Consider the following 144179-nt stretch of genomic DNA (forward strand, 5'->3'; position numbering starts at 1 on the left):
CTGTTATAAAGAAAGCTATTACCTAATGAACCTATAAACTAATGTCAGCTAATCAAAGTTGGCTTTATCTGTTTAGGATTGATGTTATTTTCAGCAAACCAATGGATTTACAGAAGAAATTACCCATTCAAGGAATAGTATCTTCTGTTGGGTGCAATTTCCAAGGGCTCTTCCTTCCTGTTTATGCTGTCATGCTGAAGCAGTCGGGTTGTCTATCATATGAATGTAAAATCCTCCGGCAGCCACTAATCATCAGATAGTAAAATCATGCGGCCAATGTTGGGAGTAGATGTGACAACTGATTTAAAGTTTGACAGCTGAAACCTTGTTTGACTATGAAACAGCAGGACACATTTACACATTTTGGCAAGTTGCTATTTAGCATTAGGCTAACAATAATTATAAAGTGGCACAAATAAAAGTATTTAACAAGCCTCTAGATCAAAATATTTTTACCTTTGTGTCTTTGCAAAAGGAGACACATTTTTTTTCCACATAATTTTTATTTTATAAACAGTCCTCCAAGACCAATGATCAAACTATTTTTTTACCATACACAAGAATAACCACCCTAATTTGAAACAAACGCCAGCTCTGGTGTACAAACTGCAGAACACGGCCCTACCTTATTACAATGAGGAACCTATAAAGCCAAAGATCTGGCAATCTATCCAGTCCCATTTGTCAGCTGAGCATTAGACAAATAGACCTATATTTACTTTACTATTTTTATGTGTCCCTTCCCTATACAGAACAGCAAAGTAAAAACTGGCACACAGCAGCATGAGTGTAACTGAATTACAATTGTGTAAACACAGCATGCAGAAAACATTCCCTGCTTTTGTGTAAATGAAAACCAGACCACAAAGCTTACGTTTGTGTCCTAATGTGGGTTTATATGTTTTAATCAGCATTATTTCATGTTTGTAATTAAAGTATACTTTCAGAAACAAATATGACTCTAAGTCTTTGGTTATGTTGATTTAAGTTGGCTATTGTAGAAATTCATACAAAGTGAATCGTACAAAAACGAATGATTATTATCAACAAACAATAATGATACCCGACCCCTTAACCAAGCATCACAGGGTGCTGCATCAGTTGCCACATCTACTCCCAACATTGGCCGCATGATTTTACTATCTGATGATTAGTGGCTTCCAGAGGATTTTATATTAATATGATAGACAACCTGACTGCTTCAGCATGACATCATAAACAGGAAGGAAGAGTCCTTGGAAATTGCTCCGAAAAGAAGATACTACTCTTGGAGAAAATAACTTCAATCCTAAACAGACTGTTAGCGTTAAATCCAACCTTAATTAGCTGACATTAGTTTATAGGTTCATTATAGCTTTCTTTATAACAGAATGGAAAACACCATATTGACCATATTGCAAGTTGTAAATGCCATTTTTTTGTAATTGTAAGTTTTTGTAAAAGGCAAATTGTAAATTTGAAAACCGAGAACATTTGGTTTTCAAAGATCACACCTTCAGGGCGTCATACATCTGTATTCTCATTGTCTCAAAGCAAACTGTATATGAAATGCTAATCTACATGCACAAAGAATCTGAAACTAATCTTATTTGGTTTCAATTGAAATCTTAATGCAAGTGGTTACAGTGGTCCCACTCATATGAGCACAGAATTCAAGTGTAACAATCAAATAAGTACACTTGACCAAATGTTAGGAGACACCTCCTACCTTAGACATGTTGACCAATCACCCACTGTATGTATATTAGGCAACACCCCTGAACTCACAGGAAGCAATCAGTACCATATTCCTATGTGCTTTGTTATCTGGATATTTAGGAAATGTAATTATGTAAATGATTCAGGGGGATTTTCTGTATTTGGAAATTCACCCCATGATGCTGTATCCTTGATACAGCATCATGTATTTTATTTTATTTTTGAGGAATCTGTAACCAGACCTTCGTCCTTACCTGGTATGCAATGGTTTTTCGTTTGATTGTTTCATATTTGAATTGGAATGTAAATTAGCTTCTGAATTATGTTTTTCCTACCTGGTTAATACATTGATATGTTTGATTTTATTCTGTGTTGCTCAGTAAATTCAATTCAATTAAATTCAATTTTATTTATATATATTGTACATTTTCCAAATTCTGTAAGTGTTAAAAAGTAATAATCAATTTGTATTATAAACAATCTTTTGTAGTCAGATAAATCTACCTAAATTACGTAACGCCAAAAAAAGACATCTGCAAGCGTCGGAAAAGACCAAACACGTTAAAATCCCTCACGATGCCGTTGGTTTCCGCCATTTGGGCCAACGGATGGATTGGTGATATATTTTCCCCCTTACACATTATACTGGTTCCTGTCAAAACATTTAGGAATTAGTTCATCGTATAAGTCAGGGGTGGGAAACCCTGGTTCTGGAGGGCCATTGTCCTGCAGAGTTTTCCAACCCTAATTAAAAACACCTGAAAAATCTAATTAAAGTCTTCAGGATTACTTGAAAAATGAAATGAGGTGTGTTTGATCAGGGTTGGAACTAAACTCTGCAGGACCGTGGCCCTCCGGGAGTCATGTCATGCTAAATTGTTGACCACAAATTTCCGTGGGATAGTCACAGAATTTTTTGCTAATTTTTCCGTGGCATTTTTACGGATTGGTTACGGATTGGTTTTGTCCTATTTTCTTACCATTGTCGATTCGGTTTAGGGTTAGATTTACATAAAATTACATCCTTACCCAAACCCAACTCCAACCCCAACGCCATGCGACAATTGTATAAAGTTTAGAAAAAATAAAAGAATAAATCAGAAAAAATAGTATAAACCAATACTTAAAGTGACATACTAACGCAAACACCAAATCTAACCCTAAACCGAAGCGACAATGGTTTGAAAAAAGGAAAAAGCAGTTGAGTAACCAATACGTGAGAATTACGTGACTTTGTGAGATCATGTTGGTCATAATCTGTTACTGTAAGCATGTTATACATAGTTAATTGATCAATTACTGTCAAGTGAATTGTGAAATTTTGATAGAAAATTTGACATTTCTTACAGTGTATATTGAACCTTTTTTGTAATTTTTTCTCATTTCGATTTGTTTTACTGTTAAATATGATTTTTTTTTCAATATCACAACGTGTGTAATTTATTTACAGAAAAAAGTAAAGGTGTAAATGTGAATTCCTCCAGAGTTCACATCAGAAAATACTGACATATAATTGTGTTCTGTCATAAAAATGTACTTTTGAGAGATGAACTAAGGATTTTATACAAGTAACATGCTTTTGCAGGTAACCCGTGATGTTGTGCAGTTTGTACGACTTGTTCTGAGAAATGAACGCATTATTTTGCTAATTTTAAGATTCAATAAATTCTCCAAAGTGACTGAGAAAAACTAATTCACACATTTCATATTTTAGCAATAGCTGTCAACCACTGAAGAGTAGTGTAGTTTATCTGTCTATAGTTACAGCTTATTTCCAGATGCCAGGCCACAACGCAGAAACCCCGGGGCACTAACACATTGGCCTGTACATGTATTTCTAGAAAAAAAATGAATAAGGGTAATAATTTATTGCACAACATATTTTTGTTGTCCATCATAAAATCAATTAATTTGGAAAAGCCCTACTGTATCTAAGCAGTGCACCTGTTGAATGTCTGTCTGTGCATTGGTTTAGCAATATGATTTCAACAATGCGTTTGTGATCATTTAGGTGTGTTTGTTGTTTTATTTTTTTCTGTATTGTTTACAAAATGACGCGCAATAGATGTTTAGAATTAGGCTATGCATAATGTAACGTAAGACACCTGAATCAAAGTAATTGTGTGGGGTTTGAAATTGGTTTATTCAGTGTATTGCATACAGAATTTAAAACTGGAGGTTGGGTGCCCCCTCTCTTGTGAAAAATAACTATGGTTTTACTACGGTTAAAACCAAAAGCCCATGGTTACTGTGGTAAAACCATGGTTTTGCTCATGATAGATAGATAGATAGATAGATAGATAGATAGATAGATAGATAGATAGATAGATAGATAGATAGATAGATAGATAGATAGATAGATAGATAGATAGATAGATAGATAGATAGATAGATAGATAGATAGATAGATAGATAAGGACAGGTGAATCAGTCGTGGGCTCGGCAGTGAGGAGGAGCGCTGCTTGTTCGCAGGCCTTTAGGGGGAGTGTTGAGGCGCGTGGAGACTGGCACCGCGTCTGTATGAAGGGGGAGAGGCTGGAAAGCGACGGGAGCACAAGCGCGAGAGAGCTTCGCAGACCGTGGCCCTGTCCCCACTCGATGCCCGCAAACAACACATCGCCCTAACCGAGAACAAGGACACGGTATGATCGGAAGATCTCGTGCGCTTTCGCTTCGGAAATGGAGAGATGGTCCACGGTGAGTCAGATCTTTTTCTAGGGTGATCACTCATGTTTTATGTAGGGCTGCTTACTAACACGGTTTCTGATGGACAAACGTTATTTGATTATCACCGTTTGGCCTCGCGTTGCCGCGTCGCCTTGTTATTATAAATGACATTGACCGAGTCGGATGTCAGAAGTATGTAAGTTACGCGTGCGAACCTCATCTTGGCTTTAATGCAGCATTTTAGCCCCCGAGTTCTTCTGACATGGCGAATAACCAGTGGCCAAACGCAACACCCTCATTTATACTAGCGATACGTGCAATCATGTCGATCAGCTTGTTTGGACATTTACCATATAGCTGCTTAAATAAAATGCCATGTCTTCGTTGGCTCTGCAGATGCCGGTGAAATAAAACGTGAATCAGCCGGGTGTAAATGCAGAATGACTGAGGCATAAGGCTTGATGCCCATCTGAGGAGTTGTGCGAGTGTTAGTCAAGGGTTGCTGCCCATATTAAATCCGACGATGACTGATGCACTGGAATGCTCTGTAAAACGCGTCCAACGCACATATGGACCGAGTGCCTAGGGCCTGTAGTGCGCTATAACATCGGCTCTTTGGGTGAAGGACGGGGCGCCGAGGCTGTATAGCCCACACTTGACGGTCGGGTGTGACATGCTGTGTTGCACAAGTACCCGCACACTGTTACTGTAAGAGCCTCGACACGGTCACTGCTGCGAATATGGCACACACACACATACACACACAGTGTTATGTAACGAAGCATCTCCAAACGGCCTATGGGAGAAATGCTGCATAGTTCTGCTGCCATCGACGAAGCGCTGAAATGATGCAGCGCGCGCGTGTTGTGTCTTTGGTGAATATTCGTTGACATTTGTATGTGTACGCACGTCGACGCCTGCAGCTTTATAGCGCAAATAGGCGTTTCTTCTTGTTGGTTAAAGGACATGACAGCACGTTTGAATGAAGACTGAGGCATTTTCCGAAAATGCAAACGGGTATATGATTGATAATAATTATTGTGTGGCCATTGATGCGACGCTGCGATCTTATTGTGTATTACGTAACATCAGCGAGCGGCTGTCGTGCAAAGGTCCCGAAGGAATACGAGGACGATACTTCTACGATGCGCCTTACAAATACGGCGTGTAGAGATGTTCGTGCTGTCCTCTATCATGCTGTACGTGCTGTAATAAAAGAATGATTCAGAATGAAAATGTATGGCAGGTTAAATGTGCTGAACTTTCTGACATCAGCGTGTTGTCGTCATTGTCCGTCCGTCAAAATGCACAGCACGAGCACATACGTGCCAGTATGAAAGATATAGACAGTGTTTTTAGAGACCAAAAACTCACAGGCTGTTTCGTGTCTAAATATATGAAACTGTGGTTTATCATGCGCCATTTTTTATATGAATTTTTAATAATACTCTACGAATGTTGCATTCGCGGGTTTTCTGGAGGCCTGGTGGGAACGAGGGTTTGCGTTTAATATGGTCACTTCTTCCTAATGGTTTCTTTTGAATTAAACTAATATTGATGATTAGTGTGACGACGAGATTCGTAAGATTTTGACTTCTTTAACTTATTATATCCAATTCTTTACATTTATGAAAAAACTTTTTTAGCAATAAGAAAGTGGGGCCAATTGCTTTCCCTACTGAAAAATAGACCAGCATAAGCTGGTTTTAGCTGGTTTAAGGTGGCAGTAGCTGGTCTGTGCTGGTCCTCCAAGCCTGGACAAGCTGGTGGGTCAGCTGGTCTTTCAGCCTGGCTAGCCCACCTTAAAAAGAGACCAAAACACAGCTAGACCAGCTTAAAAAGTGACAAAACACAGCTAGACCAGCTCAAAAAGTGACCAAAATACAGCTAGACCAGCTTGCTATACCAGCAATACCAGCTAAAACCAAGCTGGGGGACCAACTAAAACCAGCTCACCAGCTTATGCTGGTCTTAGCTGGATTTTTCAGTAGGGTTGCTAAGTTTATTCATTATTAATGTTTCTGCAAGTACTGTATTAATTACTAATGCAAAGAAGAAATATTTTATTAGCATTATAAGTTAAAGGAATAGTTCACCCAAAAATAAAAATTCTTGTTATAATTTACTTCCATTCATGCTCTTCATAATGTTGATGTTATAATCTTAATAATATATTGAATTACAGTGTAGTAGTTATTTAGATAGATTATTCATTTTTACTGTATTTTGCAGGCCTTAACTAACTTCATACAGTGTTTTAGTCATTATTCATCATCTTGCAGATCTCAGGCCTCTTCTCTTGTTTTCTCATCATGAAGAGCAACTATGCTTGTATCAAACCTTTAGGAAAATGTCCATTTTTCTTACCTTGCGACCTGTCGAATAACGTTTGAATAACATAAATGGCAAGAGGGACCAGATTAGAAATGAAAAGTAACATTTTATAAAAAAAGGTCTTCAACAGGGGGTTTGTGACCCCTATGCTTCTCAAATTATTGTTTGACATCCAAATTATTTTTTGAAAAATAAAAACAGGCATTAAACAAAAAAAGCAATAATAGGTTTATAATGAAATGGTTATTTTAATATCTTTGTAATTTAAGCATCATAACAAAGTACAGGTATGTTTCATTTATATTGTACTACTATATGTGCATGTTGAAAAGCATAATTTCCATTTAGGAATTCTTGGCCTGAAATTGAAAATTGACATTTGATCTAATCTGTTTCTGAATCTTTTTAACATGTTTGCTTAGGAAAATTCTTATTACTGTTAAGGAAGTCAAATGTACTGTGTATTGATTTAAGATCTGCAGAGCGATTGAAAAGAAATACAGCCAGTTTAAGAAAATTAACCTTGTGATCATCCATATCAGTTTTCATGTTAGTCCTGCTGTTTTTGCTTACTGTGCATATGTTGTTATTTTAGCCTGTTATATAATGTATTTCTGGCAAGAAAAGGAATTTTACTGTAGATTGTATTAGGGATGCACCGATATATCAGCCTACAATCAGTTTCTGCAGATAAAAGCATTTTTTCCCTCTATCGGACATTAGCTGATTCATTAAAACAGCCTATGATCAGGGCAGATCTTATCCTACACTGTAATTTTTTTTGTATAAATTACAGTATTACTGACTGTTACTGGCAACTAGCTGCCAGTAACTTACTGTAGATTTTACATTTATGTTTTTAATTTTTACCGGCAACAATTTGTTCAAAGTTAAATGAACATTTTCAGTCTTTATCTTCTACAGTAAGTTACAGGCAACCAGCTGCATAATTACAGCAATTTTTTACAGTGTAGCCATTAGAACTCTTGCAGTGCGCTTATTTTGATTTGGGTGACAATAGCTACGTTAACATACAACCAAATAATCTGTTTGTAATCGGAATGATGGCTCAATCGGATTGAAAATCCTTGATGTAAACACCTTAATCAATACGACTGAGGTCGATCGGATGCAAATTTCGATTGTATTGAAGGGGGTGGTGTACACTGATCTCTGATCCGATCAGCAGGAGAAACTACGCATGTAAACACGCGAATTGCAGTATTTTCTCAATGGGATGCAAAAATACATTGTGCACATGTGTAGAACAATTGTGCTCAAGTTCACGTCTTATATTTAACTTATATGTCATGATTCTTGTCCCAGAAACATGCAAAAGCAAGGCAATCATGTGTACTTTCATAACATTAGGTTACATAAAGCAATAAAATATCATTGTGCCTTACAAAAAGTGTGTTTTTATCTGAAAACTTCTTAAGAACAACTTTCTCCAACTCAACTTTGTACATTTATCCAGAGATAAAGCGTGAACTTGATGAGAGATGCTGTGCGTAGCGTGGCGTTGTCAAGTCCTTACTTTTTTCGAGTTCAGATTTGGGCTACTGTTTAAATTGTTTCCACGAGTTTTTTAAAGATGAAAGGATTTTGTTTATTATTGACATTTGGTCTGTGAATAGCCATTGGGATGCTTTTGGGCTAGTTTTGAATGTCCATTGGGATGGTTTTGATATATGAATCTGGCAACCCTGGCTGTGGACTTGCACAGACGTTCAGTTCTTATTATATAGAATGTACATGTAAAAAGTATTATTATCAGATCGAAATGTTTAGGGTGCATGTAAACTAGGGTGGCCATTCGTGCCAGTTCCGCCGGACACCTCCCGAACATGTTTTCGGGTTCGTTCTCCAGAAGTCGCGTTGGTCGACTGCATACGTCATCAAGGTTTAATATTTCGGGTTTAATTTCAGAAAAGCAACCGCTACATTTTAAGGTAAGAATGAAACTACAATGATTGTATGTCTTAAAAGAAATAAATCTTAATTTTTTAACGTATTTTAACTGAAATGTGAGAACCTCGATGACGTATGCGATCGAGCAACGCGACTTCCGGAGAACGAACCCGAAAACATGTTCGGGACGTGTCCGGCGGAACTGGCACGAATGGCCACCCTAATGTAAACTGTATTGTCGTAACCTTCAATCGGATTAAATGCAATCGGATTGACAAAATTTGAATGTAAACACAGACAATCATAACAGAAATCGCTATCTAACGGTATTGGTACAGTGTGGGTGTAAATCTAAGTAATCAAATATTGGTATTTGCAGAAAAACTGTGATGTTGTTTATATTCTGGTGATCGATTTGATCCTACAGTGTTTTTAAATTTTTGTCAACAGGTCCAAATGACACAAAGGCACAGTTGAAGTCTCAGTAAAAGATCTTCAGGGTTATCCAGGCAGTCTACAGTAACCAGACCAAACTGGACCCCCAATACTCCATACTGAGTGGTCTGAACTCTCAAGTTTTGCTTTCACTCATCCACTGCTATAAATGAGTGTTTTAGAAAGAAAGATCAGGGCTGGGGTGCACACCAGAACCCATACAGGTAAAGAGATCAACACAATTCTGCCGTGTTACGTATAAGCTTTACAAATACCTACCTAACCCTTACTGTATAATACAATGTCTTTGTACAGGTCAGGCATCATACTGTACATAATGACAGATTATGACATTATTGCTCAGTGAGAACCTTAGTACAAAATAATACATCCTTAAAGGAATGGTTCACTTAAAACACACCCAAAACAATTATGTCATCATTTACTTAACTTTATGTTTGTCCGAACCCGTATGCTTTAATTTTTTTGTGGAAAAACAAATAGAAGATTTTCTTGTAGGATTTATACACACTTTTTAATATAGCCAGAGCTCATAAAGATCACATTCACAGCCTCACACTGAAAAAATAACACAATTAAAAGAATCCACATGTATTATATATTTTAAGCCACATGAGCATTGTGTGTGGAATAGACCAAAATTATGCTTTTGTCTGTTTTTGAGCTTGAGACATATGGTCACTATAAACTCTTGTTGTATGGACAAAAGCTGCATAAATATTCTTTAAAATAATGAATTGCATTTTTGGGAAATTTGTTCCATTAAATGACTCCGATAAAATTGATATCCTTACTTTTTATATTATCTCCCTACAGAATGTCCTGGATCAACGGCTTCCTAGTGGCCAGAGTGGACGATCGTAAGACCGCTTGGGGGGAGCGCAATGGCAAGAAGTCCAAGCGCAAGGTTGGCTCCACTCTCTGCAACCCACGCTACATGAGCTGCCTGCGGGACGTGGAAGCCATGGAGCCTCCTCCCCAGCCGGCGCACTCCCAGGCCACCCGGTCCGGAGGAGGGGGCATGGGAGGTACGGGCAACTTCGGTATACGCTGCGGATGGCAGGAAGACCACTACGCGAAAGCGGGGGGAGGGGGGGAAGGGGTGGGGCTTAAATCTGTCGACCTCGGCTTCGAGGACGGTGACGTCAAGGGGCGGAAAGGGGTCCGTTCGGGTTGTGACGGCTCCAGCGACGACACGGCCAGCGGAGCGGGGTCAGTGACGGCGGCGGACTGCTGGGACAGGGTGGTACTGGTGTTCCAGTCCAAGAAGTTCCAGTCTCGCAAGCTGGAGCGTCTCTACCAGCGATACTTCTTTAGGCTGAACCAGAGTTCCCTAACCATGCTGATGGGCGTTTTGGTGATCGTCTGCGGGGTCATGCTTACCTTTCATTGCATCCACGGACCCCCCGATGTGGTCTACGCCTCTGTGCTGTCTGTGGCGATGGCCCTGTTCATGGCATTAATGGTGGTGTGCAACCGAAACGGGTTCCACCAGGACTACATGTGGATGGTCAGCTATCTTGTGATTGGAGTGCTAATTGTGGTGCAGGTATTTGGGGTGTTGATGGTGGCCCCTCGCAGCGCCTCGGAAGGGATCTGGTGGTCCGTCTTCTTCATCTACATCATCTATACATTGCTGCCTGTGCGGATGAGGGCGGCAGTGCTCAGCGGAGGAACATTGTCCTCCATACACCTTCTCACCACGTGGAGGATCAACCAGGATGATGAGTTCCTCTGGAAACAGGTAAATCTCAATGCTGTAGTCACCATTATGAAGGAAACGTTTACCTAAAAATTACTATTTATGTAATTCCAAACCAGTATACGCTTCTTCTGTAGTAAACAAAAGGAACATTTTTGAAGAATCTTGACAGAGTTTTTTTTTTCCAAAGACGACACAATTTTCATTTTTGGGCAAATTGTATCTCATAAATCCAAATGACATCTTTCTGAAAGAGTAGTTTCATAAGCTTTAGTGAATATATGCATTAGGTTTTTTTGTATTTCTTCATTATTTTCTGGTATGAATGCAACTCTGTTGTCATTGTCGCTAGAGATGCACATAATATATTGGCCAATTATCGGTATCCAAAATTCCAAAATATTACAGCATCTTTAGCACGCAACCTTTGACAAAGCTGACAAATATCGCGTTAGTTCGTTTTGCGCGTGTAGGTCCAGAAAGCTGTTTTCGACCATAATAAGTAAATTCCTTAAGCAGTATTTTTTTTCTAATAATGTGTTTCTCGTTTCATGTATACAGTACCGATCAATCTACAGGTTAGTTTGTGATGTTACACATCAAACTGAAGTTTGACTCAATGTAATTTTTATAGTGTTCATACTGTTGAAAAAATGCGAAATTTTGAAACAATTCAAATTTGTACTGTCAGGTTGCTTTTAAAATATTTGATGAAACTAAAATTTTAAATGAAAATGTAATTTCATTATTTTTTGCAAAGATAAACGGTGTTTGCAGTTACATATAACAAGGCCATAGTCGTGTATATTTACTGAAAACAAGTGAAACACATCTTGTTTTGTCGTGTTAATTTTGACCCACCTGTGTGTTTCTTTCGTCACTGCAGGTGGGGTCAAAAGTAACAAGTTGATTTACCTTTGGTCAAAATTCCACCTGGTATTGATAGACCGCACTTGTGAGTTATTGACCACAGCAAAAAAATATATCTCTGTCTAAAACATTATCTTTTAAAATTAAGTTTTTCTAAAAAAAAGTGTACTTTTGCCCCTGCTCTCCCCTTCACATAAACGACAATGTGTATGGGTGAAGTTGCAAACAGCAAATCTTCAAATGCGACAGGCCTAGAAATGACCATAAACAACACATTAAGTGCCCATCAGAATCTAAATCACATCTGGCTTTACTGTGTTTTCAAATTGTGGCTGGCTTGACCACAGTCATACAAAGCATGCTCCAGCGTGGTAAGTCCTTAATATCTCTAACTTTGTACATTTCTAATGTACTTGTGAGGTTGCGCTTATGACCTTTATTATTCATTCAACGTTTTTAGTAAATTGAAACAGTTAGACATGGATGTTACACACAATTAGTCTAACTTGAATTTTATCCGATTTACCTCAAACCACTTGTATTAATTCTCTACTATGTCACTCGTGAAACTTTGGGGAGGGCTACAAAAGTAGTCATTGCCATTTTTCTTTGTAGGCGTGGTTTAAAGAGCAACTATTATCAGATTCACGACTTTACATTTCCTTAGGTGTGTAAGTGTGTATTAGTACATGTTAACGATATGCAAAAGGTCCAAACCCCAAAGTGAACAATGACGCGGGTTATCGTCTTCAACGTAAATCTCTTTTCTTGGACTACAACAAACACACAGATTGTAGGCAACAGTTTACTTCTTGGGCCTGTTGACGTAGACAAGATCGAAATTATCATAATTCCGCCCTCTTCTGACTCACAGCCTGTAAGTAGTCTATGTTTTCATATTTAAAGTATTTACTGATGAATAGACCATGATTCAAACTCGAGTTTTGAGCTGTGCAGAGTAGCGTTTGTTGAAGTTTCTATGATCACAAATGCAGAAATGGTTTTAATCTTTTAAATGTTTTAGTATCCTTACCTTACCAATCTGTTACGTCCTGCTCAAGCCTATGTGACGTCAATGTATGCGACGATCGGCAGGATCATGGCGCTTCTGGACGGTAACTACAAGTTTTTTTTCTATTTTTAAACCATTGTCGCTTGGGGTTGGGGATAGAGGTGGGGTTTGGATGATGTCAGTTTAAGTATTGGTTTATACATTTTGTCTTCTAATTTTTAAGTCGCTCTGGGTTGGGGTTAAAGTTGGGTTTGGGTTAGGATGTAATTTTATGTAACAGAAAGTCGTTGTAACCCCAACCCCAAGCGACAATGGTAAAAAATTTGGAACAAAAATTGAGTAGTTAACGTTTAGAAGCGGCATGATCCTGCTTATTGTCGCATACATTGACCTTGCATAATGTGACGGCGTTCCCATTTTGTCAAAATAGTGACGCATAGGGGCACCCTTCACGTCTTCATCCTGACGCTGAAGGCGTTTGAACATGCTTTGGTTTTTTTACGCCTTGGGGTGTGAGAATGGGTTGCCAAGCCGCACTGGCAAAGTTAATCTATCAACTTGGTCATCTGCATTTTCTGGATCAGATTCGGCTCGTATTGATAAGGTAGTAAAGACGATATTAACTCCTGTCAGTATTGCGTTGTTAGCGAATCTTTCAAACATGGTAAGGAGTGTTACATTTCCGGCTGGAGTCAGGGGAATTCAGGCCAATCACAACATACAGATAAGCTTTTCAGATCATTGAGCTTTCTAACTGGATTTACAATAATGTCCTGTATATGGAAAATAATGTGTTTTTTGAACCATCAACATGCAAACACATTGTATTATACCAAATACATTGTTGTTTTTTAGCAATAAAATAGATGCTCTTAAAATAGCGACAACGTCATAAATGGGTACATTCCAGAACCTGGCGTTTGCTAGGCTTGGTGTCAAAAACAGTTGATATTTCAGTAACAAGGACTTTTTTTAGTTCTAAAACTTACAGGAGGTTCGTTTAAGTACGATGACCTCTTAACAAAACAAAAGCTTAAGTTAAAATTGATTCTTTAATTCACCACACTTTTAAACAGCCAATATCCGATAGTGTGAAAGCTGCTTTTATCAATACCAATTTTATGCCAATGGTACATCCCTAATGTAATGGTTGAGTTGGTTTAACTGGTTTATAGTTGCATAGTGATCACAAAGTAATTGCAAATAATTGCATCATTTTAAAGAATGTTTGTTTTTGTAATATAGAGACTAAATGTAATCACAGTGATTCCACCTGTACATAATTACACTGCTGTTCTTATATCTGTATTTACTGCTCTTATCATTGAAGTGTTTATTTATAAAGACAACGTCAATTATGCAAACACTCCGAATCAAATTCCACCGTAGTAATCAGTCACCTGATCGTATGTACACTTCCACCCACGGCGTTGAGCTCACATCCGTGAGTTTGTTCTCTGTGTTGCATTGGATTACCGGTAGGATCTTTGTTACTTTAGCCGAGTTGAAGTGACTGCTTACATGAATGTTTTTCCTTCGTTGGAGTTAGCAAGCATTGGTTCATTCATACATACATTTGACTATGATCACGAATATGCTTTTATTTCTGTCAATCTGAAATAATTTTTTGTCATTAAGCGAATTTTGTTGTTTATTTTGTCTGTTTATTGGTAATCTGTTGGTCTGGAAGCCGTGTATGAAGTGGCCAAGTAAATGATTCTGCTTTCATTGCTTTGACTAAGCCTTGCATGGCTGACACCGCCGTCGGTGTATGAATGTGTGAGTGAATGTGAGGCAAATTGTAAAGCGCTTTGGATGGCCATAGGTCTGTTTACCATCATTTACCATTATGTATGACCAATGATGGTGAAAGTACAAAAAAAATGGAAATGTTGATGAGTATATCATTAAAAGGTGAAATACTGTAACTTACACTGTAGGTTTTGGGGCTTAAGGTTTGTTCAAATGCAATATGACTAGAGCTGGGTCAGCATGGGATTTTTAATGGTATATGCTGTAATCTAGAGACCAGCCTGGCCTATAGCCAGCACAATGCTGTTATGTACTGCAATGTAATTATTAGCAGATAAAATGTAAATGGTGCAATATTCAAATGGTAAATGGTGCATTATCGCATGATAAGACATGCATTTTGGAGATGACACAATTTATTGAATTTTAGCAAGTTAGCATGCTAAATGCTAATATTAGCATGCGTCTTGCAACGGAACTCTGGTTGCATGTTCTGAATCTGCTGTGCCAGGCATTGGCTGAGCTATCTGTGGCCACAGTGTGTTGTTGTGAGTCAAGCCAAGGACCTCGGGGGTAGGATGAAGGTCACACGGCGTCGGTTGAATGAACCACCCTGACAGAGGCGATCCTTTTCTCTCCTCGCGCTCCTCCCATGAAAATATCAACATAATGTTAAGTGCTTTCACCCAGGCCTCTGTGCTCCTACACAAGGAACGCTTTGTACTTTTCGTCAGGGTGTGTGAAGATGGGAGGAGTTTATGGGGCAGGGGGCGGTCTGTGTGTATGGGGTATTGACCCCTCGGGTCAATGTATGACCATAGTGCATTTATTTCCAATGTACAAGGCAGTGAGAGAGGCAAACAATGAGAAGGACAAAGAGGAACGTGTTAATGTTTGAAACAGGAAGGAAGACTTCCATAGGAGACGCTTTTCTAGCTGGTTTATTTGCATTATTCCTCAATGTTTGCAGTACATATCTGATGTTTATCAGAAGCTAAGACAGAAGTAGCCAGCGAACACAAGTTAAAATGACATTTCCATTCTCACAGAGATAAACTGTGAATATCTGCCCAAGTTGTCCTTCGGATGTGATATTAAAGAGACCTTTGCACCAAAATGATTAAAGTCCTTGTAAAGTCTGATATTAAATGCGTTTTGAGTTTGTGACAGCACAGAAAAATGTGTTATTAACCAGGGTTGTCACGATTTTCCAAATCCTCGATTCCATTTTAATTCTAAGGTCACGATTCGATTCTCGATTCCATTTTTTTTTTTTTTTTTGAGGTTGTGACTTAATTTCGATCAATTTCGATTTAAAATCTAAATCATGACACCCTTATTATTAACCACCCAACCAAGTTTGAATAATGGAAAAATGACAAGTAAAAAAAAAGTTATCAAAATATTGAAAAAATGGCCAGCATTCTCTGCTCTCAGACGATGGGGGCGTGTCCGCTGTCGGCACTGAAACCACGCCCACTCGCAGAAAAGCTGCTATCTTTCCAAACTTTGAAATACGCTACCAACTGAATGGATGCCATGCATGTTGGCTGAAGTGTGTCATCGAGCCACTGTTTTAGGCCCTCCTAAAAAATCCTGAACTCAGAAATGGTGAAAAACTGTTTAACAAACTAACTCTGCAATTTAGAGCATTAACCATGTTTTTCTGTCAAGGATTGAGGACCATTTCTATAACCATACTTTTACTTCAGATATCACTGTTGAACTTTTGTCATTGTCATGTAGCCCATTGTTCTTGTCATTTGTTTACATACAGTACTTCAGCTTAATAATTTTTAACTCTTTCCCCGCCATTGACGAGTAAACTTGTTAATTAAGAGAAAACATTTGCATAAAAACGTGATTCTGATGAATTTTTATGTTAATCTGCAATACCGCGATTATCCACTAGTTGCACTTACCTAATTTATGAAAAAAAAAAACTGAAACCAAAACATTATTTACTAATTTTAAACTTTATGGGGTGGTTTCCCAGACAGGGATTATTTTAAGACAGAACTAGGCCTTAGTTTAATTAGGAAATATAACTAGTTTTAACAAACATGCCTGACTAAAAACATTACTGAGGTGCATTTTGGGCAAAACAAAGGGCACTGATGGATGTGCATGTTTTGATAATCGTTCTGAATCTGATCTTTAACAATATTTCTTCACAGAAATGCAATTATTTTGCAAAAAATTGTATTTCTGAAGAAAAATACCCATATTTAAGAGTTTATAAGCAGAGAAAAAATATAGATAGGAAGAAACCTTTTTTCACTTCTGTTTGTTTGTTTGAAAGCAGAGGGTCTGTTCTTTCATTAGATATATTTGTATGTTTATATATTTTAAGAAGAAAAGACATTTTGTGAAACTTTTGTGAAAATCCCAAAAAATGCTGGCTGGCAACTTTTCAAAAAAATGGATGGCAGGGAATGAGTAAATATATACAGGGCTACCAAAATTATGGAATGTGGCTGTGCGATGCCGACCAAAATTCACATCTCAGTAATTTTGGGAAAAATAAAGATATCCAAAAATGTTAATGCGCAGGGCATCAAATGCAGTGTACTCTTTTAAATCTGTATGGTGAATGCTCATGCTTCGTCATATTGATATTAACAGCTGTGGTGTAACTACAGTAACCATAATACTGTATATGTAGTAAAACCATTGTCTTTTTCACTTTCTGCGGTACATTTGGACCTGACAGTCAGGAAGGTCTTCACAAATCACAGGTTAAGTCTTAAAAAAGATCTAAAATGTGAACACAGGAATCAGTAAGAGATATTAAAATCAGCAGGTCATAACGAATCCAAGGTTTAAGAACTGGGACCCGGATCTTAAAGGGATATTTCACCCAAAAATTAAAATGATTTCATCATAGATGTCATCATTCTCTCTCTTTGTGAACAATATGATCATTTGTATTAAAAAAGTTTAGTAACAATTTAACATAAGAAAGAAAACATTGTACAGCGTTTTATATTACATCAAAATATGGAGATATCTTATTATACCTGTATTGAAATTTGAAACTAGCACCATAGTTCATAATTCATCTTTTCAACGTGACCGTCAATTATTTGTTTTTGGGGAATGCACAGATGACAGATGCACTCATCTCTAATAGCGTAAAGCAGATCTGTGTGTAGATTTCTCAGAAAGCTGCAGTATTATAATACAGTCCTATTTATGCTGCAGTGTGGACACTGCATCCCAGCATTTCCCCTTTCCTCTGTGACTCATTAAACCGGCACACTATCTCTGCAGCTTCTGGATTTGAGTATGCTTGCCTTCAATGTACTTGCCTACCATTTAATTTATGTAATTATGTATAGTTTATACCTTTGACAAGTTTATTTTAAATACAACTTAAAATGCAGCTGGGTGTTTTTATCTGTCCTTCATGTGTTTCCTGGCTACTGAACCCATGACTTTGGCGTTGGCAGCGCTATGATCTACTATTAAAGCTAGTAACACTGCATGCCAGCTGATAGTCTGAGAAAAGTTAAAACAAGCCCCAGGAATTACAACCGTGTTGTTATACCGCAGGTACTATTTATAGAGCAAATTCATATAGTCGTAAAACCTATTTTTAAGTTTGTGCACGTGTACACGCTCTCACTGTCTTACAGTTTCACTGTAGTAATGTTTTGCTGTGCTAGTTTCAAATCATATGTTTGCATGAGCTTCCCACAATCATCCTCTTTTCACACCTCATTTAACTCTTTGTGCTGTTCACACAAATCTTGTGTTACTGTTAGCCTGTTATTTGTTTATATAATATGCATTTTTAGAGTGGTTTGCACATTTTGGTTAAGGATGTTTTGGAGCATCATTAAATGCTGTATTTTCTTTCTACTATGGAAGTTAATGGTGCTTAAAAACTGCTAGACACAAACATAAGTAAGCTCTTTGTTGAAGGATCTTTGTTCTGGGCACTGTGACAATAGGGGGCCCATTATGTCCTCTACTGTTTAACTTAGTTTTTGGGTCAGACTGCATGAATTTATGATATGTGACAGACCTGCATATATATTTACACCTACTACTCTTAGCGAGGAGAGTTTGTTAATATTGGGGAAGTGCATTTCTCTTTCGCTCCAGTACTTCATTGTGACAGAGTTTTCTTAAGGATCATAAGTCAAGAAAAAGAGATCTAAATTTGAAAAGTTTCCCATGTGCTTGTTAAGTTATGACGTAAGGAATACGGTTTCCGGGTCCAAGCGGGCACTCATTTCAATAGAGGATATTATATAAACAGCCATTTATGAGCACTGTGTCAATTATTCATATTATACATATAAGCGAAAATATTACATTGCAGTATTCAGGCTCACCGAATCACAGAAAGCAACTTATTAATAATTCGTAAAAAATCCATGTCTGTGAGTCCATGTCTGGTCATCTCGGATTTTGTTATGGAGATCGGGTGTTTTTGGTAGTTTTGCATTTGATTTGTGTGTATATACAGTGAGGAAAATAAGTATTTGAACACTCTGCTATTTTGCAAGTTCTCTCACTTCATCATGGAGGGGTCTGAAATGGTCATCGTAGGTGCATGTCGACTGTGAGAGACATATTCTAAAAAAAAAAATGAAATCACAATGTATGATTTTTAAACTATTTATTTGTATGATACAGCTGCAAATAAGTATTTGAACACATGAGAAAGTCAATGTTAATATGTGGTACAGTAGCCTTTGTTTGCAGTTACAGAGTTCAAATGTTTCCTGTAGTTTTTCACCAGGTTTGCACACACTGCAGGAGGGATTTTGGCCCACTCCTCCACACAGATCTTCTCTAGATCAGTCAGGTTTCTGGACTGTCGCTGAGAAACACGAAGTTTGAGCTCCCTCCAAAGATATTAAGTTTAGGTATGGAGACTGGCTAGGCCAAGCCAGAACCTTGATATGCTTCTTACAGAGACACTCCTTGGTTATCCTGGCTGTGTGCTTCGGGTCATTGTCATGTTGGAAGACCCAACCTTGACCCATCTTCAATGCTCTAGCTGAGGGAAGGAGGTTGTTCCCCAAAGTCTCGCAATACATGGCCCGGTCATCCTCTCCTTAATACAGTGCAGTCGCCCTGTCCCATGTGCAGAAAAACACCCCCAAAGCATGATGCTACCACCCCATGCTTCACAGTAGAGATGGTGCTCTTGGGATGGTATTCATCATTCTTCTTCCTCCAAACATGTTTAGTGGAATTATGACCAAAAAGTTCTATTTTGGTCTCTTCTGACCACATGACTTTCTCCCATGACTCCTCTGGATCATCCATATGGTCATTGGCAAACTTTAGACGGGCCTGGACATGTGCTGGTTTAAGCAGGGGAACCTTCCGTGCCATGCATGATTTCAAACCATGACGTCTTAGTGTATTACCAACAGTAACCTTGGAAACGGTGGTCCCAGCTCTTTTCAGGTCATTGACCAGCTTCTCCTGTGTAGTTCTGGGCTGATTTCTCACCTTTCTTAGGATCATTGAGACCCCACGAAGTGAGATCTTGCATGGAGCCCCAGTCCGAGGGAGATTGACAGTCATGTTTTTCTTCTTCTATTTTCTAATGATTGCTCCAATAGTGGACTTTTTCACCAAGCTGCTTGGCAATTTCCCCGTAGCCCTTTCCAGCCTTGTGGAGATGTACAATTTTGTCTCTAGTGTCTTGGGACAGCTTTTTGGTCTTGGCCATGTTAGTAGTTGGATTCTAACTGATTGTATGGGGTGGACAGGTGTCTTCATGCAGCTAATGACCTCAAACAGGTGCATCTAATTTAGGATAATAAATGGAGTGGAGGTGGACATTTTAAAAGCAGACTAACAGGTCTTTGAGGGTCAGTGCCCGGTTGCATGAAAGTCCTTAAGCTAAGAAATCCCTTAAATATAAGTTTAAGGGTGCCCTTAATAAAAAAATGGGTTGCAAGAAAAAACCTTAAGTGAACCTTAAGGATGTCAATAGGTATTTACCCTTAAATGCTAAAGTATTACCTTAAGTTCTGCTATGCGTTGCTACAAAGTCCTTAAGTCCCATTTTCCCTTAAAAACTTAAGGGACTATAACAGGTCCCTTAACGTGATTGCTGATTTTATGGTTATTTAAGAAAATGAAGTACCAACGCGCATTTCTAACGTTCGAAATAATCCCTTAGAGAAAAGTGATGCGCATTTATTAGCGGTTTGATCGTCTGTCAATCTTAAGTGCTTCAAGCTTGAATTACTTTGAGGTTTTATACATGCGGCACTTTACAGTCTGTTATTTGCGATGTTTCATTGTACACAAATCCGCCGTCTGTTGAACTGCGTGCGTTGATTTGTTTACGCTGTGAGATTTTGTAACTATAGCAACTGCTTCTCCGCTGCCGTGTTTTGGCATAGACTACTGTAAAATAAAATACTTAGTTTAAACACTTTGACAGTTAAGACCTTTGTTGCAACGCTCTTAAATAAATCCCTTACCTCAGGGATTTTTTCTCCCTCAGGGAAATCTTCACTTAAGGAGTTTCATTCAACCAGGCACAGAATTCTAGCTGATAAACAGGTGTTGAAGCCCAAATACTTACTTGCAGCTGTATCATACAAATAAATAGTTAAAAAATCATATATTGTGATTTCTGGATTTTTTTTAGATTATGTATCTCACAGTGGACATGCACCTATGATGACAATTTCAGACCCCTCCTTGATTTCTAAGTGGGAGAACTTGCAAAATAGTAGGGTGTTCAAATACTTATTTTCTTCACTGTATATGCATTTTTTTCCCCTCTATGGCATTTAAGATTGGTTGGACCCGGATGCGATGCGTGAAAGCAGACTACAATCTTTCGGGCAGATAATCGTTTTTTATATTAAATTTTAAAACGGGTAATGAAAATCCCACAGATTGAAGGAGGGTCAGAGACATATGAGCCAGTATATACTGTAGAAGTTTGGAGTGGGGTCTTTTGACTTCACACAGCACCCAAGCATTGTTCCAGTGAGTTTTTAAGCATGTTACACTATGTAAGAACCAGAATACATTATAACTCATTTTACAAGGGCATGTGAACAATAGAGATGCAGTGGTTGCAACTTTCTTGGCCAATTCCTTTTCTTTCATAAAAACTTTATTTTCATCATAAAATAAATGATGAAACATTGCACTTTCATCCAAACTGCTTTAAAATACAGGATCTACTTTCATTTGAGCATATTTCAAAATACATAAGAGAAGCCAAGCTAATATAAAAAATATATAATAAATAAATATTAAAATCGAGGCTAATAATAGAATGTGCTTTGGCGGGCAACTCACAGACTCCATGCGGGCATCCTGGAGACTGATGGTGGGCAAGGGTTGGGTAGAATGCTCCAAAATATCTTTCTATCGTCAACTACAAATATTTATAAAATAATTTTTGAGCCAAACAAATGAATTCAGTGAAGTACCTTGCACATCGAAAAATAATGCCAAATGGGTACCATGTGTGTTAAATAGTGACGCAGAGGGGCGTTGACCGAATGTCAATATGAGATGATCATAAGTTGGGAGTAAGACTGTGTTGTCCCAGCACACATCGGCAGGGTTGTCAAATTGGAGCAGTCTTTCCCATTTCTGTCCTTTAATTTATTACAAAACATGATTTGATTTATGAAGGGATGATTTATGAATGGATGATTTAGGAATGGATAATTTAGGAATGTTTTCCACTGTGCTTTGGCTATAACAGTGTTCTGTGAAAAGTTTTTTCAGGGCATTATACATGAATGTGGCTGTTTAAACTCTTAAAAAAATGAAGTGTACACTGTATAATATTATTCTTAAAAATGGTTTGGTTCATAAATGAACAAACTGCAGTTTGCTGCATCTTGACATCTGTTATGTTAGATTAATGCAACTTACATTACATCTATAAAGTTATTTATTGGAATGTGTGTTCCCCGAGGATCAAACCTATTACCTTTTACGTTGCCAACACAATGTTTTTCGAGTTGAGGTAGAGCAGTGGTTGTCAAACTTTTGGGCGTGCACCCCACCTTGTGTAGGGTGCATCCTTTGCGCCTCCCCCAAACTAAAATTCATCAAACAATCTTAGAACTTAGAAAACGTAGAATTTGAATTAAACAAATATTAAATTATATAGTATAGTGTTGTTTGTTAGTAGCCTTATTTTTCTAAATGTTTAATTACACAGAATTTATGATACATGAATGTATAGTGTCATAAAACTGGGGCCTCCAAGAACCATCTTTCACCCCCCAGTTTGAGATCCACAGAGGTAGGGGAACATGTGAATTCTGTACAGGTGCAGAAATTCTGTGCATAGTTTTCAAATCTAGTTTGTCATCTAGGTATTCTGTGCATATATTTGTTATGCTACAGCAGGGTTTCCTGCAGAAAATTTGTTAGTTAAGGTGGTAGGGTTGGGCATGATGAAAATGAAAATATTTTTATTCAAAACACTCAATTAAAACTTAATTTAAAAGAAACTATGACAGAAAATGAACACATACTAGATTATTAATTAATAAAATGTTTTTAACAGATACCTCTAATAAAAATAGCTGCGTGATGAAGTGAAACTTAAGGGTTAATAAACACAAACTAAAGCAAATGTTGGTGATAGCGCGAAGATTGTAAAAAATTGTAAGATTGTAAAAACTGATTATTTCCCACTATTAATTACATTACATTATCTTAAAGGAGTGCAACTACTGTAGCATGTAAATACAGTAATGCACATAAATAACGTGAGCAAGAGCGCCCAGCAATTATAGGCACGTGCAACCTAGCTAGCAGGTTGCTCAAACAACAAAAATCACTAGCTATCTTACTTTAAATTTGCAAGACCTATAGACTAATACAATAACAGGCTTAAATAAACCCAAAACATAAGTCCACTTACAGTTCATACGGACACGCGTTTTATCAACTGGCTATATGCTCCAGACAGTTGACAGGCCATTTTGGCTGTGTGGCGCGCGTGCACGCTCGTGCTGTGTAGCGCGTCCGCGCTATTCTCCGAGATGTTTTATCAACTGGCTACTAGTTATCTTCCAGACAGTGACGGGCCACGTCTTTCTCTCATTTGGCCGTGTGGCGCACGTGCCCACTCACGGTGTGAAGCGCGTCCACGCTATTCTCCGAGATGCACTCGACGGCCTTTTGTGCAGCGATTTTTTTTTTTTTTTTTGGACGACCTAGTTAAGGCGGTAGGGTTTCCCAGCTAAGGCGGGCCACACCTGAACTGCAAAGTGCTGCGGGAAACCCTGTGCTACAGTATGTAACGTGTGTCTACGGTGTCCTGAGAAAACAGTATAGTGTGATGGCATGTTGATAATAGCCATGCAATACTGCTAAACTGTATATCTCAGACTGTTTCTATCTGTCTGTTTATAGATTTTTAGATAAAATTTGAATATGTTGAATATCCCCTTTTAGAGCAATCATCTTCCAGCTAAAAATAAAAAAGCGTAAAGCAGCCTGAGCTGGTGGTCTCACAGTCTGCCAAGGTGGATTTTTAGCTGGTCAGCATAGTAAAAGTAGTGAAAGTTAATGCAGGCCTCCACGATATTGGGGGAAATTTGTGATATTTTTTCTGCAATGTATTGCCAAATGACTTGAATAGTGTTCCCTTTCAGTTGGTCACTACGACGTCACGTCGTGACCGACGAATTGGGAACTCACTTAGAGGGACCAATCTGCTTCGATAACTACTAAAACGCCAATGAACTTGGCATTGAGATATTTGCATAATGCTGGCACCGCCCCGCCATGTGCGTATATAAGCAGCAAGTGCAAATATGGAAATGAGCTTTTTCGCTTCGAAAGCCGGCAGTATCTGCTACTGAGAAGCTACTCTACTCTGTTTGAGATCGATTGCTGAAGTTGGTTGGACTAGCAGTACCACAGCGGATGCTTCGCAGTATTCCACGACTCTGCATCTTTTTGTTTTGAGTTTAGTGTGTGCGTTGGCTTTCCCTGTGCACATCATCAACTGAGCATCTGAGTGAATTTCCCTAAAAGAGTGATACGGAGAGCTTTGTGCCTTGTTAAAGGCAGCCACTCTCTCGTATATTGGAGATCAGCATCCTTTTCAGGATAGCTTTTCGTCCATGCGATCTTGGGTGCGGAAAGTACATGGGTCCGAAGGACGGTCACGAGCGTTGTCTCTCATGCTTGGGCATCGAGCACGCGGAGGCAGCTTTTGCTGAGGGTGAGTGTTCTCACTGCGAGAGCATGTCCCTTGTGGATTTGTGGAGACAGTTGTCTTTCCTCCGGGAAAAACGCAACCCGCGTCCTGCGAGTGTTGAGCGTCGCCACGGTGCGGCTGTGAGGCTCTCAAAGGACGACCTCCGCATCACTGTGCTGAACCGGCCGAGGGATTCGTCCTCTGGCTCTCAGCCTCCTCGTCCACAGCCGGTAGAGGTCCCAATGGATACTGCAGCGTCGTGTTCTATGATGTCTGTAGAATCTGTTGTGCCTCCCTCCGGGTCCACAGCAACCGCAACATCGGAGGGTGGGCCCCCTCCCTCTGAAGTGGGTCCTGATGTCCTTCTTCCCTCTGGTCGGGTTGCGACGCCAGAGTTCAATCCTGAGATGGTGGCCATGCTATCTCGAGCGACGGAGACCGTAGGGTTAGAGTGGGTTAACCCCCTCAGCGCGAACCGTCCCGTCTGGATGATTGGTTCTTCGGGGCTGCCCAGGGCTTCACAGCCCTCTCCTCCAGTGCCATTCTTCCCCGAGGTGCACGAGGAGCTGACTAGAACCTGGAAGTCGCCGTTTTCTACCAGATTGCAGCCGTTTCAGCCCTCCCCCCTCACCTCCCTCACCAGTGGAGCAGCTAAGGGTTATACGGGGATCCCTCCCGTGGAGCGGGGGGTCGCGATGCAGCTGTGTCCAACCACCGCTCCCTCTTGGAAGGACGGCCCAACCCTCCCCTCCTGTGCTTGCAGACAGTCGTCCGGTTTAACGAGCGCTGCCCACCAGGCATGCGGAGAGGCGGCTTCAGCCCTGCACGCAATGGCGTTGCTGCAGGTTCATCAAGTGAAGGCCTTAAGAGATCTGCATGAGGGAGGACACGAGTCACCTGTCCTCTCAGAGCTCTGGGCTGCCACTGATCTGGCTCTCCGTGCAACGAGGGTGACACCGCAGGGGATTGGTCGTGCCATGTCCATGCTGGTGATCCAAGAACGCCACCTCTGGCTGTGTCTAGCGGACATGTCGGATGCGGAGAAGAACAAGTTCTTAGACGCTCCAGTGTCCCAGACCGGTCTCTTCGGCGAGTCGGTGGAATGTTTCGCCCAGCAGTTCTCCGCCGCCCAGAAGCAGACGGAGGCGATCGGGCCAGATCATGCCCTGGCGCAAGCGGCCTGCATCTCGCCCTCCAGCGCCGTCTGCCCCGTCTGCTCCTCCCTTAGGGTGCCCTGCGGTGGCTGCCTCCACCACCCCGCGCCGCTAGGACGTCATCCAGGCCACGGAGGGGGAACAGACGGCCATCACCCTCTGCGGGCTCAGGTCAGTGTCTCACACACACACATACTGTAGATTTTCGTGCTGTCACGGCACACACACCGGCAGTCCCACCTGTCCCACTTCACTGCCCCACCGCTGGTACCCCGGTAGTGCCGTTAATTCCCCTCGTGCGGTACCTGGGTGCTTGGCTTCAGCTTCCCAGCCCTTCTCGTTGGGTTTTACGCAGGGTCCGCCTCGGTTACGAAATACAATTCAACCGGCACACACCCAAATTCTCGGGCATTTGTTTCACCACGGTGAAAGCGTCCGATGCACATGTACTGCGTGCAGAAGTCGATGTCCTGCTGGTGAAGGACGCGATCGAGCCGGTCCCTCCAACCGAGATGAGGTCAGGGTTTTACAGCCCGTATTTCATAGTACCCAAAAAAAGCAGATGGGCTACGACCGATCTTGGATTCGCGCGTACTGAACAGATCTCTTCAGAAGAGATCCTGCAGGATGTTAACACCGAAGCAAATATTCCACTCAATTCTCCCCCAAGATTGGTCTGCAGCAATAGACCTGAAAGACGTGTACTTTCATGTGTCCATTCTCCCTCGTCACAGGCCGTTTCTCCGCTTTGTGTTCGAGGGGCGGGCATATCAGTACAAACTTTTACCATTCAGGCTCTCTCTCTCTCCCCATGTGTTCACGAAAGTAGTGGAAGCGGCTTAAAGCCCCTGAGAGAGAGCGGTGTTCGCATATTGGCTTACCTCGACAATTGACTTATAATAGCGCATTCTCGGCAGACGCTTTGCGAGCACCTGACGTCGTAGTGTCCTGTCGTCACAGGTGCTGCTCCCTGCTGTCGGCCGGTCACATTCTCCCGGCTTTCTCAGCAAAAAGAAGCTAATTTCCATATTTGCACGAGTTCCCCAATTCGTCGGTCACGATGTGACGTCTCCGTTCCCTCCTTCAGGGAACGAGGGTTACATCCGTAACCAAGACGTTTTTTACTGTTAACATTTTATAAAAAATGTGCAATAATACCATGCATTATACAATACAATGTATTTTATTTATGTCACATTTTCCCATATTGTTTATCTGTAATAATGAAAAACTGTGAAAAGTGCTATAGAAATAGGTGTAAGTATTAAAACCCTATAAAAATGAATAAGAACATATGCTTAAGGTATCAAACAGAAGACTAAAAATTGTTTATATAGTTTTGTGACTGCAATTTATGTTGTAATGCAGGTACTAGCAAACTAGACTTAGTAAGCTATTCGTAAGCAGTAAACACTGGCTCTGCAGTGCAAACAAAACGTTTCTGTGTTAGTCTGAGCACATGACATGTCAACTCTCAACATCAACGGCGTACGCGTGAGCATGGGGCGGGACTATCTGTATAAACAGTTGACATACAGGGGCTGGGCAGTAAGACTTTTATAGGGCCAGTTAGGAAACATTCACACACTGTAAAAAAAATGCAGCATGAAGTTAAAACAACTTGGTTTTGCAAGTCAATTCAACATAACTATTTTAAGTAATAAGTTGACATAACTTATAAAAACAAGTTGAAATGGTTTAACTTATATTTTTACGTTACTTTAACTTAAAAGATGTTGATTTGAAAGAAATGCTGCATTTTTACAGTGCAGTCTTTTGGGCCATATTCTCTGTAAAGTTTTGGTTGAATTGTTAAAGTAGCATATGCTATTATTGGTTATTGTTATTTTTGCTTTTTTTGCACAGTCAGAGTTGAAAAAATTAGATTTTTTTTACTTAAGAGATATAAGAACAAAATCAGTGATGATTTTATTAGTGAAGGTGTCCATTTAGATTTCGTGCAATTGAATAATTTCCCCCAAAAATATGACCTTGCAAAGATTTTAACTGCTCTGCATTGGCGACGAGTTACAAATGAGCTGTAAATTAAACAAATATCTCTTCGGCTGACATCTTCAACCAAAACAGCTTAACCAATGGACGTAGTGGGGTTGCGTGTTACCGTGGTTTCAGGTCGTCTCTGGGTCTACTATCCAAATATTTGCCAGGCTCCATTCAATTTCCATTTATTCCGTTCTTCGTTGATTTTATCGTAATTGAACTAGGAAATAAATTAAACTTAATTGTTACAGTCGCTGTTTTTACCACACGGCCTTATCTGTAAACCAGCAGACTGGAGTTTTTGAGGGGGAAACATGATATTGTTAAAACTGTGTTTTCGTGACGCATGCTGGATAAGAGAGGTGATGCTTTCTGCTGTTCCTGAAATGTCAGCTGATCCCATTGAATGAAAGCCTAAAACACGTATGCTGCTGGATTTATTTGATTGTTTAATTGTGTATTTCTTTAAGCAAAGCTTTAATCGTGGTGGCTGAACTTGTTAAACTGTAGTATAGAACATGAGGTTGAGAAACTGACAATGTCTCCTTTCTCTCTTACATATACAGTCTCAAAAGAATATAAAGTCTATCAATGGCTAACATTGTTACTGTTTGCTCATCATGTGTTTGAGAGGGTGGCGATGTAGGGGGTGGGGATTTTCTGAATGAAGACAAAGCATGTGGTTGACACAAATGGCATTCTCATGAGAAATAAACAATGAGAAATAAACTATGGCATCCAGAATCCATCTAATAGTTGTGTGTGAGACGATGTGTATATATATTTTGACCCTGTTAAAAAAAAGTTTACACAGTAACAGGAAATAGTTGTCACTCTTTGTCTGAGTGCTTCACTAAGATATTGTACAGTATATTAGGATTGGGCACTGCTATTACTATGAATAGAGGAGAATGCAACGGCCATTTTGATGACAGAAGTCCCACATTTCAGTTAAAAGAACCAATTATCAATCGATAGACTGATGATTATCTGCGGGAGGGCCATGAAAACTGTGTTTTTATCACAGTTTGAGCTTAACGTCTGTGTAAATATTAATGTGTTTTCAGTTTGTGACACCCCAAAAATGTGATATTAACCACCCAGCCAAATTTGAATTATAAAATGCCAAATAAATCAATTAAGTTATCAAAATCTTGGAAAAACAGGCAGGATTCTCTGCTCTCAAATGCTGGGGGCATGTCCGCTGTCTGTGCTAAAACCACACCCACTAGCTGGAAATCTGCCATCTCTCTAAACCTTCAAATACTGCTGCAACCTCTAGGCAAATATCAAAATGACCCCATGATTTATTCAGCCTCAAGCCATCCAAGATACACGTCCATCATCTTTCAGACGAACACATTTGGAGTTATTTTAGTAAATATCCTTCCTCTTCCAAGCTTATAATGTGAGAAAACAAGGATCAGGGAACAACAACTGAATTGAAGCCCAAAAAAGGGCATTCATAGAAATAATCCACATGGCTCCAAGGGGTTAATAAAGGTCTTCCGCGTGGAATCGATGCGATGTTGTAAGAAAAATATCCATATTTTAAACTACAAACTATAATAACTAGCTTCCGGTAAGGACGCCATCTTGGACTCACATTTTGTTATGCGTTCAGTTGTTCACAAAGGGACATTGCACAGTCCTAAATCAAATTCACATCTGTAACATAGTGTAAACTGAATTTCTTTTTAATCTGCTTAGTTATAAAACTTAAAAAGTACCATGTTGATGATGAAACTCCTTAAAGGCGGAGTCCACGATGTTTGAAAAACGCTTTGGAAAAGAAGACGGCCGACTACCAAAACACACTTATAGCCAATCAAATCAAATCAAATGGCGGGTTGCGTATGTGGGGGGTGGGTCTATCAACAGAAGGTCCAGATTCTATTGGGGTAGGGGCGTGTTTGTTTAGGTGATTTCAAATATCAACATTGGCTTTCAAACATCATGGACTCCGCCTTTAACTCATTCACCGCCATTGACGAGTTATCTCGTCATTTATGAGTTCATATTTAACTAATAAATATGCCTTTTTGGACGAAGTGAAAGTGAAAGTGTAATACCGCTTTTATCCAAATCGAATTTATCAAAAACGGAAGTTAAAAAGATATAATGGTTATTTTAACTGCCTTTATGTTTGATAGTCATTCTGAGTCTGATCTCTAACATAAATTCCTTTACAAAAACGCAATTTTTTAAGCTTTTTGCTCAAAATGTTGTATTTTTGAAGAGAAATATCCATATTTCAGTGGTTAAATTAAGTAGAAAAAGTAAATATATAATGAAACGTTTTTTCCCCATTTTGTTTGTTTGTTTGTTTGTTTATTGTTTACTTGAAAGCAGAGGGTTTGTTCTTTAATTTAATATAATTTGTATGTTTATATATTTATAGAAAATGATTTTTCCTGCAAGGAATTTTGTGAAAATTTTGTTAAAATCACAAAAATGCAGGTGGGCAACTTTTCTCAAAAAGGCTGGCGGTGAATGAGTTAATATAACTAAAGTGACTAACATCACATGGGTCAAACCGCTGACATCCATGTTTTTTGTTTCCAAAACATTGCAGGGTTTCTCCTGCCAGTGATGCACGGGTCAATGTATAAACAACCCGCCCGACGTTTTCAACGAACCCGCCCGCAAATAAACCCAAAACCCGCCGCAAAAAAAAATATTGTACCCGACCCGCTTCCTGGCCCGCATTTAAAAAAAAGTAATAATTTAAAATAGTTAATTTGCATCTTTATTTCAAACGACCCAATTGACCGCGACCCGAATATCATTAAAAATATCTTTGGATGACTCGTAACCGCGGGTGACCGCATCAATGTCTCCTGCATAGAGAATTTAGAGGTGAAATTATGTTTTTTTAACCATAATCCACACGAACACATTGTATTATACCAAATACACAATTTTTTTTTTGTTTTTTAGCAATGAAATAGGTGCTCTTTAAATCAATTTGTTTAAATGAACGGTTAAAACATTTTAGTCACCAAGCGAATCAATCAGAGCTCAGTGAATGGATTGGAGATTAATAGGACTTATTAGTAAGAATTAACGCAAATAATGCAAATTAAATAATGAACTGCTGAAAAGTTAATACTTTCATTTTCAAGTTCATTACCTGTAAAATGGTTTAGTTTTGAATGCTATGAGGTGATGCATTCATATAAAAGCAATAATATAAGCCAAAGCTGATAGTTTAATTCAATTTGGCTATAGTAGACTAAAATACTTAAAAGGACATAATTATTAAATTATAAATTAAACTATAATTATTTTTATATACTTTTTTAATTTTAATAATCAAGTAAGTCAGTAAAAATAGATTTCTTTGACAAGTGTGAAGAAAAGAATGACAGATGTTTAGGATCAAGTTCATCAGCTAGACATTAGAATACTGCAAAAGATCATAATGAACTGTAAATGAAAAGCTAAAGTTCATTTGATTTTAAACAACTTTGCTGTTTATTAACTGTAAATTAAAACATTAGCTGCTATTTAATTTATTAAATGTTTTTTTCAAAAAAAAGTTAATAATTGTCATTTTCTTTAATTGTTTATTAAAACACGAAAAATCTGTCGCTTGTTAAGCCACATGCTCGTGTGCATCGGGATAGCACCACCTTCACTTCATTTTGAGCCAGGAAAAACCCTGCGTTGCTATTGTTATCACTGTGTAAACCATTGCAAAAACCGGAATAACTTTCTTGCTGGAAAATCCAGCCTAGCCTGGTAGCCGTGTGTTTATTTAAATCCTGTAAATTTGCTTCATATTCTTCAACCACTATATGTTCGCGACCCCCAGTGACACCTACAAGACTGCTACCTATGTGATTTTGGACAATAGGTTCCACCAAACAAAAACAACCTAAATTTAGAAACAGTGAAAGATGACTCATCATCCTATATTATTTTCTTCTCTCGCTCAAGTGTCAAGTATCCCTTGCACCAGGTTGCTCATCCTTTCGTGTTGTCCTTGGATACATGCTCTTTCTAAATAGGAGCCATACATTCCAGTTTTGTGAAGCTAATGATATTACATTCAACAACCCGTTGAAAGTCAGTCAGTCTCTGTCGGTGAGGTTGCGACCACCTTTAGTGTTTTGTTGACATAGTGTGTCAGTGTCCGTGTTAGTCCATGTTTCGTAAATGATGATCCTGCAGCTATTACGGCTCTTGGGAAATTTGTTGCTTCATTTTGGAAATTCAGTGCTTATGTCAGTCCTGTTTTATAGATGAGACATACTGCTAATTATAGGACTTACCTTTGTTTGCAGTTGAATTCATAATTGGCATTTAATTGGTCTCAATCTCCACACCTATGTACCGCCCACAGTCTGTTCTTGAAGTGTCTGATACATATTACACATAAAACTGGGAAGACTTTCTTACAGGAACAGTATGTAAGAAATGTATATCAATTAATCTTAAAATGGCCCTGATATGTCACTAGACATTAAGAAATCATTTTCATTTTAAATACTTATATCACTCACAACAGTGGTCTGGCCAGGATATTGTCATTTAAAAAGTGGAGTTGCAGCCCTCAACTAATGTTTATGTTGTCATGTTGTGTATTGGCCACCAGTTGTGTGATTGCAATACCAGTTTTGGCCACAATGCTACATACTGTGGGTAAATTAATGTATGGGAAACACTGCATTCCAATGATGCTCGCTCTCACTTTTTGTATGATTGTCACAGCAGTAGGCAGCGCAAATATAATGACACGCCTATAATGACTCTGAAGTGGTACTAAACTCCAAGACAAAGTAAGGTCAGCTGACACGACCTGACCCATGGGGTACTATGCAATGGAAAGCGCCATATTTATTTCAAAAGGGAGGGGTGAGCTGTGGACTGAATCGTTGGTTGCAATCACAATCTCACCGATAGATACCTTATATATTCAATATACTGTTCACTGTTTGCTGTTGTTGTACACGTACGCCTCAATCAGAATGCAGGCTGGATGACTGAATGTTAGCCAGTGTGGGCCTGACTTGGACATGTTTGACAGTTATTTCCTTTAATCTGACTGAACCTTCCGAAGATAAGAGCCTGGCTGTGGTGGAGTCTCATTGCTCAGTTCTGTATGACTCTGGAAGATAAGATAAAAATTGTTTAAAAAACTAAATATAGGCGAATGACTTGCTCTTTTTCTGCAGCTTTGTTCTGGTGTAAATAAGGAGAAAAGTTTGTATTTATAATGAACACGCATAAATCCAGATGTTCTTAAACTTCCAGATGTTTCTCCAGATGAGTCTTTGCACCGGCAGGATGCAGCTCCGACTCGATTCGGCAACAATGTCCCATCATTCACTGCCCTTTCAGGACATACTGTGAAATTTAAAAGCAGTGACACGTTGCCAAATTTCTTTCCATTCAGTGATTGTTACATTCGTAACATAATAAATGTCAGTCATGCAACTGTGTTGTATAAAGATTGTTTCGAACACTTCAGTTGTAATCTTGTGACAAGCTGTCATGTAACCAAACATTTGACTCTAACCGTAAAGTCTGATCCATTGTATCTTTACCTGGGCCAAGAACCACCCACTTAGACATAAAAAGACTGTCTAAGTTGCCGGCCAATCAGATTGGAGCTTGCTGTTTTGGCAAGTCCTTGCCATGTTTGTGTTCCTTATGCATCAGATGGTCAGCGATTGGAGTGCGGGCAGGCTAAAAAACCACTAGGCCAGTGTTATATATTTTGCTGATTACTATCAATATCTGTAATGTTTTCAACTACTTGTAAATCGTGAGAAAAGTGCCATTCAAAACATTGACACGGGGCAGTGCAGTCTCCTGTCAATGACGTTAATATCCATGTGACCCTTTGTCACCGCCTTTACTATTGTAAACCACGTGACAACAGTGGTCGAGTTGGAAAAAATAAAATGGCGGCCAACGAAGTGACTGGAGCACAAATTTTGTGTAAATAAAGGTATATTTTCACTTTTTACACATTTTAATTGCATTTCTAGCGAGAAATTAGTATTGTAGTTTTCAAATATGTGATTAGTTATCACAAAGGCGCTCTCTGTTTATATTTCAAACACGCTGCCTTTGAAGTGCGTCCGAAAGCCTTTCTCTGAGCTGCCTTCATGCCTCCGAAGTAATTGCCTCACAAGTCACTGCCTTGAGTTTTCGCACGCAGCCAGTGTTGTGGACAAATGCGGAACTATGCGTTAGCACCTGTCGGGCTACGCGCTTGCTTATGGACTTATGGATTACTCTTCGTCTGCCGCTGGTTGTGTCGGCAAAGACAGCTCCCGTAAGCGTACGGCCCAACCAAATGACCCAAGAAGAGTTTGGAACAAAACGAGAGAAAGAATGAGGATCAATTTGGTGTTGCATTATCTGGATGGAGAGAGCTTCGTGACAACATTTAATTAGACAGAGATTCTGATCCTGCTTGTGTTTTACGCGATGGGTGAGTTGTTTTGATTCGTAACCCTTCAAAAAACGTATGCCATTATATTGATCACAACATTAGTGTGTAGATTGTAATCAGCGCGTCTTCCCGCGGACGATATGCACATCAAAGGTATTGTACAGCAATATAAATGGTCATTTTAAGACACTTCACAATAAGATTTGTACTGTCAATACATTATGTGAAAAATCATTGTAGATTGTAAGTTGAAAACTTAATTCTGTGCTGTGTTAACCATCGAATTTGGACAAATATAATATCTATGACTGAAAATTTTGTTTTGAACATCACATATAAACTTACATAATGAAATAAACGATGTCATCAAACGCAACATTTATAAGACTTGATTACCTTATCCATCAACGTGATTTCTCGTTCTCGTCTGATTGATGGCCATCAGCGGTTGACCCATAATTCCACACTGCTTCAGAGCGTCATTAAACAACGTCATTGTTATTGATTTGATCTAGCGCCATCTAGCGGCGCAACTAATACAAATTGCATCTTTAACCTTTCACATATAGGATCACAGCTCAGCTAGATAGAAACAATGTGTCTGTACCCTAAGGCTGTGGTTTTCAAACCCTGGTTCGCAAGAATTAAAGAGCACCTATTGTCCGATTCACGTTTTTACATTTCCTTTGGTGTCTAAGTGTGTATGACACACTTAACGATATGCAAAAGATCAGACCCCAAAGTAAATGATGATGCGAGTTATAGTCTCCAACATAAATCTCTTTTCTTGGACTACAACAAAAACACGGATTGTAGGCAACAGTTTACTTCCTGGAATTGGTCAGACAGTATCATAATTCCTCCCGCTTCAGACTCACAGCCTGTAAGTTAACTCCTGTTAGCATTGCATTGTTAGTGAATCTTTTAAACATGGTAAGGAGCGTCACATTTCCTGCTGACGTCAGAGGTATTCAGGCCAATCACAACGTACAGATTAGCTGGCCAATCAGGGACACAGAGCTTTTTAAATCCGTGCGTTTCAGGAAGAGCGTGAAATCTCTCTTCACATATTTGCATACATGTAAACATGGATTTTTTTTTAAAGGGTTGTCGTGTCTACGGAAGATTTTTCAAATGCGTGCACAGTCCAACAGTTTCACGTTACCAAAGGTTTCTTTCTAGAAGCAAGCCAGCAAATTTAGTGGCATCACAGAGGATCCAAAAGCCAGACATAATCTCCAATGATCATAATGGCTTTATATAATATCTAGAGCAGGCACAGGTAGATAAACAAAGACAAGTGCAGGGAAAGACATAGTGCCCTATACAAACACAAATGATACAACAAATCACAGTTACTAGGAAGTAATGTATTAATATGTAAACACTGTGAGCAGGCATTTAACTGTTAAAAATGATACTGCGCTTTTATGCAACCGATTATTGCTGGTCTGTGTATGTTGAGGGGAGGGTTAAAGCTATTTCAAGCATTCTGACTTATTATAACTGTTTAAGTTAAGTAGGATTTTAAGTTGGATTCTTTCCAGACTGCACTTCGCCAGGGTGCGTACAAATTTCTAAAAGTTTTTTCCAACATGAAAGATTCATATGTAACAATCTTGCTTTATTTCTTTTATAGAGGGTATGCGTTGACGTCACTTTTCCACGTGACCACACCGGAGCACACCCTGTTGAGTGGCAAACGTTCAACAAAATGGCTGGTTTTCATAGCGGCTGCTGCAAAAATGCCAGTAAAACTGACTTTTATCAGCTTAAATTAAATTAAGTTGGACTTGATAGCAGAGGTGGAAATTACTTAGTTGCATTAGTTACATTTTCCAAGCATCTGTGCTTTATTAGGATGTTTGTATTGGGAAAAATTTTGCTTCACTACATTCTAAAGCATATAATCATACTGTGTATTCTTTAATATTGCATATTAAAATTTATTTTATACCCAATTACATTAAAATTGTGTAATTTTACTTGAGTAAAAGTACGTTAATGTACTTAAATATTAAATGTAAAACAAAAACTTGTATTTATAAAATGTATTAGATAAAAAATTATAATAATATGCTTTGGAATGTATGTTTTCCAAAGAAAAACACGGATAAAATACAAATATTTGAAAAAATATGTTTAAGTATAATGTAAAACCTTTGCTTGATAGTGACCCTAGCAACTTGTCAAGCCACCTGTGGTCTGTGGACGTTGGCATGAACGATCAATTTAATTTTCTTTTTGGCAGTCTGTAAAACGATAGCTCCAAATTATTTTTAATCTGTTAGTACATTCTATCGCACAACAGCTTTTTTCCCATTTAGACGCGTTTTCGCCGTGTTTTCGCTGACTTCACACTGTACACAAATGCTACCGCTCTTTCTTTTGCCACTCAGTGGGCGTAACCGCAGTCCCTTTCGCCGAAGGTGACATCACATGCATACCCTCTATTTTAGTGCAGGAAGTACAGTGGAAATCCTTATATGGGCACTTTACCCAGAATAGCGCACACACCCATCAAACAAAAGGTGACACGAAATCGGCGTCACCAGAAAAGTGTGTTGTTGTCTGTGAGGGAAATTTAAGCTTGGTCAGCTTCCCAATGAACCCAGCATTATGGAAACAATGGATATAGGTTGTTTATGGGTTAGAAGGGAAATTGTGCGTGTGCTTGTTTAACGCTGGATTTCGTTGAAATGGGCCGGTCGCATGTGTCACAGTCGGTAAGTAAACTGCATCAAACGTCTGTGTTTTGTTGGCAGTCGGCACATAAGTGCATATAATGTAAACGACACAAACGTAGTGAATCATGAGTTATCCAGAGATAGTGGGATAATGTTTTGTGTGTTGCTTGCGTGTGTGTTGCTTCACCTGCGGTACGCGGGGTTGGGTTTTTTCGGAAAGAATCGGTACAGCTGATCTGTCTCTTTGGATATAAAAAGGATGTAATACTACCCTATAGGTACTCAAGATTAACATGAGCAAAATATGCAGAAACAGTGTGTGTTATGCTTTAAGGAAACTCGGGTTATAGACAGAAATGACTAAAAAATTAAAAGTTATAATTATTTAAACCCTAAAGCAGTAATGTGCACCACTAGCATAACCCAACTGAATGACAAAAATCAGTGTCTTTTTAGGAAATTAATTAAACATCAGTGATTTTAGTAATGAAAAATCCTGCCCCAAAGATACTCCAATGAGGATTGTTTTTGTTTTAATAAAACTTTAATAAATCCCCAAATTATTGTACATGCATGCCACATAGATTCCATCGACAGAGCTTAACACAGATAGTTCCTTAAAAGGTCCCGGTCCCAACCTTCAAAGCTATACATGGCCTGCAGCCGACACTTCATAATATCTGTTTTTATAAAGGATCCTTCATGCCGCTCATTGACTTTTACAGAAAAAATCTGGCAGGCACCAAAAAGGGATCTGTAAACATTGTCTTTTAAGGAAAGAGATGTTCTGGGTGTCTGTGAAAATGTCACTTTAAAGCGAGTGTGTTAGAGGACGCCGTAGAGGGAGCGAGGGAAATACATTTATTTGATGATTTGTGAGTGAAAACCAAAGACAAAGATGACGAGAAGACTGACAGAGAGAAACGAGGGTGAATAGAGTCTGTATGCATCCCAGCACTGGTGATGGTTATTGCTAATAAATCTTTTGCAGGAGAGAGGTGTCAGATTGCGCAAACACAATGGCCGAGTATGTATGTGTGTGTTTAAACCCACTGAACTCATTCTCTGAAGAAGAGTAAGCAATTAGGACCTGACTGTGATCACACACACAGCTGATAACACAGATTACAGCAATGTCATGAATGCTTGCAAAAAGTCATGTTTATGGAAAACGTCTCAGTTACGTATGTAGGGAACGGAGACGTCACGTCGTGACCGACTGAAAGGGAACTGGTATTTTTCATACTGTATAATGCCTTAGGGCCACAAGATATACATTAATTAGGGTTGCACCAACTTTCTGTGACAATACTGATATTACTTAGAATGACATCTACCGATACTGATGCAGATGGTTTTGATTTTTACTGCTTGTTTTAAATTATGTCATAAATCGGCTTTACAAAAACCACAAGGCACTTTGGTCCCAGAAAATATCTGAAAAAATTGGCAGAGAGGCTTCTGTGTGAACACAAACACATCCTGTATCTGTTATTATTAAGTTGATCTATATCAGCCTCAGGGGTCTCCAACACGTCTCTCGCGAGCTACTGGTAGCTCGTGTCTTAATTGCAGGTAGCTCGCTCGTGGGTTTATTTATTTATTTATTTTCTGTGGTTATGGCGCATTTGGATGTCTGGTTAGTGTTACAAGCGTCTGTGGTAGTAAAGACTGGGTGCGTGTTTGATGTCGCGTTGAGCTGTGTAGACCGACGTATAATATGACATCAGTAATTTTACATGTATGATTCAAAAACAAACAGATAAGTCCGCGCACCCGCGCCACGGCAACCGGTCGATCTGCGCAATGCTGTGAAGCCTGCGCCGTGACAACCGGACGATCCGCTCAACGCTGTGAAGCCTGCCCGCCGAACGGCTGATCCGCGCAACGCTGTAAAGCCCGCGCCGCGGCAACCGAACGATCCGCGGAACGCTGTGAAGCCCGCGCCGCGGCAACCGGACGATCCGCTCAACGCTGTGAAGACCGCGCCCGCAACCGGACGACCCGTGCAACGCCGAACACACCTCGAGTCGAGGCACTAGGGTTAAAAAGGATGCCGTGATTTTCGGATTCATTTTTGATAAAACGAAAATAAAGTCGTCGTCACAAGTTCAATGGGCATCTCATATTTAAACATCAAATGTCAAGAGATACCAGAGAGCCATACGTGACATACATGCACACTTATTATGAATCCAAAAGCAGTAAATACTCTATGTTTGGATCATCTTTCTAAATCTGATCTTTAATAATTGAATGTTTTATTCAAAATGTGGTATTTTTGGAAGAACCCTACCCATATCTAAGAGGTGATAAAAAAGTATAAATAAAGACAACATGAAAGTTTTGTTGTTGTTGTTGTTTAAAAGGATATGTTCTTTCCTTTGATGTATTGTATGTTTATGTTTAAAGAAAAGCATTTTCTGGAATGTATTAAAATTTTGTAAAATAAAAAATAAAAAAAATGCTTGCACTGGCTGGCAACTTAAAAAAAAAAATGCTGGCGGGGTAAGAGTTCAAATCACAGTGAGTTAATAGACAGGTGTCTATTAACTCACTAAGGTATTATGTGACACAAGTAGCTCTCGACCACTTTTATTTTTTAGAAAGAAGCTCTCCAATGAAAAAAGGTTGGAGAGCCCTAATCTATATAATGAAGGCTGCAAAATATTGAAGAGAAAGGCAATAAATAATGTCATGGCATATGCTCCACACTCCAGTCCAGTAGGTGGCGAAAATGCACCCTTAAGTGGGGTTGCCAACTGCTATTACAAAAGAAAAGAAGAAGAAGATTTCACATGCGCAAAGCGTCCCAGTTTCAGTTATTTCAGCAGATTACAAAAGGTATAAACCACCCCTCTCAAACCCACTCGATTTTTTATCGGTTTGGCTCTTTTTATTCCGATTGAGGTGTTAACATGGACCATTTTTATTCAGATTGAACATTTAAACCGATTAGGGTTGTGCCGATAGATGATAGTATCCTGTATCGACGATTGTCAGACATATCGCCAATAGGGAATGTGAAGGTACATCATGCAGTGTTGCATTATGGGACGTGGTCGCCATGTTTAGAGGCACCGCCGACCGCTATGCCATTTAATTGTGGTTGTGTTAAGCTAAAACTAGGTAAAATTGAAGAAGAAATTGAGAAGTTGAAAGAAAAGGAGAAGGGACCCTATCAGGAGAAACTAAATGCTACTGCCAAAAAAAATTATTTTATTTGTTATAATCGTCAAAATTGTGTGGTTATGTTGATTAGAAATGAATGAATACATAATTTACATTTTCAAGTTAGTTTGACAGTAGCTGCGTTTACATGGACATTTGTAATCCGTTTAAATGATCAATCTGAATAAAAATGCTCCATGTAAACACCTTAATCGGACTAAAAAGTACCAATCTGATTAAAAATCTAATCCGCTTGTTAGGGGTGGTTTATACCGTTTGTAATCCGCTCAAAATGACATGTATACACTTGATCGGATGGATAACTGAAACTGGGATGCTCTGCGCATGTGCCATCTTTTCTTTTTTTAATGGCGGTTGGCAAACCCACTGAAAGGTGCATTTCCGCCACCTACAGGACGGTAGTGTGGAGCATATTCACACGTGCAATGACATAGAATTGCCGTAATGACATGTGACGCAAATAACTCGAGTTTGTTTTGTTGAAGGAAGTCACAAGAAGTGATTGTCTTGTAATCTTGTTCCTATTATCCGTCCAATTCCCCATAAAGTGATACAAGACAGCGTTGTCCGGTCAGTCCATGATTTATTCTCTGATCCACAAACACGTGTGTTTGGACTCGCTCTCGTGAACGGTCCCTGCAGCACCGCGTGAAGTAAAATACGCTTTTTGGGCACACGTGAATGGGTGTTTTTGCTGCTGCTTTATTATCAGTGAGGCACAAAGCAAATCTTGAAACAGCGTGAAACTATATTTGTGCAATGTGCGCATGTCAAATGATCAAATCTGATGTAAATCTTGTGTCATATAAACACGCACATCAATCCGATCACATTATTAAGTGTTCATGTAAACGCTATGATAGGATTTATTAATCAGAAGGATTTTAATCAGATGGAGGCAAAATGTGTCCATGTAAACGTAGCTATTGTTAGCATAAAAACAAGACAATTTAGGTGGTTCTGTTTCAACAATGTAAACAATGTTTACATTACAGATCCTTGATCTCTTGACTGGCCGCCTTCATGAAGTGATCCATGCGCGCCATCTCCCCTCGTCTTTAGGAAACCGCAATTGTTTTTTTCGACAAGGTATTATCTGTTTCATAGACCAGTTTAGCCAGACCATTAAACATACCCATACCGGAAATAAACTTTAGGCCATAATCAATATTGTAAAAACAACAATTGTATTATAATTATAATAATACTCAAAATACATAAGGTACATGCTATTATTATTTCATTAATACATAATTAATAATAAAGAATTGACATCTCCCAACTTCGATCTTTGTTGTCTAAGAAAATATAAAGCACCCATTTGCACGTGCACGTTGACTCATATATGTGCACACACGCACACAAACCAGGCTTGAACAGAAACTCTAATGTAAACAGAGCTCACAGCCATCTGCCTTATGTCAGTGTGGCCAACAGGATCTGCTTTACACGCACACACACCCTGCTCTTCAGCATTATTGCCTTTCGCTTTGGTTTCTCATTTCTTATGCTGAAACACAGAATCTGATGGCCAGTGTGTTGTCTCGGCTTGCATACAGTAAAACACTTTCTTAAGATTTGTTATTATTGAAGCATGCTTCAGCTGTTTGTTTTAAGCTATCATTTCAGATAAATCCTCAATAGTTTGGACAACAGCATAGATGTAAACTATCCTGTCCACTTCAAGAGGCGGATCGATTAATATTGCTGATAATAAACTAACGTGTTTGACATAGTGAAGTGGTTTTACAGGTTTATAGCTTTGATATCAGATGGTCAAGTTACGTTTGATCTGTGTGTTGAGAGTGAATCAAAATTTATTTACAGATTATGTTATTGCAGCCTACAGGAGTGAATTATAGTAATTATTACTGGCCAATATATTGAATACTTAGTGATGGGGCTAGGTTTTTTCAACCCGCGGGTCTCACTTTTATAAAATTATTTGTCCTGGCCCTGCACCACTGCATCTATTTTGACAACCCTGCCCGCCCCGTGACCATTAAATAGAATATTAAAAAAATATGCCTGTTTATTTTTTTTAACCCATGTAACCTTCATAAATAACTACTAGCCTAACTCATATAAATTTCAAATATTGTTAAAGACAAGTGGGCTTAATGGTCAGTAATAAAAAAAAATCTAATTATGAGCAAATAAATCAAATTAAACAGACATACAAATTAAATAAACCATGCTTTTCAGGTTTTTCAGGTTGGTCTGTAGTTTTCTGAATAAAGTAGTCAGATAATATTGCATAGTCTTTACTGTATTTTGTGTAAATCCTTGTTAAAGTTACAAAAGTTATTCAGTCAAGACAAGGAAATAATAATTTTTTGATTAACATTAAAAACAGCATCAGGTTTATACACTCAATGTTGGGCTGTTTTAAATCCATGATTGGGTCAGTATTGGACAGGTAACAACAACCCAGCATTTTTTTAGAGTGTACTGTCACTTTAAATGCACAGATCCAATATACTGTTACACACACATTGTATTTCTCAACTGCTTACATTCATTTAAGGGGCCCTATCTTGCACCCAGCGCAAGTGACTTTGTCAGTGACGCATGTATCATTTCGTATTTTGCACTGGCGCACAGTGGGTTTTTCCCTCCACAGCAAACGTCGGCAAACTAGGGAATGAACTTGCGCTCCCTGGGCGGTTCAGCGCAAAAAAGGAGGCGTGCTCCCGCGCAAACCATCTCTTATGCTATTTTGCCGTTTCAAAAAACAATTGCGCTACTAACAAAAAAAAAACTAGTCTAAAGTCAGTGGCGCGTTGCGCGTGGTTCATTATGCTATTATAAGGGCGCATGCTTGACCATAATGTATAGCGTGCACAACGCGCATTGCTTATCTAATCCACCCAGATGCAACAGTTATTTTTGCAAATCATAAATTGTTACAATAAAAAATATAATATAAGGGAAATCATTAAATCATAAATTGTTACAATAAAAAATATTAATACATGAGATAAGGGAAATCATTGTGGTGAGCATTGTGGTGATAGTTTTTATTTATTTTGTGTGGCAGCGTTAAACAATTATCATGCAAATAACGATTAAAATATTTTCATAAGTTTGTTGTGTGGCTGTATTACGTTTATTTTATCTAAATAATAATTAAAATGTTTTCATAAGAAACCTTCATGTATGTCAACTTGATTTGTAAGTGTACTTTGGTGTTGAACCTTGCTTGCGTTTCTTGTGTCCGATTTCAAAGCCCCCAAACCCTTTCAGCGGTGAGGGTGGACGCAGCGATATCCTCCTGTGTGCCCGGCGTGCCTGATTTATGCTGGCAAGCTTGGGATCCCCGCGTCTCCTGACATCATTGTAGTGCTTGGCGCAGCTGATGAGACAATTGCGGCTATTTCCTCTCACGCCTGTTTAACCGACGCTGATTTGGGCGGGTTTCTCCCATCCCCATACAAAACAACTTCACTGTCTTTGACTGCTCTTACAAGAACGTCGGTCTCCTCGGCTGTGAACCGCTCCTGGCGTGCGCCTGTCAAATCCGTCATAATAATAGCAACCCGCCATGGAACTTGCGCCCTTGCGTTTAAAGGGAATGTTGGATAGCGTTCTGATTGGTTTATTTGACGTTACGCCCAAACCACACCTATGAATAATGAACCTACTTCAGACCAACCCCTTATTGATTTGTGCCCGGCGCAAGACTTATTTCTCCCGCCGGGAAAATAGCAACAGCGCCCAAGATCCGCCCACAAAGTCACTTGCGCTTTGCGCTTCGGACTTGCGTTTCAGATCGTTAAAATAGGGCCCAAGGTGTAAAAGACTGTGTACTACTATAATCATGGCATTTTGACATAATTTTGTGTTAAAATGTCAGCTCAAGTGCAAGAAAATGAACTCAGTTGGCATTCGCGCAGACTTTATTCCATTTGCTTGTATTTGCGTGCTATCTTCAGATGCACAAACAAGATTTGCCAAACAACAGAACACATGGGTAAAGTATTGAGATCTGTTTCGCGTCTTTTTGCTTAAATATTTAAATTGACCAATCAGGTCAGTGACAGTCGCATCACTGCTAACAACACACATTTGTAATCATTTTAACACATTTGTAATAATTATCTTTCTAATGATGCATGGAAAAATCCATTATACGTTAAGTTGGTACACATAAGCGCCTTTAAAAGCAGTATCTGGCATGCATTTTTTATTTTAATCACGCACCGGTGTTGTTTTTGGCAGCCCTTTTAGTTTTAGTCTTAGTCTTTTGGACGAAAATGCTTTTTAGTTTTAGTCACATTTTAGTCACTTATAAACTTGATCGTTTTAGTCAAGTTTTAGTCGATGAAAACGAAAAAAGGTTTTAGTCAAGTTTTAGTCGATGAAAACGCAAAAAGGTTTTAGTCAAGTTTAAGTCAATTTTAGTAAAAAAATAGTTTTTAACTAATTAATTTAGGTTAAAAAGAATTGGAAATGGGCTTAGATTTGACAAGTAGATACATATAAAACCTTAAGCTTACCATGAAATTTGTATTATTATACTGAAAGTATTATTAATTAATCTCGTCGTTTCCGTTTATTAACGTCACCGCCACGGTCCTTCGAACTCGCCACAGCCGCAGGTGTGTTGTTGTTCTGTAAAATCTGGTGCGCGGTATAGCGGCAGCCGGGTTGGTGGGCGTACCCAAAACAAGGATAGGAAGCTGTAGCATTGCTGATACTTTTTAGCTAAAAACAGACAGATTTCACGCAAAATAGGCAGAAATGACATGCATTGTTAACGACTTATAATCATTTTCGTTTCGTCTCATCTCATCAACGAAAACTCGAAAGCGTCTAGTCATGTTTTTGTCACCTTAGAGCCATTTTTAGCTAGTCATCGCCACGTTATCGTCATAAAAAAAGGTGCGCCACGAAATCATTTCGTTATCATCATCGTTGACGAAAACAACACCATCACACACTACTTATTACATTTTTCAAATAAGAAAATAATAAATTTAGTTTTGAATACTTTATGTAACTTCAAATACATCCTAAACTATATTTTAAAACTGCCAGGCTTTGGAAAAATCAACAATTGTGAAACGTGATTAATAAAATTGAATTGAAAAGTTGCAAGAACACACGCCTCCTCACTACATCACACCACTTACAGCAGGGGTCACCAATCCTGCTCCTGGATAGCCGGTGTCTATGCAGAGTTTAGCTACAACCCTTACCAAAGACACCTGATGCAGCTAATTAAGGTGCTTCAGGTGTGTTTGATTAGGGTTGGATTGGTGACCCCTGACGTACAGGATTGCTCCTGCCATTTGTTCACCCAGGGTGCGTTCCGGAACTGATCCCGGAAATGGTACGAGTTCCCAATCCCGGGATCGATTCCTGGACATGTTTGCATTCACACAGAAAGCACTCTAGCAATTCCATGGCAGTTTTTCTACTACCAATGCTGTGCTACCAAAGGGGCTTTTGTGACTCGTGCCACATTTGGCTTTTGCCCCAATGTACAGACCTCATAATGTGTCCTCTGGGTTGAGTTGTAAGTATAGTGTTTATTTAAATATTTAGGGGTTTGAGGAAAATAGACCAACAAGTGGTTCGTAGCAGCTCTGCAATGCTTTTGGCAGTGGTGTAGCGGTGTGAACCGTATGACCTCCGGTAACCCTCATCATCATTCTCCCATTATCCTCTCGTCTCATTGACCTACAGGAAGTTACAGTCCTGGCACTGTTTCAGGCTCCAATTTTAGCTCAGTTTTGGCTCCCCAGCGTAACTTCTCTACAGGAAGTAGCGTCTCCAGGTCAGAGGTCGGTCTTTTTTCCCACACTGCAGTTGAGTAAGCCTCCGAGTACGACAGATGTCCCAGAATTCCAAAGCAGTGAGCTAAAGCCGTTTTAGCTGTGAAGATTTAGCGTAACACAGGAGACAGATCTCAAATCTTTTTTTCTCTCCACAGCTAAGCGCGAACGTGCTGATCTTCCTGTGCACCAACATCATCGGGATCTGCACCCACTACCCGGCAGAGGTCTCGCAGAGACAGGCCTTTCAAGAGACCCGAGGCTACATCCAAGCCCGATTGCACCTGCAAAGAGAAAACCAGCAGCAGGTCGGTTGTCCCGAGGTCTTAGTGACCAATAGAAACAAACCTGATCAGGGTCATATGAACCTGAAACCAGCCTAATGACCAACTATACAAGTTTCATGACTGACAGTATATACACATTAGGCTGTTGATTATTGACACGTAAAGCATAATAAAGTTAGGATGTTTGATGTATAGTAAGATAATCTTTCTCGTCCTCCCTGCAATTTTCAGGAACGCCTGTTGCTTTCTGTTCTGCCAAGGCACGTTGCTATGGAAATGAAGGCTGACATCAATGCTAAGAAAGAAGACATGATGTTTCACAAAATTTACATCCAAAAACACGACAATGTCAGGTCAGCATAACCGTCATGCCACTTTACATATTTATCCTGATTTTATTGGTTAAAACTTTTAGCTTTCAATTTTAAATACATATCATAATATACAATTAATATGATGGATTTTCGTTATGTCTGTAAGCATTGAGGCTGTCTTTACTCTATATAAGTTCACTAAAATAACTTTTAAAAGATTTACATATGATGTGTTTTCTTGTAAATGAGCATTTTTAATCATGTTTAGGTTCAGTAATTTCACTTTAATGGCAATGAAAATGTTATCAGTCAGTAACTTAAATGGCTTATTTTCACAAATGTCATTTTAGTGAATTCATTGGTATTTAACAAATTTGATTGTCTTTCGCTGCAAAACCCCCTAAGTGCATGTAAGCTTTTTTTGCAAATTCAAAATTCATTTCAAGATATAGTACAGAGTTACAAAATAACTAAAAGTGCAACTAGAAATATTGCAAATGCTAAAAGTCAAAAAGTTAAAATGAAGAAACTGAACCACAGGGGGCGCTGTGATGTATGGAGGACTACAAGAGTCATGCAAAATGCAACAAAGAACTCCAACATTCAACAACCACCTGGACAATAAAAATAGCAACCAACAGATTTGTCCAAAAATCCATCAATTCATCAATAAATAAATAGACAAAGTTACAAAAAAAGCATTATGTTACATTTTATTAGGCAATAAAAAGTGAGATTATAAAAATTATGTAGAAATGAAATATTAATCCATTAACAAATAGTTCAAATTAATTTAACAATTTACAAAAACAACATAAAACACTCTATAAGTTCACCATTTTATATTGCATTTATAAATTCTTAATTAAATAATGGAATTTCAAAATGTATTTCAAAAAGCGATTTAAAAAGAGAAATAAATAACTGGATTTATAAATTGAACTACAAATACAGGTTTAAATTAGGCTTTTAAAAGGGCATTTTTGTTTAACATTTCTATTTTCATTTCCCAATGGTTCTCCTTATTGTTTTCGCTATTCGGTTTGCTTTTCGTTTTAGCCTCTCTATTTAGCTTTTCCGTGACTCTTTGGGTCCTTGCAAATGGTCAAATGAGAAATGCAAATTAGCTATGGCCGGGTGGATGTAACAAGCTCACTGATTGGCTCTGATTGTACGTCATGCGCAGATTTATAGATCTCGGATGAAGACCCAAAGAGTCACGGAAAAGCTAAATAAAGAGGCTAAAACGAAAAGCAAATAGAATAGCGAAAAGAATAAGGAGAACCATCGGGAAATGAAAACAGAAATGTTAAACGGAAATGCCCTTTTTAAATTCCCAATTTAAACCTGTATTTGTAGTTCCAGTTATTTATTTCTCTTTTTAAATCGCTTTTTGAAATACATTTTAAAATGCCATTATTTAATTAAGAATTTATAAATGCAATTTAAAATGATGAACTTATTGAGTGTTTTATGTTGTTTTTGTAAATTTCTATATTAATTTGAACTATTTAGTAATGGATTAATATTTCGTTTCTACATTATTTTTATAATCTCACTTTTTATTGCCTAATAAAATGTTACATAATGATTTTTTTTGGCAACTTTGTCTATTTATTTATAGATTAATTAATGAATTTTTAAACAAATGTATTAATTGCTATTTTTATTGTCCAGGTAGTTATTAAATATTGAAGTTCTTTATTACATTTTTCATGACTCTTGTGGTCCTCCATAGTGATGCAACTGCCACATTCGGGTTGTATTCAGGTCCAGTACTCACAAGGGACACAAGTTTGAATGTGATACATGGTCACTTCGCACGCTGTCTTTATCAAATTAATCTTTTGTGTACTAATGGTGCTTTTCCATTGCATAGTACCCCACAGTTTGGTTTAGTTTGGGTCGGGTCAGCTTACTTTTGGGAGCTTTTCCATTGGGTGCAGTACGTAGTACCCAATACTTTTTTTCTACCACCTCAGTTGGGCTTCCAAGCAACCCGAGCTGAAACCAAACGTGACGCAAAAACACTGTAGATCACTGATTGGTCTGAGAGAATCCTCACTACCAGCGCCATCGCTTTAATGTAAAAGATTAGCTTTACCTTACTGCTAGCTTGCGCTGTCTCGAGCAAACATGTTGTCATCTGTGCTCTGCTATAAGTTCCCAAACTCCCTTTTAGCGATGAAAAACATCCACAGGTTGAGAATCAGGGACAGCATACCAGTTTTTTCCAGACTTGCAGTTTGTGGCAGCACATTCGCGACGAGCACGTCAGCATATATGCTTAAATGCAACTTAAATGAGGCTCAGCGGAGCGACGTCGACTGACGCCTCGGGTGTTTGAAACAGAAACTGTTATGTGAGACAGTGGTAACGTTTTTTCTGGGTAATTCAGGATTGGGTCCATTGAAATTTGATTGTATTGAAGTGAGTCATGTTAGGGTGCTATATTATTGGTTAATGTATTTTCCCAAAACCAGGCTCATTCACAAAGATAAAAGAAAAGTTAAACATCACAAATTGGCAATACACATTTAAGAAAACAATTCAGTTTCAAGTCCCCATGAAATTAAAGTTCAGTATGAACACGCTTGCATCTAAAAAGTTAGTGCTTCAAAACATTGAAAAAAAAATCGCATTTTTAAGATGTAAACATTAAAAACTTGCAGTCTCGCACTTTTGCCACTTTCAATAAATCTTATGACATTAAGGGATAAAGTATTTTTGTAGGCAAAACCTAGAAACAATTTAGCATTTTAGAACTTTCGTATCTATATATAATTTTTTTTAAGGGGTTTTGGTTAAACGCCTCAAATAAGATCTTGGTTTAACACAATCAGATATTCATGATTTTTTTACAACATAAAACACATCAGTAAAACCCCCACTTGTTATTTTTTTGTTTGTACGTGTCTTAAAAAGGGCGGTTGCTGAGAAGTTGTTACATGGGCTTACAGATGTCATCTGGGAGTTTAACTAGCATCACGCATAAAAATCTCAAAAACAACACAACATAGGCACAATTCCCATAAAGATTCATCCACAGAGTATTTCCTCGTCATGTTTTTAATGCATTTAATAAAGTTTGAAGAGTTGTCGGAAGATTGGTGGTTATTACATTGTAGTCAATCGATCTTGGTGTAGTTTGCTTATAGTTTAATGTTAGCTTTTTATTTTTTAGTAAATGCATTTAGGTTTCCAAATTCAGAGTTGTGTTTGTTATTTTTTGTGCCGAGGGAACCCATGTAAAGCTTTTGTAGGCTTGGTTGCGTCATCCGTTCAGCTCTCTATTAGCTATTTTTAAGGGCAGACACATGCTTAAAGTCGTCCAAACTTCCTGTTTTGATAGTAATGACATCAACACATCAAACAAAGCTGTGCACTTCAAGTCTATATACACGCAATGAGTACAATAGTCATGTATTTAATATTCATATTTAATAAATGTCATGTGGCCATGTGTCATTTTAAATGTTTATTATCACTCTCTCGCCTGCCTCTTGTACTCCTTACTATTGTTTTTGTGAGTCTGTAATGAGTACACTGGGGCATTATAGTGAGAGGGAATTGTTAAATATCAGTCACTTGTGTTAACCCCAAAAGATACTTAATTGAAACCATGATTGAATTAAAGCACTTCACAGCGCTTTCTATTACACAGAGTGAATGTACCCTAAGGGATACTAGCACGCACACACGTGCGCACACACACACACACACACATATCCTTTTCACCTAGTTGAATTGTTAAAGAAGAGGATATTGTGCACCTGGCACTTCCAAACAATCATACCAAAGCTTTTTATAGAAAACAAACCTAATACCGATACTGGAGTGTGTTACAGGATCAGTTGCTATACCAATAATGAACATGACAAACACTCATAGGGTTTAATTGTCTCTCTCTCTTTCTCTCTCTCTCTCTCTCTCTCTCTCAGTATTCTGTTTGCAGACATTGAAGGTTTCACGAGTCTAGCATCGCAGTGCACTGCTCAAGAGCTGGTTATGACTCTGAATGAATTGTTTGCCCGCTTTGACAAGCTGGCATCGGTAAGCTGGGACATAACATTTTCTTGAATGAAGTGTTCAAGAAAAAAGATCCAGATTTTTTTACTTGTTTTATGCACAAATGTACTTAAATTTGATATTTTTTTGTCTAAAAACTAGACTTATTTTCTTAGGTCAGTTTGCTCATCAATAATTTTTAGATATTTGTACTTAGTGAGAAAACACTAAGGCTGTGTCCAAAACCACGTACCATGACACAAACTGAATGAGATGAAGTACCTACTTACTGACCGTTAAAATGTATAGTATGAATTCTGGTAGTATGAATGAGATTCGGACGTACTACATCCGCCATGTTGATACATCACGTGATATACGACGTCATCACGTCATGTCAGACCAGCGCAAATACAGCCGCATTGCCGCTTTACGCCATTTTCTAATATGACGATGCCTCTTCTTCTTCGTTGGATAACTCCTCTTCCAGGGCATCATGAGATGTGACGTGTCCGTCAAACACACACTTAAAAAACTAACTGGAAGTAGTAGGTCATCCGGGTACTTTTCGCCTACTGTTTTTGGAATACTATGAATATAGACATACTACTCGCCTCGCCTACTATATAGTATGGAAGTAGGCGGTTTCGGATGCAGCATTAGTAAGAAAGTCATTTTTTGCACAAGCCCCTAATAAACTTAAATAAATCTAAAATACAGACTAAAATATTGCAATCTGCACTTTAACAACTTTAATCATCTTGTTCACTTTATGTGTCTAGCCCGGTAATGCTCGAATCACACGGGGCATCAGCATAACACTTTTTATTTACTTTAAATGGGTGACGTCATGCGTTGCCGAACTAAATTGTGGATCCGTCGGCGTCACGTCACTGGCGTTGCACATAACAGAAGTAGAACATTTCTCAAGGGCCAACGCAGGCGTCAGCCAATCAGATCCCTTGTGCAAATAACCTAGTGCAGATGTTAGCCAATTATGTTTATGCAAGAACGGAGAACAGAGGAGCATAAAAATGGAGAGATGAAAAGATGAATCATTGCGGTGGGTGACACTAGCCACACCAGCAATCGCTACCACAACCAAACCGGTTGCCTAGCTTTTTTGTGTTGTGGTTCACTGTGATTGGCTGTTGTCAGTATGATCGCGTCAGGGCCACGCTTTCGAGACGCCCTCTGTCAAATGTTAACGCTGACGCCACGTGTAAATCGAGCGTAAGAGAGCACTGCGTAAAGCAACTTTATAAAATATGAAACCTTTTTATTTATTCTTTGTATTACTTATTACTTTTTGCTAGAAACTTTTTGGATGTCTTGTTTGTCAAACGACTGTCTTTTTGTTTGCCCTCTGGATGAAATCGAAATGTTGGCACGTTTTCACACACAGCGTCACAGGCACATGCAAAAATCACACATTCCCACAAAAATGTCTTTCTCTCTGTATTACACGCTGCCCGAAACAGCCGCCATCTTTTCGCACCTCAGCGTGAAGCTGTCGTCTCCGCGGCTTGAACTTTCTAATTAACTTCTTTTCTCTTGTGTGTGTAGGAAAACCACTGCTTACGGATTAAGATCCTGGGGGATTGTTATTATTGTGTGTCAGGGTTACCTGAGCCCAGAGCCGATCACGCTCACTGCTGTGTGGAAATGGGTGTGGACATGATTGAAGCCATCTCGTAAGTCTCACTTGGCTGTCAGGAGATCAAGAGATGAGAACAAACAGACAAAAACACATAAAAAAAAAATATGATGGAGTGTATTACGTGTACCAGGTGGTAGCATGCACACAGCTGGAGTGTGACCTCTGAGAAGTGTAGTAATTCCTAAATAAGATCCAAAATTGTTTATCTCAAATCAAATCATATTGTCCCAAAGTGTAGTGGTGGGTGAAACTTATAGTATACTACAAATATACTACAGAATGTACAAAATACGAAATATACACTATACTATACACTATACAGGATTTGTGTATACACATAGTATATATACAGTATACACACTTTATCCCTATATACACATAGGCTTCAAGATATACACACAAAACAGAATTTACACTATAATATTTATAGGATTTTTAAAATAGAGCACATACACACAAGATGCAAATATATACAGTACAGTATACACAATACAAATATACACAATACAGGATTTGTACTGTACAGAATAATGTGTATATACTGTATTGGACACTTCCTGTGTTGTGTATATAATGTCTAAATTACTCCACCGAAAATCATGCTTTTTAAGTATTTTTGTCTTGTTTTATATTAAAAATATGTGAACATCCCTACACATTAGTTTTTGTTTGTAAAATTAAAAAATAGCAGATAATTTATTCATAATTTTTATTACTTTTAGAGTAAATGTTACTCAACAAAGTGTTGTTTAGATTTTTTTGCTAAAAAGGCCAAATATATTTAGTATATTAATAAAAATACTGTATAATGTACTGTATATTACTGCTTCAATGCATTATTAAATATGATCACAGTACAGTAGAAAAGTTAGTATCCAAATTAATTCACCCAAAATTGAAAACTTTGTCATTATTTACTCATGTAGATCGAAACGTCTCATGTTCAATTCAATTTTATTTATAAATTGTTATTTACAATTGTTTAATTGTTACAAAGCAGCTTAAGATTAATAAAAGAAACAGAAAACAGAAAAATCATATGACAACCAAATTGCAAAGTACAGTGGCTAAAATTAACCCATTCCCCGCCAGCCATTTTTTGAAAAGTTGCCCGCCAGCATTTTTATGCGATTTTTACAAAAGTTTCACAAAATGCCTTCCAGGAAAAATTTCTTCTAAAAATATATAAACATACAAATATATATTAAATAAAAAAGCAGACCCTCTGCTTTCAAACAAAGAAACAAACAAAACGGGGAAAAAAAACATGTTTAATCCTATTTATATATTTTTCTCTACTTATAAACTATTAAATATGGGTATTTTTCTTTAAAAAATATTTTTTAGCAAAAAGCTGAAATAATTGCAATTTTTTTGTGAAGGAATTTTGATAGATATCAGATTCAGAACAATTATCAGAGTTTAAAATTAGTAAATAAAGTTTTGGCTTCATTTTTCGTTAGGGATGCACCGAATCCAGGATTCGGTTTCGGATTCGGCCGAATACTGGGCTTTTTGACGGGGTTCGGGTTCGGCCGAATCCTAGATTTTTTTTCCACCGAACCGAACCCTAAGCTTGCGCTACGCTGGTCGACGTCACGCAGCCGTTGATTACACACATCGGGTGCTGACGTGGATATGAGCTTTTTCTTTCGGTCAGCTGGACACACCAAAACTTTTAAACACCGCTGAAAACGCCTTGAGGACCCCAAATGCCAGCTGTTTTTCAGCCGAGCGCTTGGTAGCTGTGATGCTTCAGCTGTGAGCCGGTTGGTTGCTGTGGTAATGTCCCGCCCCTCCTCCACTGTAATTGGACGGCCGTGTGAAGACTGACATTGACGAGCGGAGCTTCTCACTCAAAGTTAAATATAGTTTTCAGCGCGGAGCTGCTTGCTTATTGGAAAAACGAGCGTGTCGCAACGCATCGCTTTCATTATGCATAGGCTTATGGTAATTGTCAAAATAGTTTTTCCAACTTGTCATCCTGGCAAAATGTACAGTTAAAATTAAATAAAATGAAAAATACACTGCTGTGAACGTTTTTTTACTTCATTAATGTGTTTTACTGTGTTGGAATAAGGATGCGAGTAGGATTCGGTATTCGGTTTCGGATTCGGCCGAATCTTAAACGGTGGATTCGGGATTCGGCCGAACCTAAAAAATATGGATTCGGTGCATCCCTATTTTTCGTTACGTAATTCTAGATTAAGCCAATGTCAGCGGACTCCCAAGGGGTTGAAAATGTTCTTGTTCTTCAGAACCCAAACGCAGATATTTTGAAAAGTGTTGTTTTGTGTTTTCTGGTTACTGAGAGTGGATGGTGACAGAAGCATTAGGGCTGAAAGCTATATATTAAGTTTTTGTAATATATTTTTTTCCCATGGGGATGAGACAATACTGTCTATATCCGTATGATCTGATATGACCCTCCTTCTTTGCAACAGAAGCTTTGCCAGAAATGTACACTGAGGTCAGACGTAAGCTTTCCAACCAGCACGCATGTTGTGCAGCTGTATTTCAAACAGGGAGGAAATCGAGTCTTTAAATTTTATTTTTATCATATGCTGTTTCAATATAGGTGATTGAGACATCTCACATGATGCTTTGACCTGCATGTAAACATTTGTGACTCATGATGGCAAAATTAGGTGGAGTGCGAACATTTTTAAAAAAAATCTTTATTGAAAAAACTTCAAAACAATGTATGATTTGTAGAGATAGAACGATATATCAGGACGGCCGATATTTGCGAGATTTATGTGTATCGGCATCGGACGATATGTGGCTACCATGTCCGCCGATTTTTTTCTGGCATTATTTACAGACGAGAGTTCTGGAAGCCGAAAGCGATTGCAGGTCATGTGACTAAAAACAACCAACCTTCCCATTACAACATCGAAAGCTCGGCCTAACAGCTGATCATAGCTGAACAAAGCAGGTTTTTATTTCTCATCTCTATGGGGCGGTTTCCCGGACAGGGATTAGACTAGTCCTAGACTAAAATATATAAGAACTGTCCAAACTAATAACATCTCTTTTTAACATATATTAAAATACATCAGTGCCCTGTGTTTTGCCTCAAAATGTAAAGTTTTTAGTAAGGCATGTTTGTTAAAACTAGTTTTCCTAATTAAGAAATCAATATCCTTTGCTGATAGTTCCTCGTCATTGTGGAGAGTTCCTCGTCATTGTGGAGAGTGCAGTTCATGGTTCCATAGCACCCTCACCTGTTTTAACTATTTGTTAAATATAGTTTTTTTTAAGTTCAATAAATGTTACTTTTTTAAATTTAAACTTGTAACATTTGGCATAATTGTCATTTTTATGATGTAAACTGAGTGAGCAAAAGCAATATCGGCTCCAAATATCGGCTCAAGAAAATCGGCAGCCTGTATCGGTCATCGGCCAAGGCTGATGAAACAAAAATCGGCATCGGCACTGAAAAATCCATATCGATCGATCCCTAATGATTTGTTGGATTCTGACAAAAAATGATAGAGTTTCACCTGTAACCCACCTCATCAGAGTCATCAAAGCTCATTTTGAGAAAAATATAGTTCATCCTAAAATGACAAAGATATAAATTTTGGTCAATATCGCCTAGCGATACGAGTTGTGTCATATATTAAACAAATCTGTTTGGGTTCTGAAGAACAAAGAAAGGTGAGGGTGAGTAAAAAATGGCAAAGTTTTCGCTTTTGGGTGAACAATCCCTTATATATTCTGTTGAATATTCAGAATGGGAGTTCGTGTTGTGGATACTGCAATATAAGATTTAGTAATAGCATATGTTTGTGCCCCAGGTTGGTGCGAGAGGTCACAGGGGTGAATGTAAACATGCGGGTCGGCATTCACAGCGGTCGTGTGCACTGTGGAGTTCTTGGACTGAGGAAGTGGCAGTTTGACGTGTGGTCCAACGACGTCACGCTGGCTAATCACATGGAAGCTGGCGGCAAAGCCGGGTGAGGGTCTAAAAATGAAACTGATATAAACATAAACCTGATCTCTGTCATTTATGCATTTGTATTTTTGTTCACCAGGAGAATTCACATCACTAAAGCCACTCTACAGTACCTGAATGGAGACTATGAGGTGGAACCAGGATTTGGAGGGGAAAGAAATGCCTATTTGAAAGAAAACAGTATTGAGACCTTCCTAGTTCTGGGATGCAGTCAGAAACGGGTTAGACACAATTAATATTGTGTTGAGTTATATATACAGTAGACCTCCAACATTTTTGTGAGCGAGGGCTACCACAATGGATAAAATAATCTGGAGGGTTACTTTTTAATATAGTCTATTAAAAGAATAAAAGAAGCCAAGTTTTTATAAAAAAATAAAAAAATATTAAAATTGAGGCTATTAATAGAATGTGCTTTGGCGGACGACCATGTTGGAGATCACTGCTGTAGACATTAAATTAAACGTATCCTAGAATAGAGTGCCGCAGGGATGACATATTTTATAGGCAAAATCCAAAAGCAAGGTAGCATTTTAGCACTTTCAGTTTTATTGTCCCAAATTCAATGGGTTTTGGTTAAACTCCTTAAATAAGATCTTGGGTTAACATAAACTCAAGATATTTTCATGTTTTATTTTACAACATAAAACACATTGGTAATACCCTCACTCGTGATTTTTAACTCTTTCCCGCCAGCGTTTTAAAAAGTTGCCAGCTAGCGCCAGCATCTTTCAAAATTTACACAAAAGTTTAATGCATTTCAGAAAATTTTCTTCTTTAAATATATAAAAAAACAATTATTTGAAAGAAAGAAAGAACAGACCCTCTGCTTTTAAACAAACAAAAACATTTCATCCTATCTTCATCTGTTCTCTTTTTATCACCTCTCAAATATGGGTAGGCTTCATCAAAAATACAAAGTTTTGAACATAAAGCTGAGATAATTGCATTTTTGTAAACAACTTTTGTTAGAGATCAGGGGCCTATACCATGAAGCCGGTTTAAGTGGATAGCCAGGTAAGTTTAAGATTAGTTTGCGCCAACCCTGGGTTTTAGGTACCATGAAAGTAGCGCGGCTTTAATCGGTATTCGTCGCCATGGTATCTTACGCTGCACGGCTAACCTGCCCCGGGGCAGGTTATGTTCTGGATTCGAGATCTGAGACTGCAGTTTGACCAATCAGCTGCTAGCAAAGAAATATATAGGTGACGTAACTACTAGCGTCTCCACGCAAATTTTATTTATTTGTATTTTTTTAATTGAACATATTAAAATACAAACATTAAGGCATATTCAACAATCACTATTTCCGTGTTGATACCACATTTAAAAAAAAGAAGAAAAAAAGAAAAGGAGGGTGAGGGTCTTAAAGGATAATTCCGGTATTTAACACTTTGAGTCTCATTTCTGGTTTGTTTTGGATGAACTACAGTGATGGACACAGAAATTTTGACAATGGGTCGTGTCTTGAGTTTTTGACTCGTTTAGAAGCGTCTCTTGACTGCTTTAGAATGGAAGTCAATGGCCATGCACAAACATGTCATTAAAACAACACTTAACGTTCATTTTCAAAACTGTACTACTCACCGAGTTGTGTAGCGAAATACAGTTTCTGTCGTGTTTTATTTGGCATTTTGTAAAATTCCATTGACTTCTCTTGGAAGACTGTTTGCTCGCTGATATATCACTCCGCCGCCGGGAAACAGAAAAGGGTCTGTTTGTTTTTACATGAGGTTGTAGTTTTTTCGCTCGGTTTCTCTCAGAAGAAATTTTTCCCATATTTGTAGGGCTGGACCAGAATATTCGAATATTTGTTCCGTGGGTTGACATTTGATTTTCAGTTTTGAGATTCGAATATATATATAAATATTTTACAGCGTTAATGCAGAGCTTTTGCCAAGCAGGAAGTGCGCTTCACGCTCCCGCTCTATAGGTGGCGCAGAGAGACCAACATCCATAGCCAACAGCCACCAAACGGCACCAGTGTGGAAGAGATCGCCTTGAACGTAAAGCGCGCTTCCTGCTTTGGCATTTACGCTAATAGTGTTGTAAATAACGTTCAGTTTCTTGCAAAAACTGATTGATTTGCTTCACAAGATGTCAATATGTCACACGGAGTTATAGGGGATTACTGTTGTATTGGATATATATGCTTTAGCTCTTAAAGTGTGCGGATCTGTTGACTTGCATGACGGAGCACCGGGGTTTCTGCAAAATATCTTCTTTATTGTTCTGCCGATGAAAAAAACATATTGGATGGTGTAACTGTTATAAATAAACTTGATTTTGAAAGTATGCTACCGTTTTATTACAGTTTGTTGGACTACGTTCATTCATGCTTCAGACTCAACGGAAGGAATTTTTTCACGGAAGGAATCTCTTATCTTTGCAAACTTCTTGCCTTACATAAGAAATGTATCACGTTAAATTTGTGCACTGAATGTACCGTAAATGATGTGTATTGCGTTGCGCTTTTTTAACATTAAAAAACATTTAACATTTTTTACATTAACAGCTTCATAGTGTTCCCCGGACATTTCCTGACCATGTCTTTAAAAGAGGGCTTTTATAAAATTCCCTGTAAGATTATTAACAAATGTAACAATGTAAATTAACTCAAAAAAGCATGTTTCACTTTGGGTACCTAAATAAATTATACAATGAAGTACATGTTAATGAACACGTTATATTAAAAAGAGCAGAGGCAGTATTATTTCACTCTTGAAATACATTTTTATAATCTTCATATTTTTGTATAATTAGCTCATGCTCCTCCGCTAAAAAAATACACTGCTCGTACGTGCTCTCTCTATTTTCTATTCCGATTGGTTGTTCGGTCCCGACGTCACTCTTTTATGTGCACGCGCGGGTGGAGTAATCATAGCCTAAAGATCAAAGCCTGAGTTGACAGAGAAAGTTGATAAGCCGCTTCATGGGACCACTAAAGCCTGATTGCATCGGTTTGGTTTTGTCAAGTCAAAACCAATCCTGTAACCCCGACTTTGTTCAGCTACCTTCATGGTATAGGCCCCAAATTTAGAACAAAGATCAAACCATACACAGTTTTTACTGTTTTTGGATCTGTGGATGCTTCAGTCTTTTATAAGTTGTGTAAAAGCGGCACCTAGTGGAGAATAGCAGAAATATGGATTGCCGTAAACACTCGTCATTGGCAGGGAAACCTTTTCTCTTAATTGACCCTTCGCAATCGTGGTTTAGCAACCATAACTAAGCGTGGGGGGTCTGACAAGTTTTCAAGTGAGGAAAACATGCAGAAGCGTTGTGAATATAGATTGTGTAAATTTGATACCTGGTATCTTAAGAGTTTAGATGGGGTGGTGGATTTTTTCCCTTCCCGAAACTTAAAACCCAAGTGGAGAAATGTCGGACGTAGATCAAGTAGTGTGGAATTCACAACTTAATATCGACAAGATTAACAAAAACACATACGTTTGCTCCAATGTAAGAGCACGCTAATGTTAGCTAATGGTACATTATTGCTTGCGAATAAAGCCCGATTTATAGTCGGGCGTAAGTTCTACGCCGTAGCTATGCCATAGGTTATCCGTAGCCTGTGCGTAGCTCTGCGTAGCCTGACGTGCACCTCGCAAATTTTTTAACAGCGTGTCAGATCTACGCGGACCGCAAGTGCTGAGATTGGTCCACCAGAACCCCTCCCGTCAGGTAAAAAACTGCATCATAGGTATTTCCGTTTGCGACGATGAAAACAAAGATGAGGTTGAGGAGTGATTTAACTCAAACTGCAACAAAAGTCGCTGTTTATTTACTTCCATCATTGTTGGTCTTCTCAAATCATACACAACAAGTTGCTGTTTCTTCTTCATTTGTGGATTAACTTGCCAAGCTGCTTCTTCATTTACAGTCGCACTGCTACTGTGGTTACACGCGTGGATACTGCTTATCAGCGGTCTGCACGTGTGTTTGCCTACGCACAACTATAACGAGCCCTTAATGACGGTTCTTTATTCATAATGCATATACAGTGGGGCAAAAAAGTATTTAGTCAACCACCAATTGTGCAAGTTCTCCCACGTAAAAAGATGAGAGGGGCCTGTAATTTTCATCATAGGTACACTTCAACTATGAGAGACAAAATGAGGAAAAAAATCCAGAAAATCACATTGTCTGATTTTTTGAGAGTTTGTTTGCGGTTTGTGGTGGAAAATAAGTATTTGGTCAATGACAAAAAAGCAAGATTTCTTTCTCTCACAGACCTGTAACTTCTTCTTTAAGAGGATCCTCTGTCCTCCACTTGTTACCTGTATTAATGGCACCTGTTTGAACTTGTTAGCAGTATAAAAGACACCTGTCCACAACCTAAAACAGTCAGAATGCAAACTCAACTATGGCCAAGACCAAAGAGCTGTCAAAGGACACCAGAAACAACATTGTAGACCTGCACCAGGCTGGGAAGACTGAATCTGCAATAGGTAAGCAGCTTGGTGTGAAGAAATCAACTGTGAGAGCAAGTATTAGAAAATGTAAGACATACAAGAACACTGATAATCTCCCTCGATCTGAGGCTCCACGCAAGATCTCATCCCGTAGGGTAAAAATTATCACCCGAAGGGGGAGCAAAAATCCTAGAACCACATGGGGGAACCTAGTGAATGACCTGCAGAGAGCTGGGACCAAAGTAACAAAGGCTACCATCAGTAACACACTATGCACCCAGGGACTCAATTCCTGCAGTGCCAGATGTGTCCACCTGCTTAAGCCAGTACATGTCTGGACCCGTCTGAAGTTTGCTAGAGAGCATTTGGATGATCCAGAAGAGGATTGGGAGAATGTCATATGGTCAGATGAAACCAAAACATAACTTTTAGGTAGAAACTCAACTTCTTGTGTTTGGAGGAGAAAGATGCTGAGTTGCATCCAAAGAACACCATACCTACTGTGAAGCATGGGGGTGGAAACCTCATGCTTTGGGTCTGTTTTTCTGCAAAGGGACCAGGACGACTGATCCGAGTTAAGGAAAGAATGAATGGGGCCATGTATCGTGAGATTTTGACTCAAAACCTCCTTTCGTCAGCAAGGGCATTGAAGATGAAACGTGGCTGGATCTTTCAGTATGGCAGTGATCCCAAACATACCGCCCGGGCAAAGAAGGAGTGGTTTCGTAAGAATAATTTCAAGGTCCTGGAGTGGCCTAGCCAGTCTCCAGATCTCAACCCCATAGAAAATCTTTGGAGGGAGTTGAAAATCTGAGTTGCCCAGCGACAGCCCTAAAACATCACTGCTCTAGAGGAGATCTGCATGGAGGAATGGGCCAAACTACCAGCAACAATATGTAAAAACCTTGTGGAGACTTACAGAAAACGTTTGATCTCTGTCATTGCCAACAAAGGGTATATAACAACGTATTGACATAAACTTTTGTTATTGACCAAATACTTATTTTTCACCATAATTTACAAATAAATTCTTAAAAAATCAGACAATGTGATTTTTTCTGGATTTTTTTTCTCATTTTGTCTCTCGTGGTTGACGTGTACCTTTGACGAAGGTTGCAGGCCTCTCTCGTCTTTTTGGGTGTGAGAGCTTGAACAATTGGTGGCTGACTGAATACTTTTTTGCCCCACTGTATTTAAATGTAAAATAATATGATTCAAGGCAAGACGGAGGCTGACTGACATACTTTTAAAAATATTGTAACATTTTGTTAATAGACGGCGTAATCTGATCACGGCTCTCTCAGGGTTATTTCTATAAGCGGGAGAATGTTTTTTTAAAAGTGGTCAGGCTGATGTCTTGTGTTTATTCCACTGTTTGATTTATAATTATTAGATAATTTTTACAAACTTCACTTACCCTGCTGTGCATGAACAAAGCTGTTCCTCAATTTGTGTGTTTTCTTTTTGGATGGTCAGCGTATGAGGCGCAGGCACAAAAGCTTGACTGGCGTAGCAACAGTAACTAAGGAGGGCGGGGCTTAGCGAAGGGTCAATTGGTGGGGAAAGAGTTGCTACATGTGACTACAGACTTTGTCGAGGATTTTAAACGTCCACAGAGTATTTTTATATCTGGGGACATGTTTTTAATTTGTTTAATAAAGTTTGAAAAAACTGTCAGAAGCTTGGTGATGACTTTGATGTTGAGTGACTGCGGTGTAGTTCGCTTATTTTTAGCTTTTCATTTTTAGTAAATGCATTTAGACTTATGATCTTGTTGGACAAAACAGGTGTCATTCACTTTTGTTAAGCACAGAGCTTATATTTTGCGATAATTGAAAAGTCTATGGGATAAACAAATGGGCTTTTTGGTGAGGGAACCAGTGTCCAGCTAACTTCTGGGTTGGCCCACAAAAATGCGTCATCCCTCTGGCACTCTTTAGTCCTACATGTAAACGAGACAGATTCTTCTAAATCAGCTTTTTCAAGATCCTTCACCATAATTCTGCCCCTTGACTGTTTCAGAAAGATGAGAAGGCAGTGATGGCTAAAATGCAGCGCACACGGACCAACTCCAATGAGGGCCTGGTACCACGATGGGTGCCTGACAGATCCTTCTCCAGAACTAAAGACTCCAAAGTCTTCAGGCAGATGGTGAGACCTGTTGATCGCGTCACCTGCTCTTCCTGACATTGATGTTATCTCTGAATTGATCTTGATGCGCTTTCAACTTCAATCTCAAATATTTCAACTCAGGTTTTTTTAACATAGATTTGTTTCTCTTGTGTCTAATTTTATTTTATTTATTTTTTTGCCCAGGGTATCGATGAAACATCCAGCAAAGACAAGTGAGTGGATGTTTTCCTTTTCTCAGAAGAAATTGAGTGTAAAATGCATAAGACACACATCTAATTCTTTTCAATCTTTTCTTTCAAACACAGCCGTGGTGCTCAGGAGGCCCTGAATCCAGAGGACGAGGTGGATGAGTTTTTAGGGCGTGCCATTGACGCTCGCAGTATTGACCAACTTCGAAAAGACCATGTGAAGAAGTTCCTCCTCACCTTCCAAACCTCCAGCCTGGAGAAAAAGGTCAGACAGTGGTCCAACCTCTATCTTCATTAGCGCCGACTGTCTCTTTAAGTTTAAGGATCCTTTACACGACACCATTTTCAGCTATAAACGGAAATCTTTTTATTCATTCGTTCGTTCATTGAAACGACAGTGGCCTGAAAATGCTCACTTTTAAAAACGGGTTTCAAAGTGTATGTTTTTGAAAATGATACCGTTAGACAACTGTTGTCCTGGCATACATAATACTGTGTTTTTAGTTGTTTTCACGGATCCGTGTGAATGGGATTAGTTTTGACAACATTGTCATTTAAATGCACCCTGTTTGCTAGGAGGTTGCTATGCGGCTGCCAAAGTGCCCTTGTGTGGTTGCTAAGACATTGCCAGGTAATATCTAGGGTACTGTGGGTGGACACTTTGTTGTTACTATGCTCTGGTTGGTTGCTTATTGGCTAAAGTCAAGATTGCCCATCCCAGTTTGTCTATGGACCGGACCTGTGTCCCTCTCTGTGGGTTTTATAGTCATGGGGATTTCAAACTCTATAATGGCAAACTATATGATGAACCTTTAGCGAGGGACCCCTTCCTAATATATATATATACATACATACATATTTTGTATAAACATAAACTCACATAAATAGTAATTGTGATATTATTTTTACGTTTTAAATAACTGGCTAAACAGTAGACATTTAAAATTTTTGCTTTGTATTTTTGCTCTTGAAATTTTCTGGGGACCCCTTGGAACCTTCTGAGGTTCCCTAGACCAGTGGTTCCCAAACTTTTTCAGCGTGTGGCCCCCCTTGTGTATGGTGCATTCCTTCGTGGCCCCCCAAAGAAAATTTGTGACAAAAAACTGTTCTAAAACTCAACATTTTAATTTTAAAAAACCAATTAAATTGTACAAAAAAGTAATACTTTTCGTTAGTAGCCTTATTTTTTAGGTTTAATTACACAGAATTCATGATAAATTAATGTATTTTATAAAATGTCATAAAACTGGGGCCCCCCTCGCACCATCTCGCGGCCCCCCAGTTTGAAAACCACTGCCCTAGACCACTGTTTGATAACCCCTGTTATAGTTCATTTGATAAAAATTGGTTGCTTAGAAAGGTATTGGCAGTCCATGAGACCCAAGTACAAGTCAAGGTCTTGAGTCATGCTCACAAGTCCAAGCCCAGTAATTTTTGTGTCTTAAAACCAAGTCCCAGACTCGAGTTTCTATCTCTGAGCATCAGCACACTTGTATTTTTTATTTATGTTTAACTCTTTCCCCGCCATTGACGAGTTATCTCATCAATTAAGAGAAAATACTTCCCTGCCAATGACAATTTTTTTCTGCAATCCGTATTTCCGCAACTATCCACGAGGTGGTGCTCTTACACAACTTATAAACCCGGAAGCAACCCCCTTAGGGCAAACAATTCAAACTCTGTGTAAGTTTTGAGGATTGCTCTGAATCTGATCTCGAACAAAAGTTCACAAAAACGCAATCACGCAAACACAAAATTTGGTATTTTTTAAGAAACCTCATATTTGAGAGGTGCAATTGAACAATTGAATATAGGATGAAACTGTTTTTTATTTTAAAGCAGATAGTCTGTTCTTTCATTTGATATGTTGTATGTTTATATATTTAAAGAACATTTTCCTGAAGGCATTAAACTTTTGTGAAAATCATAAAAAATGCGGGCGCTGGCTGGTAACTTTTTTAAATGCTGGCGGGGAAAGAGTTAAGTCATGAGTTTACTTTAACTACATGTTATGATTTTGTTTAAATTGATAACCTTATGTATGAACAACAGAGTAGTAGTTATGATTCCATTAACACAGTGGATCTCAAACTGGCAGACGGGCCCCCCTTTGGGGGCACAAGAGGGTGCCTGGCAGATGACATCTTAAAAAAAATTATTTATCATATATTCTGTAATTAAACCCCAGCAAAATAAGGTTACTAACCAACAGCAACACTGTTTGGTTTAATTCAAATTTTAAGTTTAAGATTGCTTTCTGTCACAAATTTTCTTTAGGGGGGGCGCGAAGGAATGCACCCTACACAAGGGGGGTGCATGCCAAAAATTTTGAGAACCACTGCATTACTGGCATGTTTGCCTTCATGTACTGTGGCTTGTATGTTCATCCAATATTTCCTTTATTGTCTAGTATTCTAAGAAGGTGGACGATCGTTTTGGAGGTTACGTGGCCTGTACGCTGCTGGTCTTCTGTTTTATCTCCTTCATTCAGATCGTCATATTCCCTCAGTGAGTGATCAACACACAGACATATAAACATACATAAAGTGGGTATACATGCACAAAATAAGCGGATATCTATCAAAAATCATATAGAAACCGGTTCATGCGTTCAAAAAAGTAATGAACCAGCTATGGAGAAAGCTGCGTAGATTTGTTTGGTTTCTCGTAGGCCTATACAAAAGTCGGGTGATTCTCACGAAACCATTGAAACACCACGGCACTAATGATTTTAGCCTTTAAAATGTGTAATATAGTAACATTAAAAAGCATCAGAATTAACACAATACTGTGTTCTACCTTGCACAATGTGTGATTTCAACATAAGAATTTATAATTGTTAATTTTATCTGATTTTCTGCTGAAATTCTCATTACCGCAATGTGTCCAGCTGTGTTTGAACATGCGTTATGTTGTAATTTAATCAAATGAACACAAAAATATTAAGAAAAAAAATAAATGGATGTTTTGCTAGACTACTTTAGATGACAAAAAATATTTACTGAATATTCATGTATAATAATAATTTAGAAGAATTAGGAAAATGATGTGTCCATGCCTCATGTTCTCATCCTCCGCAACACTTTTTGAGAACAGTTTAAGCACACATACAGAATTTTAATAAAGTTTGATTTTGAGTGACCAAGCACATGGACCAGTTACTTCAAGATGGCTACCAGGTAAGATCATTTTTTTACAGTTAATTTGAAATATTGTCTTGTCAGAATGCTTACACGACATTTTGATTATCATTACCGCAACAGGTGCTTATTAAATGTTAATTTAATTAATAGAAGCATAATACTTTGATTTTAAATGCATGTGCAGAATCTCCAAATTATGTTCTTTCAGGTTTGTCATGTCATTTTGAAAATATGTCAGTGTTGATGTTTTCTGACTGTTGCGGTAATGAGATTTTTTAGGACTAATTTTTTAAATTATGTTACAAAAAGTGTTAAATGATAAGTAAAAGTTTTTAAATCAATGTTCCAATTTACTCCAGACTTTGTTTTTCAATGTCTGGTGGGAAAAAAGTAAATTTAAGCAATTTTTACATTTTCATGCTTGACATTTTTAAAACCGAGTTTTCGTGAGAATCACCCAGTCATACAAAAATGCTGGTGGGAAATCTATCAAAAGCTTATTTATAGTTTATCTTTTACACGCAGAAACATGCGCACATAAACAAAACTGTGAGAAAGCCGGTTTATATGTAAAGTGAATTGGGGGTGTTGGGCAGAAATCCAGTTACCATCCGATTTTGCTTTAGTCGTTTATGACCTTTCCCCAATAAATGACAACTCTTTTTATACATTTACATGACCATACACATTATGAGTTTATAAAGCATAATCCGACTAAGACCATACACACTTCCATGACTCTGAAAGCCCACGTGTGTTGTTCTGCAGTACTCTGGTCATGCTGGGAATTTACATCAGTATCTTCATCATTCTTGCCAACATCCTTTTCATCTGTGCCATCTACTCTTGTGTGAAGGTAAGTGGTTTTGCATCAAGATCATAACTTTTCTCTCTGTTCAAGCCTCACTTAGTGTTTTTAAGTGTAATTTGTCTCTCTCTCTCTTTTTCTTTGTCTCACAGCTCTTCCCGGCTGTCATGCAGACGGTGTCCAAGAAGATTGTTCAGTCTCGCACCAACAGCACATTGGTGGGAGTTTTTACCCTCGTCCTCGTCTTCATCTCTGCCTTTGTCAATATGGTATGCAGACAGCATGTCTAACAAAAAAAACATTCAGTTCACAATCTTATTTATTACAAACAGGTTGTTTTAATTTTCGAATGTTACATAAATGAGTTATCTTACCATCATCTACACACCAATGGCTCAATCCACCGCTCATCCCCTTCCTTTAGTTTAATGTTCAATATTAATGGAATGTAATGGAAATAAAATGTAACCTTCAGAATGTAGTTAATGCAATAATATAACCACCAAACTATCAGTATCGGCAGATATCACTCTGAATAATGGGCTATTGGTATCAGTGGAAACGTTTAATATCATTGCATGTCTCTAGTTTGAATTAAGATGACAGATTGTTTTCTTTTTTAGATGGACTTTCTCTTTACATTTTTATTAAAATGTCCACCTATATGCCAGAAACATACAGTACATTTTATTTGGTTATGTACAGTATGGAACCTATAATTTGTATTTGTCTATTTCCTGCAGTTTTCTTGTGATACAGAGAAGCTGGTGGACTGTGTAGCAAAGCAGTTAAACTGGTCATCGTCAGAGATGGTAACTCCATGCGTCATTCACAACCTGTCTCGTTCTGCAGCAGAAGGCCTGGATATCTGTCCCAACAACACTCCCTCCTGCCCTTTTCCTGAGGTACGAGTCTGTGTTAGAGGCAGCATTTTTAACAAAACGACTAACAGCGTTTTCGGGTTCGAAAACGCAAACTTTTAAAAACGTGTTTTCAGCGTTACGTCTTTTTTAAAGGATAATTCCGGTGTTTAACACTTTGAGTCTCATTTCTGGTTTGTTTTGGATGAACTACAGTGATGGACACAGAAATTTTGACAATGGGTCGTGTCTTGACTTTTCGACTCATTTAGAAGCGTCTCTTGACTGCTTCAGAATGGAAGTCAATGACCATGCACAAACATGTCATTAAAACAACACTTAACGTTCATTTTCAAAACTGTACTACTCACCGAGTGGTTCGTAGTGTTCGTTGATGATTAAAAACAAATATATTGGCACAATGTATGATTTCAATCCGTGTTATTTGCTATAGTGGAACTATTTTTTCAGACACCTCACAACCGCGTATATACTTCCGCTCTATATTTGAGTCTGAAGCATGAATGAACGTAGTCCAACAAACTGTAATAAAACGGTAGCATACTTTCAAAATCAAGTTTATTTATAACACTTACACCATCCAATATGTTTTTTTCATCAGCAGAACAATAAAGAAGATATTTTGCAGAAACCCCAGTGCTCCGTCATGCAAGTCAACAGATCCGCACACTTTAAGAGCTAAAGCATATATATCCAATACAACAGTAATCCCCCATAACTCCGTGTGACATATTGAAGTCTTGTGAAGCAAATCAATCGGTTGTTTCAAGAAACTGAATGTTACTTACAACATTATTATTTATTTATTAATTATTATTATTTATTAATTATTATTATTTATTGTTATTTACAATATTAGCGTGAATGCCAAAGCAGGAAGCGTGCTTACCGTTTGAGGCGATCTCTTCCACTGGTGCCGTTTGGTGGCTGTTGGCTATGGATGTTGGTCTCTCTGCGCCACCTATAGAGCGGGAGCGTGAAGCGCACTTCCTGCTTGGCAAAAGCTCTGCATTAACGCTGTAAAAATATTTATATATATATATATATATATATATATATATATATATATATATTCGAATCTCAAAACTGAAAATCTAATGTCAACCCACGGAACGAATATTCGAATATTCTGGTCCAGCCCTACAAATATGGGAAAAATTTCTTCTGAGAGAAACCGAGCAAAAAAACAACAACCACATGTAAACAGACCCTTTTATGTTTCCCGGCGGCGGAGTGATATATCAGCGAGCAATGAGTCTTCCAAGAGAAGTCAATGGAATTTTACAAAATGCCAAATAAAACACGACAGAAACTATATTTCGCTACACAACTTGTTTTTAATCATCAACGAACACCACAAACCACTCTGTTGTTTTAATGACATGTTTGTGCATGGCCATTGACTTCCATTCTGAAGCAGTCAAGAGACGCTTCTAAACGAGTCAAAAACTCAAGACACGACCCATTGTCAAAATTTCTGTGTCCATCACTGTAGTTCATCCAAAACAAACCAGAAATGAGACTCAAAGTGTTAAATACCGGAATTATCCTTTAAGAATCTGTTGACATATGTAGCCTTGTTTTTACCATTACTATAACCTGGTAGTCCTCCTACACAATTCGTTTTGAACACGCATTTAAATTTGTCTTTATTCTGGTAAAAAAAAACAAATACGAGATTTAATTAATTCCTGCGAAAAATCACGTCTCCCCCTTAATGCTTTCCCCGCCAAGTTATCTCATCAATTAAGAGAAAACATTTGCATGAAAAACGTGTTCCTGATGAATTTATATGGTTATCTGTAATACTTATCCATTTTATAAAAAACTGAAGCAAAAAAAATATGTATTAATTTTACACTCTGTGTATGTTTTGATAATCATTCTGAATCCGATCTCTAACAAAATTCCTTCAGCTTTTTGCTAAAAAAAAAATATTTTTAAGAAAAATACCCATATTTTACCATATTTAAACCCCAGAGTTTATAAGCAGAGATAAAATATAGCTAGGATGAAATGGTTTTTTTTCTCCGTTTTGTATGTTTGTTTATTGTTTGTTTTAAAGCAGATGGTCTTTTCTTTCATTTTATATATTTGTATGTTTATATATTTTTAGAAGATTCTCCTGGAAGGCATTTTGTGGAACTTGTGAAAATCACAAAAAACTTTTTAAAAAAGGCTGGCAGGGAATGAGTTAAAGTTGTACTTAAGGAAATCCTTTTACTACCTATTTGTCTTAAAATATTTTAGTGATGAACATGCAGTCTTCATAACATTGGCATATCCAAGGTTCTTCCTTAAAAGTGCTTATTGTATTAACCTTGAACCTTGTAAACAAGGCTTTGTTGTTGATAAAACTCCATGCACATTAAAACATTTGCCAAATATTGTACGATTAAGATCCTCATTTAAATGTCTTTGCTCTCTTACAGTATTTCAGCTACAGCGTGCTGCTGACTCTGTTGGCGTGCTCTGTGTTCCTGCAAATCAGCAGTATAGGGAAACTGGCATTAATGCTGCTCATTCAGCTCATCTTCCTGCTGCTCGTGGAGTGGCCAGAGGTGGCGCTGTTTGACAACGCAGATCTCTTTGTAACTTCCAATGCCCTGTGAGTACTGCTGCAGGCCACTGTAGGGCGTCAGGACATCTGAATTATTTTTTGTTGGTAACTGGAAGCTTAGTTTGAACTGTCATTTTTACAATGAGTAAATTCAATAGTTAAAGCATTAAATGTTGTCATATGTAGTTTGTGTGGAGAATTACACATTTTTCAGTAAAATATATGAAAATAACATGGCAGAATTATATAAACCTTTAGTTTTTAAATTATTAGTCAGTCATTATGTGTTTTTAATTGAAAATACGTTTTGTTCTTTCCATTCCTGATGTTTATGATATGTGCACTTTATATTTGTAATAAAGCAAGTGTATTTCTGTTCCTTTTGCAGCATATTCAATGAAACCCTGCAATGGTAAGCCCTACGTTTATGCTTCGTAATATTTATTATTTATAAATTATAAAGTTTCTTTAAATGCAAAAAGAAAAACAAATGTTCATTATTTTTCCTCAGGTCCAATCTAAATGCAACTGCTGATCAGTGGTATGTTTTAAAACAAGCATTTATTTCCATGTAGTTTTTCAAAATAAATGCAGGCGTATTAAACCAACATATATAATGTCTTTGTTTTGCATGTTTTACTTGCTGTATTCTGTTACATTCTCGCTGTGATGTAAATAATAATTTGTGGGTGTGTGACTAAACCATTGACCTGCTGTCTTGGTGCAGTCCTTTCAGGGTGACAAAAGTGTCCCTAAAGGTCATGACCCCTGTGATCCTCACCGTGTTTGTACTGGCACTGTACCTACATGCCCAGCAGGTGGAGTCTACAGCTCGTCTGGATTTCCTCTGGAAACTTCAGGTATAGATTTAATGACAATTGGTCTGGTCTGATCCAGTCTGGTCCACTTTAGACCTTTTCTTTTTACAAATTGCCACCTTGAAATGATGAGGTTTTGTCTGCATTCTGTGCAGTTTTGAGATATTGAGCTTCAACGTTTTTGCATTCCATTAGACTTTTTATTTAGGAAACAAAAAGGTTTTAAATGAACAAAATGTCTCAAAATATACACTTAAAAAGATCACATAACGTTATTAAGTTGTCACTGAATAAGAATATGTGAATATGAAGATAACACCTTATAATTCCAAGGTGACGAAATGACCAATGGTTTGTTCTTTGAATGTTTTTAAAGTCACGATGAAACGGAAGTCACGACTGTCTTATTTTCCCCACCGTGATGTATATCCAAATGAAAGGGAAGGCCTGGACATAAATTCGTCCATCGAGAATTGATTGGATCTTGATTGGATCTTTTGGATTTACATTTTGGATGAAAAATTATGACGGCACATTAATTTTGAAAAAATAACGAAGCTCACAGAAAAGACGTTTGTAAAAAAAACAATACCACAATATTCCGAAAAATATTTTTAATTAAAATTTCATTGCGACTTTACACGGTAGCGAAATCTGAAATTTGACCCATCACAATCTATTTCCTGTAAAGGTTTTGAAGACAACATAACTTTAAACAAAAAAAAAACAGAGCTACTCAGCGATCTAACAGTGCTATTTTCTTTCTACAAATGTCTGATAGCAAACTTTCAATATTATGAAGATAATGGGTCTCATTCACTAATAATTGCGTACGTTTTTCGTATTTATACGCACATTTGAACTTGCCTAAATCACAACTACACAAATGAATTTGTTCTTATACTCGCTCTTGCGTTAGCGAATTTGGAGTGTTGTGATCAATTTATCAAATTTTTAAGATTTGATTTTTTTTTAAGAAGAAATATTAGTATGAACGTTTTGGTTAAATCATGATTTGTTCGTAAAAACATCTGTACGCACATTTCACGCACCAATTCATGCGTATGCATGATTAATATTTAAGACCCATTGTGTCTTGCCAGTTGTTCTTCAGAAAGTCCTCATTGTAGTAGCATGGTACCTTGTTGTAAACACAGCTTTGTTTCCAGCAGACTCATACAGCTGTGTAGACCGTCAGATTTTGCATTGTTGTGTGTAATAAGACGATCCATTAAAGGAAAACACCACCGTTTTTCAATATTTTACTATGTTCGTACCTCAACTTAGATGAATTAGTACATACCTATCTTTTTTCAATGCGTGCACTTAATCTTTGTACAGCGCGTCACGAATGTGTTAGCATTTAGCCTAGCCTCATTCATTCCTTAGGATCCAAACAGGGATGAATTTAGAAGCCACTTCCATGTTTTAACTATTTAAAGACTGTTACATGAGTAGTTACATGAGGAAGTATGGTGGCACAAAATAAAATGTGGCGATTTTTAAAGCGGTAAAAAATGAGAACTATATTGTATGGCGGAAGAGCACTTAGTTTGCAGCACTTCGACCTCGGCGTGCAGTAACATCATCACTTCTGACTACTCCCCCTCTCGCTAAAACTTCCGAAGTCATGATTGATGATGTTACTGCGCCAGAGGTAACGGTGGTGTTTTCCTTTAAAGTTAGAATAGGCAATTTTGGAGAGGCTAGCCATAGCAAGCTAGCCTCGCCGGCTCCAAAACATTAACTTTAGCTATTTTGTTAACAAAAAAAAATTCCTGGATAAAAGTGTCTACTATGCCTATAATGAACTAGACTCCCTACTCTTTAAAGCTTATCCATATCAGTATTTTTCCTCTATGTCATGCCTTCTACAGGCCACAGAAGAGAAAGAGGAGATGGAAGAGCTTCAAGCCTACAACCGCCGGCTCCTCCACAACATTCTGCCTAAAGATGTGGCTGCCCACTTTCTAGCCATAGAGAGAAGAAACGACGAGCTCTACTATCAGTCCTGCGAGTGCGTGGCCGTCATGTTCGCCTCCATCAGCAACTTTTCAGAGTTTTACGTGGAGCTGGAGGCTAACAACGAGGGGGTGGAGTGCCTGAGGCTTCTCAATGAGATCATCGCCGATTTTGATGAGGTAAGGCTGGAGGTTGACGTAAATGTAAGAGATGACCGAACCGTCATCTGCATTATGTGCTCTTGTAATCCTTCCTCTGTTTTAGATCATCAGCGAGGAGAAATACAGGCAGCTGGAGAAAATCAAGACCATCGGAAGCACCTACATGGCCGCGTCCGGCCTCAACGACTCCACCTATGACAAAGAAGGTCGTTCGCATATAACCGCCCTGGCGGACTACGCCATGCACCTCCGCGAGCAGATGAAATACATCAACGAGCATTCCTTCAACAACTTCCAGATGAAGATTGGTGAGCAACACAAACATTTATAAAAGGCTTCGTTTTCAAGTTCATTCCAATTTCTAGGATGCTATCACATGTTAAGACAGCAGCAGCGAAAAAAAAACAAACAATGCATACATTTGTGTTTGTAGGACTAAACATAGGGCCAGTGGTTGCAGGAGTTATTGGAGCCAGAAAACCCCAGTATGATATTTGGGGAAACACAGTCAACGTGGCCAGTCGGATGGACAGTACTGGGGTCCCAGACCGAATTCAGGTACACCCTTAAAGTCTTACAATACATTCAGACTGTCGATGTTTAGGGTGGACAACCGCATTTACCAAAAAATCCATATTATTTCCTGTGTGGTGTAGGATAATATCATAAAAATTCTAGACTTTTTAGCAAACGTGTTAAACTGTTTGCTTTTAATGCTTATATCTTCTGTATGCCAATGTTGATTCTTACCAAAATGCTTTTTTGCATAGTTGTGTTTGAAGACATCTTGGGTTATGTATGTAACTGTTGTTCCCTGAGAAGGGAACGAGACGCTGCGTCTCCCTTGCCATACTTCCTGCGTCCCTGTAACGCCAGCTTAAGCAATATTTTAGATAGCGATATACTTCCTGTTTTTGTCGTTAAGCCTCACCATTGGTTAAATTTGATATACACATTTAGACGCACTTACCCTTGAGGCGTCCCCAAAGTGTCACCACAGTGACGCAGCACGAGTTCCCTCGAAAGGGAACTGTAACAATTTATCTTAACAGGGTAAGGGTATCTTAAAATGTGTCCCCACATTTAGTCCTTGAATTTGAGGGTATTGGACCTGGAAAGTCCTTGAAAAGGGGGGATTTATTAAGACAGCATTTCACCTTGTAACACCCCTACTTATAACTTTTTTCTACAACATTGTACATTAGACATTTAGAAATGTATTAAAAACAAAATAAAATGTTCTTGCCCTGACATTTTATTGGATTTCTTTCAGGTGACCACAGATCTGCACCAGGTGTTGGCCAGTAAAAGTTACCAGCTGGAGTGTCGAGGGGTCGTTAAAGTTAAGGGCAAGGGTGAGATGACCACTTACTTCCTGAACGACGGACCCCCCAACAGTTAGCAGCTCACTAGCGTTCCTTCAGATGTTCACAGTTCTCCGGAGAGAAGGATTGCTCGATGCAACCCGAAGTCAAACAAGTAGCCATCGCTATCACTTGAAAACAAACAATAAAGAACCTCACAGAAAACAAACAAGACTCCAGACCGGAGAGCAGTCACGTAACGCGGCGGCCGTGGATGTGGCCGCGCGCCTTGAAGGACGATTGTTTCTGGTTTTAAGCCTCAGGCTCCTTGAAAGATGCAAAGTCGGTTTATTTAATAAAGGCCTTTAATTCGCCGAAGAGAAACGCTGTACATATGGCATTTTTCCCCGTTTTATTTTTGTGTGACATGTTTCCTCCGTTGTTTTCGTTTCAGGAGAATATAAATACAGGTACTCATGTTTTGTTCTGAATTTCTTATTTATTTCAATCTTGATGTTTTCGTGCAAAAAGTCCTTTATGGAAACGTGTGAAAACGCACACGCATTTATACCGTACGTAAACATGTACAAGCGTATATTTGTGTGCAAATACAGTATCTGTATAAATTAAGAAGAGAACTATTGACCAAAGACCAAAGTATTTAATAGAAAGAAGATGTTAAAACGTTTGTTGAAGTTTAAATATTATGTAACACCCCTTTTCTGTTTTACGTTTTATTGTTTAAAGTACGCATTACACCATTTGGCCCGCAATCCGGGTGACTGGCAGGGCGCTGTGTTCTTGATCAAATGAAGGACTGAAGGATTTCTGCTTTGAATGAAGATGAGATGGATAAGTTGGGAAGTTTCTCTGGAAGGGTATGCTTTTCAGGTCACGTCCTCGAAGGAGACTTCACTTTCGTTTTGTGTTTTCCGTCAACCATTTCTTCTTTTTCAAAGAAGTATTTTTGGTACAAAATGAAATAAAAGGAAAAAAAGTTTTTTGGAAGCATCTGGGGAAAAGCCACGGCATTGGAAACCACGGTACGAGACAGTTTATCAAGTTCCAATTCATTACAGAAGGACTTTTTTAAAAACGAAAGAAATATATCTATAAATTATGACTGAATACTGTGCTTTGTAATCTCGAAGGGGCGTAACTCTTTTCACTGTGAGGTTTATATGATACGACAAGCTGCTTTCTTGCCAAACTAAAACAGCTCAAAAGCATGTCTGATTGTGGTATCTTCTCTACAATTTTTGTTTGTTCGTTGGTTAACTCCCTGAAGTTTTAATGTTTGAGTATTTTGTCTCACCTCTGTATCTATTTTTTACATTTTTATTCCTGTTATGGTTGTTCTGATCTATTCGATTATGATTTCATTCCAGCTGAAGATAGGAAACAGTGACCTGAACTGAGACATTTAAGCACATTGGTACTAACTGATCAGCTGCAGTCAGTGACTTACGAAGACCAGTATTCCATCTTCGGCTTTATTTCAGCGAGCAGCACTTTAAATAGACAGTTCAGCCCAAAAAGGAAAATTCTGTCATTGTTTCTGTCGACCTTCATGTTTTTCCAAACCTGTTTGACTTTCTTCTGTGTAACACAAAAGTAGAAATGGTTTGCAGTTATAAGATTCAAGCTTTTGAGCTTCAAAAATAATGCTTAAGCACCATTAAAACGCGGTTCATTCGATTTGTAAGTTATGTTCGGAAGCCATATCTTAAAATTTTTAGTCAATGTGTTGCATTTATGAAAGTTACGCAGGTTTGGACCATGAGCAATTTTAATAGTCAAGTCACATTTATTACTACAGCACTTTTTACAATGTTTCATTGCTTTAAACCAAGAAATTATTAAATATATACAGCAGGTAATTTAAGTATTAAACACGTCACCAATTTTCTCCGTTAAAGGATTAGTCCATTTTCTTAAAAAAAAAAATCCAGATGGTTTGCTCACCACCATGTCATCCGGGGTGTTGATGTGTTTCTTTGTTCGGTCGAGGGGAGGTTGTGTTTTTTGAGGAAAACATTCCAGGATTTTTCTCATTTTAATGGACTTTAACACGTAACAATTTTAATGCAGTTTCAACGGAGTTCCAGGTGACCCTTGGCGATCTCAGCCGAGGCACAAGGGTCTTGTCTAGCGATTGTCATTTTTGACAAGAAAAATGGAAAGTGTGCACTTTGGAACCGCGGCTTCTCGTCTGTCTCCGGTCCTGTGGGGCCCCAGCGCGACCTCACGCAATTGCGTAATGACATGGAAAGGTCACGTGTTACATATATGAAGCGCACATTTGCAAACCATTTTAAACAATAAACTGACACAAAGACATTAATTTGTATCATTCCACATACAACAATGTCGGAACGGTCCTCTTTCTCCACACTTGTAAACACTGGGGCGTAGTTCGATACGTCATCCGTGACCTCTTGACGTGATGGCGTATTGCGTGGGGTCGCGCTGGTGCGTCGCGGGACCGGAGATGGATGAGAGGTTGTGGTTTGGAAGTGCATGTTTTTTATTTTTCTTGTCAAAAATTACAATCGTTTCGCTGGATGGGACCCTTGTGCCTCGTTTGGGATCGTTTGGAGTCTTTTGAAACTCCATTTTAAAAAAATGTTAAGTGTTGAGTTAAGTGTTGGGGTCCATAAAAATCCATTGAAATGAGAAAAATCCTGGAATGTTTTCCTCGGGGAACGTGGTTTCTTCTCGACTGGGCAGGGAAGGACATCAACATTTTGGATGACATGGTGGTGAGTAAATTATCTAAATTATCACATTAAATAAGGAATTTGCAATAACTTCATACAATTACCGAATTATCAATTTTGGGTGAACTGTTCCTTTAAAGAGTAACTAAACCCTAAACCAACTTTTTTTAGTTAATGATCTGTAAGAATGATGGTTTATTAGTGCTGTTCATTGATTTTAGTAAGTTTTTTGACATTTGGATATAAAGTGTTTCAATACTACAATATATGGTGTAAAAACGTCTGAGTGCTGCCCTCTTCAGGTTGAACGGTGGCCACTGCAGTTGAATTTTCCTATTGGATGTTGGGTCCAAAAAGTAACTCGTGACGTAAGCAGGTTCAAGCTCACCACGCCCTCGTTACGATCTCACCACACACTTGGTACGAGCTTAGTTCGTACCCTCTATCTCCGTTGGGATCTGCCCACTTTTCTCGCATTTTTCAAATATTGCCAGTGGGTGGAGTCAGGCTCTGAACAGGGGTTTAGTTACGCTTTAAGGACGAGCGAAATGTATTTAAAATGTACTGTTTTAACTCGTCAACAAGTTGTATAGATTTTACTTTTAACTATTTCTCAGCTAGCTAATTTCTAACAAATCCTATAGGGGAGTCCCATACACTACGTGCAGAGTGAATTGCATTGCAATTGCCTTAACTGAACAAGCGTAAATATACGATTAACAGTGCCTCTTCTGTATTACACGACGCAGCTTCTGTAAATAATCAGGACATGATAACTCCCATAGTGTTTTAAGGGGCCACGTCTGCTAACTCGGTCTCCTGTTCCAGCTCACTGACTTGCATGGCAACCAATTTCCTGCTGATTCCCACTTTGTCGACAACTTGTGTAATAGTAGCTTGGTCATCGCATGTCAGTTGATCACGTTTGTACCAAAGGCAGGGTGCCCTGTTGTTCTGACCAGTACGTGCAATAAAGTGTACAAGGATGAAGATTTAGTGCGAAGGGAGCAAACGTAGTATCTGATGTAGTGTGGTTGAGCAGAAGACGTGTTTTAGTACTACTGACTTTTACACTGGGGCCTCTGTCTAGATCAGGTCTGAATGGCTCCTGATCGGCTCTTTATTTTCGTAAACGTTTCATTTGTTTTGTTATGGTTTTTACTTTAGTCGAAGGACTAAAAGGGACTAGCTTTTCAACTTTGCAAATGAAAAGTTGAAAAGACTCTTGATGAATATAAACAAACTTCTCCCCTCTAAAAATAAAAAACAAAATGTCTGTTTTATTTGTTTTTTATTGTTTTCTTCATTATTGTTTAATTTTATTTATATTTTGCATTAACTAGTGATGATGCAAAAATGTTTGCTTTTATAATAACTAAAATAATTCATTTGATGGTGCCCATCCTTTGCTGATAATGGCAATAAGATTTATTTGTTTGCAATTAATAATGACTTCAATAATCAAAGTTATCAATTAATTTTAAGTAGGGCTGCATAACAACTAATCGCAACCAATCGTATGCGGAATAAAAGTTTTTGTTTACATCATATATGTGCGTGTATTGTGTATAACAATTATGTATATAAAAACACACATGCATGTATACATTTTAAGAAAAAAAGTGTATATTTTAAGTATTCATATTTATACATAATATAAATTATATGTAAATATAAAAATGTATATACACATGTTAATATTTCTTAAATATACATGTGCATGTTTGTGGATTTATATATACACACCTAATTATTATACACAACACACACGCACATGATCCAAAGAAAAACTTTTATTCTGCAAACGATTAGTTGCGATTAGTTTTTAGATTGTTATGCAGCCCTAATTTTAAGAATATTTAATATATAATAATATTTTAGTGGCCGCATCCAAACGTATTTTATGTTTGTAATGCAATCACCATTGCTAAGATAACTTAACCATTGATCCCGGATCAGTTATTTCATTTAGTTTAGGTTAGATTGTGATGTTAATGAACGAACCATAACATAAAGGTGGCTATTAAAAACTTTATTAACTCAAGTTTCAAGTAAAGTTTCAAGTTTTGACTTAAAAAATATTGTCTAGCTTAAAATACTGAACTCAGTATCTACAGACAACCATTGTACATTATATTTTAACAACATGGCACTTTTATAGATAACAGTATGTGTATTTAATGTTATGCTTTTGTTAACAAATTATTTTCAGAGAAATCTTTTACGTAATGGAAAGAATCATCTGGCTATCCCACAAGATTAATGTGAACCGATATCCTATTTTCACAGACTTCACTCAGTATTTGTCAGGGTTGATGTCATCAGTAATGTGATATCACAAGGAGGCAGATTTAGGTCTATATTTGCCCTTTTGAATGAGATTGCATTTCCTATCGATTTGCTGGACAGAATGTGATAAGACGGTTGTGTTGCAGCATCATGGATTGCAAAAAGGAACAAGTCCAATTATTTAAAAACATCAGTGTCAATGTATGTGCATGTCTGTTGTGCATACATGTAAGGCAGTGTATTGATGGTTTCTCAGACCAGAAAATCAAAACAGGCTGAAGTCTGAATGGGTCATTGACATCTGGTTTACAAACCTAAGAAAAGCAAAGGAAAATAAGTATTAAAACATTACATGCCGGGAGTAACGCTTATAGTTTCTCAAGATCAGAATGTAAAAGATTTATCATACCTTGTCATTTCACTGTTTTTGTGCGGGAAGCGGCAAATCTTAGTCCAGGGCTCCTGATTCTTGTGGCCACCGGTGGGAACCCACCAACCGTACTGCTGATTGTCCGTCAAAGGTACACGATACAGATCTCTAGGAGCTAAGAGGGAAAACAACATCGCTTCAGTTATGCACAATTGCATGCAAGTGAGTATGAGAACTCAAGAGGTCATGGATAAACAGCAAAAAAGCTGTGGTGATATGTCAGTCTGCAAGCATGATACACTTCAATGAGCCCATATAGTCGGTCAGTCAATTTGTTAGCAAGCCTTTATATTTTTTTAAGTACTACCATGATATGTCAAAAAAAACATGAATTAATTATAATAATCCGTGTGAAAATCCCCATTCAATTTTTTTTACTAAAAATTAAACCAAAAAACAACCACAATGTAAACAATAGGCCTACAACAAAAATTATTTCTACATTTTTACTTTAAAGCCATGGTATTTTTGTACTTATAGTTTATCAGTTTGAGCAAGAAAAATTTCACACAAAATATTTTTTTTTTGCGAGTTTAAATACAACTTTGGTATGAAATTACATTTGTTTATGTGAGTCCGTCTAATAATCTGTTGGTATTGGCTTTGATTCTGATGCGCGTTTGGGTCCAGACTGTTCCCACCGCCGCATCGATCAGCGGCGCATGTCAGTGCCCTTTTCGTGTTGATGGGTGGAAGACTGCCCACTTGACTCTGCGACACTGAAACATCAGAAATAAAATATAAAACATTTGACATAGCTCGTTAAAACATGCTGCTAAAAATATATTACATTAAATTCACAACAGCGCGCGTGCACATACCTCGAACATCTCGTTTGTTTTGGGCAGATGATAACATTCTGTCCCCAATAGGACTTTGATAACCCAGATATGTTAATCCAAAGAATGCCATATCCTAAAACTAACTACCAGCCGATCAAGAACTGGTAAAATAACCGAACGCAAGACTCGCTGTTTGAACTGTTACCATGGAAACGCCACTTCCCCTCCCCTCATTCATGTAACACGTGCTTTTAAATGAGCGTAGCTATGATCGTAAACGATTCACATTGGTTTATCACATCGCTGGCAATCTGAAAAGGCCTTAAGAATTTAAGGCCCTGTGTTAAACAGACGTTTTGCTACACCGGATTGTTTTCACATACAGATTACATGAGGCGTTAGTAGGCTTGTTCGACTTCATGCGGCGCTGCAAGAATCGACAGCCAGATGATGTCAAAGTACCGCGAGAGCAATTCGTGAAATCATACGTAGGAGTCTGCTTTTAAATCGCTCTCGCGGAACTTTGACGTCATCCGGCTGTAGTTTCTTGCGGCGCCGCATGAAGTCGAACAAAGCATTTCGACTTCATGCAGTGCTGCAGAAACTGACAGGCGGATGACGTCAAAGTACCGCGAGAGCGAGTCGAAATTAGACTACTTTGTCAGATTTCTTGAATCGCTCTCGCGGTACTTTTACGTAATCGGACTGTCGGTTCTTGCGGCGACACTCGTGGATGAAGGGATGTAGAGGAAATGAACCGAATGATGTTCACCTGACATGCATGACACTGATCTGTTGAAATACGACATGAAATACGAAATTTAATACAAAATATATTATCTAAACTACGAAAAGTACAAATCAACTCTCAATTGAATACAGGTAAGCAAATACCTGAGGTAAATTAATAGGGGTAAACAAATTGAATTGTTCGAGCTGGATTGTTTTGATTGAATCAAGTGAATCTCTTAAAGTACTCGTATAAAAAACACAACACAACAAATTTCTCCTGGACATCAAAGTGTATTTTTTTAAGATAAATACGAATCTGAGATTTATTTTTGTCATTTTTTATCACCTATTTGCTGTTTGTGCTGAAATATGCCACAATTACAAAGTCAATAATAATATGAGTTTCTAAAATAAATGTATTCATTATTAAGATCATTATGATCTTTGTGTTTCCTTTAAGGATGCGCATAAGAAGTCCTACATGTGCACTTCCCGTAAAATTAAGTTTCTTGGGACTGACCCTTTTCCTCTCAATGCTATGGGCATTACAGCAAGATCCAGGGGTGTGGAGGTCCACCAGCTTGTTGAAAGGTCTTTCCCTAAAGCCAAGATACAGAAGCAGCGAAGTTTGGAATTCAAGCAGCATTCCGGTGAATATTACTGCACCACTCGTGGATGAAGGGATTTTGGCATTATCTGAGGGTGTCAGGTGTCCCTCTGGGTTCTACAGCCCGGAGGAACTCAAGCCGCACATAGAAAGACCTCTTGAAGATCCCAAAGGACCTGGGGCTGATGGAAACCCCTTTATTACTGGCATGTTGTCTCCTGCTGAGCTGAAGGAACAGCAGGAAGGTTTGGTTCGGAACAGCTTCAACCAGTATGCGAGTGATCGTATATCCATCCACCGTGGTCTTGGGGCTGACACAAGGCCGCCTGAGTGAGTAGCTGTAGGGCAAGTGAGAGATGTCCTCAGGGCAAAATATTGTGTTGACCCAAGGACAACATTTTTGTAAATAAAATCTAAACCCTAACCATAACTGAACCCTAAAATCACTGTTACTGTAAACTTCTTTCTGAAATCTGATTGGTTGATTGAAATGTTGTCCCAGGGTCAACATAATGTTGCCCTGAGGACATCAACCACTTGGCAAAATCAGGAGATCCATATTGCGTAGTAGGAGGTCATTTCCAGATGCATTTTTATTTACGTTTGTTACTTCTCCAAGATGCATTGAGCAAAAGTTCAGTCGATGTCCGCAGTTACCCACTACGAGTGTGATTATTGTGTTTCACAATGAGGCGTGGTCCACCCTCCTCCGTACGGTTTACAGCGTTTTGCATACATCGCCTGCTGTACTGCTCAAAGAAATTATACTGGTGGATGATGCAAGTACTCAAGGTGAGTAAAGATGGCTTATTATTGCATGCAAGTAGAGTTACTTTGAAATGAATAAATGGTTTTTGGAGGAAAAATTTAAACGATGCCTTACATCTTTAAAAACATACCCTCAGATGGGACCTGAGCTGTATGTACTGTACTCTATGTACCAGAATATCTTAGACACTTAGGGTTGGGCATCTTATGCATGGGTTCAAAAGCAATGCCCCAGAGAACCCATCAATGAGCTAAACTATAAACTAGCAACCACATGGCAATATGCAAGCAAGTACACTTATTGTAGTTAAAACAATGTGAAACTTGAATTTCAGTTCTCCAAAGTAGCCTTTTATTTCTGCAGATCATCTAAACGCCCCATTAGACCAGTATGTCCAGATTTTTGGTATTGTACGTGTTTTGCGACAGCATGAGAGGAGAGGTCTTATCGCTGCTAGACTGTTGGGTGCACGGGAAGCTGGAGGGGAGGTGCTTGTCTTCCTGGATTCTCACTGTGAGTAGATCTTAGATCGTAAAGCACCCCAGCAAAAGACATCTAATAGGTGTCCACACACAACCCAGAGGTCTAGGCTGAAACAAGGCAAAATTTGGGCTGTCAGTTAAATTTAAATGAACGTCTGTCGGTGACCCAAGTTTCAATCCCGGCTCGAGGTCCTTTGCTGATCCCATACCCCTCTTCCCACCCTGTACTTTCATGTCCAAATCAAGGCAAAAATGGACTTTAGTAAATGTCTAATCATGACCAAAAAATACATAAATATATAAAATAATTAAATAAATAAACACCCTATATATGAAACTAGATGAATTGAACCAAACACCTTGTAATAATTGTTAAGGGTTAGGTGACTTCTCTTCCAGGGGTGTAAATTGAAAATTTGAGTTTGGAGTGTCGTGTGTTGCTCGTCATTTCAAACTACGGTATGTGTTTGTTGCGTCCTGTAAGCCTATGTGCATCATGTGTCTTGTCAAAATACGAGCCTGTGCGCACGCATCAAAATGATTTATGATAAAGGAGACACTCGTGTTCACAAAATACTTGCAAGACACTAACTTAACACTAAACTCTGATTACACATGATGATATTAAGCGAGTATCTGGCAAAGCAAGCATCTCTTTTATCATAAACCCCTTTGAAGCATCTGCAACAGGCTCGGATTTTGACATCACGCGTAATGCACATAAGTTTGCATGATGTGCCGAACACACGTGATGCACTACATGCATGTTTTGACAAGCTTCGCATCGTGCGCCCTCGAAAAAGAAGTCACCGGCTGCCACTGGTTGGAGCTAAACTTTGCAAGACAGTGGCCATCCAGGACCAGAAAATGTCCACCACTACCCTTGGCAGTAAATTGACAGCTATTGCTTGCTAGGACCTTGACAGAAATCCATGACTTTCATTCCATACATCTAGACTTTTAGATGAAAAATCTGCTTTGACTTCCGAAATAAGACCACAAGGTCCGATGGTTCAGTCAAAGACTGACCATTATAAAAGCATAAGCGTAATATTATGACAACATTTCACGTAATGTATGCCTTTCAGTGTCACTTTCTTAAAGGAAATGTAAAGGAGAGAGACTGACAGTAGTAACATAAAAGTCTAACTTCGAAACATTAATCATCAACTTTTCTGATTTTTCAATGTTGAGTGATGTCAGTTGTTGACCCTGATATTGTCTGTGTGTTTTCAGGTGAATGTTTTTATGGTTGGTTGGAACCTTTGTTGGCTCGGTTAGTTCAGGAACCTACCACAGTCGTGAGTCCAAACATCGCTGTCATCAACAACAACAATTTACAGTTTATGAAGCCGGCGCCCTCGGGCCGTACACACTCCCGTGGGAACTTTAACTGGGTCCTGAGTTTTGGTTGGGAAACCATACCAGAAAACGAAAGAGTGAAACTCAAAGATGAGACATATCCTGTCAGGCAAATGATTTACAAATACACAACTCTTTATTCACACACTTAACGAAAAGTGTGTTTATATTACTGCCTCTCATGAGACATCAAACAGCTCTTTATATAATGTTTTAAATATTTTGTTTAGGACACCAGCCTTTGCTGGTGGGCTTTTTGCCATTTACAAGCAGTTCTTCGAACACATCGGTACTTATGATGACAAGATGGAATTTTGGGGAGGAGAGAACATAGAAATGGCTTTTAGGGTAAGTCCCATGACTTTGATCCTCTGGAAGCCCAAATATGCCACCTGTCTTCCATTGTTTGAACAAAAAGGTAGCCCCACCTCAAATAAACATCATTGGCTGAGAGGTGCCTCTAAGTTTTCTGATTGGCTAACACTTGATGCTTAAACTATAGTTTGTAATTGGTCTCTGTAAAATATGTATCTGAAATCAAAAATCTACTAATAATGGAGAAATAAATACTCCTAATACCCCAATTCATACTTATTCTGGTATTTTTTTGTATTCTTTCAGGTATGGTTGTGTGGTGGAAGTCTGGAGATCATTCCCTGTTCTGTGGTCGGCCATATATTTCGCACTAAAAATCCCCATTCCTTTCCGAAAGGTTTGGATGTCATCACGCGCAACCAGGTTCGCCTCGCAGAAGTCTGGATGGACGACTACAAGAAGATTTTCTACAACAGAAATAAGAAAGCGGCCACCATTGCAAAAGAGGTGAAAGAAATGTATCAAATCTGTTATGCTTTCCTTTTTAATTTAGCTATACATAGTCTAACTAAAATGTATACAGCTCATGTTTTTTTTATTGTATTGTTACCTTCGAGGAGCATAGAAATCGTATGGGGACATTAGCGAGCGCCTGAAACTCAAAGAGCACCTGCACTGCAAAAATTTCTCTTGGTATCTGGAAAACATTTACTCCGAGGCATTTGTGCCTGATTTAAATCCTGTGATGTTTGGATCGGTAATGAAGCCTTGTCATTTGATATTTATTGCAATACTATCCAAATATTAGCACAGTGTTTTATTATTTTTGCATATAGTTAAAGAACATTGCCACAAGCAGTTGTCTTGATATCGGTGAGAAGAATCCTGGAGGGAAGTCTGTGATTTTATTTCTTTGTCACAACATGGGAATAAATCAGGTACTTTAATGACTGCTGATTTAATCCTCTGATTGATGAAAATTTAGAAATCACAAAGAAGTATACCATGGAATTTAACAAATTTACATTTTCTCAGCCAACAATGTTTTTTCTTGCTCCTTTGTAGTATTTTGAGTACACGTCTCATCAGGAGCTAAGGCACAATATTAATAAGCAGCTGTGTCTGCATGCGACGATCGAGCCTGAACCCGTGCGGGTAGAGCCGTGCAACTTTAAGGGTGTTGGAACAGATCCAGCTCCACAGCAGATATGGAGTCTTATTCTCACCTTACCAAAGGTACAGTATGTTACGTATCCCAGCATCCAAACTTTTTTTATAGATATCGTTCATTTTGACTAAAATTTGACATTTAATATGCATCTTACCTTTTGTATGTTTGTAATTGTTTGCAGATATATCTTCTCCACAATGATTTGTTTAATAAATGTTTAATGGTGCAGAAGGGCAATGTCATCATGAAGAGCTGTAACCCACCTGATGTTTATCAGCAATGGGCCTTCAGCTGATCTGAAAGTTCATTTCATTTGAGCTCATCCGATTACCTCACTTGTGTCTGAAATGATTGCACAAAACAGGATTGAAAAATTACTGACCAATGCATAGTTACACAAACGTTGCATTATTCTTTTGCACTAATGTACATTTAAATTAGCATGTAATGTGCATGACATTAGCGTGTCTTGTTTCGTTTAATAATTGAGGACTTGATTTGATGCAGTGTTTGTTGAATGTTTGCATACTTTTAGTAACACTTAATATTTTTGTGCATTGAACATTTACGGAAAGCACTATTTCAAACAATGTTTCCTGAATTTGTTTATTAAACCTTCACCCATGTTTAAAAAAATTATCATTACTATATGATTGTGAAGCATGTAATTAATGTATTTATTGTAAAATTCTTAATAAAATGTATTTTTCTAAACAACATGTCACGACTGGTTATTACAAAAAGTGATTGGATAATTACAATTATTGTAACCTACATTTTTGAGCTTTGGATATAAACATCTTAATTTACACAATTTAACGCAAGGTGGCGTTAATGCATTAAAATAGAATAGTCGGATTTTTTTATGTATGTATTTTAAAAGTTATATATAGGTTATATATATTATAATAAATGTGACTAATTTGTTGCAACGAAACAGTGGTTGATTTATTTTTTTAATTATTTGCAACGTCATGCTTACATTTCATTGAACTTTTTCTATCCGCGCTTATCTTCAAGATGCGCCGCTCCATTGGACGGAAGAGCTGTTTGTTTGTTTTCCATTGGAGCGTTGAACTGTCAATCAGCAGGAAACTACATTCGCAAGCCCTTCCTACACACAGTCTATCCCCTCCCACTTCTTATTTTCACGAGAGCAGTCGTGTGGTTGACGTCATATACGACAGTAGCGATGGGCAGTCGTGCGAGCGCCGGTGAGTTTCTACACCAATAAAATCACAGAATTTTGAAGCGTCGCTTAAACAGGGAAGAAGGAAACTGGTTTAAGAAATGTCTTTGTAGCTTTGTGTGGTTAAATCCTACTATTTTGTGCCTTTTTGTCACGGAGCGCAGACTGTAAGTAGCACGTTTTTATGCCAATGTGTTTGATAGTACAGTACATCAGCTTGCGCTTTTCTCAGCTTCAGCTTTTTCCCTCCAACCACAACTGACTAGTTATGTGGTTAGGCTTCTTATATATTTTGATAATCTGCGCGAGAACAAGAACCTAGCTATATATATATAATATATATGCATTTCATAAAATCAGAGAGGGTTGTTGTCTAAAATGTAACGTTAGGAGCGTGTTGGCAAGTAACGTTAGCAGGTTAATCCTGGTAAATACTGAAAGGGATTTGATGTGGGGATTGTACTAATAACATTATAGTGAGTTAGGAGCGTGGGTCGTTGGAGGTTGTGTTTTTGTGTTTAGCAGATTGTAGCATCTGAATATTGATGTTTATGGACCTGTCCTCTGTCACAGAGAGAGCACACGTTACGGTCCCCGATCAGAGTGGTAGGACTGTTTGTTTAATAACATCCCAGAATAACTGTACTCGACTTCATGCAGCGTTGCGCAGAGTGTTCGGCCTATGACATCAAGTACCGCGAGAGCGATTTGAATGCAAAGCTTTCGATTCGCTCTCGCGGTACGCTGATGTCACTCGCCGATAGCTCTGCCCAGTTAGGCATTAAGTCGAATACACCTATAGTCGTTATGCAGCAGGTGTTATCATTTGTTTAGTGTCTTTGAATTGTGCATATGTCTTAACGTTTTTGAAAAGAAATATGACAAGGATAATATAGGAATGACTCTTAAATTATTAGAAATTTGTGATCATTTTATAGGATAATTAACTAATAACATGTCCAAAATTTCATTTTTTACTGTTATAATAACCTTACAGTTCCTATAATAGTCATATAATAGTGTATCATGAGAACTAAAACAAAACGGGAATTGCTTAATAAGCAATGATGAAGCATTTATTTTGTATGCTATATTCATATGCTAAATTCATTTGTATGCTATATTTGTCCTACTATTTAACACATGTTTATATTCAGGTTTCTGTGTTTTCGGTGTTTGCTTTGTCATTCTGCGTTCTTTGTTGTCCTAGCATATAGCCAACTGTGTATCGTCTATAAACATTTATGCCAATGTTTTTGTCTCCCTACTGTATGTGACTGCAGCATTCTCATTGAAAGTTCTCCTTTGTGCTGCTGTGTCAATGTGTGTGCCAAAGTTTGCAGCGCTTATTTAGTGACTTTTATCTTGAAATTAAATAGTGTTTATTTAATTTGTCTGGAGGTTTGACATGAAAGAATTTGATCTTTTCTTAGATAAGATGAACAGCCTTCCCCTCTCCCGCTCTGAAGTGTTTGGGCAGCTGAGGAAAGAACTGCATGAAGATGTTGAGTTTCACCAGTCGGATGTGCATATCTTCATCATCATGGGTGCTTCGGTGAGTGGGTGCTTGAAATAATGTTTACTTAATGTCTGTCACTCTATCGGACTGTTTTGCATAACTATGATTTTAAGGACTTGTGCCTAATGGTTGAATAAGTAATGTTGTTATGTACACTTTCCTTACAACTTCATAACATGACCTTTAACTGCTACTCCATTGAAGGAAAGAGTCTCAGATTATGCTAAATTGGTCAAATGGCCTTGATGATTTTTTTTTAAGGAAGCTCAACTAAGATTATGCAACCAGTGAAAAACCATATCAAGGTCTAAGATTTGTCACAGCACTGGGTGGTTGAGTAATTGAACTGTTCAGTTCATGGCCTTGAAAGGTGATTGGTTATTGGCGCATGTAGCCATTCTCTGATTGGCTATTAATGATAAAAGTCATGTCTGGTCTGCCTTGAGGATTTGGCATCTGAATAAGGAAAACTAGTAAATGCTGGTTATTACAAGCTTATGCTTATCATTAGAGAGAAACTCAATATAGAGGAAATACAATGCTTCCTCCTTTCTTTAGCTAGATTTTTCCTGTTCCTTGTTTTCTTTTATTATACCCTTTATATTAGTCAGACTTTATACAACTGCTTTATGAATTGAGCTTTGTTACAAAGTCTGTGGCTTTCAGCAGATGGTTTGTTAACTAGTATAAATGCGAGTGAACTGGATTATGCTATATCACGCACCTTCAGCAGTTTTCATTCGGTGGGTGTGAATAGAAGGTGAAAGGGATTGTGTGTGTGTGTGTGGGGGGGGGGGGGGGTTTACGGGGAGATAAACAGCGTATAATGACATGTTTACTAGGGCTGTAACGATAAATCACATTAAAAAGACCTGTCTAAAATCGATTCTGAATTGCAAGGCTGCGTTTTTTTTAATGCGCAGCTTGTGCGTGTTCTATGGCGTTTTGGTCAGTAAGAAGTCCTTATTAATCTAAAATCATTGAGTCGGAGTCGTTTATAACGTTAAACAAAATCATTCAAAATATTCTTTATCATCATGAAAATACCTGAAACAATCCCAAGGAACAGCAATATAAACATAAAGGGTATGCATTAACATCACTTTTCCACGTGACCACGCCGGAATTTGCCCTGTTGAGTGGCAAACGTTCAACAAAAGGCTGGTTTTCATAGTGGGTGCTGCGAAAATGCCATTAAAACAGACTATTATCAGCTTAAATGAATTAGGCTGGACTTGATAGCAGAGGTGGACAATACTTAGTTACATTAGTTACATTTTCCAAGCATCTGTTCTTTATTAGTGTGTTTTGTATTGGGAATTTCACTACATTCTAAAGCATAATCATACTGTGTATTCTTTAATATTGCATATTAACATTTATTTAATACCTAATTACATTAAAATACTAAAATACTTGAGTAAAAATACGTTAATGTACTTAAATATTAAATGTAAAACAAAAACTTTATGAAATGTAATAGCGTAGAAAATATGATAAGATGCTTTGGAATGTATGTTTTCCAAAGAAAAACACGGATAAAATACAAATACTTGAAAAAATATGTTTAAGTAGAAAGTAAAACCTCTGCTTGATAGCGACCCTAACAACTTATCAACCCACCTGTGGACGTTGGAATAAACGATCCGTTTACTTCTCCTTTCGGTGTTTTTTGGCAGTCTGTAAAACGATAGCTCTGAATTCTTGTTAAATTTGTTAGTACAGTCTATCGCACAACAGCTTTTTCCCATTTAGATGTGTTTTCACCGTGTTTCCGTCAATGTCACGCTGTAGTCAAATGCTGCCGCTCTGTCTTTTGCCACTCAGTGGGTGTAACCGCTGTCTCTCTCGCTGACATCATGTGCATACCCTCTATTCTTCTAGACCAGGGGTGCCCAACCCTGCTCCTGGAGGGCTACCGTCCTGCAGACTTCAGTTCCAACCCAGCTCCAACACGCCTGTCTGTAATTATCAAGCAACCCTGAACACCTTGATTAGCTGCTTAAGCTGTGTTTGCTTGGGGTTGGAGCTAAAATCTGCAGGACGGTAGCCTTCCAGGAACAGGGTTGGGCACCCCTGTTCTAGACATTTCCTGGAATAGCGTTTGTAATGCTACTTCTTCTGTGGCGCAATTGGAGTTTCTGCAAGAGAGCACCCTCTGGCTTTTGGATGTGGTGGCATTTCACCGTAATTCAAATTCATTCATTGAGAAAATGCGCATTTGCACGATTAATCGTGACAGCCCTTATGTTTACTATGCTATAAACATGGTTTCCAGGGAAACGGGAAGTGTCCCGTAAACTGAACGACTTAAAAAAACATACTAAATGCCATTTAGTAAATGGTACTATAGATTAAAGACTGCCGGGTTTTTGTGATGGTAGGTTAGGGGAATAGAATATGCATTGTAGTACAAAATGCATTGCGTGAGTTGTCCCCATAAACCATGTATGCCTGAGTGTCTGCCCGCGTCTGCTATTATGTCTGTCTGCGTGCATGTGCATCTGCATGTGTGTGTGTGTGCGCGCGCAACATCACCTCATATGTCTGATCATTAACTGTCTTGTAAAGTGGTTATTTTGAAATAATGGGTAAAATGAGGTGAGGCTAATATGAAATCTTTTAGCTTTACCACACACACACATCTGTTAGAGACTGGGTAACTACATTTTGGTATTTTCCCCACAAGATTTTAAAAGACAGAATGTTGTACTACTTTTATAATGTTTTTATTTATTTAGTTAGTTAATATATATCACCTATTGTGTTTCACATAGGACAAAACACCCATACTGACTTAAAATGATGTGATAACAACAGTGTCAATAACAACCGTGTCATTTTGCGGTAGTTTATTTCTAAAAAATAAAATAAAATAAATGACAAGTAAATACCTTCGTTCAGATATTATATCTAACGCACATCAGCTATTACACTGAGCTAATGTTACTGTGTAAAATTTGATGTATACAATGTTTGTTACAGATCCTTGAATTCTTGCATGGCCAAACCTCACAGTCATGATCCATGCCCGTCGTCTCCCCTTTTAGCAAACCAAAACATTTTATTTTAGACAAGGTATTTGTTTCAGGGATCAGTTTAGCCACTAGCCAGACCGATAAATAAATAAAAACTGGAAGTTCGCTTTGATGAAACTGTTTATAGATGACAAAATAGTATTTTTTTTTCAGTTGCATTTAAGCAATGATAAACGCTTACCTCACTTACCACAGATGCACCTTCCTCATTTACAAGCAAAAGTGCATCCCTTCCCTTCAGAACCATTGCAGCGAGCAAATACATGTGGTTTATCTCGCTTTGTGTTTGCTTTACTGTGATTATGATGGATTATGCATGCTGAAGGTTACTAAGCCCTGAGATATGTGCATGGGTTTTTGTCAACTCATACTTACAAAGAGCTTTTAACCGTAGCAGCTGATTTTCTAATAGATTACACGTCTATTACATAATATGTCTAATATATTATATAACTCCATATTACAAACAGTATCTCTTGATGCGGGACACTCCTAGTTTGACACATCTCGGCTTAAACCGAATGGGGCTGTTTAACTGTATAAAATGCATTAGTCATGTGTCACAATGGGCGTGGAGCATATCTATTGAAGCAGGTCAATGAGACGGTTGAGTCGTGTTGTGCTTGCTTTAGTAAAGTTGTGTAATATAGCATTCTGTTGTTGTTTTGCATTTAACATCTAAAGTGTCTTCATTATGTATCAGCTATCATGCTAATTTCTTAACTGGCTGTGTTATAAAACCTCGTGAGCTCAATGGCATTTTTGTGCATCATAGACCTCTATGAAAGCAACCACTAACAGTGCAAAAATGAATTAGAGCCTGACCGATATATTGGCAGGCCGATATTAGGCATTTTCCAAACTATCGGTATCGGCATTCATAATGGCCGATATACATGAATATAAAAAACCCCCCCGGATGAAACAGCATTCAACCATGTGATGAGTGTTGCCGTTGATAGTTTGTCCACCAGAGGGCACTCTACAACCTCCCTGTTGGCATCACTCGTGTATAAAAAATATCAGCCGATATATCGGAATATCGGATTTTAAAACCAAGAAAATTTGTATCAGTATCTGCTTTCAAAATCCTTTATCGGTCGGGCTCTAAAATGAATGTGCAGACAGCAATAAAATAAATGTGCTCTTGTCATAGGGGGATCTGGCCAAAAAGAAAATTTACCCAACATTATGGTAAGTGCCTTTACGGGGTCTTGTTTTTATTCACTCAGAAATGTAGTCTTTATGCTGACATGATATCCTTTCCTCTGGTAGGTGGTTGTTCAGAGATGGTTTGCTCCCCGAACAGACGTATTTCGTCGGCTTCGCTCGTTCTGAACTCACTGTGGACTCCATTCGCACCGCCTCTATGCCCTACATGAAGGTCTGCTCTTTCTCCATTTGTGGTTTCGCCCATCTATGGCAAATGTGTTTGTGTTTGTGTGTGTTAATCTTTTATTTTATGGTTTTTAGGCAGTTGACTCTGAGGCAGAGCGGCTTTCTGCGTTCTTCAGTCGAAATTCGTACATCAGTGGAAAGTATGTGGATGGATCTTCTTTCGCCAACCTGAACACACACCTGATGTCGATACCGGGAGGGGCTGGAGCCAATCGCCTCTTCTACCTGGCCTTGCCGCCCAGCGTCTACCATGACGTCACAGAGAACATCAAGCATCACTGCATGAGCACCAAGTGAGTAGCAATCACATGAGTTTGTATCATAAAGTGTTATTTCCTTTACAAAAAACGCCCTAGTAACCCCTCAGAAAACTATAGCAATCGCTTAGTTGACAGAATGAATTGAATTGACAACTGTCAGGCCAACTGAAACTGTTGTGCTGGCAGGTTTTGTAAGGCATTAAAAATATCAAATCTAGTTGAAGATCTACACAAAGGAAATGTATAGCAAAGGCATCATGTTTCTTATTTGTTTGATTGTCAGGGGCTGGAACAGGATCATCGTGGAGAAGCCGTTTGGACGTGACCTTCAGAGCTCAGAGCAGTTATCCAGTCATCTTTCTTCTCTCTTCACTGAAGATCAGATTTATCGCATAGATCATTACCTAGGCAAAGAGATGGTCCAGAATCTTATGGTTCTCAGGTATGATTATTTCCGTCTCCCTGACCGCATCCAAAACCGCATACTTTCCTACTATATAGTTGTTGTTAAACAGAATGTAACAAAAGAAGTAAGTTCGCATTTAAAGTACCTATATAAGAGTATGCGAAAAGTACCTGGATGGCCTACTATTTCAGACTGGATTCAAAAGTGTGCATTCGATTTTATTGAAAATCCAGAAATCACAATGTATGATTTTTTTAACTATTTATTTCTATGAAACAGCTGCAAATAAGTATTTGAACACCTGTCTATCAGCTAGAATTCTCACCCTCAAAGACCTGTTAGTCTGCCTTTAAAATGTCCGCCTCCACTCCATTTATTATCCTAAATTAGATGCACCTGTTTGAGGTCGTTAGCTGCATAAAGACACCTGTCCACCCCATACAATCAGTAAGAATCCAGCTACTAACATGGCCAAGACCAAAGATCTGTCCAAAGATACTAGAGACAAAATTGTACACCTTCACAAGACTGAAAAGGGCTACGGGGAAATTGCCAAGCGGTTGGTGAAAAAAAGGTGCACTGTTGGAGCAATCATTAGAAAATGGAAGAAGCTAAACATGACTGTCAATCTATCTCAGACTGGGGCTCCATGCAAGATCTCACTTCGTGGGGTCTCAATGATCCTAAGAAAGGTGAGAAATCAACCCAGAACTACACGGGAGGAGCTGGTCAATGATCTGAAAAGAGCTGGGACCACCGTTTCCAAGGTTACTGTTGGTAATACACCAAGACGTCATGGTTTGAAATCATGCATGGCACAGAACGTTCCCCTGCTTAAACCAGCACATGTCCAGGCCCGTCTTAAGTTTGCCAATGACCATTTGGATGATCCAGAGAAGTCATGAGAGAAAGTCATGTGGTCAGATGAGACCAAAATAGAACTTTTTGGTCATAATTCCACTAAACGGGTTTGAAAGAAGAAGAATGACGAGTACCATCCAAACAACACCATCCCTACTGTGAAGCATGGAGGTGGTAGCATCATGCTTTGGGGGTGTTTTTCTGCACATGGGACAGGGCGACTGCACTGTATTAAGGAGAGGATGACCAGGGCCATGTATTGCGAGATTTTGGGGAACAACCTCCTTCCCTCAGTTAGAGCATTGAAGATGGGTCGAGGCTGGGTCTTCCAACATGACAATGACCCGAAGCACACGGCCAGAATAACTAAGGAGTGGCTCTGTAAGAAGCATATCAAGGTTCTGGTGTGGCCAAGCCAGTCTCCAGACCTAAACCCAATAGAGAATCTTTGGAGGGAGCTCAAACACCGTGTTTCTCAGTGACAGGCCAGAAACCTGACTGATCTAGAGAAGATCTGTGTGGAGGAGTGGACCAAAATCCCTCCTGCAGTGTGTGCAAACCTGGTGAAAAACTACAGGAAACGTTTGACCCCTGAAAGTGCAAACACAGGCTACTGTACCAAATATAAACATTGACTTTCTCAGGTGTTCAAACAGCTGTATCATACAAATAAATAGTTGAAAAGTCATACATACATTCAGGTGTTTTCTGTATTTTTTTATTTTTTATAGATTATGTCTCTCACAGTGCACATGCACCTGCGATGACAGTTTCGGACCCCTCCGTGGTTTCTGGGTGGGAGGGCTTGCAGGGTGGCAGGGTGTTCAAATGCTTATTTTCCTCACTGTATATATAGTAAATACTAGGGCTGTGTATTGGCAATACGATATTTGTTATGATACAGGGTTACAATACTTTATGATACTGTAAAGGTAGGTGACATGTTATATTGCCTATTTTAGATATATAATAGGATAATATTTTAGGACAGCTGTCATTAAGAACACACACCATATGCAAACCTTAGCAAAAATATTTGTGGTGTGCCCCTATGCTAGTACTTCCTGTCAATGTTTCAGTTCAGAGATAAGAAGAATGCTATCTACTGGTCAGCATGTAAACTTGAAACGAAACAACTGTCATGAATCTTAAAATATAAAATCGATATTGCATTTATTCAATTTTTTTTAGAGTAACTACACACTTGCCAAACGCAATATCACGATACTCGCATGTGACAATATTTTCTTACACCCCTAGTAAATACGTTTTTGAGCCCTTCAAGTGTTTACTTATTCAAAATAAGTACCTACTGGAGAGTATGCAATTTTCGGATGCAGCTTCTGCTTTTCTCTCGCTGTCAGGCGCAGTTGTCATTTCTGAATAATTAGGGTTCAACTCAAATCAGGAATGATAATGATTCTCTGTGTTTTGAAAACCATCACAGGTTTGGAAACCGGATATTTGGTCCAATTTGGAACCGGGACAGTCTGGCATGTGTGGTCCTGACCTTCAAAGAGCCGTTTGGAACCCAGGGACGTGGAGGATATTTTGATGATTTTGGGATCATTCGGTTAGTTCAAGATGTTTTGAATTGGTGTGTTCTGTATAAGTAAAATGAATTCACTTTGCATATGAGGTTAGGAGCATCAAAGTTTGATTTCACTCAGATTTCAATCTTTGACATGACATGATAAAAATATTAAATTAAATTTTCACAGAATGCTCTTTCATTATGTAGAATCATTTTTTTCATGTTTTCACGTTTTATCACATGTATAATGTATTATATATATATATATATATATACGATCCAAACTAAATGTTTTGGCATTGAAGGGTGCAATATGGGGTCTGAGATTACTATCACTTTTCTAATTTAAGAACATGTTTTTAATTACAAATGCTAAAAAAAATTATATATAAATAAAAATGTTCTGAAATGTATATATGTATGTCTGTGTTTAAATATACATAATAATTACACACAGCACAGACATATATATTATGCAAAAATACACTTTTATTTTGTATGCGATTAATCGCGATTAATCTTTGCCCAGCACTATAATATATATATATATATATATTAGCATTTGTAATTAAAAACATGTTCTTAAATTAGAAAAGTGATAGTAATCTCAGACCCCATATTGCCAAAACATTTAGTTTGGATCGTTGTCCATGCAAAATCTGAGTGGATTTTTATATTCCAATCTGAATTGTAAATGAATGGAGCTCTTTTCTGTATCCAGAGATGTGATGCAGAACCACCTGCTTCAGATGCTCTCTCTGGTTGCCATGGAGAAGCCAGCCTCCACAAGCTCTGATGATGTTCGAGATGAGAAGGTAATGAACCAGTTGGCCAATGAACTTTCCTCCATGGCAGCACTCATCTGACTCTTATCTGAATGATGCTAAATATAGCCTAGAGACTAAAGTATGGCAAATATAAATACAGTATTTTCAGTCACTGCCACTTTCTTCCAGTTAATCATTACCATTAAAAGACCATATAGGGGTGGTTTCCCGGACGAGGAATAAGTCTAGTTCCAGACTGAAATGCATATTTGAGTTGTCTTAACTGAAAACAGCTTAAACTGACATAACTTAAAATAAACCATTGCCATTTTTTTGTCTCAAGATGCACACCAGTATTGTTTTTGTAAAAAACACTTAAATTTTCTTAAATTACTAAGGGTCTCGAGGGTTATATTTGGGGGTAGTGTGAAAATTTGAATTAATACAAGAATTGATTGTTAGATTATTGTAATGGTAATTCTGATGCTCATTGGATGAAGCCCAAAGAAGCACCGTTTGGCCGGTAAGCACTTGCTGGTGGATGCTTTAAAAAAATAAGCGGTACTATAATATATAGCGATATGTAATGTATAGTGGATGAATAAGTATAATAATGAATGACTCTCATTGTGTACCATAGACCTTCCTAGCATGTCCTAGCTCTGTTTTGAAATGCTCTTTGTTGCCCCCTACAGGTAAAGGTGCTGAAGTGCATTGAACCGGTCTCTCTCTCAGATGTGGTCTTGGGTCAGTATGTGGGAGACCCTGAAGGAGAGGGAGAAGCTAAACAGGGTTACTTGGATGATCCAACTGTCCCCAAAGGCTCCACCCAGGCCACGTTTGCAACAGCGGTCCTTTATGTGAAGAATGAACGCTGGGATGGTAAGAGTTTTTACATCTACACTTAAATGTTTAAAGAAATGTACGGTATAGTTATGACCTTGCTGATACTGAAATGAACCTGTTGTTACTTGTATAACGGGTTGTGACCTAAAGTCTATAGTAAAAAAAATCCTGTAACTGGACGGTTGCATAATTTTTTTTCTCCAGGTGTTCCCTTCATCCTCAGGTGTGGGAAGGCTCTGAACGAGAGGAAAGCAGAGGTTCGCTTGCAGTTTTCTGATGTTCCTGGCGACATCTTTAATACACAGTGCAGACGCAACGAGTTGGTGGTGCGCGTGCAGCCCAACGAGGCCATCTACGCCAAGATGATGAGCAAGAAGCCTGGAGTTTATTTTAGCCCTGAAGAGACTGAGCTGGACCTGACCTATCACAGCAGATACAAGGTAGACAGCTCACTCCATGATTAATAGATCATTTGTTGGGACTTTTGCATGGAAAGAAATTTAAATTCTGCATCTGATGTCTTTTTAATCTCTGTTTTAGGACGTTAAGCTGCCTGATGCATATGAGCGTCTGATTTTGGACGTGTTCTGCGGCAGTCAGATGCATTTTGTACGGAGCGATGAGTTGACTGCATAAATGCTTATAAATTCAAGGGCATTCTGGTTATTTGCTTGATTTCTTGCTGCTCAGCTGGTAGAGCATTGCATTAACAGTGCAAAATGTGGGTTTGAATCACAGGAAACGCATATACAGCTTAAATGTACTTTGGATAAAAGTGTTTAAGCGATGCATAAATTCATTTCTATTTTATTTTAGCGATGAGTTGAGGGAAGCGTGGAGAATCTTCACTCCTCTTCTTCATCAGATAGAGAAGGAGAAGACACCACCCATCCCGTATAAATACGGAAGGTAACACACAGTTATTTTTAGGAAATCATTTTCAATCATGTAATCTGTTAACATAACGTTCTTTCTGGATCTGCGCGTTTCCTAGCCGTGGTCCTATAGAGGCAGATGAGCTGGTGCAGAAGGTGGGCTTCCGCTACGAGGGAACGTACAGATGGGTGAACCCACACAAACTGTAAAAGATAAATAAACCGAAGATGGAGAAACTTTTAGAGTGCCTGAACTAAGGATAAAGGCACTTTAAAATGGATTTGAAAATGTGCACTGCATTTAAAAAGGACCAAAAGCAAACATGACTGGTTAAACATCTGATTTGTTATAACTTTTATATCATAACCTACCTGATGTTGCTCATTCTTTGTGTTTACATCATTATGCTTTAAGCAAATGAAGATTTCTGTCATGCATTCCAATTTCCACAGACAAAAGTCTTAAATGCTTCATTTCAAAAGTGTTTTATAAGCAGATGGGTGATTTGTGTTGCTCATACATAACTTTTTCCACTGACTGCAAGTTTATAATAAATATATATTGTTACAGCACTTAACTAGTATATACTTCAGAACACAGAAGGATTGGAAAGAAAGGAAATGTTGTTCTTTGTTACAAGCTAACATGTATGAGGTCTTAACATACATCGATTGGCTGATAAAGCCAGCATTTACTCTTAAAGCAGATATTTCATACCACATGTAAATATGTGTACATGAGCTTAAATGTTAAACTTTTCTTAAAATTAGGCATGGTTTCTTTCTGCACTTATGTTTCACGTTTCATATTTAGTTTGTCATTGCATTTTTGGGGTTATCTACATGTATATAGTAGATGATTTTCTTAAAAAAAGGCCAAAAAGAAGGTTGTGTCAGGGTGCCGATTTATTTATCAGTGCATTTTGGGAAGAACAACTTTTTCATGCTTTTACAACTATGAGCTATGTAACCTTTTTATTGTAGATTTTACAATAAAACATAGTTGTGATGCCTAAGATGTTTCTCTCTTCTTCTAATTTTCTTTATTATTTGCAGCAGGTCACAAATCTATTTTGCTGCATTAAACCGTTTGATAAATTACTTTTAGTGAGTGATGAGTGTCTCTCTTCGCAATTAGGACATATTGCAAGGTATATCTATAGCATAAAGTATAGCTGCACTGCAAAAAATGACTTTCTTACTTAGTATTTTTGTCTTGTTTTCAGTAGAAATATCAAAAAATTCTTAAGATGCTTTCTCTTGATGAGCAAAATGACCTAAGAAAATAAGTCTAGTTTATAGAAAAAAAAACATACAATTTAAGTAAATTTGTGCTAAAAACAAGCAAAATGATCTGCCAATTGGGTGGGTGAGAAAAAAATCTTTTTTTTTTTGCTTAAATTATTGGCAAAATTATTATTTCACCTTATTGGCAGATAATTTTACTTGTTTTAGGCACAAATTCACTTAAGTTGTATATTTTTGTCTAAAAACTAGACTTATTTTCTTACATAATTTTGCTTATCAAGAAAATACATCTTGATTTAAAAGTTTTTAGATATTTCTACTGAAAACCAGACAAAAATACTAAGTAAGAAAGCCATTTTTTTGCAGTGTGAGTGCTGTATAATGGTGAAATTACCAAAGAGTGAAAAACTGGTGTAATGCACAGTATAACTTAATGTACATAGAATAGAAAATAAACCACCTATTTAATTTTTAGGTTGTCAACATCCTGTCAAACACTGACCCTTTGTTGAAGAAGAAAATACCTATTTTTTGGCGATACAGAATTAAATTTTTGTGTATTATTAAGTGAAAATATCTTTTAATGTCTAAAAAGGTTTTACCTGAAAGTACATTTTCATATATCTAAGAGTAATGTATGTAGATTTTCACATCTTGTTTATAGAAAATTCATACAGTTTATAGTTAAAGCAAGAAAAATATTTTCCAGTTAAATAAGAAATATACACTTGCTCAAATGACATCATATTGATATCATATAATAAAATGTTAAATTGGGACTACATTAAAAATGTATCATTATTTAAAGCGTTTATATGTGTGTGTGTTTTCGTGAACCTAAATAAATATTTGTTATTAACAACTTTCCGTATTTGAAGGGGCTTTTATTATATTTACTACCGGAAACGCTTTACTGTTCCAAGTCTTCCGGTTTTGGACAACATGGTTGTGAAGGTGTAGCAGTTAGCATTTGCCTGATTATTTGCGTTTACTGAGGCTGTTTAGCGTCGATTTGACATCTAGATTTATACCGTACTTTATTTATTTATCAACCAACCAGAGCAGCAGGCAAAATGAATATACGTAACGCACGGGTGAGTTATAAAAGTAGCGCATGCAGCAGCAGACATTAGACATGAAGGCAGTGTTTTAAAGCGTAGGGAACTGCATAGTTTGCAACATTGACACATTCAGACAGTTTTTCTTATTTGTATCTAAGTTACCTATTTTGTATGAAATTGACCTTTATTATGGTTGGCTAAACTGTTCACATGTGAAATATTATAATATTACACGTGACAAGTTTTTCTGTCTTGTACACTCACGGCCAGAAGATCTGATGAACATGCAGCACTGTAACCTGCTGTGTCTCCCCGAGAACTATCAAATGAAGTATTACTTTTACCACGGCCTCTCCTGGCCTCAGCTGTCACTTATACTGCATAGAAACACTGATCCCAGTACAGCAGATTGTGTTTGAACAGTTGTGTTTGTTTCTCAGCTGTCATACATAGCAGAAGATGAAAATGGGAAGATCGTTGGATACGTGTTAGCCAAAATGTAAGTTTTTTTATTTCTTACAGTAAAATTCATTATTGAAGACACCTGTCATAACATGAATTATAATTCATCTCAAAGCTAAATAAATTAAAATGGTTTATTTTGTAATAATGACTATTGTTTCATGTGAGTTGTGTTATACATTTTAGGGAGGAAGATCCTGATGATGTGCCTCATGGACATATTACATCACTGGTTAGTGTTTGAAATTTGACAATCTATTTTTTTGTAATTTCTTTTATTATGATTGAATATTTGAAGCTTATATAATAATGCATTGTCGTGTGTTTATCTAGGCAGTCAAACGCTCTCACAGACGTCTTGGATTGGCTCAGAAACTTATGGATCAGGCCAGCAGAGCCATGATTGAGAACTTCAATGCCAAATATGTCTCTTTACATGTCAGGAAAAGGTAGGATCTGTGAGGGCTCTCGCTCTTTAGGGTTCATCATTGTGTCATGTGAGTGAGGTTAAAAAACATGTACTGGAATATCTTCTTGACCGTGTTGCTGTTTGTTTTTCAGTAATCGAGCTGCCCTTCATCTGTACTCCAATACGCTAAAGTTTCAGTGAGTGTCATTTTTCCCACTATTATTTCTTTACTATTAATAAACTTGCTTATTCATGTGTACTACAAAAAGTATCCCAGTTTTAGCTCAGCCATACTGATACTAAATTGTTGAATGGTTTGTTTTTACCATCACTCACTGTCAATACTGTCTTGTAGGATCAGTGAAGTAGAACCCAAATATTATGCAGATGGAGAAGATGCTTATGCTATGAAGAGAAATCTCACACAGATGGCAGATGAGGTGTGTGTGACGTTGCAGTTCTGCAAATGATTATGTGATGCATTGTTTTACTTCATTACAGCTTATTTCTGCAGTATTCAACAGGGCTGCATGATATTGGGGGGGAAACTGGTGGTATTTTGTTTGTCTGCGATGCATTTTGCGTTATAAGAAATACTGTATGACTTCACCGGATGATTTGAAAAGCTTGGTTTGAGAAGAATTAACTTCTGCCATGCATTTCTTGTATAGCTTTGACACCGTGAGGAAATTAAATATATGTTACTTGTCAGATGACCAGATCCATATTAATTGCTACCATAATGTCTTTCGTAATGTTTTCGATTTCTTTGTAAATCTGGGATTTCTCTTTGCCGAAAAGGTCTCATATAGTGTAACACTGGCATAGGTATCTGAAATAGTTTTGTGCAGATGCACACATTGCAGTGTCGATTCTAAAACGTAATATTGTGCAACCCTACTTCCAAATGTTCACCTATTTCCCTAAAAGTTCCAAATAAAGGAACATTTGCTTATCATTAGTCATTATATCTTTTTATAAAGCACTTAAGATTTTAAAGCTTTAAAAAGCATATAAATCCCTCATAAAACTAATCCAAATGACTCGAGTGAATGAGTTAAGGTTTCTGAAGCTAAAGAGAATTTTCATTTTTGGGTGAACTGTTCGGTTATCCCAATTTTCCAAATCCTATGGTGACCTTCTACAGCCGCGAACCATCTCTAGAGTAAAAATAATCAGAAAGATGTTTTTCATCTTCCAGAAAATAGCACACACTTAACCTCATTTTGTCCTGATATTACTGTTTGATTAGGTTTAATGACTTCATCAAATGTGTTAAAATAAGAAAAAATTGTGTGGTGTATCTCCTAGAAGATCAGTCATGAATAGAAATGATGGCTAAAAATTAACTTCTCGTAATGTGTAGTTACAGAAACCGGGTGTTCGTTTGTGGGGTTCAGAGGCTCCGCCCTCTCAGGACACAACTGTGACCGGCCTGATGGAGAAGCTGACAGTACAGGATGGAGAGAAGGAGGGAGATGGAGACAGTGGAGGAGAGAGTAAAGAGATGAGTGAGGTCAGCGAGGCCACGGAGAGCACAGACGTCAAAGACTCCTCCTCAGACTCTTAACTCGCCTCTCACACAGCTTTTAGGTTTCAGATTGGTTTACAGTGTTTATATGCATCTCTACTGGCTTTATTTTCAAAATACAGGAAAAGAGGTTTTGTGAAAGTGGTTTATGAGATTTGCGAATAAAATCGGGGAATTATCATTGTCTCTGTTGTGTCATTATCTTGGAAATTATTATTTTGATTGACACCACTTGTTTTCTGTCTCTTTATTTAGCACCTTTTAACAAAATAAATGATAAAATTACATCTCTGAATTCCAATGCAGAATGAAGCCAGGTGATTGGAGGGGACAAGCAATGAAGTTTATAACTCCATTCAAATGATAATGCATTTAAAGTTAATTGGTGGAATTTTAAATATTATAAATGTAAATATGTTTTGGTAATTTTTTCACTTCAAATTGTATCGTTTTTGTCAAAATTTAGCTTCATTTAAATAACCCCATCTTTAACCTTTATAAACTAAAAATCATTGTTTATGCTGCTGTAGACGTGGTTTATTAACTTGTGTATTACTAATAAAGTCAAAACTAAAATAAATGTCATACGTTTTGATATAATTTGTATTTTAATTCGTCGTAACGTAAAAAGCGTCATAAAATGTACATAACTAATAAGAAGCGTTGCTATTGGCTGTCGACGAGCGGGTTGGATGAGAAACCGGAAGTAAACAATGACAGCAGACGAACAGCGTTTTCATGCAAATAAAGTTTTCTTGCTTTAGGAGTAATAAAGTTAATTCCGTTTTACCCCAAATCCCGCTTTGTGGGTGTAGACGTATATGTTTAAAGGGACGTTGAATGGTTTACTTTAATAGTTGGTGAGTATATATACACTACATTTATGTATTCGTATACATAAAGTCAGACACAGCATACAATACAACGTATTAAAACACCTACAGGAGTGATCGCTGCAACATTTCAATTGCATCGTGACGTGTATATTATATGAAATCAAACAATCACTGCGTATGATGTCATTTTTAAGTATTTAGATGTGTTCGACTTCATGCGGCGTTACAAGAACCGACAGCTGGATGAGGTCAAAGTACCGCGAGAGCGATTCTAAATTAGACATCTGCGTGTGATTTCTCGACTCGCTCTCGCGGTACGTTGACGTCATCCGCCTGTCGGTTCTTGCAGGGCCGCATGAAGTCGAACAAAAAAGTATTTGGATACCAAACGTACGTACACATACACATTTTTTTCTTTACACTGATGTATTTTTTATGTTGTTATACAAAATTTGATCTTTTTTTTGGTCTCCCAGAATAAACCAGATCGGATGCACCCTTAATAACTTGATAGTGTGCTTTTTTCTTGATCTCTGGCAAGCCAGAACACTACAATGATGCCAACTCGTAACAGCCCAGCCAGTGCTGCAGGAGTGAAATACTCCAGGTTGGCAGACAGTGATGAGGGCTACATTGATCTACAGGTGAAAATGTTGTCATGCTACTTTCATTTAATTATGTATGCTATTTTGGCATATTAAATTATTGCTCAATGTTTTATAGTTCAAGAAAACTCCACCCAAAGTACCCTACAAGGCTATCGCATTGGCAACGTTCTTATTTCTGGTTGGCTCTTTATTGATTATTGTTGGATCGCTGCTTTTGGCAGGATACATTCATGTCATGGTAAGTATATAAAACAACAAGGTTGGAATCGAAAGAAGAGGTTATGATGGTCTTACCTGTTGTTTCATCATCCAAATGTTTAAACATTGTAAACCTATCTAAACACACTCCATGGACACATACTGGGCTGGTGTTTTTTTTTTTTTTTTTAAGGAAAACCATTGTTTTAATTTAAAATTTTAAGTGAGATCATTGCATATTGATCACATGTCACATGAAGCTTAAATCATTGCTCAAATAATTTTGATCAATCAAAACATTTGTATATCTCACAACAGAAAATTAACAATATAGCATGTTGGTTAGATTTGTGATTAATTTTCTTGAGTAAAAAAATTTCTTCTTGTAGTACCCAGATCGAACAATTCCAGTTTTAATCATCGGCATTCTGATCTTTCTTCCTGGATTCTATCACCTCCGGATTGCTTATTATGCCTCCAAGGGATACCGTGGATATTCTTATGATGACATCCCAGACTTTGATGACTAAACAAATCTATATGTATTGAATGCTGTTTACTTTTTGGTTTTGCTGTTGCATGATTTGCCTTCAGACTTTCTCCTGTGTTTAAAGGCACTCTATGAATTTTCTGTTTTTGTCAAACAGCGACCCCTAGAGTCGCTGGGGAATATTTGCAACTGTCGTAATTTCCCCACTCTGTACACCTCTGAAGATAATGACCAGGTAATGTTTCACAATTTCATACAAATATTAGGCTACTGCATAGTCTACTAAACTACAGATGATGGTAATAGGATAATAAGAAGTTTATTCCAAGTGTAGAGTAGGTATATAATAATAGAGTAGCCTACCACGTTTGCTGGCTTATAATGTTTTTACATGATTGCAGCTAAATCACAAGTAAACAGTCTATAGTCTATGTCTACTGTATAATTTCATTTGTGTTTTTTTATTGTAATGTAAACATTACAAAATGCCATGACAAAGTTAATTGTGTATGTTGCATTATTTCTTATAATGTCAATATACATGATTATTGCTATTTATCATAATAGTTTGCAAATTGTGCAAGTTTACACTATTTACCTCTAGGCTTATTTATGTCCTGATAATCATGTTGAGATATTGACAACTGTTGTCATGATAATCGCATGACATACTACAAGCAAGCGCAACAACATACAACATAGACCGCAAACAAGTTTACAAATAAGAGATTTACTTACTAGTCCATCAACAAGATCGCCAGATCAGCATCCCTCCAGTGCTGTCTTTTAGCTCACGCCAACGAGTAAAAACCTGACCGAGTGGGACTCTTGTCCGGTTCCCAATGCAGTCAGATTCTCTTTTCCTTTTCCTACTCTCTTCTGAATGCCCTTTCTTAACTTTTCCATCGTTGAGCATCATGTCTCAAATTTGCGCGTGCAGTTGTTGTTTATAGGCTTGTTCGACTTCGTGCGGCGCTGCAGGAACCGACAGCCGGATGACCTCAAAGTACTGCAAGAATGATCCAAGAAATCATACGTCATCCATCTGTCAGTTCTAGCGGCGCCGCACGAAGTCGGGCAAGCCTAACGTGTGTGACGTCGTTCCCGTAAAGCAAGTCGTGATTCTCGCGAGATTTGTCAGGGGCGCTCCTCTCAAGTTGCGTTGTTGGTTTTTCTACCGGCGTCCTCCCCGAGCTTCAACAGGAGGATGCTTCGCCCTACTATGACTTTGTTTACCACTGAAACAACTTTGAAGCTGTTATATTAAGGTGAAATGACTGCATAGTGTGTCTTTAATCTGGGATGGTTTTGGAGGGACACTGTGGTATGCTGCAGCTTCAATTAGCTTTATTTAGAGCTCTTGTTATCTTTATAAGTGCTGTATAAAGTAAAATATATTTATTTAGCTAAATACATTAAATAAGGAATATTCTGATATTTTTATATTCTTTGGCAAAATGTATTTGAAAAAGTGTTCTCTAGTTTTTAAAGCTATGTAATGTATGTTTCCATCAACAGCATGTGTTATTACTATACACTATGAAAGAGTTTTGAAATACTTACATTTTTGGGGGGGGCTGGGGGTCTAAGGGGCCAGTCACACCAAAAGCGCTTTAAACGCTTGCAAACGCAAGGCGCGGCGCACTGCCTTTTTTAAAAAAAGAACAGTGCGACGCGGCTTTTCATATTGCTAAGCAACCACCGAGTCAGCTGTCTTGTCAATCAAATATTGAAGCATGAGCGCTCTTTTGCTGTTAACTGTTAACATATTAGCAGAAACTTTAAAAAGAGGGCGCTTGCTCTGACCTTGTTTGAGGGCGAGAGGTACACAAACACGCAGGAGAGAGTGAGCGAGTGGAGTCCAGTTCCTTAAAGCAACTGTAAACTTCACTCACCACAACGTAAGGTCCGCCTCTCCCCTCATTCGATTGGACAAAGGAAAGACGCGAATGACGTCGGGCGCTTCTCCGCTCTCAGCGCTCCTTCAGAGGCTGTTTACACTTGGTATTAAGATGTGTTTTCATCGATCGGATCACAAGTGGACGAGAGAGACACATTACGTTTACACCTGGTATTTAAATCCGTCTCTTTTGTCCACTTTCGACCGCTTCGGTGCTGAATACTGTGAGGGGGTGGTCTGTGAGACGTGGGCGAGTCTCTCCGTTGTCATTCAAACCCGAGCGGGAGTAATTATGAGTTTATATGGATGCAAACTAATATTATGTCGGAGTCCGCTGCTTGTTTAGCAAGTTAACATGCTGCACAGTGATTTGTACGTGTGTATGTAAGAGCTTTCTCTGAATTTTCAGCGCAATTGATGAAATAGGATCGCGCAACTTTCACACGCTTGCAAAACGAAACTACGGATATCAGCCGCTTTAGTTTTATCAATGAAAGGCTAAAAATAGCGCTGTTCACCGTATGTTCACGCCTGAAGTCAAAAAAGACGTAAAACTTGAGTTTAATACCTCAGATTAGATAAATGGGCGGAGAGAAGGCGGTCGCGTGTGGCTGTTTGAACACATTTATCCACGTGTGCGTTCCGCAACTCCAAAGCGATCCGATTGAAAGTGGTTTCGACTACCTCTGAATGTGGTTGAAAGTGGTCGAAAGTGGACGAGCTCAAAACGTTTTGAACACCGTTTACACCTGGCATTAACGTCATCCACTTGTGATCTGATCGACGAAAACGCATGTTAAATGCCAAGTGTAAACAGCCTCAAAAACGTGTGTGCGGCAGATGGCAAAAATCCGCAAGGCGCTCGCTGCGCATAAACAGCGCGCTAACGCGCCCTGCCCATAGAATATCATTCAAAAAGGTGCCTGCAACTGCCATAAATGCTTTTGGTGTGACTGGCCCCTAAGGGTTTCAATTTAAATGCTAGAAACCAATCGTGCATTATGTTGTTTTTTTTTCCAAAAAATTCTATTATCGATTGATTGATCGAAGTATTAAAGATCTTTGAATCTGAATGTCACAATGGTAGCTTGTCACATATAATCATTTAAAGGTGCATTGTGTAAATTTTAGAAAGATCTCTCGACAGAAATGCAATATAATATACATAACTATATTAGGGCTGTCCTCGACTAAGGATTTACATATTCGAATCATAATTGTCGAATCTTTTCATAGTCGACCGATAGTCGAATCATCTATGTGTGTGTGCATGGGTTGGGAGGGGGTCAGACCAGGTACAAATTGATAACTTTTATTTTCTTTCACAAGCAGCACACATAAACAAGTTTCTGATAAAGTGACCTAAACTGTCTTTCAAGTGATGAACGAAGACAAAACTGACGATGCATTTATATATTTTTAAGGTAAAATGTAAGGCAACATTTGTTTCATTATTCCTCATAACATTTTAAAGCCACGATCTACAGAACATCACACAAAAATTTTTTTGATAACTAAACCTAAAAATATAACAAAGGTGATCCTGCCTTGGAAACCTCGGCTAATTCAGTGTTTTTATTTAATTTGGAGATTAAGCGCGTCAAAGCAGTCATTACCAAAAAAACGACAAATGAGAAATGACAAATAATTTGTGATTGTTACTGCAAAATAAAAACTAAGCTTTATATACAATTCATAAAAACACTGAAATTAATGATTTTATAGACACTACGCGACGCGTTATTATTTAGCACAGAAATACCTGCTTGCATGCTTTCACTTTGATCATCTCCATTCACTTTAGATACAGAAACAACTGATGATATTATTTATTTCAGGAATCTCTTTTCTATCATTTGAAAGTGAACCCCGACAATAATATTAAATCACAAGAAAGACGTGTCAGGCATAAATAGATATTTTGCAGATAGGCTATTTTCCGTTTCATCACCGAAATTTAAAGAAACGGATTACCTGTTTTGTAGTTTAACTTTTGAAAAGATAACCACAATGTTTTAAATATATTTTAAAAACTTATACCCGTCGAAAACATCCGTTTTTTAATGTTTTAGTTTGATGAACTTCTAAATATGAGACGCAGATCACCTAGCACGTTCGGCTAAATTGCATGCGCAAGCATGGCCAGAACGCAATAGTGCAACATCGATACAACGAAAAGCAATCCAAAATGTACAGACTTAAATTAGATCAGAATTTACGTTTATAATAAATACATTTTTTTTATAAAATAAGGTCAGAAGTAAAGTGCAGAACAAATATGTGCAAAATGCCTCAAGTGCACGAAAACAAAACACAAGCCAAATAGATAAATCAGATAACCCAGAGTGATTTATAAATAATATAAAATAAAATAAAGAAATTATTAAAAGAATGAAAGTATGGCCAGAATTGCCAGCTTTGTCTTTTAAATGCAGAAACAAAGAGGCAATGGTTTAGAAACCTCTTATGGACGTGTAGCCCGGTCACAGGGGTTGCTGGATTTATTAACGCATTTTAAAAGTATTTATTAAAAGCTGATACTTCACATATTATTTTCAGCATTATAATAATATGCTGTATATTAATATATTGGGAGAAAGCTGTTATATGTGAAATCAGATAATGTGTGCACCCATATATGGCCAAAATTAAAGGATTCTCATTTCATAACACATCTGCGATGATTCGACTGTGAGATTGGTAGTCGAATCAGGCTTCTCCTATCGATGCATCGAATCTTCGACTATTCGGGGTCACCCCTAAACTATATTATCAGTGGTGTATAAAGACCTTACAAACGAACTGTATTGTTTTTCTCCACCTTAGTTTTAAGAAAGCAGAGGCTTTTGTAGCAGTCTGGTATCCATGCCCTGCAGCAAGGAGGCCCAGAAAACTTTGTTATGAGAAAGTGTAACCACCACTTTAGGTGCGCCGCATGAAATCAAACACACCTTTTGCAGTATACGTTTTCCCCAATGTCACGTGATTTAGTAGAAAGCAGATTTTTTTATTAACCAAAACAACATGAACAAACATAAAGCAAAGACCTTACAAACTGTATTGTTTTTCTACACCTTAGTTATAAGAAAGCAGAACCAGCTAAAGAAAATACGTATCGTATCGTAATATGATGACCAAATTTACATCGTGGCGACTGGAAAAGTGAAATTCCTGGATTTGTCGCCTCAACGTAACTTCGCAACATAATCTGACTTCGCAACTAAAAGACTTACCATAACATATGAATGACAGACTTAGAGTTGGAATACTTTATCTTATTGAACATGAACATTACATTGCAAACATTTAAATAAACATATGTTAAAATAAACATTTAAATGGATTCTCCGTATAATTTAAACAAGGATTTCTGAATTGTGCAGGCATAGTTTTGTCAGACGGAGAAAGTGAGAGAGTTGCTGTCCTCTTCAAGTTCCGGTTGCCATGGTAACGCTGATCTCAACCTTCACAAGTCCAAAACACCAAACGTGTCCCACAAAACTTTTAAATAAAGACAATAAAATAAATCAATGTTAAAAAACATCTACACGTTTTCATAATAGTGTTTTACCTGATAAAACAAAATTTCCTAGGAGATGAACATTCCTGTCTTAGAACAGCCTTAAAAGTATGTTTAAATGCTGTTTTCATATTCATAACTCTTTAAGGTCCCATATTGTCAAATCTGAAATTTTGTTCAGATTTGATGAATGAAACTGAAACTGAAACAGTTTTCATGATGAAACTGAGGTCTAGGGGCTATAGGTAGCATATAAGTTTCAAAACAGTCATTTAAGAGTCAAATACACACAGCCTGCTTGAAGTAGCTGTGAGTTAAAACGGTTCGTTTGTACTTCCGTAAAGTTGCTATGTCGCCAAAACACAGTTGCCGCCTTCAGTCCCACCCTGAGCACCGTCCACCGCCCCAGCCCCTTTTTGCCAAACAAACCCCTAAGGAATATCACACCATGTGGGAAAATGCTGTTAAATTAATGGATGTCAGGAAACGTCTCGGTTACTATCGTAACCTCGGTTCCCTGAGAGAACGTGAATGAGACATTGCTTCAGTAGCTGATGCTATGGGGATTGGATCCTCCAATCACGATTTCCCTGAATTCTTATTGCACAACGCCAGTGCAGTTAGAAATCGCGCTGGCCAATGACACTCAAGACGGCAAAGGAGGCGTGGTCTCCTTACTATAATAGAAGCCGTCCTGAGCGAATATCTTCAGTAAAAACGACTGAACGAGCGTACAGCCTATCTAAGCCTGAATGAGGCAAGCAAGATAATTGGCAAGACACAGAGACACTTGAGTGATCTGTATCGGGGAAAAAGTAAGGAAAAGGCCTTAAAGATAGTGGGGGGTGTTTCTCATCCTCTACATGGCAAGTTCCAACTGATGCCGTCGGGAAGACGTTATAGGCAACCACGAGTAATTAGGAAGGTTTACCAATTATCCTTTGTGCCAAATGTTGTCAAGATTTTAAATGGTAATGATTGATGTGTGTTTGTTTTTTCTATTTTCTTTTTTTTTTTGTATTTTGTTATGTTATGTGTTGTTGTATTGATGCATGTGAAGCCAGAGACAAATTTCCACTACGTGGACAATAAAATAAAGTAAAGTAAAGTAAAGTAAGCCGTGAGCACGGCAGCTAACGCAATGTTTCGTTCACGTTCACTCAGGGAAACGAGGTTACGATAGTAACCAAGATGTTCCCTGTCGAGAACACTCTCTCGTCATTACGTCAGTAGCTGACGCTATGGGAGATTGTATAGAACCGTGCCGTGCGTGCGGCAAGATAGGCCCAGCATAGCAAAGCTAACAACATGCAATAATCTCAATGACCAGCTGGATAACGGCCTACTGTTCTAAGCACCAGCCAAAAACCCATGACAGGGCTAGTCAGCCTACTAGCGTAACTACCACACTAAGCGGGTACCACACTAAGCTGGACGGCGTCCAGCGCACAGGTTGTGGGAGTGTCTAGATCACTGGACAAGCAGCAGTGAACACAGCAGTCACATGTTGATGTGCCCAACTGGCAGACGAGGTCTGGCGTTAAAAGTTTGTAGGAAATAATCCACATGCAGTATTCACATGACTCAGCATCCAGTGAGCGGATGAAATCCGGCGTCAGGAATGCAGGGAATAATCCGAAAAACCAGTACATGGTGTTCTCGTAGTAAATAACTCAAATACTCAGCGGGCGAGCAGCATCCATCATCTTGAGAATACCTTAGCCCCACACCGACCTGATAGAAACCAGCAGGTATGTCAGGCACTAGAGGTAGAGGGCGTGCTCACTGGGAGCACTTAAGAAGCCAATGAGGAGAAATTCAGATAGTAAAACCTAGCAAAGGTGTTATGAGACGACCAACCAGCAGCTAAGCAAGCATAAATAGGATAGATAGATGCTTCTTAAGACCAGGCTTATGACGATGCAATTGCTCTCGTAGAATGGGCCCTAATTTCCAAAGGGCATTCCACTCCTTGGCTAGAGTAGGCCCATGAAATAGCATCAACCACCCAGTGCGAAAGTCTGTTTGGAAACTGGGCGTCCTTTGGCGCTGCCTCCAAAACAAACAAACAGCTGCTCCACTGTCCGTAACGGTGCAGAGCGATCAATATAAGCTTTTAGCGCTCTTACCGGACAAGCTTACTCTGGACGATCGCGTTAGTAGACGGCGCGTCATCTGAGAAGGCGGCGGGGATAGAAATAACCTGCGCTCTAAATGGCATGGATGGCGATTTAAGCACATAACCCCCTCTGGGTTGCAGCGTGACATTACAGTCTCCTGGTCCAAACTGTAAGCATTCAACATTCACAGAGAGTGCATGCAGATCTCCTATGCACTTAGCCGAAGCCAAAGCCAGTAGAAGTACAGTTTTTAGAGAAAGCTCTTTCAAACCCACCGTTAGAATAGGCTCAAACGGAGGAAAAGTTAGCGCTTTCAGGACCAAGGCCAGGTCCCAAGATGGCATGGTAGGTGGACGAGAAGATCTGAGGCGCCGTGCACCCTGCAAGAACTTCGTTATCAGCTCGTATTTTGCCACTGAGCGCCTACCAGACGCAAACAGATCCACTTCTGCTTTCCCAAACTGACTCCAGATCAGCCCGACAGATAGGGGGTTTAATCTCCATTCCCCTTGGGGAATGCCGTTCCTCGACAGCATATCCGTTCCGCAGTTCATACTGCCCGGTACATGTATCGCTTTTATTGAAAGGAGATGACGAACCGCCCACAGCAGTATCGTTTCTGCCTGCCTGAGCAGTGGGCTGGAGCGCACCCCTCCTCGGCAATTTATGTATTAAACCAGTGTAAAAAGTGTAAAGTGTTGTCCATCAGGACGAGAACATGATGGCCCCCGATCAGCGTTGTAAAGCTCTGCAGTGCTGAAAAGACGGCTTTGAGCTCTAGATGGTTTATATGCCACAACCACTCCGTCTCCGACCAGGAGCCTCCATCGCATAGGGCTCCCCAGCCTATTTACAACGCGTCTGTACTTTCTGTCTTGTAACCAGCCCAAGTTGGGCACCCCTACAGGTTGGGATTGAACCAGGGTCTCAGCGCTCGCATACATCTGTTTGTAACTGTAATGCGCACTAGGCCCGATATCCACGCCCTGTTGGGCATTCTGGATCGTAACCAGTGTTGGCAACATTACTTTAAAAAAGTAATAAGTTATAGTTAGTAGTTATTTCTCAAAAATAGCAACTGAGTTAGTAATTGCATTACTTCATTATAAAAGTAACTAATTACCAGGGAAAGTAACTATTGCATTAAGTACAAATTTCAAATATTTCAAATAACTTGGATGCCCCCAATATTAAATCTGGTAAATGAATGACTTGGACACTAAAGAGAAACCACTAATTGTGTGGCAGCATGTGAGGTGCTTTTATTAGATCAGAATTACAAACGTGGAGAGACTCTTTCTTACTCGGCATAACTTGCAAATAAAATAAACATTCTTGCCTTTCTTACATAACATTATTGTATAAAAGTAGTGCTTATTATACTTTGTGTTTGCGACCGCTACATTTGAGCTTGTTGTACTTGCCATCGCTCTGTCGTTGTGGATGTGTGCGACTCGGGGGGACTGCACGTGAGGACCGGGCTGCCTGTGAACGGCTAACAGCAGAACCCCCTGCTCGTTGAGAAGAGAGAGCGATACATGCCACGCCAGAAAAGATCGCTAGATTTGTCCTAGTTGTTTTAATTAAAGTTGCTGAAAGGATTTAGAAAGTTGCTAAATCTAGTGACAAAGTCACCAAGTTGGCACACCGCACTGCTCGGCATGTGTTTGTGTATGTGTTTGTGTATAACTCTGCATGCCTCTGGTTGGCTAATGATGGAAATTCAGCCAATCATCATCAGTTATGTGGTTGTCCCACCCCCCAACACACACAGACCAATCATCATCAGTAATGTGTCTCTCAGCCCCAACACACACACACACACTGTGGCTTTGCCCCGGACTGCGGTCCCCCGGGACCGGGTTTCTTACGCCGTTTCCTGGAGGATTCATGCCAGGGGTCTTGTGACACACCACCGGTTCAGATCTCACTGCTGGGGGCGTTGCGCTGCCGTCCGGCGTGGTGCAGACTCGGAGTGATGTCTCGGCGGCGGTCTCGTCGCGGCATGAGACATAGGGCAGCGAGATAGAAAGTGACTCATGGCTTTGGAGCTCTTACTGCCTCTGAGAGTCGCTCTGTGATGGTGCATACTGGGTCACCGAACAGGCCAGATGGGGAAACGGGTGCGTTAAGCAGAGTTTTCCTGTCGGCCTTCTTCAGGTCCGTGAGGTTCAACCCCAGCTGGCGCTGCATCACCACCATGAAGCCCATGCGGCGACCAATGGCTTGCGCTGACCTTTTGGTCGCTTTTAGTGCAAAATCCATTGCTGCCATCAGATCCCTGAAGGTATCCCTGTGCTGCCCTCATCCAGCGCCTTTAGAGCCCGCGCCTGGAAAATCTGTTAAACTGCCATGGTTTGCAGTGAAGACAGAGCCTCCCCTGACGTGGTGTAGGCTTTATCAGCCAGATGCACTGTCATGCGTCATTGCTTGAAGGGTAGTGAAGCCTCACCACTCAAGGAGGAGGATGAAGGGCAGAGATGAGCCGCAAAGGCTTCCTCGATGTGAGGGATATGCAGGTATCCACGGGCTTCTGGAAGTGTTCTCTCCTCATATTCAACGGAATTAAACTCACTGGTAACATGTTCCCATGTAGATTTGTTTTCTTTTGTTAGTCATTCCTCCTGCACTAAACCAAACAGGATGTGTTATTAGGAATTAACCTCATCCACCAGTAACTCAATTTCTGTGTCTGTAAAATTCCTATTTTACGCTCTCTTTGTAATTATTGCGATGAGGGAAAAAGCACAACCACGTGACATATAATGGGAGGTGTTGTCACCATATATGGTTCATTGGAGGCGTTTCGGAATGCAAATGACTATGAACGTGCACGAGCATGGTGCTTAAGAACAAGTGGGATTTATCATCAAGGATTACTTACTGATGTGCGTACGAACCACGTGCGCACTTTTGATAAATCCCGATTTTTTTGTACTTACGCACATACTAAATTTAATTCGTAGGTACAAATATAGAACATTTTCTACGCAATGTTGATAAATGAGGCCCCAGGACTCTACTCATCAAAGATGTTGCAGTCCTTTTAGAACAGGCTGCCGGTTGCCACTTCTGAAAGCAGCTGATGGTGATTTACTACTAATCAATAAACCGGCTTTACTGACAAGATGCGGGAGACAATCGCATGTGATTTATCATGCAGTCCTTACTTTTAAATGACATTATGGAGACAGAGAAAACTGAAATTATATATTGTAAACAGTTATGCAATGCTAACGTGATGCTAATGTGTTGCTAACTAGATGCTTACATGTTGTTTTGTAACATTAAAGTCTTTGGTGGCTATCGGTTTTGATAGAATATCTGTTGGAAATCAGACGTTGTTTGTTTTCTTAACGGTATAGCGGAAGATTTTCTTTTTACGGGTGGATCATCTAGACCAGTGTTTCCCAATCCTGGTCCTCGAGGCCCCCCTGACTGAAAGTTTTAGATGTCTCCTTATTTAAAACACCTGATTCAACTTATCAATCTTCTTCAAAAATGGTAAACATGTCTCCCTAACGAGCTGATGAGTTAAATCAGGTGTGTTTAATAAGGAGACATCTAAAACTTTCTGGCAGGGGGGCCTCGAGGACCAGGATTGGGAACCACTGATCTAGACTATTGGTCATCCCAGTTGTCAATCATTCTGATTATATGTTGACGTAAGGCCGTCGTACGTGCTTGTCCCTAGCTTCGCTTTCTGCATATGCACACTTTCAGATGCATATGTGTGGTGGGCTACAGTTTCAACCATTCATTCAAGCTCGCGTTCTCACCATGTTTTTTGTAAACTTGTAAACAGAGCGAAGAGAAGACAGTGACGGCATTTCACGAAAACCTAGGGTATGGCAAAAATTCTTCATACAAAAAGACCATTCTCAAATAACGAATATATGAAACCACATTATATAAACTAAAACAAGATAATATCAAAACACACTTGACATCCCATCACAAATCTTGTCATGACAAACGCCAATAAACACTTAATAAACACACAGTAAAGACTTTTAAATTATGTGATAGAGCACACGTACACTCTTAGAAAGGATGTGTTAATTTTTACACATCTTTGTGTGTTAAGCTTTTAACACATTATGTGTAATTTTAACACATTATGTCTCATTTTGTGTTGATTTTGTGTTAAAATATAACACAAGTTGTGTTAAAAGTAACACAAAATGTGTTGTTTCAATAATAACACAGTGATGGGTGGATTCTGGGACAACGCATTTAGTGTGTCGTCCCAGAATCAACACTAATGTGTTGTTTTTAACACATTCGTTCTAAGAGTGTAGTTAACCAACTAAGACTAAAACACTAAATAAAACTCTTAGTAAAACATGGCTAAATGCAAAAATAAGTCTTACTATTTTTCATCAAAGCAAATAATGCAAACGAATTGCTGCACGAGGGTACAAAAATAGTGTGATCAACAAAGCATATAAAAGAGTAAGAAATATCAGTAGAGATGAGTTGTTAGTACAAAAACGCAAATCACAGGATTCAGATAATTTGGTTTATTTCGTGACACAATATAGCACAGAGGCGAACAGAATTAAGAACATTATAAAACGTAATTGGGAAATTGTGCTGAGTGATCCTTATCTCAGGGAAGTTATGCCTGAGTCTCCTTCTGTTGCGTTCACATAAATTAGTGATGTAAGTAGGGATGTCACGGTACCAAAAATCTAGTAGTCGGTACCAATACCACAAAAAGTACACGGTACTCGGTACCTAAGTCGGTACCACAGTGTGTAAAAAAAGAACAATTATACTTAAACATTTTTTTTTTATTAAAACATTTCAACATTATAGAGAACTTTTAAGAGCTTCTGTTTAGGTTGTCTGTGTTAATGTTTGTTGACTTTTCTCCTGACTCTCTTGGTGTACATCCTCCTGTCAAAAAGAGAGAGAATAAGAAAGATATTTTATTTATTTAACATACTGTCTGACAATGACTAATAAATCAGCTAAAGCTACAGGTGCTAAGGTGCACTTATAAACACACGCACGTGCACACACACACATACTCTGAATGCAAGCATTAGTTTAATATCACTCACATTGTTGCAGGATGAAAATAGTTACTAAAAACACTTAACATTTTAATACTTATTGACATTAGGTTACATTTTGCTGACAGGATGACTAAATGGCGATGCATGGTCGCCCATTTATAGATAGTTTATAAAGTTGCAAATGCAGCATCATTTACAAATAACTGACTTACACAAAACATTAACATATAGCATAAAGTTAGCTGGTTACACGGCATTAATGCCAGCTGCCTCAAACAAACATAATATTGGGTCTGGGTTAAAACTTACCTCGGATTCTTTAAAGAGATCGGGGTGTCTGTCTTTCAAGAGCTTTGCCAAATTCTATGTTTGATAGCGACAAACTACTTTAGAAGCTGTGTCCCAATTCAAGGGCTGCGACCTTCTAAGGACGTATTTTAAGACCGATTGCGTCACAGCAGCGCGACTTGAGGCTGGTAAGGACGTCCCAATTCAAAGGATGCTTAGAATGAAGCCTCAAAATGCGTCTTCATTTCTCCGCGATGTTAAGGATAGAAGGAATGGATCCTTAACAGCCGAGGATATCCCAAGATTCATTGCGCGCCTGCAATGGCGGCTGGATATTATAAAATAAACAATTAAAACCTTCATTAAATAAAAGTGTGTATTTATCAAAAAAAAAGTTTGTCACTGTTTTAGTATTATAAGTTATGTTTTGTGTTAATATTATTATTTTTATGATGCATATATTTCTAAGGTTGATTGATTTAATTTAATATACTGTTGAATAGTTTAATCTACATCAACGTGTCATATTTTCTAAACTAAATTAATATTTTTCTGATTTCATATTTATTTTAATAAGTCAGAAACGTTTCCGCTATGTCCTGCTGACAGGACCAGCAGGTGACGCCAATTATGGGTCGTCCGAAGGTTAGACCGTCTGATTTCAGTTCTCTTCGCAAACTTCTGAGGCTGCCACCTTGAAAGACCGAGTGCTCATTTTTAAGGCTTATAAGGTCGCAGCCCTTGAATTGGGACATAGCTAGAGAGATTCCCGTGTGCTCGTATGAGGCGTTCTTCCTCTTCTTTAACTCTTCTCCTACACACACGCGTATATGCTGCCCCCATCAGTCCCGGAAGAGTATTGCAGCCTCGGTACCTCCGGTACCAGAGAAAGCAGGCAGGTACCGTCATGTTTAAAAAAATGTTGATATCGACTTGGTACCGAAGTATCGGTTCTCGTGACATCCCTAGATGTAAGGGGAACAAATATGACCCCCATCCATCCGTTGGCCCAATGGCGGCAACCAACGACATGGCAGAAGGATTCTAGCGCATTCTGTCTTTTCCGGCGCTTGCAGATGACGTTTTGGCATTAAGACAAACCCTGTTGGTGTCTGTTTGTTTATTGAGTTAAACATGGTAAGGTTAAAATCTTTAAGATTTTGTGTCTGTTGGTTTACTAACCTAACATTTAGTGTACAGAAACTAAAACTTAGTGTACTTCCATGGGTAACGTAATTTCAACTACGTATTCTACTCATAAAACAACAGGCCTATCAGAAGAGAGGCTCATGAATATTACTTATTACAGGCCAAAACGGCCTGTTTTTAGCAGAGCTCATGAAAGAGAGCTGTAAAACATATATAGAGATTGTTTTTGGCACTTAAACTGCATATATATATATATTCTTAAGGAAATATAAAAAGCCTTGAAATATGGGACCTTTAAAGCAACACTATGTAGTTTTTTACCTTTAAATAATGTCTCTAAAATTATTTCAGTGATAGAACAACTCTTAACTGGACAAATTGTACTGTTACTGCAACCTGAGCAGCCTCCTAGCTGCTACAAGCACACTCTGAAAGTGGCGGTGGAGGGTAGAGCACACAGCCCCGCCCCTCCCCCTGCCTGCAGAAGAGTGTCTGATACCAGGCACTGTTGCGCTTTTCAACCACATGGGGGAGCTGTAAGTCATTTTTACATGGAAACTACATAGTGTTGCTTTAAGCAACTTAAATAAGTTGTTGTGAAACTTGAATGGCCAGATCAGTAATGACCGGTCCTGTCAGATGCCGTTCTGCTGTTCACGCACGGTCGCGCGCTCTGATTGAGTTAAGCTGGTGGGAGGCGCATGCTGTTTTTTGTTTCCCATGTAAAAAGCAGCTTGTGTGGTGTATTTAATCTATTTTGACTTGTTTAAGGGAAACTTTGAGACTGAAAAGTTTTAACAAGCTGACCTAAATAGACAAGGAAATTAATGTTTATATATAATTGTAATGGTAATGAAATTACCTCCCTGGGATGTAACAGTTACCAAAAAGTTATGAAATTACAGAAATAGTGCGAATTTATTACGTAACTGGAATATACTTGGTTATCTTGTGACGTTAGGAGATCGTGCTGGCGACGTGGTGATTTGGTACTGTAATGGTACTGAAATTACCTTCTTAGGACGTAACAGTTACGTTGCCAGCTGGTAAGTCATGAAATTACCAAAAAGGACCAATAAATTATGTAACTAGTGTGTTAGCTGGGAAGGCTTTTGTAGCAGTCTGGTATCCATGCCCTGCAGCAAGGAGGCCCAGACAACTTTGTTATGAGAAAGTGGGTGCGCCGCATGAAGTCGAACACACCTTTTGCATTATACTTTTTCCCCAATGTCACATGATTTAGTAGAAAGAAGATTTTTATTTTTAGCGTCAATTTTAGTCTTCTGATTGGTTAACGTGTGCTAATGTGTATCAGAAAAACAATAAAGTCAATAGCATAGCTTAACGCAGCTTAACACATCTGCTGTTGGCACATAACTCAGGCCACATCTCCAAGCTCAGGTTTGTCTTTATTTTATTTGTTCTTTTTAAAATATTATTATTTTACCTTTATACTTTTATAAAAAAAATGTCTTCGAATTCCTGATCACTATAAATAAAAATCGTCGGGTGTTAGTTTGGTTATAAAATGCACCTTAGTAAAACATTTTTTATTAGTTTTAAACTTCTTATAGCTTATTCTGGTTTTAGCTGTATTTTAAGTAGTGCGTTGTGTCTCCCGTAATTACTAAACGTGTAAACACAAACGTATTTGGAACTCAGAATTGAGGACTAAAGGATCGTTTACATTATATAGGCCTAACGTTAACTATATTAGCGTCCATATTATAACGATAACTTTATGATGATTCGCTTGCGCAAAGCAATTGCCTTTAATTGCCTAATATTGGACATTTCTTGTAATAAAAACTTTTGCAATTGTTTACATGTCACTGAATATTTAAATATGCTGTTCTTGTTGCATTTACACAGCAAGTAACCAGCAGACATCCAACACGCTGCGTTTTGCGTTACTTTAAACAGTGAATTTAGTTTTGAGTTCAAACAAGGTTTCGTTATAGTTGTGGTGTGAACTCCGCTATTCTCTTTAATATAAAAGATTTTTACTTATATTTATCGTTATCGTTATATGTGAACGGCCCTTAACAATTATGCCGCTGCTGCTGTATGACAGAGATTTTAAAGTATACTCATTAAGCCCACCAAAATTGAATTTAAAATGTTTTTCATGTATATTGAGATGGTTTATAAGACATAAAATGTAATACAATGCTGTCACGATGTATTCACTGAGAGGAGACGAAGTTTAGAGCCAAGTGCAGTTTATTAACCAAAACAACATGAACAAACATAAAGCATGGCATGAAGCAGTTTTAATCATTGGCATTCTATTAGCTTTATTTAGAGCTCTTATTATCTTTATAAGTGCTGTGTAAAGTAAAATATATTTATTTAGCTAAATGCATTAAAGGCCAACAAGGAATATTCTGATATTTTTATATTCTTTGGGAAAATGTATTTGAAAATGTGTTCTGTAGTTTTTAAAGCTATGTATTTTTCCATCAACAGCATGTGTTATTACTATGAAAGAGTTTTGAAATTCTTAAAAAAAAATTTGGGGGGGGGTCTAAGTGTTTAATTTTAAATACTAGAAACCAAGCATGATGTTGTTTTTACAAAAAATTATATTATTGATTGATTGATTGAAGTATTAAAGATGTTTGAATCTGAATGTCACAATGGTAGCTTGTCACATATAATCATTTAAAGGTGCATTGTGTAAATTTTAGAAAGATCTCTTGACAGAACTGCAATATAATCTACATAACTATCAGTGGTGTATATAGACCTTACAAAACGAGCTGTATTGTTTTTTTCACCTTAGTTATAAGAGAGCAGAGACTTTTGTAGCAGTCTGGTATCCATGTGCTGCAGCAAGGAGGCTTTGTTATGAGAAAGGGAAACCACCCTTTTAGGTGCGCCGCATGAAGTTGAACACACCTTTAGGTGTGCCGCATGAAGTTGAACACACCTTTTGCAGTATATGTTTTCCCCAATGTCACATGATTTGGTAGAAAGCAGATTTTTTATTAACTCTTTCACCGCCATTGACGAGATATCTCGTCAATTAAGAGAAAATGCTTCCCCGCCAATGACAAGATTTTCCGTCTTTCCGTAATACCACTATTATCCACCAGGTTCCGCAACTTTTTAAACCCGGAAGTATTGCCCTATGGCAAGCGGCTGCATGTCCGTGTCTGTTTTAAAGATCGCTCTGAATGGGATCTCTATGAAAAGTCCGTCACAAAAATGGAATTATCTCTGCTTTTTGCTCTAAATGTGGTGTTTTTGCAGAAACCTACCCATATTCAAAAGCTGATTACAAAAGAACTACTGAAGGTAGGATGAAAGCAGAGGGTCTGTTCTTTCATCTGATATATTGTATGTTTATATATTTAAAGAATAACATCTTCTGGAAGGCATTAAACTTTGGTGAAAATCATGAAAAACGCTGGCGCTGGCTGGCAACTTTTTAAAAAAACGCTGGCGGTGAAAGAGTTAACCAAAACAACATGAACAAACATAAAGCATGGCATGAAGCACAGAGTCCAGGTGTGGGTGGGTAGGCGGGCCAGGACCGTGAAACATCGGAAGGCCTTCGCTGAGGGGCAATGGCAGGCCTGGACAGTGGGGCAATGACAGGCCTCGGCTGTGGAGCAATGGTGGACCCAGGCAGTGGAGCAGTAGAGGGCCTCGGCCGAGGAGCAGCGGTGGGCCAGGGCAGTGGAGCAGTAGAGGGCCTCGGCCGTTATTACCCCCCAAAAAATACTTAGAGCAGGGGTTACCAAAGTGTACGTGAGCTGCCACCAGGTGGTGCGCTAGAGGAAAAATGTAATGGCGGTCTGTTTCTTTAACACTCTGGGGTCGACTGTGGCGCGGGCGCCGCAAACTCTTTATTTTTCAATCACTCTGCAAAGAGTCTTAAATTACTCTGCTGATTTTTCACATAGAGATATGATTTACACATCATTTAAAACGTTAAAGTGTCAATTTAATTTCTGTCCACTCCCAATACAAACAGAATGTTGTGCTTCTCTCTCCCTCAGTGAAGTTCTTTCGGAAACGCGTCAGAAAAATTAACGAATACTTGTCATAGAAACAAAAGATAAATGTCTACATAATGCTTGGAATATCTACTTTTAAATGATGTAAGTGAGATCGAAAACAGATATTGTCATTTGGTGTAAACTGTATGAGAAGGAGGAGAGGTACCGTCTTTCTCCTGTTACCTGTTTATCTGTAATGAGATGAGATCGCCACACCCCCGCGCCATTGAAGTGACACGTGAGGTAATGGCGGCGGCTGTAAACAAACACTGATAAGTTTATCCCGCGTGTCCCATGTAGTGTTTCTGCTATAATGATTACAAAAACACAAGTAAGAGTCCAGACAACGTTCTTTTGAGCTTTTTACTGCACAAAAGTAAACCTCTCGCTGGCTAACCAAACACTAACCCTGTGTTAATTTTATGATGGCCAAACAGTACCTTTACCATGATTACGCTACTATGGTTTTTAAAAGGTAACTTATACTTGTGAAATTAATAGAAAATATTTCAATAGATATATATATATAAATATGTGTGTGTGTGTGTGTGTGTGTGTGTATTTACATTATATTGAAAAGTAAACCTTATCTATATATCTATATCTATATATATATATATATATATATATATATACATATATATATAATATGTGTGTGTGCGTGCGTGCGTGCGTGTGTGTTTACATTTACATTATATTGAAAAGTAAACCTTATCATGGTTTTACTACAGAGAAAGTTACATTCCTGTTGAACATTCCTACTAGGCTCATTATGTGGTTCATTATGCAACTCTTTTGTTCCTCAGCTGTCAATCACTGATTATTCAGGAGCTTTCCCGCCTCCACGCATACAGCCTTTCCCAAGCAAAAGTGTCTTAGAAATTGAAAATCAATATATTGTTTTATGTGAATGAGTAAGCAGAATGATTTTCACATCATTTTGAAGAAAAAACTCTAGACTACCAGATCCTGTTTTGAAAAGTCTTGGGAAAACATGTTTAGAATGAGTTCTGTGGACTTATATCAGTGACTTAAAAATGTTGCTTTTTCAAAAACCACACATAAACATTTTTCTTTTAAAAATACAAACATGTACATACATGTTGATCATATAATATTGTAGCCCAGTTTGTGCTGAACACAGTGTTATGAGAATTTTGCCAATAATATGTTTTTAAGCAACTGAAAAAAAAAACACAAATGTCAGTGCATGTCAAAACTTCCCCAGGGCCCTAAAAACCCCTTAGACCCCAGAGGGTTAAGTGGGATTTTTCCATACAATAAATGAATAAAAAACATGAACAGTAAACATTACTTTTGTAATCGCTTTTATTTTAAGTAAAAAACTATGACACAGCTGCTGTCTTTTTCTATGCCCTGCTCTTCTGTTATGCACGAGAAAACAAAGTTTTGTTGCCTTTTTTTTCTCAGCCATATGATATTCTACTGATAACAGTAACCTGCTGTTTATAATGTAAGCATTTTAGAGAATTTAATTTTAATGAATTCATGCAAATACTTCACAAACCATTGAACCAAAGTTTCTGTTGCCATCACACTTGTTCAATAGCGCTTAAGCATATAGGATACTTTTAACAAACTGTCAGTATAGCAAAACATGTATTTTAGTTAGGGTCTTTACCAGGGTTCTAAATTAACTTTTTTGACCACCAGCCAATGTGGCTGCTAACTTTCTACCAGCCAATTAGCATTTCCACTAGCCAATTTTTTTCCGGTGAAAATAAGAGAAATTATGAGTGCCACTGAATGCAACGATTAGTTTTTCTTTCGCGTACATGCAACAATCCTGACAAACATGACAACATTTTAGTGATCAAACATAAGCTTTCTTAATTTCTCTGTTGATAGACATAAAGCTTTACTGGGGCACAGGCCCCCCATTTGTTGCTGACTTTTTTTGAAAGCCTGCTGTGTGCAAGAAGTGTGAAACACTTCTATACAATGTCCTTAGCTTAACCCACTATTCTACAGTGCAACAGCAACTGCGAAAGATACATATATACAAGTGTAATCTTCATCATACCTAACATTATTCACATGTTTGGAGGCATAAATGGCATAACATGTTTGGAAATAGAAAATCATTTTATGACTGCTATACTAAATAATCTCAGTCATAGTTACTGCTAACTGTTATGTAAGTTAGTGTCATAGAGTTAAATATTAGTAAACTAAATATTAATTTCATATCTGAAAATACAGAACAATATAACACATACATCTGTTGATTTTCTCAGCAACAATGCAATTCTATAGACTTGACAAGAGGTTTTCCTGAGATTTTTCCTCTAATGTTTGAAACCTGACAGAGTGAGGATGTAGTTTGTCTTACATCCCTTAAACTCATCATCTCTCCTTTCTGCTTCCCTATCCCTGCTTTGCTCAAAACATTTCTGATGTCCATCTACAGAAGCAAAAAATTATCGAGTCAAAATAAGATTAGCATTATTATTTACAAACTTACTTATTTTCATGTTTTCAATTACTCACTCGCGTGGTGTCACCTTTTAAATGCAGGTGCGGTTAAACGCAAAGACGCGCGTGGACATGGATACATGCGTGCACGCATCAGTGCGACTGCTTCAGCGCTTTTACAAGCATAAATTGGGTAACTACATTGCATATAGATCTGTTTTTGCTGCTATTATCTTTGTAAAGGAATACACTAGTTGACTGCTCAAATTTAAACTTGAGATTTACACATGGGCACAAAAGATTTACACTGGGGCATGTGCCCCAGTAAAAGGGGTCTGGCGACACCCCTGTCTTTTAGTCTATCCTCCCTGCTCTGCCCGTTCGTTCTCATTCTTCCTTCTGTTTTCTGGTGGACGCGCTCCGTACGTTTCCATGGTTTCTCGCGCTGGTTTCGCTGCAAACTGTGCGCAGCCAGTGGGCGTATGAAACATCATCACGTAGCATTACGGGACAGTGTTTATGGGAAATGTAGGAAGTACTGCCAGAGGGATAAATGACCGAGAACAGAGCTTTATGTATCATGCATGCAATGACTCATGCATCACCGGCCAAACTTATGAGGGGCCGTGCGGCTAAAAAAACATACTTCACTTATGAATACATATGTAAAAGCATGCATACACATATATAAACACTCGCATATACATGCATACTGTTGGATGTTTAAGCAAACACCTATGAAATACATGTGCATACTAATGTGAAATTCATACCAATACATCTTAAGTTAGTAATGCATACATATACACTTGTGTATAACTTGCATATACATATAAACTTAATACACGCATACACATATAAACACTCGCATATAAATATAAATTGATGCACGCAAACATATCTAAACATTCGCACATACATATAAACTCTGTCCATGCATATACACCCATTAAACACTTGCATATATATGTAAACTTGATCCACGCATACACATAAAAATACTCACATATACATATAAAAACACTCGCACATACATATAAACTTGATGCACGCATACACCTATTAAACACTCGCATATACATACAAACTTTCAGTATAAAAGGAAGTCATTTCAGTATAAAAGGAAGTCATTTCAGTGTAAAAGGAAGTCATTTCAGTGTAAAAGGAAGTCATTTCAGTATAAAAGGAAGTCATTTCAGAATAAAAGTCTCGATGGAGGGGAGGAGCCAAGGTGACTGCAGCTACCATGAAGCAAGCGGGTGCACCGCTATATTTGATGTAACTTGCAGTAATTAACAAAAAACCCGAGCCTTATTTGACAGCAGCACTAATTGAACTATTTGATAGGATGCATTTGATATACAGACCGTGACCGGAATGCACTCACAAATCGCGCTGTTATTAGAAATCTTTAACTGTTTCCAGACTGAGCATGGACACAGACAAGCAGAAGACGTTTATAAAAGCAGCTGCCTATCAGCGTGTACGAAATCTAATCAAAACTTGACTTTTGGACCCGCGGTCTGCCTGTGCCGTTCCGCCCTGGCCCGGACTGCAGGTTAGATGTTGGTATTGTTCTACCCGTTACCATAAATATTAACAGCTCACTCGCTGGATACTCGTATCCGCCCGCCAGCCCGCGTGCAGAACTCTGCCATAGAGTATGCCTAAATAAAAAAATCCCTGCCACCCATCTAGCCGACTCTTGTAAGTCTTGTAATAGATTTTTGTGAATCTAGAAGGACTTCGATCATAGTCTATCACATTACGTCCTGTAGGTTCGTTTGGAATGTGTCTGCCGCACAGCTCCAGTCAGGACGGATCAGCCACCAGCGAGATTAAAAGGTGGGCTTTGTTTAATTAAAAAAAATGTAATGCATTTCTTTATATTACAATAAATAGGATGAACAAGTCACCCATTTATCAAGTATCGATTAATTATTTTTACTTAATCCTTTTTGCCTTTTACAAAAAGTAGAATAGGCACGCATATTCTAAATTTAACCAAAATAATGGCTGTGGCGTTAAAGGAACTTTCCTGTTTTAGTGAAAAAGAAATAAGTTCTATTGCTGTTATTATGTAGCATATATTGGTGATTTTTTTGATAACAAATATGACAGTTTTAAACAAAGTAGCCTATTTATTTATTTATTTATTGGCAAATACAGAACAACGAGGAACAAGTAGAAAAAAAGGTAGGCGACGCGCCTTTCTACCTTGCGACAAATTATTAATCATAGCCAACTTAGGCTAAATGTAATTTTAAAATTTCGTTAAGTGAAAATTTTTTCAAACCGAAAGCCCATTGTTTATGCTTGTCAAATTTATGCTGACTCGGTCACAAAATTTCGTCACGCAGTATTTGATATACAGTATTTGTTATATATTATTATTTTATATACAGTATACTAGCCTAAACAATTATGATTTTTGCCATAATCGTGCAGCCCTAGGTATTTTAATATTATTTAAGTAAACTTATTCAAAAATACTAAAAGGGAACAAATGTGTTTTCCCCTATATTTCTATAAAAAATGGTAGGTCTTGTAAAAAAATATTTGCAATAGTTTGGAACCCCCTGATATACAAAACACAAATAAGATTTATCAAGTATGCAGGAGAAACAGATGGAAAAATAAAAATCCTTATCTTATTTGTTTTACTTATATATATTGCCAAATAACGTAATTTATGCATACCTTGTGTCAAAAAAAGAACAAATATATAATGGACTTTCAAAATTTTGTTTTACTTGAGAAAACATCACCTTCATTCATATAAAACTTACTTTTTTCCAATAAACTGATGAGTTTTTGATCAAATAGATTTTTGTTCATCTTGCAATAAAATATGAATAATGACTATTCATAGACGATAAAATACGGTTTGTAGATCATTTTCCTTTTAGAGGCCGCTCGTATCAAGTCGCGCTTAAGTTCATTTTAAATCTAGATGCGCAGCCGTGCACTCAAATATAGACGCGTCTGAGCGCACTGAAAACCAGAAGAAAGCGGCGCGTCCTGCGTTTTCCATTTGTTTTAGATGTTAATGGACCCTAATGCAAGAATTCTTCCAATAAGTGATCGGGACTCGGGACACAATCAACTTGGGCATAAAGCGGTGGGGACATCACCCGCAAATTGGGGGGCTGCTGTGAGTGCTGGCAGCCTAGGGACAGCAACCTTCAACCCGGTGGCATGACAACACCAGCCCTCGAGGCCAGGAATTCTCCCGGCCCTCCCTATGGCCATTCCGGGCCTGCTACAACGAGAGCAAATCGAGAAGAATGCTCATTTTTCTATAGGATATGTGGACAATGCGCCCAACGCAGTAGCCTATTGCCCGAGCGCAAGGGGGAAAAGTCCGCAGGAGAATCTGTATAGCTTTAATGTACAAAAAGCTTATAGACGAGTCACGAGAAACGGTCTAGCAGAAGCCTTTAGTTGAGCAGGATAAAAAGGGGATTAGAAACGTGCCAAGGATACAATGTACAGTAGTATACATATGCAACATATGCAGTTATGTCATTCATATACTGGAAACTTTTAGAAAAACTTTTAAGTTATTGATTTTGTTCACTTTCAAAGTTTGATACATTGTGCATAATGACATATGTATGTGAGAAAAGGGATAATAAAAAAAAATGATAATTTTATATCTTTCATTAATTTTATGAAATACATTAAACTATATTTCAATGGACATTTACAGGCCCTGAACAAGAACAACTCTCGATGGGATGACTAGAAATTAATGCTGCAATTTCAGGGTCTAGGGTGGTTAAAAACAATAAAAAATAAGAATTCTGTGTGCTTTTTGTTTAATGTGCTTGTTTTTATTTTATATGTATTTATTTATTTACTGGTGGTGGGGTTGGTGGGCACTGAAGGGGGGCAGTTAACATGTCACCTGCAGTCCAGGTTAGGGTGGATTGCAGACTGCGGGTCTAAAAGTCAAGACCGTTTTGACTCGATTTGAGTGTAGCTGGGTGTGCGGTTTTACCGACCTCATTTTTCTTATTTTACACTGTAAAAATGATTTTGTGGCTTAGTAAATTTAACTAAAAAAAAGTAAATTCTATAAAAACATTCTTGTTTTTTAACCAAATTTGAGTAAAAATAACACAGAAATGGTGAGTAATTCTAAATGAACACATTATTTAGTAAATTCAACTAAATATTTATCATGTAATATTTTTAAAAAGGAAATTAAATTAATTTATTTGAATAATTTTAGTAAATATAACTAACTAGGCAGTGGACTTGCATACTGTTAAAAATAATTAGCTGGATAAGATTTACTTTAAGTGCATCATTTAAAGTAAGTTTTACATGTAACTTTAAGCAATTGCTTTAAAAAAATGTAAGCTTAAATTGCTTAAAATTCATGTAAAACTTACATTAGTAAACCCAGTGTATAATTTTTTTCAAAGTACACTGAAAAAATAAAGGTTGGATTTACTTAAAAATATAGTGCATTATTTTTGCATCCATTTTTAAAGTAAATATTACATGGAATTTAAGTATGAAATTGGTTAAAATTTCAAGTAAAAATTAAAAAAAAAATAGTGGATGCAAAAATGATGAACTATATTTTTAAGTAAATCCAGCGTATTATTTTTTTTACAGTGTAGTAAAAAATAAACAAGTTCTATTGCTATTTTTATGAAGCATACGTTGTTTTTTATAACAAATGTACAGTTTTAAACAAACTAAGTATTGATTTATTCATTAGCAAATGCAGAACAATGAGGAAAGAGTCAGGGACGTCACTAGGATTGGAAGACAGGGGGGGCTCAGCCCACAGAGTATTTGTAACTTGTGTTTGCAAAATGTTTGCACTCACATCTGACTGAGCTACAATTATGTCAACATCCAGTCAAGAAACCAAGATGTTAACAAGTAAAACATGACAGACATATCCTCCTCTTCCATTTCTACTCTGTTAAATAAAAGTTACTGTAATGTTAGCTTTTAGACACATCAAAGCTGCATGGGGGAATTTAGGCCAGACTTTGCTCCTGATTAGTTATTCTATAAGCAATGACTTAAATGCTATCTGTATGCGTTTGTAACTGTATGATAAAGTAATAGCATACTATATCTAATTTCTATATTAAGTTGTCCACACACAGAATGCTATGGTGGATAGGTTCAATCAGAGTGCAATTTTGTTTGACTTGCATACAGTTTAACCCAAGAACTAGAGTTTTAAAGTCATAGTGATATTTGACAACACACAGGTTTGAGCATTTCTCAATTAAAGATGATTTATTCTGCCAAATGAATACAATGTATAATATAAATCAACAACAAAAAGGCAGTATTTTACCAGGTAAGCTATTGATATGGATCCTTTTTAAAGTGGCTACTGTATAAATACAATAACCTGATGGCGGAAGGAATAAAAGATTTGGAGTAATGATTACTGTATAATATGTACTGTATGACTGCTTTCATTTTTGTTTCACATGTGTATCTGTGGAGAGTGTGGGCATTTACTCATCTTTAGCCTACTTTTAGGTAACATCTACGTATTTAATATTTAATTTATCACATTATATGATTAAAATAGTATCAGGCCTAGTTAGAATATAGCTAGCATATTAAATATAATGAAAAAAAATGTAGTGTATGCTATGCATAGTGCCTAGACCTGCCAACAAATGCTTATTGTTATAAGAAATTCAAGAAAAGAAAAGAAAAACTATCCTTAGACCTATAGACCATTACTGACCTCAATCACACCGGGTCCGGCTCCCTCCGAATCAACTGGCCTGCCAATCTCCTGCAGCTGCTTCTCTTTCTCTCTCCTAAAATATTTTCTAATATCCATCTCATCTGCTCAATGAATTGAAGGATACAACAGTATTGCATTAACAGGGACCCTGATGACATTTAGTTTTCAGTGACAACAACATTCTATGGGGACTGATACTGTTGAATATGCCTCTTTTAGAGATATTTTATTTAAGAGATATTTTATTTTAAAGATTATTAAGCCTATATTGTTGGCAAAGAATAAAGAGTTGTGATTAGATTGCTAAGTTAACAATTTCTTGTATTTTGCTTGTGCAAGACTAAAGTTTTTCATGACATAGCAAACCAAAATATTCCCATTCCTTTGCCTCAAGAAAACGTAGCTAAAGGTAAGCAGCTAGCAGGTAATTAAAAACAACTTACAATTTCACTCCTCCGTATCACGACACTTACCAATCTTTATTTTACCATTAGCGTGCGTACGAGCGTGTGTATTATGCTGGGTACACACCAGAAGATTTTTTACATCTTATAAGATTTTAAAAATGTGATGGACCACAAACTTGAGGATAAAAAATCCTAGATTTATCCGTTTTGCTCCTATAGTGTGTGGTGTGCCATTATGTGTTAAAGACAGCACACCTGCACACAAACAGATTTTTAATCAGAGTCTCGACTGTGAACACAGGAAATCCCACAAAATCTCGCAAGACTTCAAAACAAGCATGGCGGCCGATATGCAGGAAGACATTTCAATGATAGTGCTTGGAATAATTTTTACAAGACACGTTGTATAAACATTCGTGCTGTTGCCACAAATCAACAAGCTGATCCTCCATCTCTACTGTCCACATCAACTTCACTTTGGCCGTTTCTCAATCTTAAGGCTGTAGCCTGCTAAGGTCGCATATGCAGGCTGCATACATCATGAAACCTGGTTTATTCAAGTTAACTGAGCATTACATTCACAAGTCATAAGTTTATTAAAACAATATACGATGAACAACGAATAATAGCCAATGTTATATATTCTGAAATAAGACAGTCTTGACGACGTATATACAGCCTGGAAATGCGACCTACGGATTGAGAAGCGGCCTTTGTGCTGCACCATGACTGCTTCCGTCTTCCCTCATCTCGCTTTCTGATTGGATATGGTTTCGTTTCACGTGTTAATCTCAATAGCGTGCTCGCGTTTGTCCTCGGGATTCCCCACACATCGGGATTTCTGATCGTAAATATTCAACATGTTGAATATTTACAATTCGCGATCGGCGCGGCTCCGACGTTCTTCCGAGCAGGTTCGGACACTCTTAACACACCTCACATGAAGGGACAATCTGATAAGATAATCTGTGAAACCTTCGCGATACTCGGGACATAGCTAGGATTGTCAGAAGGAGGGAAATCGGCCCAAAATCAGCCCGATTATCTTTTGGTGTGTACCCGGCTTTAGTGATGGGCAGTCCGGCTCTTTCCATTAATTCGGCTCTTTCGGCTCAAGCGCTGGCTCTACATTTTAGTGATGGCAGTCCGGCTCTTTTCATAGATTCGGCTCTTCTGGCTCGGCTCCCTTAGAAGAGCCGGCTCCCCTGCATGCGTCTGAAGATTCGGCTCTGCTCGTTCGCTACAAAGAATCAGCTCTTACGGCGCATTCACACGGGGCGTCAGCGTTAACGCTTCCCATTCACTTTTAATGGGTGACGTCATGCGTTGCCGAACTGAATTGTGGATCCGTCAGCGCCGCGTCAATGCCGTTGCTCGCGGCAGAGGTTCAACATTTCTCAACTTTTCAAGCGGCAACGCGTGCGTCAGCCAATCAGATCGCCTTATGCAAATTACCTAGACAGAGCCAGCCAATTACGTTTATGGAAGAACGAAGCATGTGTAGCGGCCACTGTGATTGGCTGTTGGCCACGCTTCAGACAAGCCTTCCGTTAAGCGTTAACGCTTACGCCCCGTGTGAATGCGCTGTTAGAGCCGCTCGTTCGCGAACGACCCATACAGGCAACCGGAAGCGATCGCCGTTTTCCGGTTTGGTCACTTGACGTTCGACATCTAGTGTATTCTGTCCGACTTGTCAGATGTTTTTTTGTAGCTGGATATATAACATTTGTTGAGTCTAAATATTAATGAGGATACGGTTTACTGTTGTTCTTATAATCATTTAGGGGGGCTTAGGAACATTTTGGGGTAGCTTCAGCCCCCCTAAAATAGGCCTAACGACGTCCCTGGAGAGAGTAAAGGTAGGCTACACGCCTTTCTCCCTTATATGATTAAAGGATTAAATGTCATTTTTAAAACGAGAGCGCATTGTTTATGCTTGTCAAATTTATGCTGGCTGGATGAATGCAGAACCAACAATATCTTAAGGCATTTTGTCATGAAATATTAGATTTATTTATTCGTATTTATTGACAATATTTTCCTTTTTTATTCTCTCGTGTAAATTATCACGATTGTCTTTTTCGTGTTACTCAGCACGAATTTCTATAGCCTATATTGTTTTCCATTAACACAAATAAATACTGTATATCAAATTCTGCGTGATGAAATTTTGTGACCGAGTCAGCATAAATTTGACAAGCATAAACAATGGGCTTTCGGTTTACTTTTTTTTTAAATAAACGAAATTTTAAAATTACATTTAGCCTAAGTTGGCTATGATTATTCTTTTTGTCGCAAGGTAGAAAGGTGTGTTGCCTACCTTTTTTTCTACTTGTTCCTCGTTGTTCTGTATTTGCCAATAAATAAATAAATAAATAAATAGGCTACTTAGTTTGTTTAAAACTGTCATATTTGTTATCAAAAAATCACCAATAAATGCTACATAATAACAGCAATAGAACTTATTTCTTTTTCACTAAAACAGGAAAGTTCCTTTAACGCCACAGCCATTATTTTGGTTAAATTTAGAATATGCGTGCCTATTCTACTTTTTGTAAAAAGCAAAAAAGATTAAGTAAAAATAATTAATCGATACTTGATAAATGGGCGACTTGTTCATCCTATTTATTGTAATATAAAGAAATGCATTACATTTTTTTTAGTTAAACAAAGCCCACCTTTTAATCTCGCTGGTGGCTGATCCGTCCTGACTGGAGCTGTGCGGCAGACACATTCCAAACGAACCTACAGGACGTAATGTGATAGACTATGATCGAAGTCCTTCTAGATTCACAAACATCTATTACAAGACTTACAAGAGTCGGCTAGATGGGTGGCAGGGATTTTTTTATTTAGGCATACTCTATGGCAGAGTTCTGCACGCGGGCTGGCGGGCGGATACGAGTATCCAGCGAGTGAGCTGTTAATATTTATGGTAACGGGTAGAATAATATTAACATTTAATTTGCAGTCCGGGTTAGGGTGGAATGGCACAGGCAGACTGCGGGTCTAAAAGTCAAGTTTTGATTAGATTTCGTACACGCTGATAGGCAGCTGCTTTTATAAACGTCTTCTGCTTGTCTGTGTCCATGCTCAGTCTGGAAACAGTTAAAGATTTCTAATAACAGCGCGATTTGTGAGTGCATTCCGGTCACGGTCTGTATATCAAATGCATCCGATCAAATAGTTCAATTAGTGCTGCTGTCAAATAAGGCTCGGGTTTTTTGTTAATTACTGCAAGTTACATCAAATATAGCGGTGCACCCGCTTGCTTCATGGTAGCTGCGGTCACCTTGGCTCCTCCCCTCCATCGAGACTTTTATTCTGAAATGACTTCCTTTTATACCGAAATGACTTCCTTTTATACTGAAATGACTTCCTTTTATACTGAAAGTTTGTATGTATATGCGAGTGTTTAATAGGTGTATGCATGCATCAAGTTTATATGTATGTGCGAGTGTTTTTATATGTATATGCGAGTATTTTTATGTGTATGCGTGGATCAAGTTTACATATATATGCAAGTGTTTAATGGGTGTATATGCATGGACAGAGTTTATATGTATGTGCGAATGTTTAGATATGTTTGCGTGCATCAATTTATATTTATATGCGAGTGTTTATATGTGTATGCGTGCATCAAGTTTACATGTATATGCAAGTTATACACAAGTGTATATGTATGCATTACTAACTTAAGATGTATTGGTATGAATTTCACATTAGTATGCACATGTATTTCATAGGTGTTTGCTTAAACATCCAACAGTATGCATGTATATGTGAGTGTTTATATATGTGTATGCATGCTTTTACATATGTATTCATAAGTGAAGTATGTTTTTTTAGCCGCACGGCCCCTCATACAAACTGGCTAGTAAGTTTTTATTAACACCCGCCAAAATGAATTTTAACCTGCATTTGGCGGGTTGGCAGGTGTTAATTAAGAACCCTGGTCTTTACACAGTGCAGCATATCTTCCCTGTTCCTGTCGCTTCCCATTGTTAAGAATTGCTTCACTGTTGTATCACCGTTTGTATCAATCCGCCACCTACTGGTCATTTTAGTATTAGTGAGGGAGGCTTTTTAAAAAAATTTAGCCATACACTCACATATCTCTGACTGGAAAAGCTGCCACCATGGCGGAGGGTCACACACATTCACGGGCACAAACGCTGTTTTTTAAACACTTTCCATGTTTCTCAGTAAGTTCCCTAGCTCGTGAATCAGTTTGTGATTCCCAATTGGAAGTGATTATCCCTATGCCCTAGTCCCTCCGAAGATTAGAGCTATTGGATATAAACTTTCAAGGGAGTAGCACAATAATGTCACATAGTGTGGACGATTAACATACACTTAGTGAATAAAGCAATGAAAACAATAATTTCTATTTATCTGTAGCGACTGTTTACACGTCTCTCGTACCTGAAAAACGCCGGTTTGAAACTGCAGGTAAGGACACTGGCTCATACATTGGGACACTTGACTTATTGAGATATCACCACTGATATTTATAAACAGCACACAGAAACATCCCTCTGACTCAGAAAAACTGGTTACAATATAAAACACTTAATTTTTCTGTTTTATGTAGTACTTACAAGAACAAAGTCCAGTAATAAAGTGAGTGCACGTACACGTTAAGCATAAATGGAAAATCAATAGTATGTTAATATAGTTTTATGAACTTTTACCTTGTGCCAAAACAATAAGAACACAAAAGACACTAAATAGGAATAAAACAGAAAGTAATATAAGTAAGATAAGTAATAGATTCATGAGACCAAATACTGCTAGTTTGATCAACCCATAACAAAATAAAACCTTATTTTTGACCATCAAACACGGATACATCAGAGTCAGCGGGAAATTATAAGTGTCCAGGATCAGGCTGTTATACATATTCTCGTCTGAACTAATCTTAAAACTATACTTTGTGACCAAGAAACGGTAATATGGAGAAACGGCTATTCCGTCTATTAAGTTTAATGACATTCAAAACAAACAGCCAAAATGGTTACCTGTCATTCTGGCCTTTAAATCCTTGGCGGATGAAAGTAGTTACCCAACAAAGAGGCTTTTTAATCACTCCATTGTTTTCTAGTTTTCTTTTACAAACTTTTGCTGTCTAACTGTTATATTTAAGCAACATGGCTCTCGGAGTCGTTTGATATAGGCTATATCATCACGGGCAAGGCTGTGATTGCCTGAGGCACGCGGCCTCGTGCCTCTGGCCTAATAATCACAGCCGTGATGATATAGAGCTATATCACACTCCTACTCAAGCAATGTTGCTTAAATACGTTTAGGGATTATTAATAATTGAAAGTGATGAAGATGGCATTTCCCATCAGATGTTCATATTACCAACAAAAAGAAAATTACACTGAGTCAGGAGTAGGGGTGGCATGGTACATGAAAGAAGATCCTTTATAAACAGCTTTTATAATGAACGCTTGTCTCGGTTCGGAGGTGTTTATAGGCCTACTCGACGAACAGATTGGGTACCGGCGTGATGAGACGTCATGCTCAGATAGATTCGCCTGGAACTCGTGCTTCTTGGGTTGCGGAGCTGCGCGCAAAGTTTCAAAATTTGACGTGCACACCACCAAACGAAATGGGGTCTCGCGCACTCAACACGCACTACTGCGAACTCCGCATTGATGTAATTTTTGCCGCACGCACCCTCGCGCTCATGTGAATGTCGAGTATAAACAAGGCAAGTTAAGTTGGCAGTTTGATAAATGCAAGTTAATTCTTCAGTTTAATCTTTGTGTGCTTCAAGTTCAACCTTTGTGTGGTAAAAAGGCACATACATTTCTGTAGAGATAGCAATACACATTTTCCTTTTTTTGCCAAGTAAATGAAAAGCATTTGAGCAATGTCTTCTCTATTGCTGTATCAAAATTTCACATAGCTTACCTCAGAGATGGTCCCAATAACGTGCGCAAAGTCAAGTCAAATTGAGACACTGGGGTACTTAAAAAGATTTCTCAGTGCAAGTTGAACTTCCTATATTAGTGGATTTTATTTGTCAAAAAACATTTTTGATAGAACTACATACAAATACTATCTACACATCAGGGGCGGAGCCAGACATTGGGGGCTTATCCCAAATCTAGGGGTTCAAAATGGCCCCCTGCTGATATTTTTTTCTCAATTTACAGCAGCTTTATAAACTATATATTTTTTGTCTAAGTGTTATCTGTTTTATAATTTTGAAACTGTAATATAACAAATTTTGACAATGACACTTTAACTTCTCTTATCCAAAAATAGGCAAAATATGTTTGCTGTAGGCTAATCCAGTAACTATAAAGCTACATAAGAAAGAATAACAATGTTGACTTCACAAGTAGCACAATTTCTCACCTACTTATGGAAGCGCTTGCTCTCTCTCTCTCTCTCTCTCTCTCACACACACACACACACTCACTCACTCACTCACTCTCTCTGCACTGACAATTATCACACATAAGCATTTTGTAATGTAAGAGATTGAGGTTTCAAATTTTATAATGTCTATCAATGTATTTCTGATGTGAAATCATTGCAAATTTTAGAGAAATGCATATGGACAAAACATAAGCTGTCTAAGTAACTACATACTTTCTCACCTTCTTACTTCTGACGTTTTGTTTAAATTCACTGTTGATTAAATGTACTTTAAATTTAATGTTACCAACAACAGTGTGCAGCAGAGCAGGCAGACTAGATCAGAGCGCTAACAGTAGCCATTAGCCATGCAAGTAATATATTAGTTGACAATGCTATTTACCAGGATTTACATCACATAACTATAAATATACACTTTTACAGTAATAACAAAGGCACTGTAATAATAAACAGTAAACACGTTCAAAAAATGCGTTTACTGTGGGGAGATCCAGCATATTAACATAGACAGTAAAATAAATCGACACAGCGACCCCATTGGATTCAACGGAGACAAGTGAAGTCAATTAGAAACACGCACTTCCTGGGGGTCGAGCGTACTGCGCAGACTCAAACTGAGCTTGATGAAATACCGTAGATGTGAGTGAGCAACCTGTCTGACAATTGTAAGTCTAATAGCTGTGCCAAGATAAATCTGATTCACCCATAGACAGTAAAAGAAACATTGTTGAACAATTTTGTCCCGTTGCTTTTATGGACTCTCTATGAGCTTTTCCCTTGACTTTATGCCTCCACGTCCCCCCGATTGCCTCATAGACAGTTAAAGATTGCCTGCGAGCGTCTCCTCTTGTCCATATTTCTCTACTGTGCAACAGGGTATTTTTACAAAAACTGCTTCTACTGGGCCATAACGTAAGATACATTTTCGTGTTTCTTTAGAAATAATTGATGAACAAATGGAGTCTTTAAACGCCTCAAATATATTTGCTGTCAAAGTGACACCAAAAGGAATGATAGTCAATGGAATGCTAACAGCATGTGGGGGTCTGCTAATCAATGGCGGCGCCCAGGGAAGCTTCAATAAAATATGAAACTCTGCCCCCCTGCATATTAATTTGCCTTCACCTTCAATCTCTCATTCGTTTTCTCTGGAGTGTGGAACTGGAGAGTAAAAGGGTTAGTAAATAGGGTTTTAAGTGTTTTATTAATCAAAATCAATGTCTTTATTCATAAATATGTCCTCGTTGGTGTCAAATAACCTCTGCCAGTGATCTGACCTTTCTTTGTAAGCTTTGAATTTCTTCTATTCAAATAAGTTTATAAGTTGTGCTTATTGTTTGTTAATTGTTTTTTATGCTGGTGATATTGGTGTCATATAAGCCTATAAGGGCTGGGCATACAGTAGTATGCAAAACACAACAATAAATTAATTAATTAATTAATTCATTCATTCATTCATTCTTCTCTTTACTTACATTGAAGGATTTACATCGATGATAAGGATTTACTATACGCAAAAACCGAGTCACTAGAGAGCACTATTTGTTTGAATGCAAAATACAATTTCAAAACTAGATGGGGGTAAATTCTACTTACTGTCCCTTTAAAGCTGAATGCCGTCACCTAGTGTACTGGATGAATTAATTTTACAGATCAGTGGCCGGTTGCATAAACATAGCCGTGACGTTAAGACTGCGTCTTAAGAATGATTCTGACTAACTAACAATTAGTTAGGGCTAATCAGTCTTATCATTTGGATTTAAATTAGACCAATTTACCTTTCTATGTAGCATACTTAAAACAGTTATGATCAGTCTTGAAGAAAAAAATTCATGACTAACTTTTAAAGCGTAACTAAACCCTAAACCAACTTTTTTTAGTTACTGATCTGTAAGAATGATGGTTTATAAGTGCTGTTCATTGATTTTAGTAAGTTTTTTGACATTTGGATATAAAGTGTTTCAACACTACAATATATGGTGTAAAAACGTCTGAGTGCTGCCCTCTTCAGGTTGAGCGGTGGCTACTGCAGTTGAATTTTCCTATTGGATGGTGGGTCCAAAACATGACTCTTGACGTAAGCAGGTTCAAGATCACCACGCCCTTGTTACGATCTCACCCACACACTTAGTTCGTCCCCTCTATCTCTGTTGGGATCTGCCCACTTTTCTTGCATTTTTCAAATATTGCCAGTGGGTGGAGTCAGGCTCTGACCAGAGGTTTAGTTACGCTTTAAGGCCAAGGTATGGCAAACTTTGGTGACATCATTCAATCTTACTATGAGAATATTATAAAGGTATTTTTGGTGCAAAACACCTGCACACCATGACATGTGGCATTTGTAGAGATTATCCACACAGGTGTATCAGTCAATTTAAAGTCACAGATGAAGAGTTGCAAACTTTTTTCCCTCAAATACAACACAACAGTTACACCTTCACAAATCATTTAGTGCAGTTGCACAAATCCTATTTTACAATTCCCAGATTAAGAAACTCATACACACTCAAGGGCGATTCTAGGATTTTCGTTTGGGGGGGGGGCTCAGCCCACCAATGAGAGTATATCAGAATAAATAAATAAAAAATATACCCTGTCAGATAAAAGGTTTAAAACTGTACCTTTACTGTCACTGGGGTGGTACCCTAAGATACAGTTTTGTACACATCATACAATGTTGTGTACCTTTTAAGGTACAGTTAACCATTTTGTATCCCTAAAATTTAACTGGTACAAACTTGTTCCTTAAGATACACAATAGGGTATAATATTGTACCCCAAAAGGTACAACATTTCAATGTGTTGTATACCCATAAAGGTACAAAAAGTACCTTTGAGGGTACCACCTCAGTGACACTTCTTACCTTTTTTCTGACAGTGTATACATTTAATACAGTGTAAGGTTAGGTCTATAAAGAGTGGCAGAGCTAGAAATAAATGGGGTTATCAGGGGGTGACCAAGGCTACTTTACGGGGTCCACTGTCCATGAAAGAAAACGATGTGCAAAAAACATAAAAAAAGCATGAATGAATCTCATGACTGCTGATTACTTAATTTTACCCCAAATTAGATAAATATTCCTATAGGCTAGTGCACTGACTGCATGAATTACTGGCTTTTAAACATAATATAAGGCTCACGCCTGATTTACTGTCTGTTAATTAAACAAAAGATCTCATGTTAACTGATCGAATGCATTAAGATAATCAATTGTTTACCATGATATTCACTAAGGCATCTATTTTGAGACATGTTAATGTGTATTTGTCTGTAAACCTAAAAGACGCGAACATGAACTCATTTAGCTCTGTGCACGCCTGCTATTGTTGGGTAGGAAGCGCCATGGCGCGCACAGTACACAATGCGTTTTCAAGTTTAAGGCAGCAGTCCAGTCCAACACAGTTAATCTCATCAACACAATAAAAAGATCACTTCAAGAATAAATACATGCCATCAAGTTTTGTTGTAAAACTGTTGGCTACAAGGAGAAAAAGACCAATCTATAAGCATAGACTTTATTCAGTCCACAGAAATACTATGCACCCTGTTCATTGTAATCATTGTAAAATGTGCAATGTACGTTAATATTTTCTTAAAGCTGTAGTCTACGATGTTGAAAATCGGTCGAGAAAGCCTGAGACGGTTAGTAAGTTTAAAAAAAACTCATCCCGCCCCTCTGTGCGCTACCTGATCCCTGCCACCGGGAAACGACCTGAACAACGTCACTCAGTCAAGCTGTGATCACCAGTAGTAAACATTGGAACAGAGATTTACCAATCAGTAAACACAAAGCCTTGAAGGAATGTCACCTAGTGACAAAATAAAATGACTCAGGTCCCAGCCACGGAAACAAAACAGACAGTCAGTGTATAAATGCAAAAATACTATTTATTAATAGGCTAGCAAGCTTTAAATAGGAAACACTATTATGTAGGGTAAAGTCCACTAAAATAAAGTCTTTATAGCAAATGGGGGCAGGGTAAGGTTCGGTGGCTTCTCGGCAGTCCGCTCCAGCTGTCTTTCCTTCCAAATAATCGAGCAAATACATCCAAAAAGTCACGGCAGACGTCGGACCCACAGGAGAGAGTTACGATACTTTAAGCAGCAACCAGCGAGCGTTTGAGGAAGATTCCGGGTAGCCAAGGCAGAGCAGGAGAGTGTATTACACCATGGCAGCAAACATCTAAGTCACCCTAAAAACCAGTCTTCTACATCGTCTTCTTCTTCGTCGTCTTCTTCTTCGTCGTCTTCTTCTTCTTCTTCTTCGTCTTCATCTTCTTCTTCATCATCGTCGTCGTCATCATCTTCGTCTTCTTCATCTTCGTCTTCTTCGTCTTCGTCGTCTTCGTCGTCTTCATCCTCGTCGTCGTCGTCGTCATCTTCTTCGTCGTCTTCTTCTTCTTCTTCTTCTTCTTCTTCTTCTTCTTCTTCTTCTTCTTCTTCTTCTTCTTCTTCTTCTTCTTCTTCTTCTTCTTCTTCTTCTTCTTCATCTTCTTCTTCTTCATCTTCGAGCTTATTGGCGTCTCGCATTCTTAAAAATGCATTACCGCCATCTACTGTGGGTATTGGATCAGAGACACTATAATCCTTCCCCCAGACCATTCAGGACTCAAGCTTTCGATGTTGCTGCGTGTTCCAGCCCTCTCTCCCAAGGAAATACTGTTTCCAGGCAATTGGTTGCTAATTGTAATCATCAGCAGCAAGGCAGAGACAATAAAACAATTCATCAAAGACAGGAAGCACAGTCCAAATATGGGCAAAAAGGTGGAGCATAATAATGAGTCCTAATAAAGAAAATTAGGTCAAATTAACAGGGGAGGAGCACAGACCAAATATGGCCAAAATAATAAAACACGAAACAAGTTGCCAGGTTTGTCCATGAATGAATCTCTAAAAAGAGTTAGTGCAGTTTAAGAAAAGTAACACACTATAAATTTAATGTACAGTAAATACCCACTACAATTCAAAGTGCCTATATTTTAATGCACACAATAACCATCACACAGCACACTGCACACAATAAAGCCCTAATGTCTCAAATGATTCAAGGCAAGAAAAGAAAACGACTAAATCAGCCTGTGACATGAACACTTACATTTATCAGTGATTGACGTTATTTACTTTCACATCAACGTTTGGCATACGTTTCCCCTCCTGAGCCTCGTTTCACCTGGTCAAAAGTGCTACCTAGCGCACATTAATTGCACAATAATTATTAGTTAGTATTGCTAAGGTTTTGAGTAATTGTTATAGCAGCACACAGCGCATCTTGTTCAAATTCCGATCGGCTCGAACAGAAACCAGCTAGGCCTATTGAAATTCAAGCACTTTAATAAATATAATTACTTTGACCCGTGATAGGCGATGCTAAACGGCTAACATTCCAATGCCGACCAGCAGCATGAGCATGTTGTCAGACCGATATAAAGATATTTACGTAACAACTCACACCATAAAAGTATAAATAAATGCGTACATGCTCAACAAAAAGTCCTCCAAGAGCATGTTGTCAGACTGATATAAAGATATTTATGGAACACCGCACACCATAAAAGTATAAATAAATGCATACCTGCTCAACAAAAAGTCTGCCA

At 38.2% G+C, this 144179-nt stretch overlaps 6 protein-coding genes across 13 annotated transcripts; 5 read left to right on the forward strand and 1 right to left on the reverse strand.

Moving 5' to 3' along the window:
- The first annotated feature begins 4146 nt into the window (after positions 1-4146).
- On the forward strand, positions 4147-78405 carry adcy6a (adenylate cyclase 6a). 2 transcript variants are annotated; one of them, XM_055187906.2, is made up of 24 exons: positions 4147-4395; positions 9061-9269; positions 9883-10810; positions 45958-46107; positions 46318-46439; positions 50342-50453; positions 51975-52102; positions 55872-56030; positions 56109-56250; positions 62467-62595; positions 62761-62789; positions 62883-63030; positions 65176-65273; positions 66677-66764; positions 66869-66985; positions 67460-67621; positions 70030-70205; positions 70546-70569; positions 70669-70698; positions 70885-71017; positions 72853-73116; positions 73202-73406; positions 73532-73656; positions 74372-78405. In XM_055187906.2, the coding sequence occupies exons 3-24, from the start codon at positions 9884-9886 to the stop codon at positions 74498-74500; spliced, it is 3597 nt and encodes a 1198-aa protein (XP_055043881.1). In that variant the 5' UTR covers positions 4147-4395; positions 9061-9269; position 9883; the 3' UTR covers positions 74501-78405. The 2 variants fall into 2 exon arrangements, with proteins under 2 accessions (XP_055043881.1, XP_055043882.1); XM_055187907.2 differs by lacking the exons at positions 4147-4395; positions 9061-9269; positions 9883-10810 and adding an exon at positions 45578-45879.
- A 734-nt stretch (positions 78406-79139) lies between these two features.
- Positions 79140-81036, reverse strand: LOC141369275 (sperm microtubule inner protein 11). Its single transcript, XM_073874945.1, has 4 exons — positions 80663-81036; positions 80402-80569; positions 79821-79956; positions 79140-79725 (listed from the first exon to the last, which is right to left on the reverse strand). The coding sequence occupies exons 1-4, from the start codon at positions 80751-80753 to the stop codon at positions 79677-79679; spliced, it is 444 nt and encodes a 147-aa protein (XP_073731046.1). The 5' UTR covers positions 80754-81036; the 3' UTR covers positions 79140-79676.
- A 313-nt stretch (positions 81037-81349) lies between these two features.
- On the forward strand, positions 81350-86782 carry LOC129430838 (polypeptide N-acetylgalactosaminyltransferase 6). Of its 2 annotated transcripts, none has more exons than XM_055188416.2 (11): positions 81350-81505; positions 81816-82292; positions 82582-82754; positions 83095-83244; positions 84450-84684; positions 84806-84923; positions 85197-85397; positions 85516-85647; positions 85727-85828; positions 85956-86126; positions 86243-86782. In XM_055188416.2, exons 2-11 carry the CDS (start codon positions 81817-81819, stop codon positions 86354-86356), a joined length of 1872 nt encoding a protein of 623 aa, XP_055044391.2. In that variant the 5' UTR covers positions 81350-81505; position 81816; the 3' UTR covers positions 86357-86782. The 2 variants fall into 2 exon arrangements, with proteins under 2 accessions (XP_055044391.2, XP_073731047.1); XM_073874946.1 differs by having other exon boundaries at positions 81351-81505; positions 81907-82292; positions 86243-86781.
- Positions 86783-87133: 351 nt separating this feature from the next.
- Positions 87134-99770, forward strand: g6pd (glucose-6-phosphate dehydrogenase). Of its 3 annotated transcripts, none has more exons than XM_073874948.1 (13): positions 87134-87275; positions 88684-88805; positions 92964-93001; positions 93083-93191; positions 93281-93498; positions 93749-93907; positions 96180-96305; positions 96988-97081; positions 97729-97915; positions 98084-98319; positions 98420-98494; positions 98694-98788; positions 98874-99770. In XM_073874948.1, exons 1-13 carry the CDS (start codon positions 87254-87256, stop codon positions 98962-98964), a joined length of 1572 nt encoding a protein of 523 aa, XP_073731049.1. In that variant the 5' UTR covers positions 87134-87253; the 3' UTR covers positions 98965-99770. The 3 variants fall into 3 exon arrangements, with proteins under 3 accessions (XP_073731049.1, XP_073731050.1, XP_073731048.1); XM_073874949.1 differs by lacking the exon at positions 87134-87275 and adding an exon at positions 87282-87417; XM_073874947.1 differs by lacking the exon at positions 87134-87275 and adding an exon at positions 87726-87856.
- A 1507-nt stretch (positions 99771-101277) lies between these two features.
- On the forward strand, positions 101278-103644 carry naa10 (N-alpha-acetyltransferase 10, NatA catalytic subuni). 2 transcript variants are annotated; one of them, XM_073874957.1, is made up of 7 exons: positions 101278-101423; positions 101499-101562; positions 101712-101757; positions 101859-101974; positions 102087-102131; positions 102290-102374; positions 103307-103644. In XM_073874957.1, exons 1-7 carry the CDS (start codon positions 101342-101344, stop codon positions 103502-103504), a joined length of 636 nt encoding a protein of 211 aa, XP_073731058.1. In that variant the 5' UTR covers positions 101278-101341; the 3' UTR covers positions 103505-103644. The 2 variants fall into 2 exon arrangements, with proteins under 2 accessions (XP_073731058.1, XP_073731057.1); XM_073874956.1 differs by having other exon boundaries at positions 101279-101423; positions 103301-103644.
- Positions 103645-104147: 503 nt separating this feature from the next.
- Positions 104148-105652, forward strand: tmem230a (transmembrane protein 230a). Of its 3 annotated transcripts, none has more exons than XM_055188500.2 (4): positions 104148-104325; positions 104843-104945; positions 105025-105147; positions 105497-105652. In XM_055188500.2, exons 1-4 carry the CDS (start codon positions 104306-104308, stop codon positions 105635-105637), a joined length of 387 nt encoding a protein of 128 aa, XP_055044475.2. In that variant the 5' UTR covers positions 104148-104305; the 3' UTR covers positions 105638-105652. The 3 variants fall into 3 exon arrangements, with proteins under 3 accessions (XP_055044475.2, XP_055044478.2, XP_055044476.2); XM_055188503.2 differs by having other exon boundaries at positions 104156-104325; positions 104847-104945; XM_055188501.2 differs by having other exon boundaries at positions 104158-104325; positions 104778-104945.
- The last annotated feature ends 38527 nt before the right edge of the window (positions 105653-144179 follow it).

This window comes from Misgurnus anguillicaudatus, chromosome 13, assembly GCF_027580225.2.
Source record: "Misgurnus anguillicaudatus chromosome 13, ASM2758022v2, whole genome shotgun sequence".
Lineage (NCBI taxonomy): Eukaryota > Metazoa > Chordata > Actinopteri > Cypriniformes > Cobitidae > Misgurnus > Misgurnus anguillicaudatus.

What these genes read in the sequence shown, in the direction of transcription:
- adcy6a (XM_055187906.2), top strand. Translation starts at nt 9,884, where the DNA reads ATGTCCTGGATCAACGGCTTCCTAGTGGCCAGAGTGGACGATCGTAAG. An exon ending in GACATGATTGAAGCCATCTC is followed by an intron (nt 52,103 to 55,871) that starts GTAAGTCTCACT and finishes TTTGTGCCCCAG; the next exon opens with GTTGGTGCGAGAGGTCACAG. An exon ending in GAAGCTGGCGGCAAAGCCGG is followed by an intron (nt 56,031 to 56,108) that starts GTGAGGGTCTAA and finishes TTTGTTCACCAG; the next exon opens with GAGAATTCACATCACTAAAG.
- LOC141369275 (XM_073874945.1), bottom strand. Translation starts at nt 80,753, where the DNA reads ATGGCATTCTTTGGATTAACATATCTGGGTTATCAAAGTCCTATTGGG. An exon ending in ACGGACTCACATAAACAAAT is followed by an intron (nt 79,957 to 80,401) that starts GTAATTTCATAC and finishes TTTCCCTCTTAG; the next exon opens with CTCCTAGAGATCTGTATCGT. An exon ending in AAAAACAGTGAAATGACAAG is followed by an intron (nt 79,726 to 79,820) that starts GTATGATAAATC and finishes TGCTTTTCTTAG; the next exon opens with GTTTGTAAACCAGATGTCAA.
- LOC129430838 (XM_055188416.2), top strand. Translation starts at nt 81,817, where the DNA reads ATGCGCATAAGAAGTCCTACATGTGCACTTCCCGTAAAATTAAGTTTC. An exon ending in GGATGATGCAAGTACTCAAG is followed by an intron (nt 82,755 to 83,094) that starts GTGAGTAAAGAT and finishes TTATTTCTGCAG; the next exon opens with ATCATCTAAACGCCCCATTA. An exon ending in CGGCCACCATTGCAAAAGAG is followed by an intron (nt 85,398 to 85,515) that starts GTGAAAGAAATG and finishes CGAGGAGCATAG; the next exon opens with AAATCGTATGGGGACATTAG.
- g6pd (XM_073874947.1), top strand. Translation starts at nt 87,796, where the DNA reads ATGTTTATGGACCTGTCCTCTGTCACAGAGAGAGCACACGTTACGGTC. An exon ending in TACGGTCCCCGATCAGAGTG is followed by an intron (nt 87,857 to 88,683) that starts GTAGGACTGTTT and finishes ATCTTTTCTTAG; the next exon opens with ATAAGATGAACAGCCTTCCC. An exon ending in ATGATGTTCGAGATGAGAAG is followed by an intron (nt 97,082 to 97,728) that starts GTAATGAACCAG and finishes TGCCCCCTACAG; the next exon opens with GTAAAGGTGCTGAAGTGCAT.
- naa10 (XM_073874956.1), top strand. Translation starts at nt 101,342, where the DNA reads ATGAACATGCAGCACTGTAACCTGCTGTGTCTCCCCGAGAACTATCAA. An exon ending in TTACCACGGCCTCTCCTGGC is followed by an intron (nt 101,424 to 101,498) that starts CTCAGCTGTCAC and finishes TTGTGTTTGTTT; the next exon opens with CTCAGCTGTCATACATAGCA. An exon ending in TCACACAGATGGCAGATGAG is followed by an intron (nt 102,375 to 103,300) that starts GTGTGTGTGACG and finishes CGTAATGTGTAG; the next exon opens with TTACAGAAACCGGGTGTTCG.
- tmem230a (XM_055188500.2), top strand. Translation starts at nt 104,306, where the DNA reads ATGGTTTACTTTAATAGTTG. An exon ending in ATGGTTTACTTTAATAGTTG is followed by an intron (nt 104,326 to 104,842) that starts GTGAGTATATAT and finishes ATCTCTGGCAAG; the next exon opens with CCAGAACACTACAATGATGC. An exon ending in AGGGCTACATTGATCTACAG is followed by an intron (nt 104,946 to 105,024) that starts GTGAAAATGTTG and finishes AATGTTTTATAG; the next exon opens with TTCAAGAAAACTCCACCCAA.